At 43.3% G+C, this 121,896-nt stretch overlaps 5 protein-coding genes, 1 long non-coding RNA gene, 13 other non-coding genes and 1 pseudogene across 23 annotated transcripts; 4 read left to right on the forward strand and 16 right to left on the reverse strand.

Annotated features, from left to right (window-relative positions):
- Nucleotides 1–2,338: 2,338 nt before the first annotated feature.
- On the reverse strand, nt 2,339–6,121 carry ABT1 (activator of basal transcription 1). Its single transcript, XM_027524728.1, has 3 exons — nt 5,845–6,121; nt 4,974–5,179; nt 2,339–4,818 (listed from the first exon to the last, which is right to left on the reverse strand). Exons 1-3 carry the CDS (start codon nt 6,083–6,085, stop codon nt 4,438–4,440), a joined length of 828 nt encoding a protein of 275 aa, XP_027380529.1. The 5' UTR covers nt 6,086–6,121; the 3' UTR covers nt 2,339–4,437.
- An 11,294-nt stretch (nt 6,122–17,415) lies between these two features.
- Nucleotides 17,416–17,505, reverse strand: TRNAY-GUA. Its single transcript is given in 2 exon segments — nt 17,416–17,451; nt 17,469–17,505. It is a non-coding gene; the product is annotated as a tRNA-Tyr (tRNA).
- Nucleotides 17,506–17,823: 318 nt separating this feature from the next.
- Nucleotides 17,824–17,913, reverse strand: TRNAY-GUA. The gene is given in 2 exon segments: nt 17,824–17,859; nt 17,877–17,913. It is a non-coding gene; the product is annotated as a tRNA-Tyr (tRNA).
- A 3,374-nt stretch (nt 17,914–21,287) lies between these two features.
- TRNAA-AGC lies at nt 21,288–21,360 on the forward strand. The gene has a single exon. It is a non-coding gene; the product is annotated as a tRNA-Ala (tRNA).
- A 1,407-nt stretch (nt 21,361–22,767) lies between these two features.
- Nucleotides 22,768–24,250, reverse strand: LOC113881643 (annotated as a pseudogene). The gene has a single exon (XR_003508115.1). The product of XR_003508115.1 is annotated as a heterogeneous nuclear ribonucleoprotein A3 pseudogene (transcript).
- A 900-nt stretch (nt 24,251–25,150) lies between these two features.
- TRNAY-GUA lies at nt 25,151–25,242 on the reverse strand. Its single transcript is given in 2 exon segments — nt 25,151–25,186; nt 25,206–25,242. It is a non-coding gene; the product is annotated as a tRNA-Tyr (tRNA).
- A 10,025-nt stretch (nt 25,243–35,267) lies between these two features.
- On the reverse strand, nt 35,268–35,340 carry TRNAK-CUU. The gene has a single exon. It is a non-coding gene; the product is annotated as a tRNA-Lys (tRNA).
- A 1,247-nt stretch (nt 35,341–36,587) lies between these two features.
- On the reverse strand, nt 36,588–36,659 carry TRNAP-AGG. The gene has a single exon. It is a non-coding gene; the product is annotated as a tRNA-Pro (tRNA).
- A 1,088-nt stretch (nt 36,660–37,747) lies between these two features.
- On the reverse strand, nt 37,748–37,821 carry TRNAI-AAU. The gene has a single exon. It is a non-coding gene; the product is annotated as a tRNA-Ile (tRNA).
- A 469-nt stretch (nt 37,822–38,290) lies between these two features.
- TRNAA-CGC lies at nt 38,291–38,362 on the reverse strand. Its single transcript has one exon. It is a non-coding gene; the product is annotated as a tRNA-Ala (tRNA).
- Nucleotides 38,363–39,179: 817 nt separating this feature from the next.
- On the forward strand, nt 39,180–39,252 carry TRNAK-UUU. Its single transcript has one exon. It is a non-coding gene; the product is annotated as a tRNA-Lys (tRNA).
- A 5,383-nt stretch (nt 39,253–44,635) lies between these two features.
- On the forward strand, nt 44,636–53,219 carry LOC113881725. Its single transcript, XR_003508131.1, has 2 exons — nt 44,636–45,209; nt 53,057–53,219. It is a non-coding gene; the product is annotated as an uncharacterized LOC113881725 (long non-coding RNA).
- On the reverse strand, nt 47,451–55,425 carry HMGN4 (high mobility group nucleosomal binding domain 4). The gene is made up of 2 exons (XM_027524779.1): nt 55,213–55,425; nt 47,451–49,568 (listed from the first exon to the last, which is right to left on the reverse strand). Exon 2 carries the CDS (start codon nt 49,501–49,503, stop codon nt 49,231–49,233), a length of 273 nt encoding a protein of 90 aa, XP_027380580.1. The 5' UTR covers nt 49,504–49,568; nt 55,213–55,425; the 3' UTR covers nt 47,451–49,230.
- A 168-nt stretch (nt 55,426–55,593) lies between these two features.
- TRNAV-CAC lies at nt 55,594–55,666 on the reverse strand. Its single transcript has one exon. It is a non-coding gene; the product is annotated as a tRNA-Val (tRNA).
- An 808-nt stretch (nt 55,667–56,474) lies between these two features.
- On the reverse strand, nt 56,475–56,547 carry TRNAR-ACG. The gene has a single exon. It is a non-coding gene; the product is annotated as a tRNA-Arg (tRNA).
- A 3,617-nt stretch (nt 56,548–60,164) lies between these two features.
- Nucleotides 60,165–60,238, forward strand: TRNAT-AGU. The gene has a single exon. It is a non-coding gene; the product is annotated as a tRNA-Thr (tRNA).
- Nucleotides 60,239–64,804: 4,566 nt separating this feature from the next.
- TRNAL-CAG lies at nt 64,805–64,887 on the reverse strand. Its single transcript has one exon. It is a non-coding gene; the product is annotated as a tRNA-Leu (tRNA).
- Nucleotides 64,888–67,357: 2,470 nt separating this feature from the next.
- Nucleotides 67,358–73,638, reverse strand: BTN1A1 (butyrophilin subfamily 1 member A1). The gene is made up of 7 exons (XM_027524682.1): nt 73,508–73,638; nt 72,781–73,128; nt 71,145–71,426; nt 70,152–70,301; nt 69,621–69,641; nt 69,488–69,514; nt 67,358–69,083 (listed from the first exon to the last, which is right to left on the reverse strand). Exons 1-7 carry the CDS (start codon nt 73,584–73,586, stop codon nt 68,410–68,412), a joined length of 1,581 nt encoding a protein of 526 aa, XP_027380483.1. The 5' UTR covers nt 73,587–73,638; the 3' UTR covers nt 67,358–68,409.
- A 9,559-nt stretch (nt 73,639–83,197) lies between these two features.
- Nucleotides 83,198–98,323, reverse strand: BTN2A2 (butyrophilin subfamily 2 member A2). Of its 4 annotated transcripts, none has more exons than XM_027524679.1 (8): nt 97,833–98,323; nt 97,106–97,233; nt 95,972–96,319; nt 92,690–92,971; nt 91,192–91,413; nt 90,775–90,795; nt 90,649–90,675; nt 83,198–88,616 (listed from the first exon to the last, which is right to left on the reverse strand). In XM_027524679.1, exons 2-8 carry the CDS (start codon nt 97,194–97,196, stop codon nt 88,000–88,002), a joined length of 1,608 nt encoding a protein of 535 aa, XP_027380480.1. In that variant the 5' UTR covers nt 97,197–97,233; nt 97,833–98,323; the 3' UTR covers nt 83,198–87,999. The 4 variants fall into 4 exon arrangements, with proteins under 4 accessions (XP_027380480.1, XP_027380481.1, XP_027380479.1 ...); XM_027524680.1 differs by having other exon boundaries at nt 91,246–91,413; nt 97,693–98,323; XM_027524678.1 differs by having other exon boundaries at nt 97,693–98,323.
- A 3,824-nt stretch (nt 98,324–102,147) lies between these two features.
- BTN3A3 (butyrophilin subfamily 3 member A3) lies at nt 102,148–115,414 on the reverse strand. The gene is given in 12 exon segments (XM_027524780.1): nt 102,148–103,190; nt 105,408–105,434; nt 105,915–105,941; nt 106,309–106,335; nt 106,419–106,439; nt 106,617–106,817; nt 107,307–107,417; nt 107,805–108,086; nt 109,484–109,535; nt 109,537–109,832; nt 110,067–110,156; nt 115,274–115,414. Coding segments are annotated over 12 exon segments (1,860 nt in total). The 5' UTR covers nt 115,290–115,414; the 3' UTR covers nt 102,148–102,480.
- Between the last annotated feature and the right edge of the window lie 6,482 nt (nt 115,415–121,896).

Below are 121,896 nucleotides of genomic sequence, written 5' to 3' on the forward strand. Positions count from 1 at the left end.
AGAGCAACAAAGATGGGTAAATAATTTAGAAGAAAATCTGTTGTTAAGTTTTCCAATAGAAAGTTGGAAAAGTTGAGGGTAAACAAATGACCATCACCAAAGCCAAGCCTACCAAGTTGTTCCTTGAAAAGAATTCAGGCGAGGGCTTCCTTTAGGTGAGTAGTTTGGGCACTTTCACATTTAGTTAAGTGAAAGCCGTAACTCTGGTCTCCATTGTCTTATTATTTCATATTAACTAGTGCTTTATTATGAATTTCTGTCCTGAATGTTCAAATGGGTGCAATAGTATCAATAAAATGTACCTAAAAGTGCACGGCATTTTTCATTAGGTTGTTTATTTTCTCTTTATATATATAGTATATATTATATAAATATATAAAAATATATTTAAAATATAGACCCTTAACTCAATCACACACAGTAGCTCACGGGTGGGATGAGTGGGCAGGAACTGACAAGAGTCCCAGTTATTCTCAGGTCCCTTGAGACCAGTCCTGGGTCACTGCCTGGTCTTCGCCCTGGAAGCTGCCACCCATTGAAGCCCTCACGCACTGAAGCCCTTGTACACCAGATGTGCTTCTCAAACACATTTTCTTGTCCTTCCCTCCCCTTTTACCCTTCCCCTGTGGTTTCTAGGGTAATTCCAACCACTCCCTCCCATATCCTGCAGTATCCTGAGACACAACTGGTGTTTGTGCCTGCGCCAGGCTCCTTTGTAAGTTCTTCTGCATCCTCCTGAGTGATTTCACGCCTGAGAGGGGAGGCTGAGGAAAGGGAAAGCCAAAACACTTTACATTGCTGTTCACGGAAGCTTAGTTCAAGTCTCACAGGTATTCCGCATTTTAACATATTAAAAAAAAATTAGAGCCTAGAAAAGCAAACTCTTTAACCGATTATTTTCCATTTCATTCCCCCTGGCTGAGTTTATTACTCAAATCGCTTTGTGTGTGGTGAAGGAAATGGCAACCCACTCCAGTATTCTTGCCTGGAGAATCCTAGGGACAGAGGAGCCTGGTGGGCTGCCATCTATGGAACCACACAGAGTTGGACACGACTGAAGTGACTTAGCAGCAGCAGCAGCAGCAGCTTTGTGTGGGTGTGAGAATGGTGGACACATTTACCAAAAAGGAAGAAAATTACCACTTCTGCTGGGAGTTGGAGGTGGGACTCCCTCTTAAAGGTTGGGAAATCTAATTAACACAGAATCTTCCTCTGCTGAGGATAGGGTCACATCAAATAAACCCATCTAAGTTGAAAGCATCTGTAATTCCAAAATGCATTTAATATACCTAACCTACTGAACAGCGTAATGTAGCCTGGTGGTGGTGGTGTAGTTGCCAAATCTATCAGACTAGGCTCCTCTGTCCATGGGATTCTCCAGGCAAGAATACTGGAGTGAGTTGCCATTTCCTTTTCCAGGGGATCTTCCTGACCCAGGAATCAAAGCCGGGTCTCCTGCATTGCAGGCAGATGATTTACCAACTCTACCCTAAATGTGCTCAGAACACTTTCATTAGTTGGGCAAAATCTAACCTAAAGCCTATTTCATAACTGTGTTGATTATCTCATATTATTTATTGAATACTGTACTGAGAGTGAAAAGTAATCATTTACCCTTATGATTGAATGGCTGCCCAGCTCCAGGAGAGTATCACACCACTTATCAATGGCACTAGCCATGGAAAAGATCAAAATTCAAAATTGGAAGTAGTTTCTACTGAATGTGCACCACCTTTGCACTGAAGATAAAAAATTAAACACTGAACCATTTTAAGTCAGGGACCACAAGCAATCCACTGAAACATTAACTCTTAGGGAAACGGCACATTCCTGAGGCTTAGACAAAGGGTTTTTCCCCTTTCAACTCTATAGTATTGTTACAAGACTACTTCCAGAGATAAGAAGAACAATGTAAAAGTAAACTGAGGAAGAGTGCTTTGTGATTTTTGGACATTTTCAGGAATTTCATATGCCTGGACACACCTATCAAGAGCCCTCCTACTCTCTTTAGCAGAATCCCATTCCTCATCTTACCAATTTATCATTTTCTGCAAATGCAGGGTCCTACCTTCTTGGATGGTGTGTAACTAAGTTGATTCAAAGAATTCATTGCAACAATAGGTTCCTAACTTAGTCTAACAGTCTAATCATATAGGGGATGGTTGAGTGCTGTATCACCCAGTTTGCAACACTTGGTATTAGATTAATCCATTCATATTTGCAGTAACTCTTCACTATATGTTACATGATGTTCATGCAATAAACATTTACCATATACACATAGGCAAAGCAACTGGGGAAGATGCTGGTAATAAAAAACATTAAGGAGCAACTTGTGTCACATATAAGCCTAATTTTAATGATGGAAATGTGGAGATGATATGATTTTGTATGCTTGTGTATTAAACAAGTTAACTCATATAAAAAACTTAAGCATTGTTCAAATGGGGACAAAACTGGAAGTATAAAAAAGGTATTTTCCTTTCAAAGGGCTTAGAAGTGAGGGAATCACAATTATAGTTCCTGGGAAATCGATTTCCTTCCACCCATTCTAATTTTCATTTTTCACTCCACTTGTGACTTACCCACCCATAGGTTTGAGCTCTACATGCAGAACTGTTTAAACTTGAGACTGAAATGCTGACTTTGAATATCCTTATATATAACATCAATCTGGAAACACAAGTTCATTCATTCAAAAAATTAAGCCCTACGTGTGTTTTACTGTAACTTAAGTTTCTTCATCTTCGTATTCTCTATGTAGGAGAAGTGACAACAGATACTCAGAACTTTGAATAAATGAATATAACAGCTTGTCAGATTCTGAAACTGGATCTTCCTGGTTCACATGGAAGACATCATGAAGAGTCCACATGGAATAAACCCAAATGAAATGAGCACAGATGTGTTTGTGTGCTGAGTTTTGAGGACTGTGAAAAATGTTACACCTAACAGATCATAATTCATTTCTTTCCTCCCAAATAAACTGCACTTATCAAGTTGAGATCTTAATAAAATTTGGTTATTTTGAGCCAAAGTAGGTGAATCCACTTGACCCAAAGAACACAATGATAATTACATTGATGACAGTTAAGCAGAAAGAACAAAAAGAACCTAAGAAAATAAATGGCACAAACAAAACTCAAATGACTTTACTATTATTGCTCTAACACTTCCTGTAAGTTTAAATAGCCAGAATTTTAGTCTATTATGAGGCTGTGTATAGATATTTTTCAGTTTTTTGTTGACATCTCAGTTTTCATTTCCCATCAGTGGCTTACATGCATTCTATCACCTCCAGAGCTGCTTTGCATGTTGTTTGTGAACCTTCCCTTGTCTAAGCATAGACAAAATGTATAAATGCACCAGAAGGACATTATGTGTGCATAACTACCTCCTAGGCTTTGCCCACCTTCACAACAGTCTGAACCCAACACGTCATCCATGGAGTTTTGTTTGCAATTATAGGAGTTTATCAGGCTCTTTCAGACTTTGGTTCACTTCTCAGGATGTTGCTGACTTTCCCAGATAGAATCAATCAGGCCTTCCCATGGCCTCACTCTACCTCTTATATACATCTGGCATGATGCCTACAGTACTTCTATACATTTATTTCTTAAACATCTGTCTTTTTTAGCAGTCTATAAGACTTACACCAAGGGCCATGTGTCCTCATATAGTGACTTAGTAAACGTTGAATTAAATAAGTGTTAACAACAAGGCCTAAGAAACTGATTAGATAGGTAAATGTTGAATTAGATAAGTGTTAACAACATGGCCTAAGAAACTGATTAGATGGAAAACTATCCAGGTTAAAACGGAGGGAGGTATCCTGTGTCCAGAAGATGGAGTGAAGGTGGGTGAATTCTGTCCAACACACAAGTTGGAACTTATCCAATGACCATCTCCACCCCCCCACGCCATAAACTACAAAGGTATGTTTAAAAATATGTATTTACATATCTTTTTCTATTCTATAAATATATTTTGAAGGTGGCTCCCAAGCCACTCTAGCCCATTAACCCCTGTCCCTATTAATCTTTTCTAAACAAAAAGGATGTTGCTGCTGCCCAATAATGTGGTTGGTAAACAGCTGTCTGGACTAGCCATTATCACTCTAATTCAAGGTAAAGGCTGTTCCTGGGGCCAGAAAGTAGGACTTTTCAAGGGTCCCAGTGGGCAGAAGGCAGGAAGCCAAGAACTGAACAAGGTAAAACAGACATGAGCAGACTAGCATAATCATGCTGGTAAGAACTAAGTGCCTCAGCCAGGCATGTACAGGAGCTGGAAGGAGGAAGAGGAGAGGCCTACAAAACTTCTGAGGAACTCACCAGACTCCTGGTTTGAGAAACACAACAGAATGTCCGCCTGGGTAGTCATTATAAGGTAGACAGGACGCTGGGCTGGGCTAGGAGGTGGAAGGGGCCTCTCTGACCCTCAAGAGTTCCTGGCCGGTGAGGAGTTCCCCCTGCTTTCTGAGGGTGTAGGGGCTCCAAAGATCTTGGCAAGAAGCCCTCGGTTGGAGCGGGCCTGGTCCTGAGCGTTAGCCAGGCGAGCTCGTTCACGCCCCCCTGGCCGAGCTGCCTTCCGGGCCCTCATCTCCTGCTCAGTAGGACGCTGGGCAAAGGCCCAGGAACCATTCGGGCGGGTAGAGTCCCCATCAGCCGCAAGAAAACGCTGTCCGCGCTCCACACTTCGAAGATAGAAGTCAGTCTCACGCTTGGCCTGGGCAACCTCAGCCCTCAGACGCTGCCTGCGCACCTGGCGCTCAAAAGCAAGATGCTCGCTGAGGTGGGACCAGGTAAAACGGTGCAGGTACTGTGGACAGGAAAACAAGAAAAGATCTGAGTAAGGCAGATCACAGATGGGGAGTTGATGGAAGGGATGGGCGCCATAAAGATGATAAGGGTGCGTGGGCTGTGGCCGCGAAGGCGAGAGGGTGAGTGGTGCGGCAGACAAGCCAATCCCCTCACCTTGAGGTTCCACAGATCATAACGGAAGGGGCTGCGCCTGCGGGAGCCCATGGGCGTGTTGTGAAGACTGACCGCCACACGCTTGGCTACTCGCTTGTCCCGGAACTCCACCCAGCCCTCCGTGTAGTCCTTGCTGTACTTGGACCGCTTTTTCCCTCCGGCGGCGGAGGCAGCTGCTGCCTTCTTCTTGCGCTTCACGAACCCGTCTGGAGTCCAAGACAAAGCAGTGGTCAAAGAGGCCCATACAGCATCCACTCAACAGCACCTCCCACTCACCAATTCTCCAGACCTCCCCGCAGGCCAGGATCCCACCTTGTCTTTGCCCATAAGTGGCTAACTGTATAGTCCACACTTTACCCCTCATCTAAACTCAACCTTTTCCTCAAATGTTAATTCTTTTATCATTACGTCTGCCCTAATCGTTCTATTTAAAACCTGCACAGGCCCCCAACCCCAATTAGTGACTGAATGGGAGTTGGGCGCGGCCTATCATATACTGTCTCTTGACCTGGGCCTCGACATGACAAAGAGGTATGTTCAGTTTTGTGGAAAAATCACTGAGATTTTAATTCAGGCCGTACTCATTTAACAAACTGGTAAATTCGCCTCAAGAAAGTAGGGTGGGCGGAGCCGAGATTAGAATCCAAAAATTAGCGAAAAATTTAGGCTCAGCTAGGTATACAAAGCTACCCACATTCTGCATTTCAGCCTTCTAAAACGTGCGCGTCACCTACTTACCAAAGAAAACAGACGCAGGTACCCGGCTCCGTCAGCGCCTCCAAGCACGGCTGAGGCAACAAAACACGCACTGTGTATTCAGTGCCAGCGAGTACCACCCCTCTTCCCTCACCATCAAGGCCTGAGCACTTACCCTCAGCCTGGAAAAAAACACGCCCGACCTCCCCGTAGGCGCTGAGAAGGTTCCGTACGTGTAAAGGCCTAAAGCGGGGCGGGATGTGGCCCAGGTACACAATGCCCGGCACTACCCGTTTCTTGCTGCCACCAGCCGCGTCTTCAGATTCCTCCTGTTCCTCCTCTGCCTCTAGTTTCTGGTGACTCCCTTCCAGAGGTCCCAGCTCCGCGGTGTCCAGCTCCAAACCCTCTACCTCCATGCTTGCCGATACGTAAGACAGGGCAGCCGTAAAGCGCCGCGCCTCTGACGCACTCGTGTACGACAGCCTGCGTTTGGTGGGCGGGGCCGGCTCGAGTGACGTCAAACGAAAAGAAAGGACTGTGCCGGAAAGTGCAGGAACTAGCGGAGAGGGCGGAAGTAGGCAGGGTCAGCCGCGAGATACAAAGTGTGAGAGCCTTTGACTCCCGAGCTGAAGAGACAAAGGCGAGGTAGACCCTCCAGCATAATTTATCCTAGAGAATTCCGTGGTGAAATGCAAAAGGAGGGGGATGAGGCATGCTCTTCGGAAATTTTGGAGAACTATTTTGGAAGTGAAGGGAGGTTTCTTTGTATTCTAGCGGTCAAAGTAGCATTTTACCCAAAGGACTCGGGTGAGACTCCAGTTGGGGGATGGCTCAACTTCTGAAGTTTACTGAAATTTCAGTTTTTTAATTAATTAAGTTTGAGTGTTAACTAATTTTCCAAATTTAATTTAGAGATTTGAGTTTTTAAAATTTAAGTTTTGAGAATGTAATTTACCTTTGCAAATAAAAGTTTTAGAAATTTAGTCAGACTTAATGTTTGAAAATTTCACTTGTGACCTTTTCATTTAGTTAAAATCTTTTTTACTTTAAAATATTAATTTAAAATTTGATTTTGTGCATAAATCATCTAAAAGTTTTAACTTGCCACAATTTCTTTTATTTTAAAATTTGGCGCCTGTTTTACATTTGTGTTAATGCATGGTTTGTATTTATACTTGTGTTTCAAACATCTATTGGCAAATGTATACTTAGCCTTGATTTAAGCCACCGCTAGGACAGGGAGCTTTATTCTCCCTGGGACTTTGTTTTCACAGTGTTGGGGTCCAGGGTACCCAAAATGTGCCTCAGTGGCATACTGATTATGTTGAATTAAAGTTACTGAAGAATCTGATACTACTCTTCTGTCTCCCTAAAAGCAAGAAATCTCTCTTGTGAAAGGTATTTCCATGCATTTGGTGGAAAGACACCATTAGCACCAAAGATATTCTAGGTTAAGGTTATATAAACAAACCTTACTTCTTTAATTTACTACCTCAAGCCTAAACTCTATTTAGATTCTTCACTAGCTGGGTACCCAGAACCTAAGTTTCTTTGTCTAAAAAGTATCAAAGCTGCCTGATTTGGCCACTTCTTAGGTCCCATTTCCATGGGACCTCCATGTTCATGAATTAAAATTTCTTTCTTTTTCTCCTGTTAACATCTTGCAACCACAGGTACTCAAGAGGAGAAGGGGAAATTTCCCCCTCCCCAACAACAGATTGGCTGTTAGATCACAAACTAATTTTCCCTCTGTTGTAGCCAAACACTCCAGAAAGCAAACTCACTCAGAAGGACAGCATGAAGGAGTGGAGTGCAGTTTATTATACCAGCGGGTCTGAGGCAGAGTTTCCTCTTTAGCCAGGGTTACCAACCAATTTTTGTGACAACCTTTTATGCCCAAGGTGTATGTGCCCAAGCCCACATCTGCAAATTCTTTAAAACCCACTCTGGACAATGTTAGTAAGAGATAATCAGGTTTTAGCCATAAATTCACATTCTAAAGCTATCTGGACATACAGTTTACCCCACATCAATAGGTATTATTAAGATTTCAGAAGATAGTGATTGATTACATAGTGGGCATTGCATTCCTTCTGGCTCCGGGAGGTCTAGGTACAGGGTCTGCCTGGTCTGGTTTTTATCCATCCCGGAGACCTGTTCAGCCGCTGGTATTTTATCTCCATGGCCTCCCAGATATACAGTCCAAAAGTTTGCTGAGAGTGTAAGATGGAGTTCCTTTTCTTTTAAAAATGAAGTCAGTCCAGTCAAGGCAACCTGCTCCTTTAGTCTTTCATTCCCCTCTCTTGATGCTCTTAGCTTCTAACGTGAATATCACTTATAGGGACATATTGCACATTAGGTCTTTTGGCATGTACTTGGGTAAATGTAGTCAATATCAGCGACACAAATTGGACAATATACTGGAGAATACAAGGTCCACATAACAAAATTAACAGAGCAACTGTAACAACAATTGACAGTTCGCCAATCCCCCTTTATCCACGAAAAAACAGAAAAGGTACTGAGTCATCTGACATTTGTTTTACATGAGCTTGTGTATCTCTGAGAGCTTCAGTAACGTTTCCAGACAAGACTGGGATATACACACACCACTCAACCTTTATTATGGCACAAGTCTCTCCTTGAGCAGCGGTCAAGATGTCCAAAGCCATTCTATTTTGAATTACTGCCTTTCTCATTTGTATTTGTTCAGTATTTAATGCTTGAATTGCCCTCAGGCTGTCATTTAGGGCCCTTTGGGTGAAATTAGTTAGGGCTTCAACTCTAATCATTGTACCTGTAGTGCCCAACGAAGGAACAAATGTAGCAGTCAAATAATCATACCAATGGAAAACTGATCGTGACCATCTGGCCCGTAGGGAGGGTACATTTATGGGGTCCTGTATTGTTGGCCTAATGTTCCCATGGGCAAAGGCCAGACCTAAAGTACATCTTCCTACCCACACTTAGGTACCCATGGCCACAGATTGGTCCTGCATAACCAATGAGTGCTGTTTGGAGCAATCCACCTGATTCCGGGGTTGACTCCCTAGTCCGTCCCAGGCCATTGGGTGGATTGATTTGGATCATAAGTAATTTTATAGGTCTTATAACACTGTTCTGTCCGTAGAAAGCCCATTGGCTTCAAGTCCTTTTTGTCTATTGTCTGGTTATTATATCCAGTAGTGTGTACAGCCTGTTCCCAGCAAATGTCAGCTATCATAACAAGTTGTCCCTTTTCTGGAGTAATCTACATAGATTCATTTCATATCTGGTAAAATTGGTCAAAATACCTGTTTTTTTTTTAATTGTTTGGGCATTGGCTATCACATAATATTGATAAGCATTTTCTGAGCTAAGAATACAATTAAAATGTATCCTGTGGCCTTTTGTCAGATCATCAGCCTTTTTATCAAACCAATGGGTAGTGGCTGCTGTAATGACAGTTTCCACATTCGACTTTTGTTGTTTCATCTGAAGAAAATAGTCACATAAACTAGGCATGTCACCCCTTCGTAGAGGTGACACCCACCATGGGAGTCCATCCATGATGGACATGGGCATAGCTCCACATACCCAGCAGTTAGATCTATTGTGGAAGTCAGCATAGGAATGTGCCCATGAGATGAAAATGTTGTCTTATGCTGAAATTAGGGTTAGTCCCAGGATACCAGAAAGTCCGTGTAGTAGGAGTTGATTGCGGAGCTTCATTTTTTCTTTTTAAGATGATCTTGGTTTCACGGAGATCAGCGAGGTCCTTTTGTATAGTCCACTCGGCATCCTCCAGGTCTGTGTGGTATGTCCTCTTCACCCTCGTGTGATGGATCCAGGGAGTGACACCTGCAACTTTAACTGCCTTAGGTGTAGTTAGTACAACAGTATATGGATCTTTCCAATGTGGGGCCAAGGAGTCATGCTTCCAGTCCTTGACCCACACTTGATCACCGGGCACAAATTCATGAATCTGCTCCCCAAGGGGGAATGACATCCATTCTTGGACAAACTTAGTTACCTGGTTTATCACTTTACCTCATTTTTCCATCCTCTGTGAAATCCCATCCCCCTCTTACATGGCAAATTTGCCAACACCTGTCTTACTATGGGAGGGGGTCTTCCATAGACAGTTTCATAAGGAGAATAACCATGGGAACATGAGGTCATTCTTAATTTGAGCAAGGCCACCAGAAGTAAGTCCATCCATGAACCCTCAGTCTTTATGATCCATTTTGAAAGTGTATCTTTTAGGGTTTGGTTAGTTCTTTCCACCATTCTGGAACTCTGGGGTCTATATGCTGTATGTAATTTCCATTTGACATTTAGAGGTTTACATAGTTGTTGAATTAAATTGGCTACAAAAGCAAGACCATTGTCTGAGCCTATACTGGTTGAGAACCCAAATCTGGGGATTATTTCTTGAATCAGACAATGAGCCACTTCATTTGCTTTTTCAGTTCAGGTGGGGAATGCCTCCACCCAACCTGAAAAGGTACGTACCACGACTTGTAAATAATGATAATACCAGTAGGGTTTCATTTAAGTTAAGTCCACTTCTAAATGTTCAAAGGGCAGAGTACCCTTTAATTGTATTCCCAGAGATTTCTGCTTATGTCCGGGGGTAGCATTGACCTCTGAGCAAGCAGAACAGTTCTGGGATTCCATTTTACACAAGGAAGAAAGCCGTGGTATTAAAAAATATTTCCAAATTAATTCTTCCATTTTGTCACATCCCAAGTGAGTAGCCTAGGGTACTGAGACACTAATGAAGAGGCCAATATTTCAGGAACTAGCAACCTGCCATCCAGCAGTTCCCATCAGCCCTTTTCATTCTTGGTGGCCCTTTCTATCTCAGCCAGCTGGTCTTGGGCCGGGGTATACTGTGGGACAGTTGAAGTTAACTTGGGCATTCTCAAGAGCACAAAAGCCTTAACAATCCCACCCCAGTGACTCCAAATTCTTCAGCGGCTTATTTTGTGGCTCCGTCTGCCTGTCGATTTCCCCCCGCCTGCAGGGTGCCCTCTTTTTGGTGAGCCCAGCAATATATTATTGCTACTTTTTCAGGTTCCCATACAGCATCTAGTAGGGTCAAGATCTCTTCCTTGTTTTTGATGTCTTTACTGTTAGCTGTTAAGAGCCCTTTCTCCTTGTATAGGGCCCCATGTATATTGCAAAGTAGCAAAAGCATACCTGGAGTCAGTGTAAACGTTGGTCTTCTTACCTTTTGACAACTGGAGGGCCCGAATGAGAGCCCATAATTCAGTCCGTTGAGCAGACCAGTGAGATAGCAGAGAACCAGTCTCGACGATGCTCTTTTCTGTGACTACCACATACCCCGATAGCCATTGTCCTTGTTTCACCAGGCTGGTGCCATCAGTGTACAGGACCCAATGTGAGTCCAGGATTGGCTAGTCTCTCAGGTCAGGTCTGCTAGCATAAACTTCTTCCAGGATTTCTTCACAATTATGTGAGGGTCCGCCTTCCCCCATAGGAAGGAATGTAGCCAGATTTAAGGTCTGACAGAGCTCAATAGTAACATGGGGGTTCTCACATAAAAGTCCCTGATATTGGGTAATCTGCTACGTTGACAACCATTTGTGGGGTCTCCTCATAGGAGAGCATTGACCTCATGGTGGACCTTTACAATTAAGTTTTGGCCCAAAGTTAGCTTGGATGCTTCTCGGACCAGTAAGGCAACCACGGCAATCACTCGAAAGCACCCGGGCCACCCGGTGGCAATGTTGTACAGCCGTTTTGAGAGATAGGCCATTGGTCTATCCCACGTCCCCATAGCCTGGGTTAATACCCCCATAGCCACTTTGTCTTTTTCAGTCACATAAAGAGTGAATGGTTTAGTAAGTTCTGGCAGACCCAATGCAGGTGCCGATGTAATTGCCAATTTTAGCTTTTCAAAGGCCTGTTGCTGCCTCTCAGTCCAATTTCGTGAATTCCCTTCTGGCCCTGTTAGGAGTTCATATAACGGTTGGTCCATCTGAGAGTATCCTGGGATCCAAATTCTACAGAACCCAGTGGCTCCCCCAAATTCTCAGACCTATCGTCAGGTTTTTGGTCATGGGATTCTCAAGATTACTTCGTTTCTGGATTGGTCCAACAGTCTTTTGCTCCATCTCAGGACAAACCCCAAATATCTTACCTCCTCCTTGTAGATCTGTGCCTTTTTCCTCGAAACTCAGTAGCCCGTCTCCATCAATGGTTCTAGCAAAGCCTTAGTTCCTTCCCAGCAGTGTTCTTTATTCTCTGCAGCCAACAGCAGATCATCCATGTATTGTAGCAACCAGTATCTAAACCTTCCTGGCTGGAATGAATCCAGATCAGAAGCCAAGGCTTCCCCAAAAATGATCGAGGAATTCTTAAATCCTTGTGGGAGGCAAGTCCAAGTGAGCTGTTGTTTGGTGCTCCCTGCTGGATCTTCCCATTCAAAGACAAAAGTGGGTTCAGGTACCGGAGCAATGTGGATACAAAAGAATGTGTATTTTAGATACAGGCAAGTATAGGTCTTAGCACTCGGTGGGAGGAGACTGAGTAAGGTATATGGGTTAGCAACAGTGGAGTGTAGAGTTATCGCTGTTTGGTTGACCTGTGTGAGGTCCTGTACAGGCCTGTAGTCCTGTCCCCCTTCCTTCTTAACTGGCAAGATCAGTGTGTTCCAGGCTGACTGGCATTCAATCATGATGCCCACCTGCTGTAGCGTATTTATATGTGGAAAGATACCAATTCGTGCCTCCAGCGGTAACTGGTACTGACATTTCCTGACTGGTATGGCACCAGGTTTGAGTTCTCTTACCACTGGAGCTTAATGTTTGGCGAGCCCGGGCGGGGGCAGGGGGGAGGGGAGGGGGAGGGTGGATATCTTTCGCCCAAACCTCAGGGAATTGTTGGATTAGCTCTCTCTCTCTGGATTGTTTAACCCATCAGGTTTCCCTTCTGAAAGATCATGCAACCTCCATTCATCTTGAGGGGTTACCGAGAGGGAGAGTAAATAGGTGGTCGAGCCCACTGGAGAGTGGGTCTTTCTTGGGGGGAAAGGTCACTTGTGGCCCCAACTTAGACAACAAGTCTCTCTACAACAGAGGTACTGGGCATTCAGGAATATACAAGAATTCATAAGTCACTTGATGCCCCCCACCCCAATCTGGCATTTTTGGGGTAGACAGAATGGTTAGTCAGCTTTTCCCTGGTTACTCCTACAGCAGTGACCTTCTCTGGGGAGCCACCTGTTCAGTCACCACTGACATTTCTGCTCCAGTATTCACCATAAAGTCAATAATTTGGTCCTCCACTTTTAGTTTTACCATGGGCTCTTGGGGACCTTGTGTCTTTGAGCCCCGGCACCCCTATTCAGCTTCCAGTTCAGCCAGCCCGAAAACAGCCAATGCCAGTTATTTTTCCCAGCTATTCTGGGGCATTCATTTTTCCAATGACCGAAGCCCCGGCATCGGGCGCATTGATTTGGTTGCAGGGCGGTCCTGGGCTTCCTTGTAGGAGGCTTGCCAGGAGACCAACACTGATTTAGAGGGGGTGGAGGTTTTGGGGAAGGCCCAGGGAGGGGCCTTCCCAAGGCCTGAGCCAGTAACGCGATCCTCTAATCTGCTCTCTTGTTATCCTTCTCTCCGTTTTTTCTCAGCCTTCTTTTTTGCCTCCATGTCTCTGTTTCTGAACACCTTATTAGCAATGTCAATTATTTGTCAGCTGGTCGTGGCTAATACTCCGTCTATCTTTTGGAGCTTGCGTCTGATATCAGGGTAGGCTTGAGATACAAAGGTTGTATTTATCACAATTTGAGACCAAGCTGCCTCTGGATCTATTGGTGTATAAAGTCTATAGGTCTTGCATAGTCTTTCATAAAACTCAGTAGGTGTTTCGGTTTCCTTTCGGACTACTTCGGTAGGTTTTGCCATATTTATAGGCTTACCGGCAGCCCTCTTGAGATCTTGTAAAATAGCCGCCCTATATCTCTCAAGGTGGCCCCTTCCTGCCTCTGTGTTATAGTCCCAATCCGGCCTTTCATCAGGGGTGGCTAATTCTGCCTACCGCTGTGGGTTTACAGTACACTCGGGGTCCACTTCTTGTAGCCATTTTCTAGCCTCAGTATGGATCCTGTGTCTTTCTTCAGTACTGAAGAGGGAGACTAGCAGCTGGATTATGTCGTCCCACGTAAGACGGTAGATTCGAAAAATAGTCTCCATCAGCCTGATCATGCCTTGTGGCTCCTCCGAGTACGGTGGAGTGAGTTTCTGCCAATTTAGTAGATCCACAGAGGAAAATGGTTGGTAATAGTAGGCGCGGGGAGGCTGGTGGTAGTGTCTGTCTGCTCCCTGAACAGGCTGTTGTAGCTCTCTGCGAGGCACTTGTTGCGGGACCCTTTCCCCCGGCTCCTTGGCGGAGCGCAGCCTCGGTCGAATTCCTGTGTCTCCTTCCCCTCTTCCGTCAGTACTCACCGGGAGAGGCGGATACTGCTTAGGAGGTTCGGCTGAGGCTGAGTCCTGTGGACGTTGACTAGAAGTTCCTACCGCCGGGATCGGAGCCTGCCGAGATGGCGGCTGTACGATCTCCGAGGTAGTTGGCGGGGGAGCAGCTGGTGGAGCCCCAGCAGGCCCTGGATCGGTGGTCATTAAGGCGGTCTCCGGTCCTGGTGGAGCATTAGGGGGCCGACGCGTCATCCAGTATGGGGGAGAGGGCAAATAGCTCCCGTCCGGATCCTGCAGAATTTCTCTTTTGTCATCAGTCGATTTTTGTGCCATTAATGTTTTCCCTCTCTCTTTTTGAATGCAGAGTCTTGCCCGAGGGGGAGGATCTCGAGCCAACCACAGCCATGAATCAATATATGGGTATTGATCCGGCTGCTCCGGCGTTCCTGTGACTACTGCAGACTGCTTTTATTGGTTTTAAGTCCATGGTGCCCTCTGGTGGCCATCCTATTCCGGGAGAGGGCCGTTCAACCTCACAGAATACGCGGAGTCGGTTAGGCGTCATGTTCACCCCATAGTCTTCTTCATATCCCTTCTTAAAATGCTTAATCATGCACTCCAATACAGTTGCCTTAGATACACTTCCTCCCATCTCGCTTACTTTCTTGGACCTTCTTCTTCCTTCCCTTTTCGTTCTGTCCACAAGTTCTCGGTAACCTAAGTACTTCTTGATATTTCCACTCAATGAAACACTTAAATTGCCATTCCTCCTCCTTCTTAATTGGGGTGAGGAGAGCCTTCCTGCCAGAAGGGGAATCGGCGAGTCTTCACCTGCAGGTCCGCACAGCCGAACCAGAACACCAAGTGGTCCAAGGTTGTTTCTCCTCTCACTTTGAAAGTCTGTTCTGCCTTGGTGGGCTTGATTGGGTGCGGATGAAAACATAGATGGATTAAATATTCCACGTCCCAGACCGTCTCCGGAAAGGTCAATTTCTATTCACTCGCGTATCTTCCTCCTTTTAGCCTGACAACCCTGAGGGATCAAGAATTCCACAGCAGATGGGACACCTCCTCGGGGAGGGCATAATATACGCACACAAAGACCAAGTTTCTTCCTCCCAAAGCTCTCTTGCAATCGCCTGGTAACAATTTACCCCAAGACGACGAGGACACCACCTCCTTTGTGACTTTGACTGTCAGTGTGTGTCCCCTATTCCCTCCCATGGGGTTGATCAGGCCCCCTCTTCCACCCGGCAGGGTGGGAACCTCCTTACCTGAGCGCCTAACTCCCCTGCCGCAGTCCACTACCCACTAACGTGAAAGATCCCGGCGTGGAGAAGTGGAATCTTTCCAGAAGGGCGAGGCGCCTTCCCCCCTCTAGAAGATCCGAGCCGCGAAGCCTCGGAGTAGCCCCAAATGGGACTTGTCTCTCACAGAGAAGAGTTTCCCGGCCAAAGCACGAAATGTTGTAGCCAAACGCTCCGGGAAGCAAACTCACTCAGAAGGATAGCGTGAATAGTGGACTGCAGTTTATTACACCCGCGGGTCTGAGGCAGAGTTTCCTCTTTAGCCAGGGACCCGACCGATTTTTGTGACAACCTATTATGCCCAAAATGTACGTGCCCAAGCCCACATCCCCAAATTCTTTAAAATCGGCTCTGGACAACGTTAGTAAGAGATACAGTCAGGTTTTAGCCATAAATTCACATTCTAAAGCTAACTGGACATACAGTTTAGCCCCACATCAATAGGTATTATTAAGATTACAGATAGTGACTGATTAGATAGTGGACATTGCTTTCCTTCTGGCTCCGGGAGGTCTAGGTACGGCGTCTGCCTGGTCTGGGTTTTTGTTCGTGCGCTGGTATTTTATCTCCATGGCCTCTCAGATATACAGTCCAAAAGTTCGCCGAGGGTGTAAGATGGAGTTCCTTTTCTTTTAAAAATGGAGTCAGTCCAGTCAGAGCAACCTGCTTCTTTCCTCTTTCACCTCCTTGAGCTGAACAACCGCTAGAACGGACTCGGCCCTGGCAGTTCCCAACTATGGCGAGGTCTTGAACGCGGTCCCTTCATCAAACCAGAGGCCGCTTTCCGGGCTCGCTCCCCTCATCTTGTGGCCGGAGGACTTGTCCGTTTGTGCGCGCTACCCGTGTCCTTAAGGCGCCAAGGTTCCTCCGACCCACATCTGCCTTGGGGTCGACTGCAAGGCGCCGCGCCCTGGAATGCGTACAAATTCTTGGGCCGGCTTCCTGGAAGGGGCTGTGGACGAGTTTGTGGCTCAAGATTTCCCATCCCGGTGGAACCAGGGAGCCAAGAAAGCCAGAGGATGCAAGCAGTAGTAAATCTACCCACAGTTATAATCCGAGATGACAGTCGTTGCTGAACAGGACTCCAAGTATATTTTCTAAAGTTAACTCGCCACGTGCTCTTTGATGGAGTGGTTCTAAAGACTAATAAACTGTGTTTCTCTAGTTCTCATATGCCTGTTTCATTCATTTATGGACGAGAACTTTCTGTTAGTTGCCTCCTACTTTTTTGGAATAGGGAGAGAAACAAACGAGGTTTCGCTTTTAGCTCTTAACACCGAAGTCTTCAAAATACTGAGCCACAAAGAGTGAAATGAGAAAACTTTTGGGGATTGACTACAAGAATGAGGGAGGTGGGTCTTGTGCAAGAGTAGATGATGTCAGTTGCCACTGTGATGGCCACAATGGTAAATTATTCTGTGTTCTTTACCTTGGGTGTATTTGAAATTGTCATTGATAGAACGTTTATTCACATAAGTCTCAACGGAGAGCTTTAAAGGGCCATTGAACCTTTAGGAAAAATGAAAACATTGTGGTAGGGTGACCTACCCCTTTGCCATAAACCCCTTCTCAATTCCTTGAAAAATCAGTTTCTGGAGATTCTTTTAGCAACCCAGATGAAAAAAGTATTTTTTGACAGCTTCCTGTGCCTACCTCAGGTTCATTTGTTTGTTTATCTGTCTATTCCTACAAGATCATCGTGTTTAGGCTTGCAATGCTGCTAAGTCAATTCAGTCGTGTCCGACTCTGTGCGACTCCAGAGACGGCAGCCCATCAGGCTCCCCCATCCCTGGGATTCTCCAGGCAAAAACACTAGAGTGGGTTGCCATTTCCTTCTCCAATGCATGAAAGTGAAAAGTGAAAGTGAAGTCGGTCAATCGTGTTCGACCCTCAGCGACCCCATGGACTGCAGCCGTCCAGGCTCCTCTGTCCATGGGATGTTCCAGGCAAGAGTAGTGGAGTGGGGTGCCCTTGCCTTCTCCGTTAGGTTTGCAATGCTTTTCCTAAAATGAGACCTCCTTCGAGCCGGATTCGAACCAGCGACCTAAGGATAACCATCAACCAAGTTCCTACAGTCCTCCGCTCTACCAACTGAGCTATCGAAGGAGCTATTGAGCAGTTGTCTTAGAATACTTTAAATAATCTTTACCTGAGTATTGTAATTTTGACTGTTTATTTCAAAAACAGAGGCAAACGTGAAAGGTGCTAGAAATATTCTAAAATTAATATGGGTAGTGATTATATAATTGTATTTTAAAAATTAATTCCCTTGAACACTAAAGAGTTTTGCTTTGCTACCCCTGTTCTATCTGCTTTAGCTCCTCCTCTCTCAATCAAAAGTGAGCCATGAGTGATACGGTTTTCCTAAATGGGTAGGACAGAATCTTGTTATCTTGAAGCGGAGTTACTTTTCAAAAAGTGTGCTCCTTCGAGCCGGATTCGAACCAGCGACCTAAGGATGGCCATTAGTCAAATACCTACAGTCCTCCGCTCTACCAACTGAGCTATCGAAGGATCACCTCCGAGAACTTTTTTAGACTCCCTTTTCTAATGTCTATCCAGATGATTTCTGCTTTGATAATACGCATTCATTTTTAAAAGTATAATTCATTTTGAGCAGTCTTTTTAAAGGCTGAATAGGTCCTATGTCATGATCTGGGTAATTGCTTTCACGGATTTAATAAATATCTAAAATCCATTGGGTTGTACATCTAGGACGTTAGGATATTGTTCTATGTATATCTTAAAAGTTCTACCGATATCCCATGTCCTCCTCCCTAAGTATTACATACCTACTAGGGTGAATTTCTTGCATTACGCCCGATTTCCTGCTGTCCCCTCTAATTACCATTTCCTTTTTCTCTAGGAAAAAAAAAGTCTAGATTTGCTCAATAAATGATATAATTACTGAAAACACAATTAGGTTAAAGAGGATCCCTAAGTTGTGAACAGAGAAATATCTGGTGCATTTTCGTATCATTGTGATTCTCTTTCTGAAAATCTAATGGGAAATTGTGTGTGTTCATAGATCTAATGATGAAATATGTGGAGTGTCAATTTTTTTAGTTGAATAAATAATTTGGGTGGTTCATATTATATTGAATGATTACTGTGGTGCAATTAAAGTGAAACCAAAACACCTATGAAATTTAAATGTGAATATAAATAAATGGTTTTTCCAGAGAAAATTGTCAAACATTGAGGTTCAACAGAGATTGCCTTAGACTTGTGCCTAAAGCAGAAATAGACATAAATGGGGAATACACTAAATTATCTGGAGAGAAAAGGCTTTCTTTGGAAATACACTTAAGGAAAATATATTTTATAAATGTCTGTGCTTATTTATACAAATTTATGCAAAACTATACTATTTATACAAAATGATATTATTGAAAAATATTCCCAAATTTTCCTTAAATGGCAGTTGCCAATGCCTTCTATTTAGGAATATTGAGAGCATGTAGTCAATATTGAATTCAGTAATTAAATCCCTTTCCGTGAAAAATTAAGAAAATATCTAGCAACTTGCAGTGTTTCTGACCTAATAGAGAATTACCAGCTGGATAGGAGAGATCCTAGAAAGCGAAGTTTCTAATTCATTGTCCAGTGTCCTATCCATGCTTCAAATACAAGGTGGAAAATAGCAGATACGCCAAGTGTGAAAAATTCAGCATGGTGCTGGATTCAATTGCTGCTTCAGAACTGTTGTGTCTTTTGGGATGCAGAAGTTTACTGGGGTGATACTTAGAGGCGCAGGAAGCTCCCAGGAAGAAAACTGAAAAGACAAGTCCACCTTTCCTCTTCCTCCTCCTTGCATTCTCCCGCTAGCTTCCTTTTTGGCAAAGGAAGGGGATGACAGAGGATGAGATGGTTGGATGGCATCACCGACTGGATGGACATGAGTTTGAGTAAGCTCAGGGAGTTGGTGATGGACAGGGAAGCCTGCTGTGCTGCAGTCCTTGGGGTCGCAGAGTCAGACATGACTGAGTGACTGAACTGAATATAAAGCCTAGTAGTAAGTCAGCAGTGTGGTTTATAGAGTCCTACCTCCTTTATCACAAGGCAGATTAAAGGATGCGTGTCTTAGTCTGCACCAGCTGCTATGACAAAATGCCATAGACTGGGTGGTTTAAATAACAGAAATTAATTTTCTCACAGTTCTGGAGGCTGGGATGTCTGAGATCAAGATGACAACCATTCAGTTCCAGGTGAGAGCTCTCTTCCTGATTTGACAGAGAGAACTCTGATGTCTCCCATTATGAGGACAGTAATCCTACAGGATCAGGGCCCCACCCTAACTACTACATTAACCATAATCACTTTCTAATTCCAAATACAGTCACATTTGGATGTGGGAAGAACACAGTTCAGTCCAGAGCAGTGAGTTTAGAGTTCAGTCAATAGTTTAACAACTGGTAAAATGTCCGTGTGAATTTTATGACAGTATTCTTGATCTTCATTTTACTTCTAATGGAAGCTAAGAGGTTCAAAATTTAATACCTAATTCAATGCTATTGGAAACTAGAACTCCTAGCTCATGGTTGAAATCCCGAAGTTGGTCCCAGTTCATAATCAGTCATCCCAAAGCTCAATCCATGGATCTGAATTGTGGAATTAGGCCACTTTTTTCTTTTTTTCATTCCAGTTCCATATTTGCATCTCTAATATAATCATGGAAAATAAATGTTAAAAAAAAAATGAGTGGAGGACAAACTGACTTTTGTACCTGGGTAAATTCTATCCAAGGAAGAGTAAAGTGAGAACATGTAGATGGAGAGAAGGTAAGGCTGACCTTGAGCCGAATTTTGAGATAAATGGTGGGTTTCTACATACACTTGGAATATCTGAGTTTTGAACTCTTTTGTCTCAAATGGAGTGGGTGCAGGAAGGTGGAGGACTTTTTCCCACAGAAAGTTATTCACTTTTTTTTTTTAATCCGCCTTGATTGCACTGAAATAGAAAAGAGAAGCGCAAGCATTTAAGAGGATTAAGAGGGTTCTGGAAAGGCCTGCACAGCATGCCTACACAGCATAGGAACATAGAGTCACTTTCTTGAGTAAAATGCTCCATCTTCTCCATTTCAATTTTATCACTTTGCCCCAGTTTCATTGAGACTAGAAAATAAAACTAAACAATAAGAACAAAAAGTTTCTAATGATGGAATTTCAGACAAAGAAGTAGTTGATATTTAGATGTTGGAGAAGGACCTTCAAATGACTTTACTGCAAGTGATGGTCCTCGAAATGCCCAAGAGTTCTCTCTTCAGAACTAACTCTGTACAGTACCTAGCACCTAAAACAGTGCTTGGTACCTGGTACTCCGCAGGCCCAGAATAAAAAGTGGCACCTACTACTTTTGTTTTTGTTTTGCAGAGAATCCAGATCTAAGCATGTAACCATGATTATATTCTCTTCTCCTATTAATATTTACCCTTAGAAAAATAACTTGTACACCCTTGATCGAAATCGGGACTACGAAGTCAGAATGAAGGGAGGAATTTACTGGGACGCACATCCCCTCGTGACCTTGTGTCCACCGACGGAAATTTTTTTTTAAGCCAGACAGAAAGCAGATCTTAGGGGACATTTGTCCGAACTCTGGAGAATCTGTTTCTGGGGCTAGCTGAGTCAACTGGTGGAAAACTTAGGAATGAGGGAATTGTCAGGAACTATTGGGATGGCCAAAAGCCGAGTCTCATTGGTCGAGAAACTTGAATTGCCCTTCTGGATACACCTGCAATTTCCTTCCTGTCCCCGGTTTCCGTAGATGTGAGTCAAGTGTGAAACTCTTGCGCAATATCGAATACAGGTACAAATCGCAGTGGCCACAAGTTCTGAATTACTTTCAGATTTAAAGTGAGAAAGGAAGACAGGTTTACCTATCTATGTGGGGAATTAGCTCAAATGGTAGAGCGCTCGCTTAGCATGTGAGAGGTAGCGGGATCGATGCCCGCATTCTCCAGCTTTATGTTCCACTTACGCTTTGGCCTTTATTCCCATGCTTCTATAAATAATAAACACTTTGCTTAAACATTACCACTTAAAGACGCAATTCAGTAATATTGATGACCTCACCTTTGTCTTCAGTGATAAGGTAGGCAAGTTTGGATGCTTTGGGTTTTCTCTCCGTTTTTGAAGACTGTCTCTACCAGGTGAATTTACACATCTACCTTCCAGTTATTTATACGTTAATGTTACATTTTTATTCTCAGAATCAATTTCCCACATGTCTGATCTCTTGAAGGTAACGTGAAATTCTTACAACTGAAACAAATGATTTCCACCTTTTTTTAAAACTTGGGAGATAATTGCTTTATGTACTTTTCTTAATATGATTGTGACGAGCTAAAGAATATGTAGGTATGTTTGAGGTTTTTTTTTTTTTTTTTAACATTCACTCTTCCTCTTCTGAAGTCATCTGGCTGTTTCTACGGAGATGGTGGGGCTGCTGCTGGCACTAATACCGGAAATCTTGAGGAATATGGCCTGATTATGGGAGGGAAGGGCTTCCAGGTGGCGCTAGTGGTAAAGAACCTACCTGCCAGTCCAGGAGACTAAGAGACGCCTGTTCGATCCCTGGGTTGGGAAGATCCCCTGGAGGAGAGCACGCAACCCACTCACCTATTCTTGCCTGGAGAATCCCCTGGACAGAAGAGCCTAGAGAGCTACAGTCCATAGGGTTGCAAAGAGTTGGACACGATTGAAGCGAGTAAGCGGGCAAGCACAGCATGGGAGAGAAATCGCAGTGGAGAACTTGTTTGAATTGGAAGCTCTGGTGAGAGCTCGGTGAGAAAATCCAGGACAATCTAATAAGCTGTGCATCCAAGGCCCATGCTATCTTTGAAAAGAAAATTGGACCATTTTTCTTGTTTACTCTTTTGCCCTCAATTCGCTTTCAAAGAGCAAGGATACTACCAGTTCTAGCCGTTAATACTGGTAGTTGCCAATGTGTTATAGGCAGTGTCTCTCAAACCTAGTTCATTAAGCCTGGACTTCTGTGTCCTACATTAACTCTCTAGGTGGTTCACTCACCAAAGTTTGAGAATTGCTTACTTAAAGAATAAAAGTTCTGAAGCATGGGAAGGAACATGCAAAAGTGTCAGGCACAAAACCCTCAGACAACTCTTCCTTACTTAATATCTTTTATAGTTGGGAACTCTTCCGTAGGTATTCGGAATCACATTTTTCAGACGGGGTAGAAGTGTGGTTAACATATTTTAATGAAATTGGCATAAAATTAACAATTATTTTCTATTGTTAACCCTTGTCTATTAATTTTCTAAAAACTTCTATTCTGCAGTGGTTCTCAAATCTTGCAATACGTTCAAATTATCTGGGAGATTTTATTTTATTTTTTATTTTTGAAAAGTTAAAAATTCCTTAACTTTTTATTCCTGGTACCACTACCACAATTTACAGGGCAATATACCTGATGTAATGAAAAGAAAAAGAAAAAGAAAAAGCTACAACAGATAAAAGACCTCAGAAATGTACATCTAATTGACACTACATTGCATTAATCAATAGCTGCACTTTTTGCAAACTGTGGCTATGACAGTCCTGAACAAGAAGGGTTTCCTGTTTAAGCTACAGTAACTTTTCTGACTATGGATCATCGTTCCTTCTGTGGCAGATTTTTACAGTTCCTCTAATGCATTTGGGACGACTGTCTCAAAGTAACCTGCAGCTTTCCTGACAACTCCTCGCTCTCTCTCCTGCTAAGAACTGTAGCCCTTTTCTTCTGAGTTTTTAGCACCTTCTGCTACCATATCCACCACTTCCACCACCAGATCCATAACCACCACCATAGGGATTGCCCAAACTTCTTCCACCAAAACTACCCCCTTTCATGGGTCCATAATTTGACTGCTGTTGTCCACTATAATTTCCAAAATCATTATAGTTTCCACCACCACCATAGTTACCTCCAAAATTTCCTCCTTCATTGTAACCATCATATCCTCCACCACTGCCACCATATCCACCACCTTGGTTTCCATATCCTCCTGGTCCACCACCACCGTAACCTCCTCTACTACTATAACCAGGACCACCGCCATAATTGCCACCATCCCCTCTAAATCCATTATATCCACCATTGCCTCCTCCATAGCTCCCTCTGCTGCCACCACCTCCACCACCATAGCCGCCTCTTCCACCTAAGTTTCCACCACAGCCAAAGTTACCTCCATCACCTCCAAAGTTTCCTCCACGATCCATAAAGTTGCCAGATCCACCTCCACAACCTCTTTGTGATCCAGTAGATTGCATCTCTTGTTTAGAAAGGGCCTTTTTCACTTCACAATTATGCCCATTAATAGTGTGGTATTTCTGAACAACAATTATATCAACTGTATCATGATCATCAAAAGTTACAAAAGCAAATCCTCTCTTTTTCCCACTCTGCCTGTTTTCCATAACTTCTATGGTTTCAATCTTGCCATACTTTTCAAAGTAGTCTCTCAAATTATATTCTTCTATATCTTCTTTAATATCACCAACAAAAAATTTTCTTCACTCTTAGATGGGCACCAGGCTTTACAGAATCCTGTCTAGAAACAGCTCTCTTTGGTTCCACTACACGCCCATCAAGCTTTTGCGGTCGAGCACACATTGCTGCATCCACTTCTTCAACACAAGAGTAAGTCACAAAACCAAAGCCCCTGGAACGTTTTGTTTGAGGGTCTCTCATCACCACACAATCTGTAAGTGTGCCCCATTTCTCAAAATGTTCTCTTAAGCTATCATCTGTAGTTTCAAAGCTCAGACCACCAATAAACAGCTTTCTCAACTGCTCTGGTTCCTTGGGTCATGATCCTCCATTTTGAGACCGGACTCGCCTCTTCCAACTCGAGTTCAATATGGGACCGAGAGCTACCTGGGAGCTTTTAAAACTACCGATGTCTAGGTCCCACCGCCAAAGTAGCACAAGTATAGGCGCTTTGTAAAATATTCGCAGGTGATTCTGACATCCACCCACGTTTCCCAGCCAGTAATGAGAATCACCTTTCTTTGCATAACTAAACCTAGAAGGGGAGGTAGAATTTCATCCCTCCTCCAGGGGTTGTAGGTGGCTGCCAGTAGTAGAGCATCCACCGGGAAAGAACAGAGCAAGTCCCGGAAGTTGGTGATGGACAGGGAAGCCTGGCTTGCCGCAGTCCAAGGGGTCGCAGAGTTAGACACGACTGAGCGATTGAACTGAGTACACCAGGGGGCGCTCGTGCTCCACCAGTTACTAACAATTGGTGAGCGTTGTTTCAGCAGGCCGCCCCCTCCCCCTCCCGGGTTCTTCCCGCCCGGGTCTTCTGATCCCCAGGGGTGTGGCGAAGACTTGTCCCTTGATTCCTTGATTCCTGGGTCGGGAAGACCCCCTGGAGAAGGAAATGGCAACCCATTCCAGCATTCTTGTCTAGGAAATCCCGTGGACAGAGGAGCCTGGCAGTCCACAGTCCCTGGGGTCGCAAAAGAGTAGGACGTGACTTAACGACTAGATCACCACCACCTTTGCTGAAAACGGGCCCAACTCTGATCCCCTGGTCGGGGTTCCGGACTTCTCTGCGGCACCGGCCCTTAATGAATTATGGTGCTGAAGTGCGATCGTGCGTGTTAGAAGTTGTTACGGAAAACAATAGTTTAAAGAAACATATTCCCTGCACACAGTTGAGTCTTCAACAGATGCACAGCAAGTATTTATGTAAGTGACAAAGGCCTTAAGGTGGGCGATTTAATTTAAAACCACACAAAACATGAACTCCTTCGAGCCGGATTCGAACCAGCGACCTAAGGATGCCTATGACGTTTAACACGCTACAGTCCTCCGCTCTACCAACTGAGCTATCGAAGGAATTACGTTTCAGACTTGACCCGGAGAGGATGCCATCGCTGCATAAGGCTGGGAGACCATTGGTGCTTGTCGTTTTGTTCACCCATGCTGTTGATAAATACGCTCTGGTGGCCTCCACGTCGTTTTCTTTCTTTTTTAAAATAATCTAGACTTAGCAGCAGCAGTAGCAGCAGCAGTACTCCTTCACAGGGCGACTGCCCTGGGCCAAGGTGAAAACGGTAGCACCCACTGGTTTGCAAAAAGAAAATAAAACAATGAGGCATGAGGAACTAACGAAAATTTAGAAACAGATTGTCTTTTACTGTGATGAATGAATTTAAATAACCAGTCTTAGAATTTTAAGTACTTTAATCTGCAATTTTAACAGATAATTAATAGGAGGAGGAGGAAGAAAACAAGTACCGAGTTAAACTCTTCAAAACATACTAAGACTTCTTTAATTGACATTAGTCCCTGTAGATAAATCAGACTATCATACTAATTCTAAACTCAGAAAATAATCTGTCCATGGGGAGCTAAAATAATATTTTAAAGCTAACTCAAGGTAGAAAGTACTGTCATTCAAATACTAGTTAATTTTGCAAAGTGTGAGTCTAGTCTAATTTTCTGTGACAGTCTAAACCTCAAAATGGTTATTATTCTCTCCTAAATGAAATCCACTTGAGGTGGGAACCGACAAGAGAAATCTGCTTTGGTCTCTACGTTCCACTAAAGATCATTACATTGTCATACTGTTAGGGGAAGCACACTAATTAAAACCGCCCACCCTGGCCAGGCACCATAGTAACTATTTGCATGAGTTGTTTTATGACAGGAGGTTCTGGTAAAGAACACAACTAATAAGCCTCCACCAACCGGAAGAGTTCGGGAAAGGTCAAAAGGAGACACCACATATCCGACCACCTCACAGAACCCTCCTCTCTGGCTTGCTGAACAAGGTGTGCACCACTAGGAAGGACTCTGAGACAACCCGGAAAATAATCCCATCACCATAAAACCCGAGACTGCAAGCCATGTGACAGAGCAGTTCTCCTGGGTTCCCTTACCCTCCTGCTCTGTGCCCGGGCGCCCTTTCCCAATAAAATCTCTTGCTTTGGCAGCAATGTGTCTCCTCGGACAATTCATTTCCAAGTGTTAGACAAGAGCCCAATTTCAGGCCCTGGAAGGGATCCCCCTTCCTGCAACAATACGGTGGAGCCATACACATTGGACAAACGAACCCCTTGTGCAAATAGAACACTGAGACTAGCGTTCACTCTTCCATGGCACAAATATTTGCTTTTTGTTTGTCTGTTTCTGAATAGGTGTTGCTGCTGCTGCTGCTGCTAAGTCGCTTCAGTCGTGTCCGACTCTTTCTCCAGGCAAGAACACTGGAGTAGGTTGCCATTGCCTTCTCCATTGTGTTAAAGTGAAAAGTGAAAGTGAACTCGCTCAGTCGCATCCGACTCGTAGCGACCCCATGGACTGCAGCCTACCAGGCTCCTCCATCCATGGGATTTTAGGGAAATTTAAATAGAGGCAGTCTTACTCAAGCTTCAGAAGCAGGATAGCAGGCCTCTGAACAGTTTCTAACCTGCCTGGACTTTGCCAGGATTCCGAGCCTGCCTGCAAGCATAGCAAGTCAGGGAGCACTTTAGATAAGAAAGGGAGCAGGTCTTGAAATGCTTGAGCTCCTGGAGGTCTGGTCAACCGTGCCTGGGGTTTAACCTTTGACTGGCAAGATAAAACAAAAAGCATTGTAATAATGTAAAAGTAAAACCAGAGCTGCTCTTTTTGCAGCCTGGGATTACAAGTTCAGTTCAGTTCTGTCGCTCAGTCGTGTCCGACTCTTTGCGACCCCACGGACTGCAGCCCGGGAGACACCGGAAGACCCCGGAAGCCGGAAGACACCAGGCTTGCCTGTCCATCACCAACTCCCAGAGCTTGCTCAAACTCATGTCCATCGAATAGGTGATGCCATCCAACCATCTCATCTTCTGTCGTCCCCTTTTCCTCCCGCCTTCTATCTTTCCCAGCATCAGGGTCTTCTCCAAATGTTAGGTAGTTAGAATAGGAAAAAGGAGTCCAAAATGATGGTGGCTAGAAGACAAAGGAAAAAGCCTGCGAAAATGAAACAAAAGAAAATCTGTGGACTGGAGTGAGAACCTCTGGTGAAACAAACAGCCCTCTTGGCTAGCCCAGTTTACACAGGGCAGGCTCAGGGGGAAGGAGACAAAAAACTTATAACAAGAGTTAGCCAAGACGCATTGAGGTCTCTCCTTTGGGGTAGGCCCGCTGTCACCACTCGAGAGTGTATTATAATTTGCTCCCAGAATAAAACTTAGTTGTAACTGAGCTGAAACACTGGTCCACCCTGTCAAATCTTTGTTGTCTGCTAGACAGAACCGAGGAAATTACACACTACCCTGACACAATAAGTCAGTTCTTCGCATCAGGTGGCCAAAGTATTGGAGCTTCAACTTCAGCATCAGTCCTTTCAACGAATATTCAGGACTGATTTCTTTTAGGATGGATTGGTTGTTTCTCCTTGCTGTCCAAGGGACTCTCAAGACTCTTCTCCAACACCATAGTTCAAAAGCATCAATTCTTCCGTGCTCAGCTTTCTTTATGGTCCAGCTCTCACATCAATACATGACTACTGGAAAAACCATGGCTTTGACTAGATGGACCTTTGTTGGCAAGTGGGAGCCTCCAGAGCTGCTATTTGAAGTCTCACGGGTGAGATGGATGCATCACCTGGGACCCTTTCCCAACTGGACTCCAGATTGCTGTAATTTGGGACTGCCCAGTGCTGTCCAAGTGTGAATGTAGGTCGTCCCCTTTTGATGATATATATGCTGTTACTTCTCTCTGTTGTTTCTATGTCTTTTAAGAATTAAGTCAAATGATCTCTGTTATAAATTCAAATTGTTTATTTGTGTGTAACAAATGGTTTGTTTTGTTAACGAATCCTTCTAACCTAAAGCGAAAGTAAAACTTTCCACAAAACATTTAAAAGCAAGTTGCTAATCACTTAATCTGGTCATTTACCCCCTCAAGTCTTCATAAAACTGAAACATCTGTTTTGAGAGGGGCTAGTCTGAATGGTTTAAATATGAAATTTTATCTCCTCCCCAACCCCAACTGACTGAATAAGTTATCCTATTTTATAGATATACTTAATACTATCCATTTTGTAAAAGTATATACAAAAAGTATCCATCCTTCCTTCCTTTTCTACTGCTCCATATTACAATACAGAAGATTCAGGCGGTTAAGACAGGTCTTAAGGAACTTTCAGGAAAGAACAAGTAGCAGATTTGAGAGATTCTGAGAAGTGTGTGTACGTATGTGAATAACTTGAATTTTTGTAGGTCAAGAATCACATCTGGTTCTTCCATATGTCGACTTAGAAAAAATGCACATGAGAGTTGCGAGTTGTTTTATTTGGCTCAAAAAGAGGACTGCAGCCGGAGATAGCTCTGAGAAACTGCTCCAAAGAGGTAGGGGAGGTCAGTATATATATGATTTTGGTAATGGGGAAGTGCATGCAATCAAGCTTAGATTCTCTTTTTACAGAAAGTTTGTGTTAGTCTTGTGAAGCTTCTATTAGTCATGAAGAGCAGTCATCACCGTGAAGGATTTTAGTGCTGTTCTAGATTTGAAGAGATACTAGAATTGGGTTCATAAAATCACCTCCTGATAATATCTTAAAATCACCTCCTGATAATATCTAACTGTTGGAAGACCTGTCCTACCAGTTTTCCTGGAGCACAGACTGCCTCATTTCTGCACTCCACCCTGAACTCCTTTCAGGGGGTGTTGAAGGTCAGCAGCTGCAGCAGCACATGATTTAATCCTTGTAGAGTTAGACAGCAAGCACCCATGGCAAGTGCCAATTTGTAATTGAGACATATGTTACCGAGTCCGAACCCACTCTACTCCCTGCACAAGAGACCAATTATCTGAGAGACGATGTGTTGAGGCAAAGAATGGGACTTTATTCTGAAAGCTAGCTGACGGAGAAGGTGGCACATTAGTACTTCAAAAGAACCATCTTATCTGGGTCTGAATGCCACATTCTTTTCTAGAACAGAGATGGGGGATGTTGAGGAAGTAAAGTAAAAGGGCCATCAGTCTTGCAAAACATCTCCAGGAATGGCCACCTTGTGGAAGGGATGTGTTCATTTCTTCTTTCTTGCAGCCATTCACAAGTAGGCAGCGTCAGATTATTTCTCTGTGAGCTGAATAAAGGCACCTGAGTTTGACAGTCAAACACAGGGGCAGTGTTCTCTGAGGCAGACCATTATATATGATTATAATAACAAAAGCAACACAAAGCAAGTCAAAGAAACAGTTTCAAAAAGAGTCAGAACTGGCTCTTCCCTGCAACAAACCTAGCCTTCTTTTCGATATATTTACACAGTAAAGTATAACAATGTGAAAGTGTTAAGAAGCAGGAAAGTTTTGGAGTTCCTTTCTTTTTCGTCTTCATAAGTATTCTTAGATGCAGGTGGGAGACAAATTTTGAATGTTACCATAACCGGAAAGAACAAATCTGACTCCGTTTTAAACATATTTCTTTTACTTTAACCTTTGAACCCACATTCCTCAGTGGTAAAGAATCCACCCGCCAAACCAGGAGACAGAAGGTTCAATCCCTGGATGGCGAGGATGCCCTGGAGAAGGAAATGGCAACCCACTCCGGTATTCTTACCCAGGAAATCTCAAGGACAGAAGAGCCAGGAGCGTTACATTCCAAGAGATCACAAAAGACTCAGACAAGACTTAGTGACTAAACACTTTAACCTTTGCATTCTATTAGCTTCATTATAAATTTATCACTAAAGGGATGTTGCCTAAGGATTAAACTATACATAAAAGCCTTTTTCCAGGAACCGTGCCTCCCAGGCCTGAGGGCTTAAGGTGAAAAATACCTTTGTTTAGCTTCCAGAGAAACCCTGACCCAGCCCCCCTGTGAATGGATGATGGAAAGAAGAAATTATCAGATCCCTCCCCCTCCCCACCCCACTCCCACCCCACACTCCAGTCTTGTGAGAACAAGGAAATATTTGCTACAACTTACTGGGTTTTTTTGTTTGTTTGTTTGTTTTAACTTGATTGCCTCACTTTCCCCTCTTTGTTCCATAAAAGACACTAGCATCCAAGCCAGACCAGAGGGTTCTTGAGGCCGTTTGACCACCATCTTCTGCAGTTGGTTGGCCTTGCAGATAAAGTTGCTATTCCTTTCCCCAACACCTCATCTCTCTATGGATTGACCCATGTGCGACGAAAAGTAGGAGCTTGGACTTGATCACAAACTTCTGCGACGCCAGTCAGGGCCTTGCTACTAGAGGCCAGTGGGCGGGTGGCACAATTTTAGGGTAAGGCCCTAGAAGCTGCAGGCACCACTTGTTCTGAAAATCTTCCCCTTCAAAGTCCCCTGAAGTGGCCAGACGCTTGCAGCAAGGAATCCACAGACTTCTAGAAACTGAAGAACTCGATCATCCAGTAGTGTGAGTCGCTGTTGGTGGACAACAGGGAACACCCTCCCCCACACAGTTGGGGTTTTCCTCCACCAGGCCAGCCAATTTGTTTTGCATTTGACTGAGATACCCTGTTGGAGAGGGCACTTGTTGGACTCTACCCGACTTGGAAACCAGTTTGTTTCCTTGTACTCTGTTCATTCTTGTTGGAATGTGTGCTTTTAGTGTTGGGATTTGTTTGTGCTTTTGGTGCTTTGTTGTTCTTGAACTTTTAAATATGGGAAATACGCCATCTGTCCCTAAGGAAAGCCTTTTGGGGGATTATCTTAAATAAGTGGGCAAAATATAGCTTTGAGCCTATGACTAAGAAAGAGATGATATTCTATTATGACAATGTGTGGCTCCAACATATATTAGGATCAGAAAAGTGATGACACCTGAAGGGCTCACTCAATTACTGTACAGTCTTGCAATTGGAATTGTTTTGTGCAAGGGCAGGGGAAAAGGGTTAGATTCCATATGCACAGCATTTATGCTATTACATCAAGAGGAAAAGAAGTCAGATGACTGCCAGCCTACAGTGCAGCAGTCTGAAAGGAAACCCAAGAGAAAATCTGTTGTATGAAAGGGAGCGGGAGAAAATGAGAGTGAGGGCATGTTAGTCACACCTTAAATCCCACTCTGGCCAATACGGCTCCCCCACCTGACCTGGTAACTTCAGATTGCTCCCATGCCCCAGAACTACTCACTCCTTTCATGTGTTCATCTTTTCCCTACTTATGGGGAACGATTAGAAGTTTCTATGTTAATCCCTGGGGCACAGGCACTTAGTTTCGTATTGTTAGGTAGGTAGAATAGGGAAAAGGAGTCCAAAATGGCGGTGGCTAAAAGACAAGGAAGGTCCGAGGACCACAGTGAAGACTTCAGGCAGAACAAACAGAACAAACAGCACTCCTGGCTAAGCCCAATTTGCATAGGGCAGGCCCAGGTGGAGGAAAAAACATATAAAAAGAGGAGCCAAAGGAGAAAAGGAATTGGAAAAAAGATTGCTCTAGGCTAAAAAATAAGAAGGAAAACAAGAAAGATAGGAGCCACTCAGATGGTTGAAAGAGAGGAATATTAATGAATGAAGAAGACCAGGGGCTCCATTGGACTTGAGGCCCAATTCTAATTTCCCCACATGAACCCTGAGTAAAATTGACTAGCGAATGAGTTGATAGACTTTTGATACATGCAGGTGCAACATACTCTATAGAAAACACCAAGGTGGCACCAAAAAACATCTCGATTCATCCTGCTCATGGGAGTATCTGGAGAAGAACAAAATTGTAGACCTATGTATTCACAAAATTGTGATTTGTGTCTGACTTTACTTTTCTTCCAGAGACTGTCCTCTCAAGGTCAGATCTAACTGTAGGCTAACATGTTCTTGTAGACAGCCTCTTAAATTACTGACCTCTGGCTGTTCTTTGCTATCTGGCTCAATCCAGGATCAGTTAAACTGTAATCATGAACAGAAAGTCTGGACTCTGCTTTCAGATTATCTGTCCTAAGAAAAAGCCACTTAAGTTTTTTTTTTAGTTATTTTGATAGGTGGGATTTATTAAACAATGTTATATGTATAAAAGATTGTGTTAAGTATTCTAAAGGTGAGGCAACTAAATTATTCTTCAACAAATATGTGAGAGCTTACTATGTATCAAATTCCTGAATTCCAAAATGTCATAATGTGTTTTTTTCCTCTTTTGTAACCCCACAGTGTGGCTGTATTTGGAATAAGGAAGTAATTAAAGTCAGATTGGTGTTCTTGAAAGAAGAGACATCCGGGAAGCGCATTCCCTGTTTCTGCCTTTGAGGACACAGCAAGAAGACAGCCCTTTATAAGCCCAGAAGAGAGTGCCCACCAGTAACTGAATCAGCTAGTGCCTTAATCTTATACTTCTCAGCCTCCAGAACTGCAAGAAAATAAATTTTTTTTAGTTTAAGCTACCCAATCTGTGGTATTTTGTTTTGGCAGCCCAAGTAGAGTAAGAAACCAGCAGGAAGCTATGCTCTTTTTAACCACCTTCCTTTGCAGTTGAAGTGTTAGGTCTAAGGAGTTAGGTTAGCTTGTGTTCTGGACCAAGCTCAGGGATGGTCTTGGCCTTGGAGATGTTTGCATGGGTCTTGGGTTCAGAAATTCACTTTTTAAGTAGGTTAACTCAATTTTAACAAGATAGCCCAATGGCCATAAGACTGAGGAAAGGCAATCTGTTCTAAGAAACACAAAAAATTGTTTATATACCAGAAATCCATTAAGGTAATTGACAACAGGACATATGACTTATTAATACCAGTAATATTTGTTCCTCTGTGTAGGACATCCCTTTATAGTTTTTATCATACCAGGAAACCAAAACATTAAGCAGAGGCTGCTGAGTGAGCAAAGGGAAATCAGGCTTTACAATAAGACTTAGGGTGTGATATCCACAACATGTGGTCTGTAAATGTTCAATGAGTGTTTTCTCTAGTAAATAAAATGTTCGTATGAATCAGAAACAGGATCTCGGTTCCCTTGATTTTAGTGGATAAATACTGGTGATCTCTTAACTCTATTTCTGTCGCTGTCACCTATTTTTTATTTTTTATTTATTTATTTATTTATTTTTTACCTATTTTTTAAAAGTCACTCCAACCACCTTAATTTTGTAATAAGTATCCAACTTGGAAAAGATGCTTAATAAAAATATGGTCATCGATTGATTTGAAAGACTTCTTGTCTTTAAAGGAGACTGGAAAACAGTTACTTTCTAGGAAAGCTGCTGCTTGTCCATCCATTTTCAGTTGACTCGTGATTCTCAGTTTCACTGTTTATATTGACAATACTTCCAGATTGGAGGGTGTCAACTTATTTTAAAACGTGATTCCATATGCCCAACCATAGGTGCTATTGATTTAAATAGGTGAAATACGAACTTTAAACATTGGATTTCTTAATAACAATATTCAGGTTCCTGAGTAAAGAAAAAAGCAAGATCTGGATGGGAAGGTTAGAGAGTGGTAAACAGTATGTCTCCAGCGTGCTCAGAAGTAGGCACTCTTTCAATACAATAATCAATAGTTCTGGGGCTTTTGGTCTTAATAGGTACAGTTAAAATTGTCAGGTTTTCAAAACGACATAATGTTAACATCTAACTCCTTTTGCTCTGATATACACTAAGCAAACTTTCGCACGAATTTTGCCTTCCGAAATTTGAAAGCAGAAGGAAATGGCAACCCACTTCAATATGCTTGCCTGGAGAATCCCAGGGACGGGAGCCTGGTGGGCCGCTGTCTCTGGGGTCACACAGAGTCGGACACGACTGACGTGACTTAGCAGCAGCAGCAGCAGCAGCAGCAAAAACACACTAGGGGAATTTCCCGGGTGGTGAAATGGATAAGAATCTGCCTTCCAATGCAGGAAACAGGGGTTTGATCCCTGATCTGGGAAGATTCCACTTTCCGCAGAGCCTAGCGCCACAACTACTTAGACGGCACTCTAAAGCCCAAGGGTTGCAATTACGAAGCCCACGAGCCTTGGAACGTGTGCTCCGCATAGAGAGGAGCCCGCGCGCGGCATCGAGAGAGCAGCCCCTGCTCTGCACAAGGAGAGAGAGCCCGGGTACAGTAGCGAAGACCCAGGGTAGCCAACTTGACTATCCACACTTCCATTCAAGAGAGAATGGCAGAAATGCAATTTGGATTTTAAAAACCAGGTTTAGATCTTTAAATTTTATTTTCTAGGCAGTTTCAACCTGTTGTGGGTTGGATTTTCATCTATGTTGTGTTGTTGTTTAGTGGCTAGGTCGTGTCCGCCTCTTTTGACCCCATGGAATGGATCCCGCCAGTTCCTTCTCCAGGGGTTGATCAACCCAGCGATCAACTCCACATCTCCTGCACTGGCAGGTTTCTTTACCATGAGCCACCAGGGAAGCCCCCATTCTTATCTATAAGGAGATCCATTGTGCTGTTTATGTGTGGGTGATCAGGAGCTGAAAGGGTATATGGGATAGTGGTAATAGAAAATCTCTCTCGTTACTACATAATGGCACTTGCTTGAGCCAGAAAGTAGAATCACCATTCTCAAAATTCCATGAACATCACTGCCTCTGCCCCCTAAACTGTTTCTTTTGTTTGGATTGTCTTCTCCACCCTCACACTTGACCTTCCCAACATCCTTGCATCCTAAATCGTTTTTGATGGGAAATCATCCCAGAAGTTTAAATAAACAAAGCCAATGCCCTACCAGAGACCTCGTATCTCTTATCAAAATAAAAGCTCTAATAAGGTCAGAAAAAAAAAGCGTTGCCGCCAGGGGGCGATGAGGCTTAACTTCGCGGAGCCAGAAAGCTGGCCCGAATAGTTCAACAGAGCCAGTAAACCGTAGCAGGTCACCAGGATTCCGTAATTCAGTATTGGACAGTTTTGGAATATAAAGTTTCTCATGTGTGGCAACGGTGGGGAACTTCGTTTCCGAGATTAGGAAGGTGCGGAAATCTAGCGGAGAGAAAAGATTGAAAAAAAGATACAAAAGATACCACTCGCCCAACGTGGGGCTCGAACCCACGACCCTGAGATTAAGAGTCTCATGCTCTACCGACTGAGCTAGCCGGGCGGTTGGTTTGAAATCCTGCCTTAATGAATTAAGAGACTATGTCGAACAGACTTCCTGGACCGACGGTGATTATAGGATTTTAGATTTTATTTGACTGCTTTTGTTATATAAGCTAGATGATATGAAACGGCAAAGAATGTAAGCATTATTAGAAATTATTGGAGCGCACTCCAATCACTTTCATAACTTCTTCCGTCTTCCTCTCATTTTTACCAACCTGTACTGATAGACTACAAACTGTTTCTGGAATCCAAGAGTAGTAAACTGAACGTCCTAAGAGTGACCCCCAACTCTGGTACTCCTAGAGCTTCAGGCCTGGTTGACAAGGTGGTTGGTTACCAGCCTAAAGGGCTCAGGTCCTCGAACCCAGAACTGCACAAGGCCTTCTCCGTAACCCGCTAAGACATTCCTCTCCTGTTTCAATCACCTGTTAACCTTGGCCCCTCTTGCCACACTGTGTAGCTGCAGTCCTGAAGGAATTCCCTGCGGTTTTCTCCTTCCTTTTCAGGCCCCTTATGCTCGTTCATTTGTTGTTCTTCTCCGTAATCAAAGTTTACACACATAGAAAAGGGAGGTGGGAAGGGGTGTTGCAACTGTATTTTAACATAAAATGTTTGACAACCACTGTAATATAGAATCCAATGATTTTTGTGTATTTTGTTTACCACAGACTGTAAAAGTTCATTGATTGTAATATGCTAAACAAATATCTGTTTAAAGAGAATACCAACAGTATGTTCCAGCAGTACGGAAAAAGTGTCCCTTCTCCATAAACAAGCAGAGCCCCTATTCCTAAATAATACAGGAAAACGCAACAAGGAAAGCCGAAAAAAACTTGTACAAAATTTTCCAGCCTCACAACTGTATACGCAAATATTTGATTATTCCATTTGAACCCATTTATTTGATGTGATGAATAAATGATGGATGACATTGAATTGAGATGTGACCATAATCTTCCTATACATTTCATATGGCCACAACCGTGGAGTTGGAACTTCTAGAATAACCAGAAATATTTGGCTTTGCAAGAGTCAATTTATAGCTGTTGGAAAAGTGAATAAGAGCCAAAGCTGAAAAGTACTTGCCTCTCTTAATTAAATTATCAAGTTATTTGTTGGAATCAGGTGCATACACAGCCTACATCTACATGAATATACAACAGTTTAACTTAACAGCAAATGTACCAATTTCTTGTGGGTGAGTTTGACTTAACAAAAATTCAACAAGGTGAGCAGACAAAACCTGGGCTCGTCCGGGATTTGAACCCGGGACCTCTCGCACCCTAAGCGAGAATCATACCCCTAGACCAACGAGCCACTGGCCTTTCAAAACGGATTAAATATTTCACTTCTCGCTCATTTGTGTTCAGTTTCACTTGTAGATGTACATAACTATAAATTACATTTACCCCACTGTTTCTCTTTCCCTTCTACCCTCTCTTCCTAGTTTCAAAAACAGATCGACTTGGCTCAGAACTTCCCTGGATTTCCCCGAAGCCCAGTTCTTCGAAGCTTGGTTTGTATAAAGCCTATTTCTCAAAAGTCGCTGATCCATCCTTTGTAAGAAACAACCGTGACGTTTACTTAAAATGCAGAAACTTGTAGTCTTCTTCAAATCTACTGAGTCAAAGTCCCTGCGGGGTGAGGCCCAATAAGCCCATTTTTTACAAGCTTTACATATCTTAGTATTTTCGACGAAAATAGTGAAAATTCACTCAACGGGATATAAAGCTCTGAGGTGGTGAAAAAAGAAAGAAAATTCGTTGTTCAAGGAACAAGGGGATACATAATTAGGGTCCTGAAAGTCGATTTTAGTGGAAAACGAGACTAATTCAGGAGGCGTTAACATCAAGGAGTGGATGGAACAGAGGGACAACTGGTGTCGATCAACCTGGACCGAATGGTTGGTGACAGACGGCAAGGCGGATTCTGGAAAAGGGCTTAGTCGTTTCTTACTTAAAAAATAAACAAACAAAAACGACAAAATTCAAAGTAGGAAGAAAACTGTTCTCAAGGTGAGAATCCTCCCTTCAGATGAAGGATGATCTAGTCAAATAGGAATCCTCAACTGAGCAATCAGAGATCATTCACACTTGCCCTGCATCTTAGTATGTTTTCAGACTATTTTGAGGACAGTGTTTGGCCACTAAACAAGCTGGTGACAGTTTTTCCTTCTAATGAATTTAATAATTCCTAAAGTGTTCTGCTCTTCTGTCCATGGAATTTTACACACACACAAACACGAATACACGGTGTCCTGCTGCTTTTCTGCTTCTCTAGGGCAAAACTTCGAGCACTCTGACTTACCCAGAAGACAGGTGGCCCAGACTCCCTCGGATGGTTTGGTCTTGTGGCAAAATCATGCAGCAGGTTGTCTCGTAGGTCAGTCCCAGAAAAGTAAACTATGGCCCGTACGGGGATCGAACCCGCGACCTTGGCGTTATTAGCACCACGCTCTAACCAACTGAGCTAACCGGCCACTTGCCGCCTCACCCGTATTCCAAGCTTTAATAAGAAACTATTTCGATTCTTGCTATTTTGTTTGTTGATTTTGTTTTGCTATTATGAATAGAATGATGTATCTGAGCCACCGGATTTACCTACATCAAAGAAGCCTTCGTTCTTTTCCCATTTGTCCTACTTTTTCAGCACCGTGACTCAGCAACAATAGCCTCTACTCCCCTTTCAGTGTTTCCGGACCAGTAACCGTTCCAAGTTTCCAGGTTGTTCCTCTTCGGCCATATGTATGCTGGGTGTGTTTTGCTGCGTTTTCAATTTCATTCATTTTAGATAAAAATATCCTAAAATTCCTCAAGGTTATCCTGCTTCCCTCTCTACACATACAGTTCTATACTTCGTGGCTAAAAGGGAACCATAGAAAATTAGACTAGGATACAAAGTATTCACACATGTTTTTAAGGTATGATTTCTGATCACGTAAAAGGACCTGGAGATGCCGGGGATCGAACCCGGGGCCTCATACATGCGAAGCATGCGCTCTACCACTGAGCTACATCCCCGACCCCAAAAGTAGCTGTTTGCAGTTCTTCCCAATGCTTTGAATTGGATTTTTCCTCCTCTCTAACTCCTAAGGTTTTTCTGAATCCTTAAGTTAAATTATTCTTTGCGTTTTCAGTGGAATCTTGAAATGGTTAATGGGGCAACATTCATCGGCATCCCGAGTGGAGACAGCCTTACAGTAATTGCACCCCTGTCAAGCACTTAACATAGAGACCGAAGGATATCTGACGAGGAAAAAAAAGAGTGGGACTGTCCTTTTAAAGCTGCTGCTGCTTTTTTTTTTCTTCTTCAAAGATAGCTGAGACCCAGTACGAAATCATATCGCTCCCTCAGTCCCTCGACCGACATTCAGGTGTCCAAAGTGCGACCGAAAGATGATTTAATTACCCCTTAAAATTATCAGCTTTGGGTTGACTTCTTTTGAAAGTATTTTGAGCCCAGATATAGAATATTTGACTTATTTCTCTGGGAAACTTAGGAACTAAAGGCCAACATTCTACAGTTTTTGACTGCGCTGAATTCTGTATAGTACTATCGTATATATCTCTATGTATATGCAACATAGAGATATAGTGCTTATTTATGCATACAGCGTTTATCTATATTAGAGAGTGGAAAGAACTGGGGAGACATTATAATTAATGTAATATGGTTATATCTCGGCCTAAAAGAAGACTGTGGCTGAGTTTCTATGTCAAGTAGTTTCCGAATAGCCATCTCTGAACCTTCGGAATCACAGTCGAAATGTCTAAAATGGGGCGTCTGAATGTATACATAAATTGACTATAGTCAATGTAGGAGTAGTCACTTATGTGAGCTCGGATAGCTCAGTCGGTAGAGCATCAGACTTTTAATCTGAGGGTCCAGGGTTCAAGTCCCTGTTCGGGCGGCTTTGTTTTCTTCCCTCTTCTTACATGTTTATCCCCCAAAACAGTAACGGAAAGGAAGGTCAAATCATAGACTGATTTCACACACACACACACACACAAACAGGAAGGGATTATGAGCATGGCATAGTTATCATAACCCAGGATATTTTCAGACTGTAGAAGGGCCTTTTAGCCAGAAGTCAGAGCACACAACATTTCACCTAGATTCTGGAACACAATTAAAAGTTTCATTGGTCACAATGTATCAAAGGCCAAACTCTGTCTTGGAAAGCAACCAATGTGCAGAACTGCTCTCTCTTTCCTACACTGACGAGCTCTGCTCAGCGCTAAGCTTTGAGGATGTCCAGGTAAACTGTACAGAGGAGGTGGTACCATACTCAGAACTCATGGCCCAGGGACAGAGCTTTCCAAACTTCTTTGGCCACGATCAATTCATACTTTAGTTTACATCTGGACCCCTACACAAACGTGTAACAGGAACAAAAAGTTGCCTGAATTACCACTTACCTGTACATGTATTGCATTCTATTTTGGATTCTATGTTTGTCTAAAAATGCTGGGTGATACCCATCTTTAAATTCATTTTATATCACCCTCATTTGGAATCACTGGGCTGTAGGGTGATTAAAAAAAAATGAAATTTAACATACAGTACAGAACAATAGGTACTATGCTTGTTACGAGACCAGGCCCATACTGCTTGCAGAATGACAGACCAATAAATTGAGAAACTAGTTTTTGGGGCAATGAATAGCAACAGTATTCAGTGTCAGCAGATGGTGGACTAGTGTCCCAAAGAACCATCTTCTCTGAGTTAGAAATCAGGCTTCTTTTATACTAAAGAAGGGGATGGGGCGAAGTCCTGGTTCTGGGAAATATTAATTTCTTCCTTTCTGCAACCATTCACAGGCGAGCCTAGTCAGGTGTCCTGTGAGATAAACAAAGATATTTTAGTTTAACATTCATTACATGGGAGGCAGGGCTCCCAGAAATGAGCTCTTACCTATAATTTAAGCTAATAGCCAACATCCCTTTAGTGACTAACTTGTAGCAAAAGCAACAGAATACAAAGGTGAAAGTAATTTGTTCTTTCCTATTACACCCTGAGTAATCTGCCTGCACTGCCTTTTCCTCTAAATCCAAGTTCTCTCCTCTAGAGACTCCAAAGCCTCAGGTCACCTCAGCACAGGGGCACCAACACCATCTCTGCCCTGTTAGGAACTACTGAAGAAGCATAACTTGGCTTTTGGTAATTCCCCAAAGTGGAAATTTCATCCTAATGCATCCAGCAAATAAAAGACAAATAAGATTTTACCTTGCTATTAAAAATTATCAAGGACTTCCCTGGCAGTCCAGAGGTTAAGAATCCAGGCTTCTACTGCAGTTATCAAACAATTTCTAAAACATCTAGAAAAGAATAACAGATCACTACTTGTCAGTTGACTTGCTGGCATGGTAGGCAGCATATCAGTCTCATAATGTGAGAACCCTGGGGCCTTCCTCAGAGAGTGTAGCATTTGCAGCAAGAAAAATACTGCAGAAGAAGTAACCCAGTCTGATCATCATTATTATTGCAATGAGTCACACAAAAAATTTCTCCTTTAAGCGCTTACCACCTTAAAACTTTGATAAGGCCACTCAACTGTAGATGAAAGCTTTTTCTGTCTCTTAGAAAGTGCGTTTGGGCTGTGACCCCACAGATTTTTGTTTTTTAATAATGCTTACAGTTTTTTTCAAAAGAAAAGAAACTTCTAACTTGAATTAAACATGATAAGTGGTGAGGGGGGTGGTCACAAAATTGAATATTTTCAAATGTTGAGCTGCTACACATCTTGAGAAGATGAAAGACTTACCAATGTATCAGTATGTATAATTAGATGAGAGTCCAAGGATTCTACATGCAGCCCTTGGGGGAAGTTTGAGATAGAAAGAGAAGTCAACCACTTGAACTTTTCCATTTTGCGGCTTGGATCTTGGTGGGCTAAAACACCACCCCTGTTGAGGTGTGTGCCAACAACAAAGGTCTACCTGGATGCTAATCCAGATGCTACAACAAAGGGCTATGTGGCTAATTGACAGACTTGCCAAGAATGTTACTCCAGTTCCAGGAGGTGAGCAGTTTATATGTTAGTTATAAAATGACACTGTATTAAATTATATACAGACAAATTATATCTCCATTCTATACTATTCTCTTGATCTCTAAACCTGTCCCCATTAGCCTGTATATCTTCAAGCACTTAAAATCAAATGACTTCTAGGTAGAGGATTATTTTTTACTATGTGTAAAATAAATAAGCTACAAAGATATACTGTACAGCACAGAAGATACAGTCAATGTTTTATGATAACTATAGAGTATTGCGGAGAAGGCAATGGCACCCCACTCCAGTACTCTTGCCTGGAAAATCCCATGGATGGAAGAGCCTGGCGGGCTGCAGTTCATGGGGTCAGTAAGAGTCGGACACGACTGAGCGACTTCACTTTCACTTTTCACTTTCATGCATTGGAGAAGGAAATGGCAACCCACTCCAGTGTCCTTGCCTGGAGAATCCCAGGGACGGGGGAGCCTGGTGGGCTGCCGTCTATGGGGTCGCATAGAGTCGAACACGACTGAAGCAACTTAGCAGCAGCAGCAGCAGCATGTTGTATACCTGAAACTTATATACTATTGTAAATTAACAATATGTGTGTGTGTTCAGTCATGTCTGACTCTTTGTGATCCTACGGACTGTAACCCATCTGGCTTCTCTGTCCATGGTATTTTCCAGTCAAGAATATTGAGGTGGGTTGACATTCCCTTCTCCAGGGGATCTTCCCAGCCCAGGGATCAGATGAGCATTTCCCACACTGCGGGCAGATTCTTTATTGCTCAGCCATGGAGACTTCAATTTGAAAATATATTTTTAAAAAAGTAATTCTAATCATTTGCTTTACCAGTCAAAACGTGCATCCTCCACTCATAAAGCCTAGGTAACTTGAGGTAGTTCCACTGGTTAAGGTACTGTACTATAAGATTAAAAATGTTTTATTTTTTGTGTTAAAAGTGTTATAAACCTATTACAGTACAGTACTATGTAGCTGTTTGTATTAGCTGGGTACCTAGGCTAACTTTGTTGGACTTAACAAACTAGACTTAACAAATACGCTCTCAGAACCAAACTCGTTCATGTGTAGGGACTAACTGAATTTCTCTCCAACCTGTTTCTTTACTCTTATGCTTCATCTAATCTCAACTTGTGGCTGCAGGGTTGTGTAAAGACATGGGCACTCTCTAGGTCTTTTCACCAAAGGTCATGCTTAGAGCTAAATCTTTTGTGCAAAGCAGCCTTTGAGTTTTTCCTTGCAAGGATGAATGGTTTAGAAACTAAGGAATCAAACTTTGGAACTTTTCACTTTTGCTTTTTTTTCTACTCTTCTTTTCAGATAGGTGAGCTTTTTCTCTGTCTCTGGAAGCTGAATACCATCATTCTCTGGTGAAGGCAAGGCCCTTGTCTGTCTTTTAGCCTTGGCACATAATCAAAGCTCTAAAAATATTGCTGGATAAATCAAGAAATTTAATCCTTAAAAGCATATCGTCTTCTCTTTCTTTTCACTTTGCCAACCCTGCATTCCCTACAAGCACCCAATTCAAGCTTTCCTTTCCTTTATACCACATTCGGTTAGAGTGTGCAAACAGCACTTTTTAGCACTCACATCTAAATGAATATATATATTTAGCTAAGTATGTTATATATTTAGTTATTGGTTTTCCCAGTTGCTCAGCAGTAAAGAATCCACCTGCAATGTGGAAGACATGGGTTCCATGCCTGGGTTGGGAAGATCTCCTGGAGAAGGGAGTATGTTATTAAATAAAATCAATTTAGTTAATAACACTTTCTTATATATTTGAAAGTTGCTGAGAAAGTAAATCTCAAAAGTGTCATAAGAAAAAAAATTTGTAACTGTTAGGTGATGGATGCTAACTAAGCTTATTGTAGTGATCATTTCACAATGTATACAAATAGTGAATCATTACGTTGTACATCTGTAACAAATACCATACTGTATGTCTGTCATACCTCAAAAAAAATTTTAATGACTAAATTAGTGGCTTGAACATTTATCTTTGTGCTCTTTCAAGATTTCATATGCTTAACTTCATCACCTAAAAGAAATTTGGACAGATGTAACCAAAGTAATAATAAAAGTACTAATATCTACACGTGTGATGGGACTTTCAATGTGCCAGGTACTGTGTTAAGCATTTTTGCTGAGTTTCTTAACTTGGGGACTGGTGAACTTGGATAGGGAAAAAAAAATTACATCTTTAAAACCCCTAACCTCTAACTGAAATTTTGCATATCCTTCACGGATGAATGTAGGCAACGAATTACAGTCAGAACTGTAGAGCAGAAGAACTGTTACATTTCCATATCCCATACTTGAGATACAAAGTATGTTACAGATATCTCATACTTAACTGTTTCAAAGTTACAGTAGTCATAAGATGGGTCTTGATGTTTAATATTTAATAGCTGGAATCAAGATTGCTGGGAGAAATATCAATAACCTCAGATATGCAGATGACACCACCCTTATGGCAGAAAGCGAAGAGGAACTGAAGAGCCTCTTGATGAAAGTGAAAGAGGAGAGTGAAAAAGCTGCTTAAAACTCAACATTCAAAAAAAATGAAGATCATGGCATCTGGTCCCATCAATTCATGGCAAATAGGCAGGGAAACAGTGGAAACAGTGACAGACTTTTTATTTTATTGGGCTCCAAAATCACTGCTGATGATGACCGCAGCCATGAAATTAAAAGACGCTTGTTCCTTGGAAGAAAAGCTATGACCAACCCAGACAGCGTATTAAAAAGCAAAGACATTACTTTGCCAACAAAGATTCATCTAGTCAAATCTATGGTTTTTCCAGTAGTCTTGTATGGATGTGAGAGTTGGACTATAAAGAAAGCTGAGGGCTGAAGAATTGATGGTTTTGAACTGTAGTGTTGGAGAAGAGGCTTGAGAGTCCCTTGGACTGCAAGGAGATCCAATCAGTCAATCCTAGAGGAAATCAGTCTGAATATTCATTGGAAGGACTGATGCTGAAGCTGAAGCTCCAATACTTTGGCCACCTGATGCGAAGAACTGACTGGTTAGAAAAGACCCTGATGCTGGGAATGACTGAAGGCGGGAGGAGAAGGGGATGACAGAGGATGAGATGGTAGGATGGCATCACCGACTCGATGGACATGAGTTTGAGCAAGCTCCGGGAATTGGTGATGGACAGGGAAGCCTGGCGTGCTGCAGTCCATAGGGTCGCAAAGAGTTGGACACGACTGAGCGACTGAACTGAACTGAACCGAAAAAGTACACATTGATATACCGCAAATTATTTTGTTTGGTAGCTTTTTCTGTAGTATAACTGCTTTTCTTTGTTATCCTATTTTAATGCTTTTTAAAATGTAATTTGAGAAGGGCTTCGTTGGTTTCAGCAGGAGGCCTGAGGGCTCCCAGGCACCTTGAAAGCCCTGCACCAGCGGCGACCTCCTAGTGCTGGCAATACCCTTGGCCCAGACTTCACTGAAGGGAACTCGAGGTTGGAGCTCGGGACCGGAAGCCCGAAGGTCTGCGAAGAGTGTAAGGAGCAATCCAGGGGAGAAAACTTCACGGTTTTGGCCTCCCCCATCAGCCTAGGGAATCAGGATGCACTCCAGCGGGGTCTGAGCGAGGCGACCGAGCAGCGGGGACCTCCGTGCGGCCGAGGTTTGCTCAGAGGTGTGTCCCGGCGCTTTGCGGCCTCAAGAAGAGGTGAAGAGGCGAGGACATCAGGGTTCGTGTCCTCGTCTTGGGGCAGTTAAAGTATCATGCCTGTATGACCCTGGGTGGAAGGCGCAGCGGGGCCTGGAGAGGAATGACGTACATTTTCCAAGGAGCACTATGACTGTGTTGAGAGAACAAGAGCAGACCCGGAAAGTAAGTTTCCCTCCCTCTTCTTTCCAACTCTTCCAGGACCAATGCCTCAGTTTTGACGGTCAGAAATTTTATTATTGAAAACGCTGGATCCTCAGTCTGTTTCATGTCAGACACCCAAATTCTCAAAGTATTAATAAACCAGGATGTTAATTTATGAATTTACAGATAAGAATGTAAATGCTAAGTGGATCAGGAGCGTGGGCAAGAGAGGTTTAAAGGCTACTTTGTAATTTCCAAATTTGCTTTTCTCCACTTCAGAAATATTTGTCTAAAAAATTCTCCTCCTTGTACAGAAATAGTACCCCTTCTAGCTTTATGTTGCTAGAGATACACTAAAATTCTGAATTCCTATAACCACTTTCCCCCTTTCAAATTGTCCTTGCATTACTAATCTTCTTCACTGGAAATTACAGCTGTTTAGCTTGTAGAATATTGTTACTTAACATTTGATTTTTTTCCTAATGGTATCTGGGGAAATTCCTTAATCAGAAACACCAAATTATTCTTTTGGATGGATTACCTTTGAGGTTGGGTTACCAGTGATCTTAACAATAAGGAGCCTTCTAGATCCTGGAGTTATACACCTGGGTCTTAATCTGGATTTTACTTACTGTAGGACCTCAGGGCAAATTATTTAATTTCTGTTTGCCTCAGTCTCACTAAATGCTAAAATGGGGACAGTAATATGATTCAACTCATACAGTCATGGAAATAAAATTATACATGTAAATCACTGAGCAGAACAGTGTCTGGAAAACAGTAAGCACTTAATGAGAAATATCTTATTACTGTTGACTAAATTCTGTTTTCAGTTCACTGCTTAGGTGTCAAAATGCCTCAGAAAGTGTACTCTTTCATGCTCTGGCAACAAGGGTCAGGGCCTTCCTTCTGTGGGATTATCACAACAAACACCCAGTGATGACTTGAGTTTGATTTTGGATTCTTGACAACAGGGAATATTGATCTTTGATACTGTTCTGTGGTTTGGCAAAGAGAAAACACACATATTTGTAATATACCAAATAAAATGGAGTGGGAATAGTTGAACAGAGACAGGATAGTAATACAGCATGATAAAGTAGAATTTCCAGCAATTCAGTTGGGACAGCCATCTAACTGGTTTCCTCCTTCAACTCCTTACACCCTACTGCCCATGCATCAGTCACACACACACACAGATAACTTAGATTGTGTAGATTCCCTATTCAGAAATTTAATGGCATTCCATCATTTTCAGAGAAAAATGACAATGTGGAGAGTCTTCCATTTTCTGGCCTCTCACTATCTCTGCAATCATATCAACTGTCACTCTTATCCACCCTCACTCCAATTCAGTCACTTCTGCCTCCTTGTTCTTCCTCGGCACACCAAACACATTTTCATCTCATCTCTGCATTTGATTTTCCCTCTGCTGGAATGCTTTCCCCTCGGAGACACATGTCTTATTCCTTTACTTCATTAGAAGCTCTGCTCAAATGTCATCTGATCAGAGAGGATTTCTCCAACCACCCTATCTAAATAGCACCCACTTACTCTTGATGAAAGTGCAAGAGAGTGAAAAAGTTGGCTTAAAGCTCAACATTCAGAAAACTGAGATCACGGCATCTGGTCCCATCACTTCATGGGAAATAGATGGGGAAACAGTGGAAACAGTGTCAGACTTTATTTTTTTGGGCTCCAAAATCACTGCAGATGGTGATTGCAGCCGTGAAATTAAGATTCTTGCTCCTCGGAAGGAAAGATATGACCAACCTAGAGAGCAGATTAAAAAGGAGAGATATTACTTGTCCAACAAAGGTCCGTCTAGTCAAGGCTATGGTTTTTCCACTGGTCATGTATGGATGTGAGAGCTGGACTGTGAAGAAAGCTGAGCACCGAAAAATTGATGCCTTTGAACTGTGGTGCTGGACAAGACTCTTGCGAGTCCCTTGGACTGCAAGAAGATCCAACCAGTCCATCCTAAAGGACATCAGTCCTAGGTGTTCATTGGAAGGACTGATGCTGAGGCTGAAATTCCAATACTTTGGCCACCTCATGCGAAGAGTTGACTCACTGGAAAAGACCCTGATGCTGGGAGGCATTGGGGACAGGAAGAGAAGGGGATGACAGAGGATGAGATGGCTGAATGGCATCACTGACTTGATGCACATGAGTTTGGGTGAACTCCGGGAGTTGGTGATGGACAGGGAGGCGTGGTGTGCTGAGATTCATGGGGTCGCAAAGAGTTGGACACGACTGAACTGAACTGAACACTTGTTTATTTAAAGCAGTCCATCACATAAATTTGTGTATTTTCTACACCCTCCCCCACTAGAATATCAACCTGGTGAAACCACAGACTTTGTTTTGTTCACTGCTGTACTCCCAGCACTTGAACAATGCCTAAAACTAGAAAAAGGAAAGATTTAACGACTGTAAAGAAACAAAACAAAACAAAAAGAATGTATGGTTATCTATGTAGAAAGCCCAAAAGAATATACAGATATAAGAATGAATTTATAAAGGCTGATGAATCAACTTCAGCTGAAAACAGAAAATATAGTAACTAAAAATATATTGTATAAAGGTAGCATCCAACAGTTTACTGTCTCTAAGAAACATTAACAAAAGAAAACGTTTAATGGAGAAAATAATAACTTTATTGAAAGATATTTTAAAAGCCTAAATAAATGGAAAATTATACCATGTTCATGAATTGTAGGACTCAACATTATACTTAATTTATAAATTCAATACAAATCCAATAAAAATTTCAACTTTTCATCTGTTTGATTTGGAACTTGTCAATCTAATTCTAGAAGTTGTATAGAAAAGTAATTGGCTAAGAATAGCCAAGATACTCCAAGGAAGAAAAGTTTGTTGATGTTGAAGGTGGAGGTGGAATTGTCCTGAGATATCAAGACCTTTTTCTAAAGTGGTAGTACTCAGGATTGTATAGTACTGCCACAAGGTTAGACAAATTGATCAGTGAGTCAGAACAGAAACCATCAACAAACTCCCCCACCCCTCCACACAAAGAAAGTTGATTTATGAAAAGAGTCAGTGTTATAGATCATTGGGGAAAGATATGAACTTTTCCAGAAAATTGTGTTGGAACAACCACTTACCATATGGAAAAAAACATAATGAATTACTATCTCATGTTTTTGTAAAAATCAGTTCAGAGAGGACTAAAGACAAATGTGAAAAGCAAACTATAAAACTTTTTAAAGGCAGTAAAGAGTAGCTTTATGACTTTTGATTAGGAAATGATCACTCCCCTACCACAAAGCTAACTTGTATCCAGCTTTAAAAGAGACTTTCCAAAAATAGTTATTTCCAACAGGACATGGGTGACATTCCATAACATCTTACAACTTTCAAACTCCCCTCTCCAAAAAGTCAACAAAGTCTGTTGCTGCAATAAACAGGAAAAAATTTCAAAAAGGGTGATTATTTTACATGAGGCATTGAAGAGATTTTCACAGGTCAACTCCGACATGGAGGAAAGGAACTAAAAACTCCAGGATTATTAATGAGATGATCCACAAACTACAAACAGGAATCCTGGTTCTTCTGAGCAACACCATCTTGATGTCATCACCAGAAAGCCTGAGTATTGTTACCTGATGCAGCTGATTCTAGGGGTGTCAAGGCCGTATCATGATTCCTGGTTTCAGGAAGTCAAGAATGTGCTGATGACATCAAGAAAGGAGAAGACATGAAGTATTTTTTCTCCACACAGTAAGGCTTCTGAGCCATAGTGGCTGACATGCGTGAATGTCAGAGAATCTCTCCCGGGAACCAAAAATAATCTTCAAATACGAGGATAGATACTTCTATTTCCCCCCATTTCAATCTAGCTTCTGAAACATTCTACCAGTGGTTATTTGCCCTTTCCACAAAAGACAACAATGAAGTATCTCGTGTGCTAACAACATAACTTAAAAAAAAAAATCTACATTTTTATAAAATTTGATTTAAAAATAGTATTTCAAACAGTAGAGTCACTAGAAGTACAGAGCTATCAAAAAGGTACACTTCATTTGGCATCCCCAGTGCCTTCTGCTTTCTGTGACTGGACTGTAGAGGCATCTCGGTTTTTCGCAGGGTTGTTCCCATCCTTGCTGACTTCTGCTTTCCCCTTTCTCCCTTTGGCCAGCTTCTCTCCCTTCTTTGCAGGGGCCTTTTTTGGCCTGGGCTCCGGTTTTGGAAGGGCAGGTTTAGCAGACAACCGTGCTGATCTCCTCTGTGGCTCATCCTTCACCTTCCCTTTGTCACCTTTAGCATCGCCTTTTGCCTTTCTCTTGGGCATGGTGGCAGCAGCGCTCGGCAGCCCAAGGGGTTCTTCTGTCTTTCTCACTGTTCCTAGAAAGATTTCTTTGACAAGACACAAAAAGTTAAGTCATAAAGAAAAAGACTGACAAATTTAACTACATTAAAATTCACATTTAACTATATTAAAATTTGTAATTTATATAGCAAAAAGATGTGTAAAAAAGTCAAGTTACAAGCTGGGGAAAGATCTTCATAACACATATAACTGACAAAGGATTAGAGTCCAGACTATGTAAAGAATTCCTACAGCTCCATGAGAAAAGGATGAAAGGAAAATTTAAAAACAATGGGCAAAAGTATTAATAAGTACTTCTTAGAAAAAGCATGAATGGTGAATAAGCAAACACAAAGGTCAACCTCATTAGTAATATGGGTGTGAATACAAAAATCAAAGGATATAACATTTCATATCCATCAAATTGGTAAATTGTCTGACAATATTAAGGGCTCAGCAGATGTGGAACAATTAAAATGCATACACTTCTAGGGTGTGTGTTCATATGTGTGTAAATTAGTGTGTGGCATTATTTAAAGCAATTTCACCTCTAGGTGTTTACTTCGAGGAATTCTTGGAGGTGTGCATAGGAGACCCCTACAAGAATGTTTATAGCAACTTGGTAATTTAAAAAGAACATAGAAAGTACCCAGTGTCCTTCAACAGAATAAATAAATTTTGGTAATATCTGCACAAGGAAATACTATTCAGCAGTAGAAATGAATAGACTACAGCTACATGCAAAAACACAGATGAATCTCAAGAACACAATGTTGGGCAAAAAACAGAATTGCAAAATGGATCTACAGTATAGATCCATTTCTAAGTGTAAAACTAAATGACTTTTTCTATCTAGTAAAACTGAAAAGAGCAAGGGATAAATATAAAAATCAAAACAGTAGTCTCCTCAAAGGGAGCTGAGCAAAGGATGGTGTTCATCCAGAAATAAGAGGGGGTGGGGAGTTCTTTCCCTTAAACTAGAAGAGGGTGGGGAATGAAACATGAAACATGAGTAGTACACCATTATTCTCTATATGTTACAGAGAGTAATTTTGTGTGTCTGCTCAAGAATAAAAGCCACTTAAAAAAGGTGGGTAGCCCAGAGCACAGATTCAAGGTCATACAAAATAGAAATGATTTATTTTGAGTCTCGATAATTAGGACTTGGGCCCATGGCTGGTATTCAAACACTATGGAAATTTTTTAAAGCTTTAGGCCAAGATTAGCTACTCATCCTTGTGTCCCATCCTTGAAAATGTTACCTGGGGAATTCTGTAACCCTATGCCCTGCCTTACTCTATAATATTTTATTTTAAGAAAAAAAAAATTATCTTTTATGTAAATTGCTCCAGAGTTTTGTTTGGTACTTCTGCTGGATCTCACCATCTAGGTGGAGTGGGCAAACTTAGTCCTTGAGTAAACTCAGACTTTTTTTGAGCAAACTTAGATTTGATTTTTATGTTTCTTGGCTAACAAAGGCAAGTGACCACCTGTAAATGGTGCTAAAACATCAAATTACTATTTTTTCACTCTGACTAGAATTTCTGGAAATTTTGTCATTTTCCTTCCTTCTTGTGGAAGAGAGAGAGAAATGAGTTAAAGTAAAGAGGCTCAGTGGTAAAGATCTGTTTACAATGAAGGAGATGCCAGTTCGATCTCTGGGTCGGGAAGATCCCCTGGAGAAGAAAATGGCAACCCACTCCAGTATCATTGCCTGGGAAATCCCAGGACAGAGGAGCCTGGCAGGATATGGTCCATGAGGTATGGCAAGTCATTCTCCTTCCGTCTCACTCCAGTTTGTTTCTTAGCCCATGTCCTGTCCTGGGAATGCTCACAGTCTTTCCTAGGCATAGTCTTCATGTTAGATCCCTTGAAATCCATCCCAAGCAGAGGAACCAGGATCACCACATGTCAAAGGCCCAAACACAGCAAGTGACAACAAAGATAAATTCAAGAAAAACAGGCCACAAGCTGGATTCTGGATCTGAGTATATGAATATGGATTACATCCTTGAAACTCACACTTAGGAAGTTTATCAGGAGAACAGGTGACTGACCTTACAAATATAGGAGATAAATGCACAAATAATGAAAAAGCTGGCAGGATAAACATTATGTCATTTTCATGAAGGCCAAGGAAGTCGGGGAGGAAAAGGCTCTCACTGCCATGTATTAATATAAAATAAATTACTTGAGGTAGAGTACAGGGAATTTTTTTAGGGCAATGAAACTATTCTGCATGCTACTAACTGTAATGTTGGATAATGACATTATACATCAGAGAAAACCCACAGAAGTACATACAAAGCATGACCCTTAATGTAAACAATAATTATAATAATTAGTTAATAATAATGTATAAATATTGGCTCATCCATTGTAACAAACATACCACACCAATGCAAGTTGTTAATAATGGAGGTAGAGAGAGAAGAAATATATGGGCACTCTCTTTCTGCTAAACCTAAAACTGTTCTAAAGAAATAAAGTCTACCAGTTAAAGTTAAACAAAAACATTTTAAGAATTAAAAAAGAAAGAAAGAATTTGCTAGGTGATAAAATATATAAGTCACAGGACTATAAATATTCCATCATGCATGTGAATGAAAAGAAAAATTATTAATTGGCAGATAAATCTTTTCTAAGATTTTTTTTTTACTTAAAAAAATTTTAACTGAAATATAGTTGATGTACAATATGATTTTAGCTTCAAGTGTGGCAGATAAATTTTTAAAGTAATATAACTTTGGGGAATACAGAGATAGGACTTTCAATGGTATCAACAAGGCAAGAAATTATCAAGACAGATACTGAGGTTTTTTTCCCAAGACATGGCAACAATTTTAAAAGCTTTAGGAATCTAACAATTCCCTTTTGTTAAAATAACATTTCTCATGGCAAAATTTTATTAACAGACAATAGAACAAGTTTGTGAAAGTTCTGAATCATTGGAATTCATTTTGTAAAGAACTGGACTGAAATTCTTGAGAAAATCTCAATTTAACCCTTCATTTAACCAAACTGCTTGTTTTATGATGTGGAAAGGTATCTCTCTCAGTAGCCTTAAGGGGGGGAGGGAATGTCCTTTTTTTTAAAATCCTTTTCTTAGCTACGAAGATTTGTGTTTTTTTTTTTAATATTAGAAAAAGACCTATGATGTTTAAATATACTGAGAGAAACAGCTTTAAAAAAAAGACTAATAGAGAAATAAAAAGCAAATGATGTTTTTCTTCTGTAATAAAAATATACAAATGGTTAGTAAGATGAGGAGATGCAGGTGTATTAAAATCTTCTGCAAAGTTAACTTCTGGGAATTCCCCAAACTGTGTCAATAACATATAAAATACATCAATCTCTGTCCCCAGAAATGGGCTGAATTTGTCCACCCCCACAACCAAATTCATAGGTTGAAGTCTTAACCCTCAGTACCTCAGATTGTGACTGTATTGGGAGATGGGGCCTTTAAAGAGATGAACAAGTAAAATGAATTTATATGGGTGGGTCTTAATCCAATGACTGTCATATTGGATATTAGGACACAGATAATACAAACAGAGAGGACCACGTGAGGATACAGTAAGAAGATGCCATCTGCAAGTCAAAGAGAGAGGTCTCAGAAGAAGCTGAACCTGCCGCCACCTTGATCTTGGACTTCCAGCTTCCAGGACTGTGAGAAAATAAATATCTGTGGTTCAAGATATTCAGTCTGTGATGTTTTGTTATGGCAGTCCTAACAAACAAGTACAGGAGGAAAGAGTGTAAAGGCCTCAGTGACTTATGATATATCTTGTATTAGATTAATTCTGATGTTTTGCCCAGCTCTCAAAATCTTTTTTCCATGCTTTTTTCTCTTTCATCATGAGCCTGTCTCTACTATCCGAGGACCAAATCCCATCTCATCCCATACGCACCCCACACCATCCCCAGCAAAGTCACATTTTAGCAGCAGCCTTTTGCTTCTTTGATTGTTACTGAACTGGGTTCTAGGAAGTTTGTTCTAACTTGGGTTCTGGTTTCAATCCCATCCCAAAGTCAGAAAGCCACCCTCTTCTCTCCGCCTCTTACTTATGGCAAGATAGTGCCTTGGCGTTGGAGGGAAGACCTGGAAAATGGTTACAACACCAAGCTTAGGAAGGAGACAATAAAGAATATAGTATAAATAAATAAAAGAGCCTATTCAAGGTGCGGTACACTACAGGAGCAAGAGGTCACACAGTGTCACTCTCCAAGGCCTATTTGTTCTCCACATTCTAAGGTGGGCAGACTGAGCTTCCACATGAGGTTAAGTGAGAGAGACTGGGGGAGGGAGGGAGGGTGAGTAGGTGAAGGTAAGAAAGGGCAGAGTGTTTAAAAGGGTAGGCCTACGGCTGCATTTTGTCAGAACACACCTGATTTGAACAGAAGGAGAGAGCCATAAGCTTCCAGACAAACTGTGACCCATCTGCAGCACGTTGGCTTGGGGCACACTCAGCTTCCCTGCTAAAGGACTCCTGTTCCTCAGCATCAGGGAAAGATGGAGAGGATGAATCCTCATCACCTTCTGGGCCCCTGAAACCCTTGTTCCTCTCAAGGCACCACATTAACTCACCTGTATTTCTGAGTAGTATAGAGGGGATTTTAAGTGAAAATGTCTTAGATAAGTTTGTATTGAGCACTTGCCAAACTTACTGTCTTGCTAACAAGTGAAACTATTACAAGATGATAAAAGCATGGGTCTTCCAGAGAAGGTATGAAAATGGAGGAGTAGCAGGGCTGGGGAAGGGATGCCTATACACATTGCCTGTTAAAAAAGGGAAGGGAAAAAAAAACACAAACAGTTCACAACAGTTCATTAGGTAAGGATTGTCCTTTCTTGTCTTAAGGCCATAACAACATCACATTCATATTAGTCATTTGAGGGAACCTGGAGCAATGTGATCTGAGAGACTAGGTTTGGCTAACTGTTAGAAATAGTAACAATAATAATATTAATTCATCTAACAAGAAGATCCTGAGGATATACCCAAGGCTGTTTGGTATTAGACAGCAAGACTTCTTTCCCAGAAAAGCGTTTGATTGATTCACTTAACATGGAAGCAGGTCATGTCACAAACAGAGTTAAGAAGCCAGACCCCAGGCCACAAATCCTGGTTTTAAACAAGTGCTGCCAGTGACTTCTCAAGCTTCAAAGCAATACAGAATATCCACAGCTGGCCCATTTCTTAACTTTGGAGTCTTTTTTCTTGTTGACAGGGAAAGGCCAAAGTGGAGGCAGACTCAACCCTTCGGTGTCTCCTTTAGGAGGGGGTTCTCAGTCGTGAGGCCTCGTAAGCTGGGGAAGGGCGGTGAGAAAGAGTCCAGGCCAGGGCAGCCCAGCCCACAGCCCTGCTGGCCCAAGGTTTTTAAATCCCCTCCTCGCCTCCCTTTTTTTCTGCCCTAGCGTCTCCGTGAGGGGATTTCTCATCCCTGAAGGACCTGAGATCTCTCTAACCTTCACCTCCTGGATTCCGCTTTTCCCAAAGATTCACACTCGAAGCCCAGGACAGCCACGGCAGCTGTTCTGGAGAGTGGAAGGCAAGGTGGGGCTGTCGGGGGCCCGAGGTCACCTAATCACGACAAGGGCCAGATTGCAGAAGGGTCGCCAATCTACGGAGGGCAGCGGGATTACCCCGGTTTTCCGGAGACGCAAGCTCAGGCTCCCCGGGTACTCACCCGAGTCTCGCGGCCGTCCGAGGGGCGCGGGACTCCCAGCTGCCGGCCTGCAGCGCCGGTGCCCGGGGCTGAGGCAAGGCCGTCACGGACCGCAGGCTGGCGAAAAGACGCCCGGAGCTGGGCGCTGCCGGGAACAGGAAGGCAAGTCAAGGCAAGGATGCGCTTCCGGGGCTGCGGGCTTCGGGCAGCCTAGCCGAGCCGGGGACCGGCCGGCTCTCCCCCGCGCGAAGCGTGCGTCCGCTTCCGGCGGCTCCCGACCCACCCTGAGCAGCGTGGCCTCGGCACCACGGCCTGGGGCAAGAGAAATAAGAAAAGGAGGTGTCAAGATTTTTAACTACCTTAAATTATAAAGGCGCGCCAGTGTCGCTAAAGAAAAACACTTGTTTCCGCCCGGTTTCGAACCGGGGACCTTTCGCGTGTGAGGCGAACGTGATAACCACTACACTACGGAAACCTCTTGGAAGCGGGTTTCCTCCGCAGATCCTTTCTGCTAAAAACAAACTCCTCCCGTTTCCTCCTCCTCTTCCGATTTCTCATCTTTATCTTTGCAATTGTGCATTGTTAATACGCGAGTGGTTCTTCTACTACTCTCCCAAATGAGAGCGGCCAATTAGATGCGCAAAGCCCCTGCAGCATACAGATCTGAAGCCAAATTCTTAATACATTCTTATTCTGGAAATGACCGGATGGGGGAGAAAAAGAGACTTCAATCCCTTCACTCTTATTTTTCTCCCCACCCCCCTCACTATTACTTTCAATCTGAACTTTTGGATTTTAATTTCTTTCTCTTGCCTTACTGCTGCTGCTGCTAAGTCACTTCAGTCATGTCTGACTCTGTGTGACCCCATAGACGGCAGCCCACCAGGCTCCCCCATCCCTGGGATTCTCCAGGCAAGAACACTGGAGTGGGTTGCCATTTCCTTCTTGCCTTACTAGGTTAACCTTAAACCCATCTTTCACTCAAAATGGACTGGCGGGGCTGGGCGTGTCACCGAGCCCAGGCACAGTTCTCTGTTCAGCTCTGGCTAGCGCCACCGCATGGTCGGACGCGGAATTTGCTCTGCAAAGGAGTTTTGACCCCACTTGTGGTCAAAAGCGGGTCCTTCTCGTTCATGAGACTTACAAGCAGAGGAACTTCAAACTTCACCTTGCAGTGGATTTTCTTTCTTTTTTTTTTTTTTTTTTTGCAGTGGATTTTCTAACTCCACTCAGTTTCTCAGTGGTCAGCAGAGGTAAAGAAGGAAAACTGAGGATGCGCGCTACGAGCCAGCCAGGAGTCGAACCTGGAATCTTCTGATCCGTAGTCAGACGCGTTATCCATTGCGCCACTGGCCCTCGCACGTGGGTGGTTGGGAGGCGGACCTGCCTTCATCAGAAACTAGGCGGCGGCACACGTCCACTTTTTGGAGTCTGCTCCTGGGCCTGAAAGCCGCGTTTTCTTGGCTAGTTCAGACTGCAGAGCGTGAACTCTCTGGCGGCCATTTCGTCTGCAGGCGCCCCAGCGTCTTGCTCCTTTCTCAGGATGTCTGTACCGACCCCTGCACCCTCTCTGTCCCCAAATCACCTCTCCATTCATTCATTCATTCAACCAATATTACCATTTAAGGCACTGGAAAGACGACTGAAGAAAACAAGTTGTGATCTTTCACCTCAAGAAGATTGCATGAACGTAGCTAAGACGGTATTAAAACACCCAATAAATGAAATAACCGTGATAAGCACTTGGAGGTAAAAAGAGAAACAGAAAAAATAATTTAAAAGTCCATCAGGCAAAAGGATGAAGATAAATATGGGTATCTAGGAAAAGAGCCATCTGGAACTGTGGAAAATTCCAGGGCAAAATCCTGGAGGTGGGAGCGTTCTTGGGACGTTTCAGCAATGTCGAGGGGGCCAATGCCGGGCAAGAGAGGGTAGGAGACCTCGGGGAGATAACCTCGGGCCTTGTACGCCCTTGTTTGGACCTTGGCTGTTACACCCTAGGAAACTAGAAGCCTTTGTAATGCCAAAATCTTGGCTCTCTGTGCACCCATGCTGAACAGAAATACGGAGGCAGTCATGCAGGAGAAGGAAAGAGTGGCTTCACTTCTTTGCCAGGCAAAGGGGGAACACAGTAGGCTAGGGCCTCAAGAACTGTGCCTCGCCCCTCCTTCCGTGGTGACTAGGGAGAAGTTATACAGTCAGGCAGAGGTGTATGATAAGGATCAAGGCAGTAACAGTCTAGCATTCTTCTTCTGCCAAGTTTCAAAAGGGTGGGGTTGCTGACAAGACTCGGGTGTGTGCCAGTCTCAGGTGATCCGGCTTCCTAATTCTGATGAGCCTCTCTGGTCCCTTTAATCTTGCTTCAGGTGGTCTCCCGGCTGCCCCTCCTTTGATTAACACTGTTCGAATCTGCTCTTTGGAACTCAGAGAGGGTCATGGAGGCTGGGGTCTTACCTACAAGAAATGGGGGACAAAAAGGCCTCCCTCCATGCCTAGGATCCCTCTGCTCCACATAATATCTGCAAAGACCTCCCTTCGTTTTGAAGGTTTTGTAAGGTGTGTGTGTGTGTGTGTGTGTGTGTTTTTTTTTCTCTCTTCTTTTTTTGACTTCCTCAGATTTCTCTGGTGTTCTGACATGAGCTGAGGCCTGCTTTCATTTTGTTTTTAGAGATCTTCTGCTGGGTCTTTTCTGAGGGTTCCAGTTTCCAGTCTTTTCTTCAGGGCTTGTCCCAGCTAGAAAAAGAGAAACAGAGAGTCCAGAATAAACATAACCAGTAGGAAAATATACATGCATTTCTAGAAATTGGCTTATATGATTGTGGTGACTGACAAGTCTGAAATCTGTATTGCTGGATGGCAGTCTAGAAAAATCTCAGCCAGGAGCTGATGCTAAAGTCTTGAGACAGTTTCTTTTTCCTTAGGAAAACCTCCATTTTGCTCTTAAGTCTTTCAACTTGTTAGATAAGGGCCATGCACATTACTGAGGATAATCTCTTACTTATAGTCAACTAATTGTAGATGTTAACCACATTTATTAAATACCTTCACAGCAACATGTACAGTACAGTTCATTTGCTCAGTCATGTCCAACTCTTTGCAATCCCATGGACTGCAGCATGCCAGGCTTCCTTTCCCAACTCTCACATCCATACATGATGTATATTAGTGTTTAATTAAATAACTGCAACATGTACATTAGTGTTTAATTGAAGAACTGGGCTCTGTAGACTAGCCAAGTTGACATGTAAAATCAATCATCCCTGTGATGGAGTCTCCTCCTCTCTGGGTCACAGTGCACTATTCTTCCAGTTCTCTCCCAGGTATTTGGGAAATAGTAGCACTGCCAGCTATTTCCACTCTCAGCAGTCTATGACACAGAGATCTACACCTTCTCCAATTTCAGTTGTGTGGAACAGAGCCAATGTCAGGGGCCTGTCCATGGTCTTTGCAGATCACATCCAGATTTCTGAAAATGATTGCTCTTAGTCTCACATTTTCTCCCAAGACTTGTCTCTGGCTTGTTAAAAACTCCTTTGACTTCTCAGAATTTCTGTGCAAATTTTGAATACGTGCCAAAGGAAAAACCCAAACCAAATATTACTGGTTCTGCTGTCTTTCTAAATGTCCACTCCAGCTTGGACAAAGTCATGTTAGGTGTGACTGTGCTGTTTATGATTATCTTGGAAAATTCCATGGACTGAGGAGCCTGGTAGACTGTTACTGCCTGGTAGACTTCCATGGGGTTGCAAAGAGTCGGACATGGCTGAGCAACTTCACTTTCTTTCTGGGTCCAAGCACATTGATAAAACGATGGTTAATCTTATATTATTAAAGAAATCAGTGCTTACTTATTTCATGGAATCAATCAGACTGTGCGTCAAGTTCATAGACTCAATTGTTTTATGAAAAAGAAATCTAGCAGAGTCAGGGCTTTTTAACCTCTCCCTCACATCATGTTTGCAGGCAGAGATTAATGCCAATGGCTGGTTTAGAGTGAGACAGAGATATCCTTCAATACTGTTACAGTTTAAAAATACCGGCATGTTAATTTCAACATTTTCAGAATGGTCACAGATTTCAAGCACGCAGCCGATTATAATTACAGGTTCATTTGGGAAGTTACTTTCACAGCTTTGAAAACAATTTGTAAAACTCTTGCTAGTTCCATTAAAGTCCTTTGTCTAAGGACATATCTATTTCATAGAATAGAATGAATTTCGAACAGTTACAAGTACACAAGCACGTATGAAAATATAGTACTTCTTGCGGATGCTCTCAATTTAACAGTTTTATCAAGTAGATCCTTTGGATAAGTTATCGAACAAGAAAGCTTCTCTTCCTCTAGCTGCAGAGGAGAGGAGATTGCTCCTTTATCTCTTTCCAAGACTAGGTTTTAATAATGAAATCTTGAATTTTTTAAAGATATGACTCAGTCAAGCAAGAAGCAGGCAGGTGGGAGCCAATTTTACGGAAAGAAATGAGGTAAGGAAGAGCTCGAATTTTAATTAAAATCCATGAAATAAAGAACACAGGGCGTTCTTTCTGCAGGGACTAGTTCCTGGTTCAGAAAGGGTTCTGGTGCAAATGTGTTACACGACTCGGAGGGGTGTTCTCGTGTAAATGTGGCTAATTTCCTTTCCTCCAGGGGTCCCAGGTCATACTTCACCCAAGGAAGCCTGAGCTGCTGAACTCTTGCCCTTCCTGGCAGTTTCCGGAGACTTCTCTGGCGCAGCCCAGAGCTTCAGGCTCGCTCCCGAGTTTCCCTTACCTCACTCCTGCACGGAGCGTCTCAGTTTTCCTATGGCTGCGCGGTCTTTTAGGTCTTTGGGGGAGAAGCAGGGGTTCATCTTTAGGATTTGGGAGATTGTCTGGAGAGCTCGCCCGAGCGTCAATACAAGGAAATACATGCGGGGGGCGGGGGAAAGCTAAGATTATTCCTTTTCTATGTTGATTTGGAAGCTGGCAAGCGTGTTGGCTCCGTGGCTTAGCTGGTTAAAGCGCCTGTCTAGTAAACAGGAGATCCTGGGTTCGAATCCCAGCGGGGCCTTTTGTGGTTTTCTGCCCGCAAAGGATACGGAGAGTTCAAAAACCCAATCAACTTAAAGTGTAAATTTTCCCTATGGGGTTTCACGAAAGTGCTTTATGTGTCCCTGAGAGTGGGGACGGTTTTATTGTTTACGAAAAAGAAGAGACCAAGATAAATTTGTTTTTCTTTCAGAAGAATTTCTACCTTTCTTAAGTTTTCATGTAATATTTTTTTCAGCAAGTACCAAAGAAGCCAGGGAAAGCCTAAGGCAAAGGAACCAGATTTAAACTACAAACGGCATAATAATCTCTAGTCATTCTATTCTTTTCCCTTGTGGAATCTCAAATAATTGGGATTTCATAACCTACTTTCACAATCTACAGGCAATATTTTAATCAAGATCAGCCTCTGGAATGATTGATAAATGTATTATTAAGAAGGCTTGTTGTTGTTCAGTCGGTAAGTCGTGTCTGACTCGACTGAGTCCATGGGCTGTCGCCCGCCAGGCTTTTCTGTCTTTCACTATCTCAAATTTGCTCAAATTCATGTCCATTGGGTTAGTGATGCTATGTAACCATCTCATCCTCTGCCGCCCCCTCCTTTTGCCTTCAGTCTTTCCCAGCATCAGGGTCTTTTCCAGTAAGTTGGCTCTTGGCATCAGGTGGCCAAAGTATTGAAGCTTCAGCTTCAGCAGCAGTACTTCCAATGAATATTCATGGTTGATTTCCTTTAGGACTGACTGGTTTGATCTCTTCTCCAGCACCACCATTTGAAAGAACCAATTCTTTTGCGCTCAGCCTTCTTCATGGTCCAACTATCAAGTCTGTACTTGATTACTGAAAAAATTATAGTTTTGACCATATGAACCATTGTCAGTGAAGTGATGTCTCTGCTTTTTAATACATTGTCTAGGTTTGTCATAGCCTTCCTTCCAAGGAGGAAGTGTCTTTTAATTTCATGACTGCAGTCACCATCTGCAGTGATTTTGGAGCCCAAGAAAATAAAATCTCTCACTGCTTCCTCTTTCCCCCCTTCTATTTGCCATGAAGTGATGAGACCAGATGCCATAATCTTATTTTTCTTTAACCTTAGAGAATGCTACAGCATCTCAATTCATACCAACCACTAAAATCCAACCATATAACATGAGTTGTAAATGGCTATTTTAAAAGGTGGACTTGTGCTCAGAGTTTTTTTGGAAAGGAAAATCAAAGAGGAACATACTCGTCACAGTGATTTCAGAAAGAAGTTATCAGGAGAAGCATCCTTTTGATTGTATACCCACAGGGTGGACATCCCACTAGAACAGACTGACCTGAAGCTGTTAGCATCCAGGCTGACATGAAGAAGCAGTCCAGGAGGGTCTAGGGTACCTTCTTCCAAATTCTATAAGAGAGAGGAAGGAAATATGAGAAGTGGAAAAGAAGTCTAGAGTTTTGCTCATAATTTGGTCCCTTTATATAGAAACTCATGATCAGGGAAACAAAGTTCATTGTAACTGTTACCCACTTGCTCATCTCCCAAGACCAACCCCTCTTCCACCTGGCCCAGAAAGTCTCACCAACCTGACTTTTACCTTCAGAGCACATGATTTTGTGTAGATGGTCAACAGTTGAAATATGATCTTCTGTTCTATCTGCAGAAACAAAATGTCCCAACACTTTGAAGAACAGTTCAGAAAACAATTCTACTTCTATGGAGACTTTCTCCACTCACTCTGCAGCTTAATTCCCCACTTTTCCTTATAGACATCACAGAGCAATGGAAGTGTCAATGAAAATTCAATAAATAATCAACTTAAGAAGAAAAAAAAGGGAACTTTATTTGAGCTAAATTGAGGATTGTAACCAGGAGACAGATCCTCAGAAAACTCTGACAACTGTTCTACTTGTTAGAAGTTGAAGGAACAGTCATTTGCATTTTCGAGACAAAGGATAGTACATCAGCGTGATAGTACATCAACATGACATGCTGATATTTTATGTGAAGTTCACCAAGGTTACACCTAGTCCATAGAAGCACATACAAAGCAAGCATACAGTTACCATACTCCCTACAAAATTGGTAAAGAATGCTATTCTTTTAAGAAAAGGAAAGAGGGAAAAAATGATCTTTATGGTGGAGCAGTCACTTCTATCTTTGAGGTGCTCTGGTTAATGTGCCCACTGCACATTAAGGAGGGAGGAGGTCCAAACAAACACACAAAAAGAATTTTATGTTTAATTTTTCTGTCCTACTTTAATATACAAATTTTATTTCATCAAGAGACAGACCGTCTTTTTCATATGCTTCTATATTCTGCACAACAAAGCCTTTTTCCCAGGCCGAGATTACAGACCTCAAATGGTAAGGCCAGCTGGGTCATGGTAGAGATGTCAACACTAGATCACTCCTTAATTCTGTTACCAAATCTACCTTAACCTTCACCCTTCTGCTCCATCAGGCTGCAGGAATACCTTTACGAGGATGCTTCCAGCCAAGTGGCCCTCAATAGATTGCCTGATCTGTACCATTGAGATAATGTTACTGGCTATGGAAGCTATGGAATATTTCAGGTGAAGAATTTAGCCATCTCTCCTAAAGTCTAAAAATCTTCCTAACTCTCCATGTATCCATCGTGAAAGTGATTTACGTATACAAGTGAAAATGGTTTACAGTTAAATACTTGTTTATCTACCCAGTGCTTATCATGTGGCAGGCACCATGCTAGTGTCACTTCGGTCATGAGTTTTGTCCTAAAGAAGCTGATGGAAGGGTGAATCAAACAGTTCAATGGCAATTACAGTATAGTGAGCTATAACCCCATTGGAGTGGAGGGTACAGTAGACCACACTTTGATACTCAGCTCAGACTGAGAGGAGATAGATGGTGGGGGAAGACTTCCTGGAAGGAGTGATAGCCAGACTGAGCATGGAGGAGATGTAGGTGAGATCCAGACAAGAAAGTGGGCTGGAGATGAAAGGTTGTTGTTGAGCCGTGAAAGACGTTGGGATTCTTGGCCTCCAGAGGAGAGGAATTCAATCCGGAGCCAGTGACGAGGCTTAATTGCTCAGAGCTTTTGTGTAATAAAGTTTTATTAAAGTATAAAAGAGATAGAGAAAGCTTCTGACATAGACATCAGAAGGGGGCAGAAAGAGTGCCCTGCTAGTCTATAGCGACATGTTTTAGGTCTGTTAGAAAGCTATTGATCAGATAAGAGAGACACCTCAGGGCTGACCGAGTTTCACCAGGCCCCTCTTCCACAGTATGTATTTTTGAGATAGGATGGCACAAGGTGTGTCATCCCGCAGCCATAAAACAATTGATATGAATACTGGTTTGTTGAGCTATTATCAGCCCAAGGTTTGGGAAAAGAAAAAAAAGTTAGTCTTAGGTGGAACCATTTTAAAGAAGGGTAAATTCCAAAGCAAATACATAGTTTCATTAACATAGCTTAAGAAAAAAATTTCCATAAGAAAAACACATTGGTTAACTCAAGGTTTGAGAAAAGTTAAGTTCAGGTGGAACCAGTGTTGTCATGGCAGCACAGAATTTTAAGAGAAAAAAAATTTGACACTTGCAGCCTATTTCCTCCTTTTGGAGACCCCTGGCCTTCCTGCCTGTTACCTTCTCAAACAGAGAAGTAGAAGAGGTGCTCCAGGCAAAGGGAACAGTGTGTGGTGAGGCCGAGGATGCTCAGTTTGGGTAAGTGGAAGCAGTAAGAGAACAGAGTGTGCAGATCTTGAAATTCTTCTTTGTCTGGAGATGACCATAGGCAGGTAGGCATGTATTTATGGCATCATGAAAACCACAGGTGGACTTGACTTGACAGCTGATATAGCTCAAATGTTTCATACTTTCTTTTTAAAAGATCATAAGTTACCAAAGCAGTATGGGTGGAACTTGAATTTAAAAGTTATGGATTGAGTAGGGCCTCTAGCTGGGCTGCTGAGGATCTCTATGGGGTCAGATCCTTCCCACTCAAGGATCAAACCCTGGTCTCCCCCGCAGTGATTGAAATTGTTCTAGATATGGTCTAGGTGTATGCACAACATCTGCTAAAAAAAACTGGCCAAAAGGCACAAAGTAAAAATAGAATGAGATATATGACACAGCGGCATTTATGTAAATTAAAAATGTATATAGCGAAACCAAAAATGTGTTCTACAAAAACACACAGCAAGAAAGAAAAGGATGATCTTTCCAATGATTTCTTAAGGGGGAGTGGGAGATGAGAAATAAAATTGAAGAAAGGCAATTAAAAGGGAATCTATAAATAAATAAAACTAAAGAATGGCCCTGTAGACATCAGTGAAAGGAGTAACTTTTATTCAACTCCTTGAATGTAAAGGAGAGAGAGGGACAGACAGCTAGAGACAGGGAAAGAAGATTAAAATGACTAGATCTTAACTTGTGGGTACTCTTCTGGGTACAGAGTGCTTTCATTTTAGAACTTGGCTGATGTCTTATCTTTAATATGTAAAAATTTTTTAATTTTGAATAATTTATTTAGGAAAAGAGGACAAACAGATTAAACCACAGGGGAAACGTGGGGGAAAGCTGATGATACACACAACCGTTATTAGACTGATTAAAAAATGTACACAATGTCAGGAGTGGGATTCGAACCCACGCCTCCAGGGGAGACTGCGACCTGAACGCAGCGCCTTAGACCGCTCGGCCATCCTGACCTGCTGGTAAACAGTTGCCCTCAAATTTTATTTCAATGTCTACATGAACGGTAGTTTCCACCCCCCCCCCCTTTTTTTTTCCTTTTTTCTCTTTTTCTGAGGATGCGGAAAATTTTCAATTAAAAAAGGCAACCACCAGTTTACGTACGGCCCTGACGCCGACCCCGATTGGAAACGCGGAGTCAAGTGTCGGGTTGCGGGGGCCGCTGGGCAGTGTCTTCTGAATGAACGCAGATTCGATTCCAGGCTGCAGCCGGCCGGACGGCGCTCGGCTGCGTAGCCAAGAGTAAGGGAAATTTCTTTCCGCTCTCGACAGAATTCTTGTTTGAATAATGGCACCCATATTGCTGAAATTGCCTTACTTAAAAACTGACACCTGCTCCTGGGAAGTCTTAACGCTATTCAGTTTGGTTCTTGCTGGGGCCTAGCCCTCGGGTGCTCATTAACTCCTCCCTCCTCTCCTTTCTGTCCGCTAGACCCTCGAGACCCATGTAAGGGGGTCCCAAGTGTCTTGCTTCTTGATCTGAATTTTCTAGCTGTACCCTGAGGATTTGTGGACTTTTCTGAATGGATGTTATGCTGCTCTCAAAAAGGAGGCATCAAACTAAAACCAGTTCTGCCTTTCTCTTTCTACAAGTATGTCACTCTATCGTCCCTTAATTAGTAAGGTTTTCGTACATCTGTGTTTATGTCCAGCAAAGCTGTACCTCAAAGACTTTCCAACTAGTTTGAAACACTCCTCAAAAAGTATTTAGTTTAAGTCCTTTGAACTAAACAATACAGATTCTTTTTATTTTTTAAAGGAGAAGTGAAAGTGAAAGTGAAGTCGCTCAGTCGTGTCCGACTCTTTGCTACCCCGTGGACTGTAGCCCACCAGGCTCCTCTGTCCATGGGATTTTCCAGGCAAGAATACTGGAGTGGGTTGCCATTTCCTTCTCCAGGGGATCTTCCCAACCCAGGGGTTGAACCCAGGTCTCCCACTTTGCAGGCAGAGATGCTTTAATTGGTTATATTTGAGTGAGATTTGGGATCATTTTTACTTTTTAAAATTAACTTTCATATGTATTCAAGGAAAAAGACGATTTCTATTTTAAATTTTAAAGTGAGTGGCAAGAGTAAAGGCGCGTATAGTTGAGAGTCGATTCGGAGTTTTCCAGGGGGCGATTTAAGGAGACCTAAGTGTTGTTTGGAGGCAGAAGGAGCAGATGAATAAGGATATGCAGAGAGATGGCACGGAAGAGCTGTTGTTGATTAGTGATGATAGGAGTTGCACAGTTATTTTTCTCTTAATGTGAATGTCTGGGTCTCTTTTAAAGAGAGGCAGACCCTTTCAAACATGTGATGACCAGAGTTGGCTTTTGGTGTGTGAAATGAAGTCCTGTTACTATTATTTCAGGAGCATTTGCATTTTTAAGGCTGGTCTTTAGCTGTGGGGTGAAAGGTTTTAGTTTCTGGTTTAAAAAGGAAGTCAGGCCTTGGAAATACTACAGTTAATTATTTGCACTGGTGGGAGAGGCCTTTCTGGACCTTCTGAAACCACAGTATCACTGATTCTGCTTCAGGTCATTAAGACAGGCTTTGACGAAGCATCAGCAAGGCCACCTTTCTTCTCTTTTGGAAGATTTAAAAATAAAGCCAGAGCTACCAAGACTGTTAATTTCCTCCTTCAGGCACTGGTATCTGGTGCCAGATGGAAAGGGAGCTGCGATGGAAAGGGAGCTGCAAGGCTTATCACATAAGTTCAGAATCTACTGCCAGCTCAATACTGTGTTTGGTAACCATTTTCCTTGAAGATCATGAGGAAATAGGAAGGTGAGGGCAGTCGCAGAGCTAATTGAAACCTCTGACTATTTCTCTTTCTACTCTCAGAGAGGGGTTCCTGTGGCAGTCCCATTTATTTAGGGTAAGATTTTATATATACATTTCAGGATACACATAGTACATTAAACTGGCAAAACAACTACTTAAGATTCTCAAGTATTTTTTAAAGAAGTTTGGACTTTTAAAAAAATCTTTTACTTTCTAAAAGTACAATTTGAACATAAATGAATACTTTGAAAGCAGAGATAAATGGTGGTCTTCTTTCAGGAGTCCAATGTAGGGTAGGGTGAATACAGCTTGAGGAAGGGGCAAGGAAAGGAGGATCACCCAAGTTTGTTTGTTTATCCAGTTATGAGGCATCACCAAATATTTCCTCCAGAGGCTACAGGTGGGTAGCCACTGGCACTGTGGCCTTTTTGTAAGTAGCTGGCCCTTCCTGGGACAGGAGGCCCTGTGCTGCCTGCCCTGGTGAGCCTACTGCCATCAGGTCTGGGGATGGGTCTTGGATAAACAGAACCACAGTGCTTTGACCCACTGAGTTCCCATGCAGGTTTCTTGTCTCTGTTTTTGTGTCAGTTCCATTTGTTGAATAAAGAAAGGGAGGTGCAGAAGCTGTTTTCAACAGACAGACTTATTTATTAGGTTAAGACCATGGGCAACATTGACCCTGGAAAACCCAATGGAAATGGAAGGTGGGAGCCTGGATAAGACAAACATATACAGGAAAATGCAAATACAAACAAGTGCAATCAATCTAGCTGTGCTGAGCACAATGATGCAGCTTTCAGGGGACCCTGAGGAGAAGCAGCATGTACGAAAGCTGGGTGTGGAGTGATTCGTGGCTCAGTATGGGAGAGGATGGTGTTTAAAGCTAATTAAAGGTGTGGTTGAGCAGTTTTAAACCATATGTGGGTGAGACGTGGCCATTGGCCATGAGACAATGGCCAATGAAGTGGTGATATCACTGAAAGATGATGCCTGAAAATGCCTCTAAAGTGGAGAGATTCTAGATAAAAGAAAGAAGACAACCAGCAACTTGTGGAATCAACAAATTGAGGTTGGAAAGAGCCCTTTGCATTTTGTTTAAAATTCTTTCCTCTTTCATTCTATCTGACCTCCTCACCTTCTTTACTCCCCTTGCCAATTGCTCAGATCCACCCTGTATGAATGACTTAGAAAATCTGAGACATGGGCCCTAAAGCTCTAGGGACAAGTCAGATGTTTATCACTGCCTGAGTTCACCTCATTTTCCTCTATTATGATGTTCCCTCCAAGTTCCTTTATGGGATTTCAGCCACCGGTTTTCCCTTCCCAGAACCCTTTGGGTTTTCTGCTTACTTAAAACCTGTTCCTCTATATACCCCTATCCTGGACACCAAGATGTTTCTGTCATAACCCCATGCCGACCTAACTCCATCTTGATCCCCAAACTGCAATTCCCTCCCTAGAGGATTTGGCCTCTGGGATGGGAGACCACAAGAAGCAGTCTGAGTCACCTCCCTGCCCCTTGACTATTGTTACCGAAACAGATTAGGAAGGGCCTATTCCTAACACTCTATCAGCAGCAACACAACCTTCTCAAGATTAATTAATCCCTACCCAACAGGAAGAAACAGGGGCTGAGTAAAGCTGGCAGATGAAGCCCTGGGAGTGGTGGAAGGGGGGTTAGAGTAGAGGGGAAGAGCTGAGCTGGAGTATTTCTTAAGGCACCCCTTGGCTGGGCTGTAGAGGGATTAGTTTAGAATGGAGGGTTTCTATATCCCCGGAGGCAGAGTCCTCCCCCATGGGGGACAGTGGGATCTCCTTTGAAATGTCCTTGGCATCAGCAACTACCATGACTCCCTCAAGCCCATCAGTGACTGGGCAGATAGTCAGGGGCTTTTTACCACAGGACCACAAGCAGAAGAAGGGCCGGAGGGGGCCAGAGAAAGAGGCCTTGGAGAAAGTATAGATATGGGATCCATCAGTCATGTTGTAGAAGAAGATGTCTCCTGATTCATAGTCAAGGAAGACCCCAACCCGGCGGGGGGGTCCAGCCAGTGGGAGAGGGGTCCGCAGTGGGGTGAGAGCCCAGTACCCATTTCCATAGAGCTCCACAGCCCAGAACCCATTCTCGGGAGTCATGGGGTCAAATCCTTTCTTCATCACATTCTCCCTACACACCCCAATTGCCCAGTCCGTCCTGTCTCCCACCTCCACCTCCCAGTAATGTCTCCCCGAGGTGAAGGCCTCACGACCCATCACACAGGGCCAGGAGTCAAATCTCTCTGGTTTCTCAGGAAGTTTCTGACGTGAATCTTCCAGTCGGACAGATTTTGAATCTTCGTACAGAAAGAGGTGGGGGTGGGCAGTATCTGGATCCAGAGTCACATCCACTAGAGACAGAGAGAAAGTGAATCTGATTATCAGTGAATGTCACAGGTTGAAAGAACCATCCTTTCTTCTCTGAAGAAGTGGAGACCTGCTCTAGCAGTTGACAGATCTCCTCAGGAAGGGAACTGCTTGGCCTGCTCAGCTGTCTCTTTTCCCCTCTTCCATCCACAGCCATAGGGTGATGTATCAACTGACTGTCCCCAGTACCCCATGGGACCCTGTCAGAGGGGGCTTGCCTTCTAGCCATCTTCCAAGGGCCCTTTATGTGCCTCAAGGATAATGTTGGGGCCATTTGTCATCATCTTTCCCCTCTATATATTAGTGGTTTTTATTTCCAAGTATTGGAGGACTTTCAGTACCTGCAGGGTAGCACCTCAGAGCCCTTAAGATATTCAGAGTCACTGACCTGCATGCAATGTAGCCCTTTTCCATTCTGTAGTGAGAGAGGGTGGGGAGAGGGAAAGGGTGTTATTGACATGTTTTATAATAAGAGAGAGACAACTTTGTGGATGAAAAAAGACAAAGGACATAGAACTTACTGAGCTCTTCCAGGAGTTTCTCTGGAAAACAAACAGAAATACCTTAATGACCTTCTAGCCTGGGTGTGAGGGAGGGAACAAAACAGGTGTGAGAAACATATAAAAGAAATTATTTAATTCATGACTACCTGATTATTGAGGCATTATCAACAAATGAAGAGCAAGAATTTTGTTTTGTTTTCTAAGAAATATGCAGGAAGTTCCTACTTACTTAGTATCAGAACTTTAATCATTACTGAGAAACCAAGTTAAAAGTAAGGCTAGAGTCTGAAGATCAATAATGAATAAACATCAGGTCTATTATCTCAATTAAAATTTCTTTGACTCATCTTATACCCAAACCTCTGTTATTCTTCATATTGGGTGCTACTGAATTCAGGAGCTTTATAATCCCCTTTGATTTTTAGAATTCTGGAATTAAGTAGATAATTGATTGGCAGTTTGACTCCCATTGGCAGTCATCCTAAAGGACTTGGGTTCACCCTCATGTGGAAGCACTCCTGACAAGTAGACTGGGATTCTATGACTTACCTTTAGAGCTGAATTCATTCCTCCTCTGTCTGGATCTTTCCTTGTATAGTCTCCAGGTAAAAAATATGGACCCAATTGTGAGAAGTCCTAGGACCACCAAGATGACAGCCACAGCCACCATCCAGGGAGTCAGCCTTGGGAAGAAGGAGGCTAGAACAAAATCCCCAAGAAGGACATTTGTTGAGAAACTCAGAGCAAATCTAGCTCCTCTCTTGATTCCAAAGGGGGCTGGATAGATGATGACCTGGACCTCTCACATTCCTCCCATGGCAAAAGAGTCCCTCCAATACCACTCTGAGGTTTTCAGATAAATTTTGGTCTTAGGTAAGAGAGAGCAGAGAAAGAGAGGAATGAAGATGAAGAAGAGTCATTTGAGGACAGGACCTGTGGAATAAAGAATATAATGGACCGATTCATGTTATCATGGAAATTTCTCCTTAGCCATCAATGCAGGATGGGAGCCAAGGGGATGAGGGAAGTAAATAAGGAAGGGGAAATATCACTTTCTGTGTGCAACAGAAGGGTATTCAATGACCCAAGAATAAGGAAAACTTCCTTGCTGAACCAGAGGTAGAGTATGAAGACTCTGGAAACTTGGAGCTCTAGCATGGGATAGGGAGGAGGGGGAGGTAAGGGTGGAAAGAGGAGAACTGATTTAGCTAGATCCAGAAGGCTCTGAATCAGGAAGACCACACCCTTCAAAGACAAAGCTTTTCCAAGATATATCTCCTAAGAAAATCTGGAAGACTTCCCTATCTAAGATATATCTTCTAAGATGGAAAATCTGGAATGTCTGTGAGATCTAGGTATAAAACTTATGCCTTCAGAATCTCTAGTGAAGTTGGTGGGGCTCAACAGGCAGGAGTTTAGGTGGGGAAAGTTTAAGATGAGAAAAATAGACAAATCTGCCAGGAGGTTGTAGCTGGGCAGATGTCCCATGTGATGTTGCCCTGAAACTGTGTCAAAAAGGAACCCAGCACCTGTTTTACTGACCTGGTATGGAAACCTCTACTTCTTTCTCCTGGCCAAGAAGGAGGTTCCGGATGCAGCAGGACACATTCTTCATAGAGCTGTCCCTGATGATCACTGAAGCTCTCACAGTAAACAAACCTTCTTCATCAGGATTCCTGGACTCTGACATGGATGGAAACTCTTCTCCCCTGTGAGTTCGCCACTGTACTTGGGGCTCTGGGTACCATCCCACTGAGGTACACTCCAGCTGGATCTCTCCACTCTCTTGAACTTTCATACTGATGTGAGGATCAGAGCCCAGAGCTATGGAGAAAGAAGGTGCCTTACTCCTTTAGTGGACACTCTTCTGGGAGCCTTATAACCATAGGGCTATATAGTTTGAGAAAGAGAAGCCCAGAGGAATTGGGAATAAGAGGGACCCATCTCCATGTTTTACTACACAAGGGAACTGAGGTATCCATAAAAGAAGACATCTTATCACAGATGAAACAACTATTGGCTTAAAGTCATATTCCAAATTGTGTATATATGTGAGAATATGTTTTCTTTTCATGAAAAGGGCCACCATTTTCAGCAGATTCTCAAAGGTGTCTATCATTCATAAAAGGTAACATTGACAGCTTTATGCTGTCAAATCTCTAGGGCTTTATAACCAGTTTTTAAGACACTTCCTTAAAAAGGAAAGATGAGTTATATATGATACTACCATGTGGGACACCCTGTTATGAAACAGGGACCCACATTTCACCCATGTATTTTTCAAACTTCATCTTTACTTGAATATATGCATAAGAAGCAATATATATTGCACAGCAATATTTTACAAGTATATAATGCTTTTAGAATTGACAAAGCAGTTTCTCATATTCCAGGCATGAGGGATCTTAGTTCCCTGATCAATACCCCCTGCATTGGAAGCACCGAACCACCAGGGAATTCCTATATTGATTTTTTTTTTTAATCTCATTCTTGCAAAATCTTGTTCGGCAGGTGCTCCCCCCGTTTTACAGTAGGAAATGTAGCTCAGAAAGAAATTTTCTTGGTGCCAGGTGGGAAAGGCAGACCTCAAAGTATACTTTGTTCCTCGGTGTGTACCATTTCCTTATAGTTTCACTCTGAATTCTGGCTTGAAGCAAAAACAGAAACAAAACCAAAACTTTTCTAGGTAGGTCAAGACCCTTAACAAGCCACCATGCTCTACAATCTCACAAAATCAGTCTTGGGTACTAATTCACCAAGTAAGCACTGGGATTGCTCACTATAGCCTTACTATAAATGGTGAAAAACAGACACAACTTAAATGCTCAATTCTGGGCTTTGACCAAGCAAATTATGATGCACTAATAGAAGAGAATGTTATATAGTCATTACATCTTACACTTATTTAATTATTAACATGGGGAAATGATTATTCTATAATTGAGAGAAAAAAGCAGGACATCATGGAAACAAAGTTCCAAGGAGAAAGATCATTCGCTGCTCCCTGTCTACTCAGCTCCAACCCTCTTCCTCCTTATCTACTACTCTAGGCCTGCCAATCCCTTCCAGCCTGAAAGGGATTTGGGGAACAGGTTTGATGGTTTCCAAAGTAACAGAGCCACAGGAAAATATTATCTCGCATGGAGTCACCGGAGAAAGTCAAAACCTGTCCACTCACCAGCCACCTTCAGATGCACAATGGCCTCTTCGTAGTTTTCGTCCTGCCTGAAAAAGCATCGGTACTCCCCATCATCAGAGGCTTTGACCTCCTGTATCCTCACAGCGACGCTGCCCTCGGCGATGTGGTCCTCCACCAGCGACACTCTTCCCCGGTATTCAGCCATCTCCTCGCCCTCCTGCTCTTGCCCTTCGCGGCTCACGAACACCGCAGGCGAGACCTTCTCCCGGAACCAGCGCAGCTCCATGCCCTTGGCGCTCACGTTGGGGGACAGACGACAGGGCAGCTCTGCATCTTCACCCACCACCGCCAGGATGGGCTCCGGGGGTCCGATCACGTCAAAGGGAGCTGCCAAAACACCAAGAGGGGCGGACGGAATGTGGAGGTGGGAGTTGAGGACTGATACAGATGAGGATCCCACTGAAGGGCACTCTCCCACTACAGCTCCAGGGAATCCATCTGGGCCCTTGGGAAAGTCCCTAAGGACAACCAAACGGGATTGCTTACAATTACTGAGAAATTTCAAGCTTGTAGGCTAGAAATTATCCTATAATTGAGAGAAAAAGGCAGGACATCATTGAAACAAAGTTCCACCCAGAAAGATAATTCGCAGCTCCTTCTCTACTCAGCTCAAACCCTCTTCCAACTTATCCCCTAGTCTAGGCCTGCCAACGCCTTCCAGCCTAAAAGGGTTTTGGGGAACAAGTCTGATGGCTTCCTGACCTACCAGAATCCAGCTTGGGCAGCTGGAGGAGAATGAAAATGAGCAGACACCCCGCGAGGCAGGAGTTTGGAAAGACTGCCATCTCCAACCTTTCTGGGCAGCAAGATGCTGGTGGGCTCGAGTTTGTCGGGAACTTCAGCCTAGGAGAGATGAAAGAATAGGCAATAACTAGGAGTTATTGAGACACCGTGCTCCTGTGCCCTCCCAGCAATTCTTTTCAGCTTGGAAAGCATCATTTGCGCCTTAAGCTTCCTCCTTGCCTTCTGCCAAGGGTAGACTTTCAGTCCCGGCTGCCGTCAGCACACATCCACCTACCACCCTAAGGTTAGTCAATCCTGTCTGTACAAAACAGAAAATGGGCTCTAACCCCCCAAGAGAGTCTTAGGAGAAGGCAATTGTGATGCATAGTACCCATTAACGGGTTTCTGTATTATAAATAGACAAGTCTTGGAACTACTGCGTCAAAAAAATCTCTTCTTTCAAATACAATAATTTGACATCTGCTTTTAGCAATGATAATAAAGATACAGTGATGGAGGCAGAGATAGAGACTAGGGAAATAAGCAGGAGCAGGAAAGAAGAAAGGCTGGAGGAGACAGAACAAGAAAGGGGAGCTGAAGAGAGCCAAAGGGCTGGAAGAATAGAGGGCCTGGGACTAGGAAGGAAGGAGCCCAGGAAAGAGAAAATGACTGGCTGCTGGCTCTCTCAGGGGTGAGAACAGTCCCAGATACTGACCTCTGATGTTGGAGGAAAAGGCACCAACAAGCTTCTGCTACCAAATGAGAAAGCTGGTTGTGGCCCCATTGGCAAAAGTTAAAGGAGAAGGAAGGGGGAAGTACTCTCAGGAAAGTCTGCCTCCCCACACCCTTCCACCCCAACACACTCCCTCCTCATCCCTGATGTATTTACTTTGGGGGAAAAAAGTTCCAGAGAGGAGAAGAGTCTGTGGATTTGTGGTCTTCAGCTTAGAAATTACGCTATGCATTGATAACCTGTTTACAAAAGGGGACAGAGCGAAAAAGAAAGAGGATTTAAGAAAACACTAAAATAAGATGCAAAGTCTTGGGCCATCTCCAAGCCTCACTTTTTAAATCTCTAAAATGGAAATATTGTTAATAATACCTTCTTTGGAGTAGTGGTACAAGGGTTAAATGAGATTAAGCATGTTATGTGCTTAGCATATAATAGGGATTTAGAAGAGGGGAAGTTTTTATTCTATTATTATTTATATGAGCTGAAAACTAAAGATAGGCTGAGAATGCATGGGTATGATTCAGTTTTCAGGGCCCAGAGTTGCCTCTCTGCAAAGCTACCTCCCTAAAAGCAATTTATGAGGCCTACAACTCCCTGTTTTGGGTTAAACCCCTTACTGTTATAGAAAACATTTTAAAGATATGTATATTTTAAGGTAGAAATCACTCATAATGTCAGCAAGTAATGATAGCCTCCAGTAATAGGACTGATGATTTATATAATTTGATATACTTTTATATAATTTGGGTTTCCCTGGTGGCTCAGACCATAAAGAATTTGCTTGCAATGCAAGAGATCAGGGTTCATTCCCTGGGTTGGGAAGATCCCTTGGAAAAGGGAATGGCTACCCACTCCAGTATTCTTGCCTGGAGAATCACATGGACAAAGGAGCCTGGCAGGCTACAGTCCATTGGGTCACAGAGTCAGACATGACTGAGTGACTAATGCTTTTATGTAATTTGAAACATTGTTAATAGCTATATTATATCATATTGAAGGTTCCTATAATTCCTGAGATCATGGCACATCTTGGGTTTTTTGCCTATTATAAATAGTGCAGTTTATACACAAGTCTTTGTCCACATTTTTGTTAACTTACTGATACACTTTCTGCTGAATTCCCAGAAATACTCTCATTAGGCCAAAGGGTATGAACATATTGTCAAAGCTTCTTCCTGAAATGTCAATCCAATCACACCATCAGTGGAAATGTCCTTCTCACCAGCACTGAGGTCTATTCTTCCTCATCATCACTAATGGGCTGGATGAAACAGACTAAATTATTACTTTATTATGCATTTATACCATAGGTTGGTCATTTTTCATATTTATATATTTTAATATATTCCGGAAGTAAACTTTTCAAGTAATTGCCTTTTTTGACAGAGTCTGGTGCTTTTTTTAAAAAAAAACAATATGTGTGAATTTTTTAAAAATTGAAAACATCAGCTCTGTATTATATTTGTGGCAAAAACCCTTCACTACTCCTTTGTTCTTTGCCTTTTAATTGAGACTGTGATCAAGACCAACAAAAGAGAACTGCTTAAAAAAGAGAAAAGAAAAAGATACTTGCTTCAGTGGATATGCCCGAGTGCCAGGAGAATGAATTTTCTCAAATATAAATCTGATCTTGTCACTTTTTGCTTAAAAATGTCTACATGACTGCTTAATGACCCCAGCATCCAGTTCAAGCCCCTTAATCTGGTCAAGAAAATGCTGTAAGATCTAGTGGCCTTCCTGCTTCCTTTCTCTTCGCCTTTTCTCCCTAGTCTCCCAGCACTTGCTAGCTCACGTGAGAAACACTTCTAAAGTCTTCAGGCTTACCTATAACGTTTAAGGTAAATTAAAACATTTTACTGCATTAAATGTGAAATTTCGAAAGAAATGTGACCTTGACTAGACTTTACCCCCTCCAACTGAAATCAGCTCTCCAGGAAGATGCGCCAGATTTATCCTGTGACATGGACAACTTCTTGGTCCCTCTTTGCTGTCAGGAACGTGACCTGAAGCCTACTCTGAGATGCATATGCATTTATTTTTGTCTTTTGTTTCCAAGTCTCTCTTCCCCTCCTAAACTGAGCTCTTTGAGTTTATACTCTCTGACCTCTTATCAGCACATAGACGGAAGTAGAATTTGCAGCTTAAATCACACCAACCAGTCCTTCGCTTTCCTAGTTTGAGATGTATCTGTCTCATTTTCAGCTTTCGTTTGTGCTTAACTTTCACAAATATCACTGATAATGAGTTTCCTCTCCTTAATTCATTCTGATTAGACTTCTCTCCCTTGCTCTGCATTGTCAAAATATCTAATGATAATTTGGGAAGAGGGGAAGGGGAAGAACTTTTATTTTCACCTAAGAGAGCTAGATTGAAGGAAAGGAGCCAGGAAATAGACAGCAAATGGTACATAGAACTCAAACTATTATGTGGCAGCCAAGGTTCTGGTTGGATAATATCTGAGTCATTTCAACAGAAACCGACAGCACTGGACAGGATCTCTGAATTTTCCAGGCTCCATCTGTGAACACAGATTCTAGATGCCCCCACCTGTCATGACTCCCATTGTTTGTGGGGTGCCTTTGTGATGTGGGGCTGCTATGAGCAATTTCCTGCTGTTCTGGAGACTAGACGCATAAACTCTTTCTTTTAGACATGAAACCATTTGGGCTGAAGAATGTGATGTGCTCTGTATAAGAGCAAATTGAATGCAAAAATATAAGGGCTTCTCCCCACCCCACTCCACTTTTCATCACACGCCATTCAAATTTCCCGATATTATAAACTAGTCAGAGCCAATGATGACTCTCACCCTTGTCTTACTTGACCTCCAACTGCATTTTACTGAGGTAACCACTAGCATTTAAAAAAAAAAACAAAACAGTCAGTTTCTATTCTGTCAAGGTCATCCATACAAAGCTTTAAAAAAAAAAAAAGTATAAAGAGCTTATAAGAATAGCACCAGTCTCACCCTATGTGTTCTCATTTCCTAGAAATAGCCTCTTCAAATGCTTTATTGCTTTATCTGGTATTTATCTAAGTATTCTCAAGAGGAACAATTTATGTTGCTATTTCTTGATTAATTAATTTTTAGATATTACTTTTTGATGCTCTAGTATGGTCAGGGGTGATTTAGTTCTTGTGATGGTTGATTTCATGTGTCAGCTTGATTGGGCTAAGGACCACCAGGTAACTGGTAAAATGTTATTTTTGGCTGTGTTTGTGAGGATGTTGCCAGAAGAGATAGGTATATGCATTAGTAAGTGAGGAAATTGCCCTCACTAATGCAGGTGGGTATCATCCAGTCCTTTGAGGGCCTGAATAGAACAAAAAGATGCAGAAAGGGTGAATTTGCTCTTTGTCTGGTCTGAAACTTCCAGGTCCTGCCCTCAGATGTTGGCACTTCTGGTTCTCTGGCATTTGGACTCTGCCTGGACTTACATCACTGTCTCCCCTGCTTCTCAGGTCTGCATGTTTGGACCAGAACTACACCACCAGTTTTTCTGGATCTCCAGGTTACAAAGGGAAGATTGTGAGACTTCTTTGCTTTTATAATTACATGAGCCTATCCTTCTTAATAAATCTTCTTAAATATATATCCTATTGGTCCTGTTTCTCTGGAGAACCCTGACTAACACCATTCTTTTATATCACCAATAGAAGTATGCCATTTTTGTTCAATGTTTCCTATACCATGGTTATGTGACTATATTTTTATGAAACCAAGTTTTGTATGTAATTACTTTTATTTTCCCGTACAACTTTTTGTGTGTGTGTTTGAGGGAGATGAGGAAGGGGGGGAGTTAAATGATTGATCTTATTTCCTTTGTTTGGTTTTTTGTGTTCCCATCACAGATTCTCCCCACCCCTTTAACAGCCTCTAAGTACAGTTTGCATAGTCAAACATCTCAGATGATTTATTAATGCTATTACAACCCCTCCCCATTCCCATCCCTCCCAAAGCAGTGCTTCTCTAACTGAAGTGAGCATATGCTTCACTGGAGGGTGTTATTAAAAACAGATTCTGATTTAGATCTGGACTGGGACCAGATTTCTCCATGCTGGCTGCTGCTGGTCCACAGGCGCTGTATCCTGTTCTTTACATGGATGCTACAGGTGGAGAGGCAGCTGCTGGCTCTGCACGAATTGTGGAGATGCCCTGCATGACGGTTCTGGCTCAGGGTCTTGGGCTTATGTCTTTCGCGTGTGGCTAAACTGAGCTAAGAGAGGGCTGGGGGAACACAGGCACATGATGCATAGCACCATATCCTGTGGCTTGTCATGAACTTTGTAGCCAGCCGCTTTTTCTCAGGGCACACACTATTGGCATGCTGGTAATAATTAGATGTGACCTAGTGATATGTTGACATTATAATGCTGACACAATTCCCCCATTTATTAAGCCTGTATTAAGTTCATGTGCATTGTACAGTGATCACTTTGTAATGTACAGAAATATTGAATCACTATGCTATGCAGCATGGATTAACATGCTTGTTAGGTTGTAGGTCAGTTATGCTTCAAAACAAACAAATGAACCAACTCATAGAAAAAGAGAGAGATTTGTGGTTACCAGAAGTGGAGGGGTAGGGCGAAGGGGGAATTGAATGAAGGTGATCAAAAGGTACAAACTTCCAGTTTTAAGATAAATAAGCACTAGGGATATAATGTACAACACGATAAATATAATTAATACTGTTATATGTTGCATATGAAAGTTGTAAATAAAGTCAGTCTTAGCAGTTTTCATCACAAGGAAAGAAAGCTTTTCCCCTTTTTCTTTTATTTTGTATTTGTATGAGATGATGGCTGTTCACTAAATTTATCTTGGTGATCATTTCCTGATGTATTTAAGTCAAATCATTATGCTGTACACCTAAAACATATACAGTGCTCTACGTGAATTAGATCTCAATAAAACTAGAAGAAAAAAATTATGTGCATTATAGTACAACCGATTTGTGTATGTAAAGGGTGAGTAGAAAGGAACTGAAGAAGCCCGAGGAAGATGTGATGGATTTTTGTGTAGAAGGGCAGCATTCCTGGGGGTGGAGTAAGGTTAAATGTGTCCCCCTGCAGCAAGAGTCTGAGGACTGGTTGAGGGGTGACATCTCTGAGTCATATTCCTGGAAATACTTTTGAAACAGAGAGTTCCTAGAACAAAGAGACTCAGGAAGGGAATATATGGGAGCCAATAAAGTGAGGTTGGATTGTGCAAGGGATAAATAAAAGGATATAAGGAAGGAGTTGGGGTTACATGAGCCACTCTGAGTAGTTCCCAGAATCCCCCCACTGACCCTCTTTCTGTTACTTGGTGGGATGAGGTCCTCCAAAAAAGGGCTCCATTCACCCTCTGGAGGACAGGCTATAGAAAACATGAAAGAATGTTAGAAGCAGGCTATGAATTCATCAAGGCTTTCCTGGTGGCTCAGCAGCAAAGGATCCACCTGCCAATACAGGAGGCATGGGTTCAATTGCTGGTTCGGAAAGATCCCCTGGAGAAGAAAATGGCAACTCACTCCAGTATTCTTGCCTGGGAAATCCCATGGACAGAGAAGCCTGGTGGGCTACAGTCGATAGAGTTGTAGAGAGTTGGACAAGACTTAGCAACTAAGCAACCAACCAACAGTCATGAGTTCATTATTGGTCTGATTTTTCTTTGAGGTTTTCACAGAGAGGTTTTATAAGAAATATAAGGCCTTCCATGCTACTCTCTTATGAAAAGAGAGCTGGTAGGGGGAGGGGGAGAAATACAAAGCCTTGTTTACAGAACAATGGAGGAAACACCAGAATTCTGCAAGTTCTTGTATGAGTTTCTTTGGAAAATTACCCATTAAGATTTGAGTTAAAGATGTAGGAAGGAGGATGGAATGTGAGCATGAAATGCACAATGGAGTGACTGTTACCTTCTGTGAATACTTGATTACTGAAAAATTATAGATACATCATGAACAAAGAATACTTTTTGTTTCAATTTTTGTTCTAAGAAATCTGTGGGAAGTTCCTCTTGGCTTTAGATACTGAGAGATTTTGCTGTATCTGAGGAACTGAAAGTCTGGGGCCAAATTTCATGTGGATGGGAGTGAGCGCTGGAGGCTGATAGTGGGATCTGGCTTGCCTGTGACCATGTTGAAGGCCAGCAGCCAAAGCCCACCTGTAGTTGAATGAAATTGGATTTGTTGGTACTTGTTACAGTAGTGTGGATTCCACACACCATGTGGGGCTGGGAGGTGAGGAGTGCATCAGTGAGAGCAGGCGCACTGAATATTACAGGATTTAGGACTGTGTTGGGTGATTTGGGGGAGGTTCAAAGAAAGAAGAGTTTGTTCTGGATGAATGCTGTCAGAAAGCAGTGGGCTGTTGTAGGAGTGAATATTCCAATAATTTTTATTAGAAAGTAAAGAACAGAGTGGGCTAAAATTGCAGTTGGTGGGAATTTCCTGGTGGTCTAGTGATTAGGACTCTGAGCTTCCATTGCAGGCGCCCAGGTTTCATCCCTGGTTGGCAAACCAGGATCCCACAAGCCTGGCAGTGGGGCCAAAATTAAATAAATAAACTGCAATTGGTAAAGATGTAGTAATTACTGCAGTTAGCCAAGAGAGGGAGGTGTATGGTCAGTTTTGTGGCTTGCTTTGTGTTCTTGTTTTGTTTTTGCCTGTGCTGATAAGATCGCAGAGTGGATTTGTTTTTGTCTCTCTCCATCACAAGCACAGAATGGTCTTGTCTGATGTTGGTGTCTGTGAGATGTTTAAGTGAAGAACACTATAGCCGCTGCTAGGCTTGTTTCTTTCTTTCGTCCTCAACTGGAGTCTGCATTTTCCTTCAGATCTAAACATATTGGGGGCATTATAACCTTTAGAGTCCCTTTCAACTTTGAAAAATCTAGAATCATATTCCTAAATTTCTAGACTAGGATGACCTTTGAGTGGAAGTTATCTAAAAGGGTATGAAATCCCAGCACATGTCTAGAGATAGGAGGAGTGCTAGGGATGGAAATACTACTAGAAGGTTTTGAGTAAGAAATAGAAATTTGGTGGATCTTGAACAATGGTGTGAAAGATTGAATTACTAACCCCAGTCCTTCAATCCTCCCAGAATCCTCATCTTTGATATGGTCTCATCATGGCAAAGTATATTTCCCCACCTCTTAACTTTGCATTTGGCCACGTGATTTGCTTTAACCAGTGGCATGTAGAAATTGACAATATTTCTATTCCAAGACCTCTTGAGATGCCTTGCCTGTTTCCATTCACCTTTTTTTTTTTTTTTTGGCCACAGCATGTGTAATCTTAGTTCCCCAACCAAGGATTGAACTGCATTGACAGTGTAGAGTCTTAACCACTGGACCTCCAGGGAAGTCCCCACCATTCACTCTTGGACACCATAAGGAACTGACTGTCATAAGAAGAAACTGCTTTGATCAGTCATTTAGTCTTAGGATAGGAGACAAGTGGAATAGTTGCCCCAGCCAACTCATAGACTTGTCACGAGAAGCTGAGCTACTTAGCCACTGCAGCTTGAAGCAGAAAAGCCCAGCTGAGTTGAGGACTAGATTAGCCACACTCAGCTGACACCTCGACATATGAATAATAACAACTGAGTGTTATTTTAAGTCAGCAACTTTTAGGGTGATTCGTTACTTAGCAATAAGTACCCAGTGTAGAAACTTGTTCCTAGAAGTGCAGTGGTATCATATTAAAAAACAACCTTCAAGGAGGGGCAATACAGGGGTAGGGGAATACTATTAGGTGTAAGATAAACTACAAAGATATGGTAGTTTACAATAGTTTACAATAACTAAATAGACTACAACCTTTACAAATTGTGACTTACTATATTGTACACCTATAACTTATATAATATTGTACAGCAAATACACATCAATAAAAAAATTTTTAATAAAAATCAACTCTCTTAGGATCTCTGGTTGTGAAAATTAAACTGACAAACACAAATTAACAGGAGAAAAGCATACAAATTTATTGAATTTTTACATGTGTTACTTGACAGACCTCACAAGAGATTGAAGACCTGAAGAAGTGGTCAGAGCAGGAAGTTTCAATCCATTTTAGGCAAAGAAACAAATTTGTGAGGAATTGATGAGGCAAAGGGGCTCAGGGTAAAGGTAAATTGTGAAGTAAATTGTGAAGAAATAACAGGTTTGTTTATATAGCCTTCCCCTTGGTGATAAAGATATCTTCTTGCTACCTGGTACAGGGAAGTTACCTTTCATATGTGAGATTTATATTTCTGCTTTCAGGCAAAAAAGGATGAGAGGCAGATGCCTTTCTCCTGCAATTTTCTTAGACTCCTTTATCTTTAGTTCAGTTCAGTTCAGTCGCTCAGTCGTGTCCGACTATTTGTGACCCCATGAATCGCAGCACGCCAGGCCTCCCTGTCCATCACCAACTCCCAGAGTTCACCCAGACTCACGTCCATCGAGTCAGTGATGCCATCCAGCCATCTCATCCTCTGTCGTCCCCTTCTCCTCCTGACCCCAATCCCTCCCAGCATCAGAGTCTTTTCCAATGAGTCAACTCTTCGCATGAGGTGGCCAAAGTACTGGAGTTTCAGCTTTAGCATCATTCCTTCCAAAGAAATCCCAGGGCTGATCTCCTTCAGAATGGACTGGTTGGATTTCCCTGCAGTCCAAGGGACTCTCAAGAATCTTCTCCAACACCACAGTTCAAAAGCATCAATTCTTTGATGCTTAGCTTTCTTTATAGTCCAACTCTCACATCCATACATGACTACTGGAAAAACCATAGCCTTGACTAGACGGACCTTTGTTGGCAAAGTAATGTCTCTGCTTTTGAATATGCTGTCTAGGTTGGTCATAACTTTCCTTCCGAGGAGTAAGCATCTTTTAATTTCATGGCTGCAGTCACCATCTGCAGTGATTTTGGAGCCCCAAAAAATAAAGTCTGCCACTGTTTCCCCATCTATTTCCCATGAAGTGATGGGACCGGATGCCATGATCTTCGTTTTCTGAATGTTGAGCTTTAAGATATTCTATATGCCAAGGTGCTATGTTTTGGAATAGTGTGCCCAACACTAGCTTCTAGAGGCTACCCATTTCTCTAACATCAAGTTCATTAGTATAACATCTTCAAAGTTTTCTATTTTTCTCTTTTAAAAGGAAATTCTTTCTTTCTTTTTTTTTTGCCTCACCCTGCATGATCTTATTTTGCCCACCTCGAATTGAACTCATCCTCAGCAGTGAAAATGCAGAAACCTAACCACTGGGCCACCAGGGAATTACCAGAAATTGTTCTGTTACTTCCTTGTTTACAATAATAGTTTCCAATTATAGTTAAAAGAAAACACAAACTCCTTTTGCTACCTCAAGAGTCCACACTGCATTTGCTCTCCCTATTTCTCTGGCCTTTCCACACTTTTCCCTACCATCCTTTGGTGCTCTGATCTTTCTATTCTGGTAGTAGCCCAAATCCAACTGCACCCTAGTCCTTTCTCCTTGATATTGTTTTTCAAACTGTGTAGTGAGGAGTCTGGCCTTTGTCTAGTCTCCTGGGAAATAACCTAAACCCTTGGAATTTCCTGAGTATTAAGAGTGTTGTATTATTCCTGGTGAGCTCACTGGACTGAACCTGATAGTTTATTCTAATGAGATGGTGAGTCAGCAAAACAGAAAGTCCAATCATGTGCCAAGGGGATTGAGGATTTGAGCTTTTTGTGGTCAGCTTGACTCAGGAAGAGAGAGGGGCTGGAGAAGGAGTTCAATCACTATGTGGTCCGTGATTCGATCAGTCAAGGCTACATAATGAAAGCTCAGTAGAAAGTATGGCCATTGAAACTTGGGTGTGCTCCCTGGTTGACAGTACTCCATGCATGACACCTGTCTTGATTACTGTTATTTTTCATCAAAGCCTAGACAGTGGTTGGCTCATGGCCAACAGTCAATGATTGTTAGATGGATGTAAGAATAAGCTGCATGTGTGCTGATTCATAGTCCCAAGAGACTGCTTGGATTATAAATGTTAGCTTATTTACTGATAATTGTACATATACCTTATCTGTGTCAGATTACTTATGTCACTAATATCAAAGTCCTCTAAGCTTGATTATTAATAGTAACTGTAATTACCAGGTCTGGGATAATTATACACGTACCTTGCGTTTTATGGTATGAAAGGGTTGATTTAGAGCCAAGCATCAGGGAGACTGGGGAGAAAAAAGAATGATCCTGTGAACCAGCCTGGCAGCAATGTGCCTGGCTGTTTCCCGTCTAGCCTGTGTAAATAGTTATGTGATTAAGGAAAGCTCTCCATGAGTCCAGAGATACGTAAGTTTCACTTTCCCTTAAGGTGAGAAAACTTCCTATAATGGTAGAATGTGCCAGGAAGACCTAACTTCCAATCTCCCCACCACACCTCCCTCCTTGGCCCAGCCCACTCTCTCCAACATGGGGATCCAAGGGGAATAAGATTAACCACTGAAGAAACTATTACCCAATAATCACTGATGATAACTCCCAGTCCATCCGAGGTAAAAGACTAAAGTCCCTCTTTGATATGTATAATCGAGTCACTTTGCTGTATACCTGAAACTGTCACAACATTGTTAATCAGCTATTACTCCAATATTAATTTTTTTCAAAGTCTCTCTTTAATTAAACTAAGATGCCAAAAATCTGAAAAACTTCCACTACAAGGTCTTGATTCAGAATTCTTTGAAGTTGAACAGAAAATGTCAGGAGTCACCCGACATTTTGGGGTTGAATCCAAGCCACAGTCAGAGCCAAGAGGGCAGATGGGAGTCACAGACACTGTGGCTCTCAGCCCCTGAGGGTGCTGGGATCATTATAAGGGGCCCGACTCGTGATACTCAATGAAGGGGAAAAGTCCCTGGAGGCCATTCCCCTTTTCTCCATACTCTACTCCACCTCCCTCTCAGGCCCCAAATCCAGAAAGAAGGAAATTCTGGAAAATTTAATTCCCCATGCTGTTAAGAATTAGTAATCTGGGACCTCCCTGGTGGTCCAGTGGTTAGGACTCTGTGTTTTGCAACCTGTGCAGTGTGACCAAAAAAAAAAAAAAAGTAATCCTTTTAGGAAGAGGCAATAATAACACTCGGGTGACTCCAGACATTTTCTGTTCACTTGAGTTTTGGTTTTCCGTAAGATTCTGCTTCAGTTTGATTCTCAGCACTTTGCTATGAGGCCCCAGAGAGTCTGTCTTCTTTCTACTTGTTTGTCCCATTCTCAGTCTTTGCTCTGACAGTAGGGGGTTATGTCCTTTAACTAGTTAGTTTATTTCTGTTTTGGGGCTTGTAGGCACAAGATTCCTGCCGCTTGGGAATCTTTCTTAGTCCTCAAGTCTCAGAAGACCCATCACTTCCTCCAGGAAGCCCTCCTTAACTTTACCATCTAATTTTCTACTTAAGCTCCCACCCATTCTTCTCTATAATATCATCCTGTTTATTTCTTTCATGGCACAACAGACTGCACATGATCAATACATTAAAGGTGATAAATTTCTTGAGAATGAATGAATAAATAAATATATGAATGAAAGATTGAGTAAAGGAAGCTGGGAGCTGAGTTCTATGCTATTTTATACAGTGATTAGCAGAGCATTGGGTTCATGCTTAGTTTCAATAAATACTTAAAACATCTAAATTTTATGTTTAGAAGCTGCCTTAAAGATGAGACAATTTTTTTAAAAAGTAAGAATGAAAACTCTATTTTCCTTAAATAACAACAAAAATCACTTTAACTTGCTAGACCACACTATTTCACTGTGAAATGGGGATTAGTACATTTCTTATGAGAAAGCAAGGATACTGAATAAATAAAAGTGTTTTACAAACTATAATAAAAGATATGCAAACCCACGCAAAGTCTTATTTTATGGAATCCAAAACACTGAAAAGCTGTAATTTTTCTAAGATTAATACAGGCAGGTATTAGTAGCACTTATTTCCTAACTTACAGTCTGGTGCTTTTAGTTAAAACTGCTCAAATGTTATCATGTCAACAGCACCAAAAATAAAACACATGCACATTAATAAACCAGTTTTCCATCTCAACAAATCACCGAGTTCAATGTTTCAGATATTTTCTAGAACGTGTCCATCGTGACACCTTGTTTACTGTAGGAACTGCAGTAATACAATTTTGAACTTTTTAACTATCTTTTAAATTTTTCAGCCAAGTTTTACAATTGGATGGCCGAATTACATAAAGTCCAATACTACCATTTATGCCATAATTTTAAATGCCTGACTCAATTCCAGGAGCCTTTATCCTGCTTCTCAAAGGATGTTTCACAGATTTTTTTTTGAGGTGGGGGCATCTCTGTTACATTTTGAGTCTACAAAGTTAATATTGTTCCATAATAATAATAAGATATTATTTGTCATTTTTCCTCTCATTCTTTCAGTAGTGTAGATAATGCTTTCTAGAGCCTCCATGACCTGTGATTCCAGCATTGAATACAGAGGCAGATGGTGAGGATCTAGCTACCTTCTAGGATTCAGACATTAGATTTTCAAAAACATTAAAAAATACCACACTTCGCAATAAACTTTATTTTATATTGGAAACAACAGATAGTGATCATTCCTGAAACATGTTTTTCATATTAACCTATAATTGACTTGTTCCTTTTTTAATATGTTAATAAATACATTAAAAAATTTCTGTTTAATCTCTAATGCCACACATATTGATAGATATAACTCAAATGAGCAAAAGCACTTTTCTGTCCTCAATAATTTTTACGTGTCTAAATGCATCCTGAGGCCAAAAAGTTGGAAAGCACTGCTCTCCTCACTGAACCTGAACTTTGAGATCCACTTGGTCCAATGCTTATCTGCTCATCTGGGACCTTAAACCTTAGGCCACAACCAATAACAAAGTATTGACGCCTTGTTTATTGTAGGGATACCTGAGCCAGGCCAGGCCAGGCCCAGATGCATCCTTGTCCTTCATTCTCCTTCATCCTAGATCATCCTGAATCTAGGCCTGTGGAGCTTTATTGTGTGCTCTGGAAATCCTGGGGGTGGGGTAGAAATGGACCTTCTGTCTTACTTCCTCCATCTCTGACCTCCATTTCTGGCTCCCTGCCCTTCTTACATCTCAGTATGTCCCATTGTCCTTGCCCCAGATCCACAGTGAAAGTGCAAGTGCAAGTCTCTCAGTCGTGTCCGATTCTTTGTGACCCCATGGACTTTACAGTCCATGGAATTCTCCAGGCCAGAATACTGGAGTGGGGAGCCTTTCCCTTCTTCAGGGGATTTTCCCAACCCCAGGATCAAACCCAGGTCTCCCACATTGCGGGTAGATTCTTTACCAGCTGAGCCACAAGGGAAGCCAAAGAATACTGGAATGGGTAGCCTATCCCTTCTCCAGCAGATTGCAGGTGGATTTTTTTTTTACCAACTGAGCTATTAGGGAATCCCTAGATCCACAGTATCTGATGTCAATTCCAGTCTCGGGCTGAATGTGTCATCTGATGTTAAAGCAGCTGGTTCTCTGCCTGTCACTTTCTCACACTTACTTGTTGGTTGGGAGCCATGTGGCAGCACTTAGTGTTCCTGAGACTGGCCCCTGCCCCATGGTTACATGCAACAAGTTACTAAAGCAACAGCCTAATGAGGGAGACACACGCTCTGGGGCTTGAAGACATGTCCGGGGGAACTCCGGGGGAGATTCTCCTGTGACCAGAAGGAAGGAGGGTAGTATTCCTCCAGGCGGTGCTGTAGTAGAGGTGGCCTGGGTTTCCCTACCTGGCTCTGAGACCAAGGAATTGGTGGTTGTGGTGGGTCTCTGCCCTGTGAAGGACCAGGCCCCCCTCAGGCACTGTGACCCCCTGGGCCCCTCTAAAAGATGGACAGATACAGAGGGGGCTGTCATCGGACCCCAGCCTGAAGAAGGGCCTCAGGGGTCCAGAGAAGGGTGAACGGGGACATGTGTAGATGTGTGACCTGTCCTTCATGTTATAGAAGGACACATCTCCAGCTTCATAGTCCAGGAAGACGCCCACCCGGTGAAGGTGCTCTTTCAGGGGAAGAATCTTCTCTGGGGAGGAGAGGGCACGGTATTGGTTCTCAAACATATCCAGGGTCCAGAAGCCGTTCTGAGGAACCAGGAGGGCCTCCCCTTTCCTCTCAACGTTGTCTCTACAAACCCCCACAGCCCACACCATCACGTTTTTGACTTCCACCTCCCAGTAATGTCTCCCTAAGGAGTAGCTCTCCAGGCCCAGGACACAAGGCCGACAGTCGAATCTCTCCGGGTTGTCAGGCACGCTCTGCCTGGAAGGGCCCCTTCTCACACTTCTCCGGTCCTCTGACAGGAAGAGCTCAGGATGAGCAGTGTCTGGGTCCAGGACCACATCAGCTGCAGAGGAAATCTCAGGGTTAGGCCTGGGATCTCACAAGACTGTGAGATCCTGAGATCCTGAGACCAGGACCTGACTCCTGGTCCCCTGAGACATCCCAGAAAGCATGGGGAGAATCCCCTGGGTAACAGTCTTTTCCATGAAAGCCCCTTGATCCCAGATCCCAGGCATCACAGACAGAACTGAATTACTGAGTCTGCACTTCTCTCTCTTGAGTGGCAGGAACGCTGCCATGGGTAGAGGAGGACTGGGGCTCTAAGAAATACAGAAAGTTCAGCCAATGAGCTGAAATGAATGGCTCCACTTTCTCTCAAAGTTCTCAGATCTGTCAGCTTTTCTATTCAAGATATATGATCTCTGGGGCTCAAGTTAGAATAAAGTTTCCCACTTGGCTTAAACTAGCAAAGAGAATCCATCCTCTTCCCCTCCCCCAATTAAGCAAGTAAGGCTGATTTTTCCCTATACAGATAAGGGTGATAAAGGGTCCCTACACGGTCCTCTGTGTCCTACTGGTTTAACCCGCTGACAACTGATTTAAATGACTAACAAGAGCACCCTTCAGAAGCTAAAAAAGGAAGATAATCTCCCCCAAAGTCATCCTGCTGCCTGAGGGCAAAAGGTAGGGGAAACTATATCCATCCATTTTGCTTTAATAACATGGGTGTGATGACTACAGTTATGACCTGTCAGATATAAGAAATGTTTCAGACCCCTGACATTCTGCAGCTGTCTCTGCAGTTACTTTTTGGCAGTTACTATTAGTCAGTCTCCATCTAATACAAAACAACTGTGTTAAAATGATTTTTTTCTTTCTCCAAATTTATATGTCTAACGGTGATAATTTTGAAATTTGAAAGAGGAAACGTCTGAGTGCTGTGGGATCCAGCAAAGGCTGGATTCTTTGATGAGCAGAAGGTGACAAATCATAAAACTCAAAAGTGCTTACTAGGACCAGGTCATTGGACCCTGTACTTTCCCTCTTGCCCACATCCCCTCCCCTATACACAGAATATCAGTGCTCTCTTGGAGCAGGAAGGCATTTCTGGCCTCTACACACCCCTGAGCCAGGCCTGGGAACTTCATTGCCTCTCCCACACACGGCTCTTCCACTGTGTAGTCTATATACCATCTCCCACGTTAAAGACAGCTAAGCCAGTATTGTCTTCTTTCAAATTAATCAGGACTCAAAGAACAACGGCTACTAAAATGTAACTTTTGGGGGGCTCTACTATGTGTGGTTTCTTGGGTTTTGGCAGCTTGAGTGTTTATGCTTCTTTGGTGGCTCAGACAGTAAAGAATCTGCCCGCAACGCGGGAGACCTGGGTTCGATCTCTGGGTTGGGAAGATCCCTTAGAGAAGGAAATGGCAACCCCCTCCAGTATTCTTGCCTGGAAAATTCCACGGACAGAGGAGCCTGGCGGGCTATGCCCATGGGATCGCAAAGAGCCAGACACAACTGAGTGACTTCCCTCACTCACTATGTATGGTAGACCTTTGGTGATCATGGATGCTGCTGCTGCTGCTAAGTTCCTTCAGTCGTGTCCGACTCTGTGCAACCCCATAGACAGCAGCCCACTAGGCTCCCCTGTCCCTGGACTTCTCCAGGCAAGAATACTGGAGTGGGTTGCCATTTCCTTCTCCAGTGCATGAAAGTGAAAAGTGAAAGTGAAGTTGCTCAGTCGTGTCTGACTCATAGCAACCCCATGGACTGTAGCCCACCAGGCTCCTCTGTCCATGGGATTGTCCAGGCAAGGGTACTGGAGTGGAGTGCCATTGCCTTCTCCGGATCATGGGTGAAGTTATTCTAAAAAAGAAAGAATGGTCAGGAGTAAATTATAGAATTCGTTAAGACCTGTGGAGTGTCTCTGACAGCAGAGGTAGAATCCAGCACTGGGTGGGATCCTGCTAGTGCACTAAGCCAGGCTCCTGCTTCCCCAGCCAGCCTTGGGCCCCCTTGCTCCTCTAATGTGTCGTGTTGGCTGCCTGGTGGGGAGAAAGCTCAGGATCTCAGGGAATGTTAGAGACGCTCACCCGCATGTAAGAGGTTTCTTCTCCATCCTGCAATGGGACAGGCAGAGAGATGAGCTTCATGAGATAATGGCTAAGAGAGCAGAATACAAATCATGCAGGGAATAGTTTAGGAAATGTTAAACTTACGCAATTCTTCTTGAAGTTGCTCTGAAAAGGAAATAGAAACGAATGTCTTTAAGAGAAGAACTAAGAAAGTCTGAGTTTGTCTTAAATAATGAAAAGTTGATCTTTTCTGTGAATACCACCACCCTCCTCCCACACTGCCTAGGGAACTGTCAAGATACCAGAAATGATATATGATCAGGTGGCTAGATACTATCAGTACTTATTTAGATTTGCTTTTGTCCAACAAGATAGGGCTACATGTAGCCAGGTGAATGGATGCAGCATTTGCAGAGTGGAAGAAAGTCAGGTCTGAGGGATTCATTACTAGGATGTGCGAGTTCCAAGCCCTTGGTGCTGCTTTTATTCATGCCCTCTCTGTTTCCCAGGCTTTTAGCTGGCCGAGTTGTGTGACAGTGAACTGTCCTCCTACTCTTTTACCTTTTGTTTGGCATTCTTTCTCTTTTTCCACACGTTCTTTCCCCAGTTCCTTACGTGCAATTTCTTTCTCTTCATTTTCAGCCTCTTTTTGCATGGACAGAATCTTTTTTCCCAGATGGAGTTTCTTGATGAGATAGATGCTCCCAGCAATGAGGAGAAGCAGAGAGGGCAGGATGACCACCAGGGCCACCATCCAGGGAGATGTTCTGGGAATAAAGGATTCTGAAAAGGGAGCCCCAAAATCCTATTTAGTGAGAAAAAGGAGCTCCAGAATGAGAGCCCCTCAGGGCACAGATCTGAAGAGCTCTCTCAGGTCCCTGCTCCACCAGCTTCTCTCTGAGAAACCCCAGCTAGGGAAACAAACTTCGACTTTGCACTGGCTCACCCCACAGTGATTGCCAGGATTGGGGGCTCAGCAGACAAAAAAGCAAGTAACACGTTGAGTCACCATGGGTGGGACAAGGCTGACTAAAAGCTAACCAGCCATATAGAATCAGCACAGCCACTGTGTGATGTAAGCCACCATCCCTTCTTGCCTGGAACATTACAATACCCTCCTCCCTACTTCCGTCCATACCTTCTGCCCTTCTGCTGTCTGTCCTCAGCACAGCAGCCTAAGTGAGATCATGTTATTTCTTTGTTCAAAACCTTACAATGTTTCCTATCTTATTGAGATTAAAAGCCAAAGTTCATTTGTGGCCTACACTGCCCCATACAATCCAGACCTATGGCCTCTCTGGATTCGTCTTCTCCAACTCTCCCTGGCCTCAATTCATTCCAATCATATCTGCATCTTAAGGGGTCTTTGAAAACTGCCACATAAACTGCCTCAGGAGTTTAAATATAATATTTTTCTACAATACTTATCACTATCTGATACAGTCCACAGTTTAATTACTTCACTCCTTGTTTTAATTAATGATTTCACTTATTGTCCTCTGCTGTTCTAGAATGTGAGACCCACGAGGGCAGGCATCTTCTTGTATTTTGTTCACTGATTTATCTTCGATTTCGAGAACAGTACCTTGAGCATATGAGATACTTGTTTAGTACTTCTTTAATGCATTTATGAATGTCTATAGACAGACTTTCTTGAACACTGTCCCTTGGGAAATATCATGGGGAGGAAGGGAGGGCTTCAGCAGACAACACCCACCCACACCACCGTCCATTGTTTTAGGACTGTTCTAAATGTTTGCAAATTGCTGCAGGATAAGGACCATGATCAAACAACTATCAGATTTACCCTTAAGGAGGCTTTCTACCCCTGTGTTTTGAGACAATTTGATTTTCCTCTTATGACAAGGAGAGGCCTCAGCTCAGCTGTAGCTTCCAGCTCTTCAGGGCTCAGGATCCTTCTACCCTATGGCCCTACCTCCCCATCCTCCTGCTGGGCTCCAATCTGTCTGCTGAGCAACCGGCCTCCATGAATTGAGCCTCCAGGAAGAAAAAAAAGAAAGAAAGAAAGAAATGAGCCTCCAGAGAGCAGGGAACTAACCTGGAATGAAAATCACAGTTTCCTTCTCCTGGTCGAGCAGGGTGTTGATGACAGAGCAGGACATGTTCCTCACTGAATGGTCCCTGATGATCACAGCCATGGTGACCAGGAAGAGCCCATCTGCACTCACAGTGTAAGCCTCTTCCAGGGGGGGCATGGTCTCACCATGAGGGCCCCTCCACACAGCGTGGGGCTTTGGGTACCACCCTGCAGATGTACACTCCAGCCTGATACCTCCATCCTCGGGGCTCTTCATTTCAATAACGGGTTTAGAGCCCAGGCCTGGGGAGAGAGACCAGGGCTCTGTAACAGAGGTAATGGTGTCTTAGCAAAAGTGTATTAGGAAAGCAGCTCTTGGTGATGAAGAGGCAAGAAAGCAAGAGGCTGGTGTCCAGAAAAAACTATTAGCACATTCCATGCACTCTCTTCTGTGAAGGGAGAAAGAGGGAGGGATGGAAGAAGGAAGGAAGAAGACAGTAAGGAGAAAAGGAAGGAAGAAAACCTTGATTTTGGAGAATACCAGGAGGCCAACATGTTGAAAAAAAAAAAGTGAGATCTCTAAGAGGGGAAATGCTTACATTGCACTCTTCTTTGGGCTCTCCCTACGGACTCCATCACAGGAGCAAGCATCTATCTGCCTCCTAATAAATGTTTGTTGACTGATTCATTCAGCTAGAGATTTTAATTTTCTCACTTCTGGATGGGTGTGTCCACTCTGATCAGAAACAAACAGGTCTAGGCTTTCACTTTCTGCCCTGAGAGGACTTCTCAGCAGCTCTGGTTTCTTGAAGTTTTAAGTTCAACATAATAAGGACAGAAACCTGCCAGGCTGGCAGAATTTTAAGAAACTTTTTGACTTAAAGGCACTGTCTCCCTTCTCCTGGTTTAGGGCTTCTCATCACCACAGCTATCTGATAATCAAAAGGACGTGTTGGTTTTTAGAATTGACAGAGCTAGCGTGCAAAGCCAGGCTTTACACCCCAATTCAGAGATATTTACCTTCCACAAATTATACCAAAGACAAAATTAAACCTCACTTAAGTCTTACTGATTCTTCCTCAATTTGATCTTTTCAAGATGGAAAATAAAAAAAAACAACTAGTTGCGGATTGAAAGGCTGGCATGGAAACTCTGAAGTGGGATAAGATTCAAAAGACCTCAACAACTTGGGAAGAAATCCTACAAAACATTTCAGGGGGATTCAGTAAAGGCAAGTATGAGACAACAGATCGAAGGACAAAACCAGCCAGCCAATTAACCAAACCAAAAAAACAGTAAAACAAACAAAAAATTGTCCAACGACTCAATTCAGAGTGGGATAGGCCAGGCCAGGTTCATGTTTACCATAATTTGCCAAGCTCTCTTTCCCTCTGCCAAGGTGAACCATAAAGTTCCAGGCAGGTCTATATGAAGTAGAGCCCCACCAGACTCATGAAGGATATACTTCATGTGTCAGAAATAGATTTTTGTTGATTTAACCTACTAGGATTTGAGGGCTGCTTAGACCAGAGCATAAGCTCAACAATCCTGACTAAAGCATATGTCAAAGATAATTAAAAGCATGGACTGGTAAGAGGCTCATGGGAAAAGATGAAAAATAAAATAGATCTCAGGCTTAGAATAGAGATAGCTCAGGTATGATGTGATGATCACTTACAGCTTTACGGAGCAGATTCATTTATTCCGTCGATAATATTTACTGAGCATCTGTTATGCTTCAGGTTCAGTTCTAAAGATGTGAATACAGCAAGAACAAAAGAGAAAACAACCCTTTATGAAAACTACATTTTAGTGGAAGAGACACAGTAATCTGGATAAATAAGTAAAATGCATACTCTGTAAGATGGTGATATGTCCCAAGGAAAAAAGCAGGGAAGGGAGAGGAAGTGAAAAGCGTCAAGAATGGTGTTTGATCCTCACAGTCATGGAAAATAACTTACTAGAAAGGAAAAAATAGATTGAAGTCACATGTGAAAAACTTCTCTTTGGACTTAATGAAAAAGGTGTGGAGCATCCTATATGATCGGTGAGAGTGTATATTGGTACAAACACTTTGCAAAACAAATGTGTAGTATCTATTAAGGATGAAGATAAATATTTCTCATTATATTTTTAATATTAAATATTTAATATTCTCAAAATATTTAAATGTTTTCTCATTATTTCTCATTTTACTCCTAGGAACCTGTCTCAGCTGGGCATTTTGAGAAACGGCATGTTATGGATTGAACTGTGTCCCTGCAAAATTTTTATGCTGCATCCCTAATCTCCAGTCCCTTAGAACGTGACTGTATTTGGAGACAGGGCTTTTAAAGATGTAATTAAGTCAATGTGAGGCTGTTAGGGTGGGCCCTGATCCAATCTGCTGGAGCCCTTATAAAAAGAGATTAGGACACACAGAGATACAAGAAATGCACACCCATAGAGCAAAGGCCACATTAGGACCCAGATGGAAGACCAGGGTAGCCACCTGCAGGCCAAGGAGAGAGGCTGCAGGAGAAACCAAACCTGCTGACAGCTTGATCTTGGATTTAACAACCTCCAGAACTATGAGCAAACACATTTCTGTTATTTAAGCCGCAGAGTCCGTGGCCTTTTGTCATGGCAGCCCTAGCAAACTGACACTGTCAGTAGAAGGCAGCATCCTATCTGTTGATATGAGGAGTGGTTGTAGCTCATAATAATTCAGTAATCTGTACATTAATGTTCTACTAGTTTTTCTGCACGAGTACTCTGTTTAATGGGCCTTCCCAGGTGGTTCAGTGATAAAGAATCTATCTGCAATTCAGGAGACGCAGGTTTGATCCCTGGGTTGGGACGGTTCCCTGGAGAAGGAAATCACAACCCACTCCAGTATCCTTGCCTTGGAAATCCCATGGACAGAGAAGCCTGGCAGGATACAGTTCATGGGGTCACAAGGAGTTGGACACAACACAGGGACTAAGCAACAACAAATTCTATTTAACAATAAAAATGTCTAATTCTAAAACATGTTACTGAGAAATATGCTTAGAGATTTCTCAGAAGTAGGCATAAGGATAATCTGTAGGGACTAAGCATTCGCCCCTGCTCAAGATGACAGTTGTGTGTGTCTCAAGAGCTGATACCCACAGTAGCAGAGCAAACCCATTGAGTCCTTGAGGAGGGAAAAGCCACCCTCCCTGTTTACTGGGAATTCTAGGCACAAACTCCCCTGATCTGCAGGGGGCCTGGAGTGAAGAGAAAAACTTTCCCCAAGAGTCAGGCTGTGAAAAAGCAACTTCACAAAACGAAAGCACGCACCTGTCACTGTTAGGTGCATGATGGCCTCATCGTAAGATCTGCCTTCTTGAAAATAACAGCAGTAGATGCCGTTTTCGTGGGCGGTGACGTTGTGTATGATCAGCCCCACGCTCCCCTCGCTGATGGCTTCGCTCACAAAAGTTGTTCTTCCCCGGTATTGCTCCATCTGCTCGTCTGTTCTCTCCCTCCTGCCCTTGTACACGAACACCGCAGGGGAAAACTGCGTCCGGAACCATCGCACCTCCATATCCTCAGCGTTTTTCTCAGGTGACAGGTGGCAGCGTAACGTGGCGTCTTCTCCCACCACGGCCAGGATTGGATAAGCTGGTCCCAGGACAGTAAACTGGACTGTTACACAAAGCGGTAGACTCAGACAAGGGCACCAGCCATCAACTCTCTGAGACAGCAAAGGAACTGGGTGTTCCAGGGGACAGACATGTTCTCTCTAAGGCCATAGGGGCTTCCTGGGCTGAGGATTCTGGGGGCGAAGGGATATGGCTGGTCGGTAGTAAAAAACAAAACAAAACAAAAAACACCTAGTAGGGGTGTCTAGCGGGGGTACTAATGCTTCATGAACAACACATTGAGAAGCCTACGCTGATCACCCCTCATGAACCCTGAGCTCACAGAGGTTTTCTTCTGTTTCCCAAACCAGTACAGTGCCTGCGGTATAGGATATAAACTGTAGCTGTCCAGTGTGATCACCACTAGCTAGTCCCGATTGGCATGTGCTGTAATGTAAAAGACACACAATTTTGAAAATTTAGAATAAATTTCATAATTTACATTATGTTCATATTTTACATTAATTAAAATTTTAAATAATAATACTTTGGTTATTTGAAGTTAAAATGTTTTATGAAAGTTTGTTTCATCGGTTGGTTTCCTTTTCCTTTTTAACATGTAGCTACTAAGGATTTTTAAGTTACATATACAGCTTGGCTTTCTGGCTCTCACTGGATTGCTACTGGAGTGCGGCCTAGGATCCATCTGATGACTGTGATCCATATGATGACTGTGTGCAGAATGAAAGGGTGAGTGAGCACAACTGCAGCCCTTCTTTACCCTTTGCAGAGTTAAGTGTTGATTTTCCTTTCTGAGAAGTTGATAGGAGTTAGTGGCGTACACCCCTACCTGACATCGGTGCAAACGAGCTGAGGAGCTGGAAGAAGAGAAGGAAGCCTGGCAGGGAAAAATACAGAGAAGCAACTGGCTCCATAAGCATCCAAGAGGAGTCACCCGGAGAGGCACCGACGGGAGACCTAGAGAGACGTGGAGAATCAGCCAAGGAGACTTGGCACCATAGTTCTGATCTAGGTCATACTTTCCTGTAACCCGTGTTGGTATCATCAGCGCCCCAGCTTCTCTCTTGGGCCGCCCCCTTCGACTCCCGGTTTAAGTATTTCCCGATAGATTGATCCTTTAAACACTGCATGGAATGTCAACAATACAGCGATCTGGAAGGCAGTTTTCCCCTCTCCTCGGCTCACTTTTCTAGCCAGAGTTGAGTTTCTTCAGACGCCACTTGATACTCTTCCAAACCCTCCCTCCCTTTTCTCCCAGCGATTCAGGCTAGACGCCAAGATAAGTCCACCCTCGCCCCCGGAAGCCTCCCTTCCCCGGGTCCTCGCTTCTCCCCTTATTGGGTTTTGTTCCTCCCATCTACCGCCTCCCACCCTTTGCCTCACCCCGAGCGGTCGCGCATCCCCTCCCCTTCTTACCTTCTAGAATGAACGTCTGCGTTTTCTTTTCTCCTCCCTCCGCTCAAATAATGATTTTCTGGCTGTCCCTCTTCCCCCTAAACCCGCCCAGGGGCATATTCACCACCCTTCGGGAAGGGGAGAAAAAAACTGTTCTTCACCTCTTGTTAGTGGCGGCGTGGGGCTTGCGGGCCCCGGGGCCCGGTCCACCTGGTGATCACAAAGTCACAATATTTTCAATGAATGATTCAGAGCCGGCTGTGGGTCAGCCAGCCAATGGCATCCCTGAGCTTGCTTTCTCACTAGTTACTGGGCAGAACACACAGAAACAGTACAGGAATTGAAATCTTACAGCTGTGCAGAGCCTTTTAATAATTTCTTTTTCTTTTTTTCAGAAGCGTGATACTTTTTTCTTTTGAAGCCTTGATTCTTCCCCAAGGATTTTGGTGTTGCTTGTAATCACCAGGAGAGCCCTCCCCATTTATGTGTGTATGTATGTGTGTGTGTTTAGTGGTTGGGGTGTGGGCAGGTGATGATGTCAGCATAGCACATCTCAATTTCACATATTTCTTAGTGCTGGATTGGAGAAAGCAATGGCACCCCACTCCAGTACTCTTGCCTGGAAAATCCCATGGATGGAGGAGCCTGGTGGGCTGCAGTCCATGGGGTCGCTAAGAGTCGGACAGGACTGAGCAACTTCACTTTCACTTTTTCACTTTCATGCATTGGAGAAGGAAATGGCAATCCACTCCAGTTTTCTTGCCTGGAGAATCCCAGGGGCAGGAGAGCCTGCTGGGCTGACGTCTATGGGGTCACGCAGAGTTGGACACGACTGAAGTGACTTAACAGCAGTGCTGGATAGATGGGATGGAGCCCCGTTGCCACATGACAACCAACTGATTAATGTACCCTTTATGTCATTTTTCTTTTAGTTGGCTTTCTCTTCTTATTTATTTTCAAACTTGCAGTTTCTTGGGATTACATCTCAAACAGACAACCTGACACAAAATCCTTGACTCAGAGTCAGCTTTTGGGGAACCGATGGTGACTGCAGCCATGAAATTAAAAGACACTTACTCCTTGGAAGGAAAGTTATGTTCAACCTAGATAGCATATTCAAAAGCGGAGACATTACTTTGCCAACAAAGGTATGTCTAGTCGAGGCTATGGTTTTTCCTGTGGTCATGTATGGATGTAAGAGTTGAAATGTGAAGAAGGCTGAGCGCTGAAGAATTGATGCTTTTGAACTGTGGTGTTGGAGAAGACTCTTGAGAGTCCCTTGGACTGCAAGGAGATCCAACCAATCCATTCTGAAGGAGATCAGCCCTGGGTGTTCTTTGGAAGGAATGATGCTAAAGCTGAAACTCCAGTACTTTGGCCACCTCATGCGAAGAGTTGACTCACTGGAAAAGACTCTGATGCTGGGAGGGATTGGGGTCAGGACGAGAAGGGGATGACAGAGGATGATATGGCTGGATGGCATCACTGACTCGATGGACGTGAGTCTGAGTGAACTCTGGGAGTTGGTGATGGACAGGGAGGCCTGGCGTGCTGCGATTCATGGGGTCACAAAGAGTCGGACACAACTGAGTGACTGAACTGAACTGACCTAAGAGATGAGATCAGTAGAAATTTCACCAGATATCATCAACAGGGAAAATCATCTTTTCTGCAAAGGGATACTTGCATATATACCTGAGTTTAGTAATTGAATGAAGAACTACAGATTAAATTTCCAAAAAGAGTCACTCTTGTTGAGAGTCACAGGAATGAATCTCCAATCATGGAGGCCCTTAGCATATACAGAACAGAGGCCTCCTTAAGAGTGAGCGAGGCCATGGCTATGTGTGCTAGGCTGAAGAGTTCACACCATAATCTTCATAGCCTCTGATTATGACACATTACATGGCAAAAAGAGACCTTCAGTTCAGTTCAGTTCAGTTCAGTCGCTCAGTTGTGTCCCACTCTTTGTGACCCCATGAATCGCAGCACGCCAGGCCTCCCTGTCCATCACCTTCTCCCGGAGTTCACTCAAATTCACATCCATCAAGTCAGTGATGCCATCCAGCCATCTCATCCTCTGTCATCCCCTCTTCCTCCTGCATCCAATCCCTCCCAGCATCAGAGTCTTTTCCAATGAGTCAACTCTTTGCATGAGGTGGCCAAAGTACTGGAGTTTCAGCTTTAGCATCATTCCTTCCAAAGAACACCCAGGGCTGATCTCCTTCAGAATGGATTGGTTGGATCTCCTTGCAGTCCAAGGGACTCTCAAGAATCTTCTCCAACACCACAGTTCAAAAGCATCAATTCTTCGGTGCTCAGCTTTCTTCACAGTCCAACTCTCGCATCCATACATGACCACTGGAAAAACCATAGCCTTGACTAGACGGACCTTTGTTGGCAAAGAGACCTTACAGGTTGGAATTAAAGTTATGGATCTTAAAGTAGAGAGATTATCCTGGATTCATAGGAAGATTATCTTGGATTACTTCTTTGAAGATGGAGGAAGAGGACCAGGAGGTAGGGAATGTGGGAGCCTCCAGAAGCAGGAAAGAGCCCTAGGCTGACAGCCAGCAAGAAATGACCACCTCAGTCCTACAACTGCAAGAAACTAAATTCTGCCAACAATTTGAATGAGCAAGGAAACAGATTCTTTGCTAGTGCCTCCAGAAAGGCATACAGTCTGCAGTCACCTTGATTTTAGCCCAATGAGACCCATGATGGTCTTCTGGCCTACAAAAATATGAGATAATAAATTTATTTTTGTTTTAGGTCACAAAATTTGTGGCAATTTATTACAGCAACAATAGAAAACTAATACAAGGAGAATTTTGTGAAAATATTATGAGATGAATTGTAAAACTTGTGGTGAGTAAACTGTAGGGGCTTAAAATCTAGAAAAGTTTCAGTTAAAGAGTGAGGATTATTAACACGTTTATTTAACAAATGTAACTTGACAACCACATGTCAGATAGAGGGGATACATTGGTGAACAAAATAGTGATGATGATGAAGAGTAATTTCTGCCTGGTACCCGTCAGCTGAAAGGAACATCCATTAACATCAATAACTGATCAGGCGTGGAAATATCCCTTTGCTAGAAATGGACTCTGCTGTGTGACTAAAAATACCATTACAGTTCACCCTGCTTATTTAACTTATATGCAGAGTACATCATGAGAAATGCTGGGCTGGAAGAAGCACAAGCTGGAATCAAGATTGCTGGGAGAAGTATCAATAACCTCACATATGCAGATGACACCACCCTTATGGCAGAAAGTGAAGAGGAACTAAAAAGCCTCTTGATGAGAGTGAAACAGGAGAGTGAAAAAGTTGGCTTAAAGCTCAACATCCAGAAAACTAAGATCATGGCATCTGGTCCCATCACTTCATGGGAAATAGACGGGGGAAACAGTGGAAACAGTGGAAACAGTGGCAGACTTTATTTTTTTGGGCTCCAAAATCACTGCAGATGGTGACTGCAGCCATGAAATTAAAAGACGCTTACTCCTTGGAAGAAAAGTTATGACCAACCTAGATAGCATATTCAAAAGCAGAGACATTATTTTGCCAACAAAAGTCCGTCTAGTCAAGGCTATGGTTTTTCCAATGGTCATGTATGGATTCCAGAGTTGGATTGTGAAGAAGGCTGAGTGCCGAAGAATTGATGCTTTTGAACTGTGGTGTTGGAGAAGACTCTTGAGAGTCCCTTGGATTGCAAGGAGATCCAACCAGTCCATTCTAAAGGGGATCAGCCCTGGGTGTTCTTTGGAAGGAATGATGCTAAAGCTGAAACTCCAGTACTTTGGCCACCTCATGCAAAGAGTTGACTCATTGGAAAAGACTCTGATGCTGGGAGGGATTGGAGGCAGGAGGAAGAGGGGATGACAGAGGATGAGATGGCTGGATGGCACCACCGACTTGATGGACTTGAATTTGAGTGAACTCCGGGAGAAGGTGATGGACAGGGAGGCCTGGCATGCTGCGATTCATGGGATCACAAAGAGTCGGACACGACTGAGTGACTGAACTGAACTGAACTGAACAGTTCATCTGGTTTCATTCCTCCCAAATTCTTGTTCTACAGACAATCTTTAGGTATTAAGTTAGGGTTTCTAGACATCTTGAACATAGGAGGATTGGTTCTGGCTCCAGGATTGCACATCACATTGACAGTGGGAGGAGAGAAGCAGGGCACACATGCCCTTTAGTAGTTAAGACTTTGGCCTTTAGTCCTTTTGCACTTCTGTGTATTCATTCTCTGGACCAAGTCACCCTGCTGAGCCAACCCAATGAAGTGCTGGACCTATAGCTGTGACAATCAACCCTGAAGGAACCAAGTTGGGTGTGGCTTCCATAGGCACCTGCAGTGATCCTTAACCTGGGGTGCCCTGGGAAGAAATGCTCAGGGCTGCACATGGTCCCTCCCTCTCAGAGGCAATGGGGCTGGGAAAATAGCTAGGGGTAGAGGGTGGGTGGGTGGGGGACAGGAGCCCCAACAGCACTGACTCTTTGATGAATTATATAACTTGCTTAACTTGGCCCTGCCTCAGTTTCCACACTCTTGAAATGAGGCTGTGACATAGGGTTGCTATGAGGAGTGAAACATTTAAAGCTTTTAGCACAACACCCAGTACATTGTAAATCATCTGTAAATGTTTTATTATTCAATGCCCAGCCATCATTTACTATCTGAGTGACTTCTAGGAAGTGAGATAATAAAGCAGTATCAAACTCAACTGTCCATATGGAATAAATAAGTGTATTAATATTAGTAGAGTGCTTCACACTGTGTGTGCCTTTAGCATTTTATGGTTGTGATTTGTTGCTGCTGTTAGGGAAGAGACCCTCAGCTGCAGGCTGGGCAGGGAGAAGCAAGGACGTGACTTCAGCCTGAGGCTCTCCATTCTCTTCAGCTGAGCCCAGGACCACTGGGGTTTCCAGGGAAAGGTCAGGTACTAGGCCAGGAACACCAGGACTCCCTGTTCCTGTTGACACTGGGCAAATGGTCAAGGCAGTGGGTTCCAAGGTCAAAATCCTGAAAACAGGCCACAGAGGCCCGGAGAAGGAGGTATGCGGGAAGGTGTAGATATGAGATGCATCCACAGTGTTGTAGAAGGAGACTTCACCAGTCTCATAGTCCAGGAAAACCCCCAGTTTTTCAGGAGGGCTGGCAACAGTCAGTTTGGTCCGGGGCTAAGTGAGAGTCCGGTAGTCATTCTCATCAGACAGCCCTATAGTCCAGAAGTCATTCTCTCATCTCATTTTAATCCAGCATTTTCTCTTCACGTCCTCCCTGTACACCCCCACATGCCACTCTTTCCTGTCCACCTCTACCTCCACCTCCCAGTAATGTCTCCTTGACGTGAAGCTCTTACAGCCAAGCACACAGTAGTACCAATCAAATCACTCGGGGTTGTCTGGCAGATTTCAGCGTTCCTCTGCCCCCTGCAGGCTCCTCTGGTCATCAGACACGAGCAGGATGGGGTTAACTGTGTTGGGATCCAAAATCACATCCTCTGCAGAAATTCTGGGGGGGCAGGATCATGGGTGAACCATTGTTCCTAGATCTCAGAGCCTCAGCCCTCAAGCCCTGGATCTGGTTGAGGAAGCCCAAGTCCAGGGCTGGGTGCCCATAGACTGCCCTGAATGTGACCCTCTCAGCAACACCAGAGGAAAGCCCTAAGGGGCTAGTGTTCAGTAGGAAAGGGGAAAGTGATGAGCATCAGGGTCTGCTTAACCAACATCTAGAGCTGGCTCCTTCCAGCTACATTTTTCCTGTTTCTCTCCCTGAAGTGACTCTGCCCACCTGTATTTCATAGGCATAGATGCTTGCTAAGTCGTTTCAGTTCAGTTCAATTCAGTTCAGTTGTTCAGTCATGTCCGACTCTTTGCGACCCCATGAATCGCAGCACGCCAGGCCTCCCTGTCCATCACCAACTCCCGGAGTTCACTCAGACTCACGTCCATCGAGTCAGTGATGCCATCCAGCCGTCTCATCCTCTGTCGTCCCCTTTTCCTCCTGCCCCCAATCCCTCCCAGCATCAGAGTCTTTTCCAATGAGTCAACTCTTTGCATGAGGTGGCCCAAGTACTGGAGTTTCCGCTTTAGCATCATTCCTTCCAAAGAAATCCCAGGGCTGATCTCCTTCAGAATGGACTGGTTGGATCTCCTTGCAGTCCAAGGGACTCTCAAGAGTCTTCTCCAACACCACAGTTCAAAAGCATCAATTCTTCTGCACTCAGCCTTCTTCACAGTCCAACTCTCACATCCATACATGACCACAGGAAAAACCATAGTCTTGACTAGATGGACCTTCAGTAGTGTCCAACTCCTTGTAACCCAGTGGACTGTACCTGCCAGGCTCCCCTGTCCATGGGATTCTCCAGGTAAGAATACTGGAGTGGTTTGCCATACCCTCTTGCTGGGGATCTTCCTGACTCAGGGATCAAACCCTCATCTCTTACATCTCCTGTATTAGCAGGTGGATTCTTTACTACTAGTGCCACCTGGGAAGCTCGTGCTCCATAGGCATATGGGTTTAAATTTCAATCCTTGTGCTACCACTCATGAAGTGAATGTCTTTTCTCTTTTTTCCATTGACCCAAGCTGTATAATATTTTAAGCCTCAATTTTCTTATCTGAAAAATGGGGCTAAAAAATACTAATCTTTAGGGTAGAATATAACACACATTGTGTATTTGGTTTAGGGCCAGGCATAGAGGAAGTCCCTGATGTTTTAATAGCTGCCAGTCCTTTTCTGTGCTAAGGGGCATTATGTTGAGGGTTTCATGTGCTCCCAGGCCCACTCTCCATGTTCTTCTACCTTTTCTGGACCCCAGAATCTGTCCTCTTTGGACAGTGACACTGGGCTCCCTTGCCTCTGGTCACCTGTTGGGTTTGGTCAGTGGGAGGCACTGGCTGAAGATTGGAAGGAGCAAGAAGAGAGGCATGGCATTTATTTCCTCCTCCACTTCTTCTCTGCCAGCTTCAGGGAGTGATGCTTGACCAAGGGGATAACTCATCTCAGGCTGCCCGCTCTGTGAGCTACAGCTTCCTGTGGGCCAAACACACTCCTCCCCATCTCTTCAGGCCCAGCATGGTGACAGCACCCAACTGTTGTGAACCCTTGGGGATTGAATAGTCCTTTGTTGGTTTCCCTTTGCTCTCTTTCTTCCCTTTGTAAATAGTTTATTCTTTAAGCCCTCTTCAACCACCCATTTTGAATATACCGTCTCCTTTTTGCTGGCTTTTTGACCAAGTACACGTTCATTAGCTCATTTAGTCTTTACCTCAACTCTCAAATAAATAGGAACTACAATCATTGTTTACAAGTGAGGAGACTGAAGCTCAAAACATCAAATAACTTGAGGACACACAGTGGCAAGAGGTGGCATATGGACCTTGGGAAAGGACATGACCTTTGAACATTGCTTTCTCTCCTTGGTCACGTTGCATCTGCACTCTCGCTGCAATATTAGTTTACCCTGCCTGTCTTTCCCCTCACCTCCACCGTTGATGCCTCTTCCTTCCCATAAAGATCTGTGGAAGCCCAGGAGACCAATTCTTACCAGTTCTCTGGGCACTCAGTGGAAGGCTGCTGGAGACTGAGATCTCCGGTCAGAACTCTCCCAGTCACAGGAACTTGCTGTCCCAGAATCTCAAGACGTGGAAAAGAAAAAGGGAATATGGTCCCTCGGGTTTTCGTCCTGGGGGATGTACAGTGATTCACTCACCAGCTTGGAAGAGGGCCTTCTTCCACTCTGAAAGAAAGGAGACACAAAAAGGAATGCTCCTTAATTCTGATCTTTCCCTCACCCATTCTCCTCACTGAGCTTTTCTGTGTCCCTTTCTTCAGTCTCTTCCTTCATCTACAGCTTGGGTAAATCAGGCATAAAACCTCTCAAAAATGGTGGATTTTCTTCACTCTATTGTGCTGGGGCTGCAGGTGACATGGCCAGGCTATACTAGGCTGTGTGTGTGTGTGTGGGTGTGTGGGGGTGTGTATGTGTGTGGGTGTGTATGTCGGCAGGGCAGGGAGTGGTTAAACTGCCCAGACACTATATCTGAAGGTCCTCTCTGAGGCTGTAGAAAAGCAGGGATGGTACTCCCCACAGAAAATGAGCCTCTGGGTTAGATCTGAGTATTCCTACTGCAAATGCCAGTGGGTCACGCAGCAGGGAAAAGGTTTAAATGTTTATCTACCTGTGCCAGGAAACTCAGAGAACATCCAGGTCACTCACCTGGATAGGTTTGAGACTTCTCCCCACCTACAATGGAAGAAAGGTAGAGACATTACCTGAACTCTGTCATTTCTGAGTCCTTTCTTTTTACTTTTGCCTCATCTCACCTTCTTTTTGACCACTCCACCCTTCCTACCTTCTGCCTGTGCCTGTTCAACTCTCACCTCCCCTCTCTTCTTTAGGGAAGGAGATTGAAGGCCCCTTTCTCTATTAAAAAAGAAAACACTCTCTATTCTCCCTACCAAATACTTCCCCCTCTCCAGTCACCCATATTTCTTCTCCTGGGAAAAAGGATCCAGAACATTTCTTTATCCCAGTGAGGAACCTGGCTGGAAAATATATGGGCAGAGACAGTCTTATATGTGAATTCAGAGAAAATGTCAGAGCCACTTACGAGTTATGTACTGGACCTTTCTCCACTCTGAAATGGAAGAAAAATGGTGAGTCATTAAGTTGTAAGTCATAGGAAGATGAGCATAGGTCCCTGGGGGAATCAGAACTTACCGAGCTCATACTGGAGCATCTCTGGAAAAGAAGCAGAAAAAAAAAAAAAAAGTACTGTTATCGGGGTGGAAGGAGGAGGACCTCTAGAAAATAAATCTTAAAGATGACCAAGTGCTGGGTTGGGTGCGAGAGGTAGGGATGGGGTGAGGTGATCCAGCTCCCTCCTGCAAAACAGGACTCCCTCTCCAGGTCAGATACCTTTTATTCTTTGTTCTTGCTCCTTTTCTGCCCAAGCTGTTTCTTTTTCCTTTTTCGCTCTTTCTTTCTCCGTGAATAGAGTCTCTTTTTCTTTCCTCTGTAGACACAGGAAGTAACCAGCTCCAGCAAGAAGCAGCAGAGAGACCGTCAGGGTCCCTGCAAAGGCAATGATCCAGCGCTGGGCCCTGCTGAAGAAGGGGTCTGCAATGGGATCCAGGCTTAGCTTCTCTCCCTCAGGACAGGGTTCATGGCATTCATCTCCTGATGTTAAAATCTTTCTCTTCCTAAGTTCTCAGAGACCTTTAGGTAAGACTTTGGGAAGCCCCGCAAAGGTTTTATAGATACAATAATAACATAATACCAGAACTTGTCTTGAAATGTCTGTCTCTCACATGTAAATCTGTTATGTAAGCATCATAATCAAGTTTTTTTCTTCTTAAAATTTATAATAAGTTACATCCACATGGTTCCACTATCAAATAAATGCACATAAAACATTATCCGAGTCTCCTGTCCACTCATACAAGTTTTAATACACATTTCTCTAGTGAGTGAGGTTGGACACTCTTTCATGTGTTATTCCTTTTCTGTGAACTAATAATTCATCCTTTGCTCTTTTTTCTACTGGTTTGTACTATATTTTAATGGGATTAGCATTTACTCTAAATTATGAGTTGTACATGGACCCACCTGCCCCCAACTTTGTCATTCGTCTTTGCTTAAGGATCCAATCTTCGCCATTTCTCTCCAGTTCCCATTGCCTGTCACCATTCCTGGCACATAGGAAATGCTCAGTAAATCCTTGTGAAGTAAACAGGAGAAAACAAAAAAAAACCTAGTTCCATTAAAGGCTCTGGAACTCAGCTCAGTGACTCACTTTCACTGTATACCACAGAGACACACACATCCCCCTTTCATTTCTTTTTTCAAAATTTATTACATTTTTTTGTTTTTATACTTTTCTCTTTTTTAATATGGCTATACTAGATTTCAATTGGTTAATGTTTAAATTGTCATTTTGTCTAATTTTCTATAGATTAAATTTTACATATGTCTCTTTTAAGGAATTTTTTTAAACTGAAGTATAATTGACTTCCTTATATTATATTAGTTCCAGGTGTTCACATCCTTCTTCTTCCAACAGCCATGGCTCCTCACAGTACACCTGCAACTAAGCAGGGTACTCACTTGCAATGGAAATCCGGGCTGTCTTTTCCTGGTTGAGGAGGGGATTTCTGATGATACAGGACACCCCTTCCCCAGAGCCACCTTTCACAATTACAGATGATGTGACTGCATACAGGCCCGCTCCATCTGCAGCCGGAGGTGCCGTCACAGCTGGCATGTTCTGGCCCTCGGCATCTCACCACTGAATCTGGGGCTGGGGATACCAGCTGGTGGACTTGCACCCCTGGTGGATCTCTCCATTCTCATGGCCCATCACTTGAATGTGAAGGTCAGAGCCCAGTGCTGTGGAAAGGATGAATGAGCCTCAGTTCTTGGGAGTGTCCTGTGGTGAGGGTCTCAACAGGAGTTGTATGGCACACTCAGATAATTAAACTCGAGTTTTCTAAGAAACTGTTTGCAAAAGGGTGGTCATAATGAGGAGAAAACTACGTGGAATAGAGCAGTACTCCAGGGCCAGGAACAATGGAGTGTTACCACCCACCCCTAAACCCAAAGGGGAGTGAAGAGGGAGCTGTTTTGAAGACCTAAAGTGGGAGAGACATGTAGAGAGAGCTTTCATAAGAGGAGTTGTGATCTTCTGGAAGGGCATATAGCCAGCTAGAGGTGGCCCCGCAGTGAATAAGCCAGGGGCATAAGTACCCTGACCCCTCTCTCTTCCTGCTTCTACCTTCTGCTATGGCTCCCCATGGACCAAACCCAGCCAGAAGCTACATGGCAAGAGAAGGAGATATGTCCTGAGAAAGAGATATGCAACGCTTGACATGGAATATGAGTCTAGTCTTGGTGTTCTCCTGTGGAACACAAGCAATTTCATGGAATATCAGCATCAAAGGGCCCTTTGTCACTATGACAGGTGAAGACACAAGACCAACAAAAATCATGTTTGACGATAGAGAAAAATAGAGCACTGTCCCAAACATAACCTTGACCAAACATTCCCCTATCCTGGCTGAGTGACACCACTCCTTTACTAGTCCCAGATTAGCCTCACTCTAGTCTTCCTCCTGCATAAGATTTATGAAGTTATCCACCCACAGAAATATACCTCCTCCTCTCTGACAGCATCCCATCCAGAGCAAAGCCCATTTCCATAAAGCTTGCCCTAAATCTCCTAACAGAAGCCCAGAGTCTATGCCAAGTTTCCTCTATCACCCTCTTCCTGAGACCCCCATGCTCCCACAGGGCATGCACTGCTCCTCCTGCAACAAGGATTGAAGTCAAATGGTCCAATTGCAAGTGTGCTCTGAGGCGGTGTGGTTTGGAGAACAGTGACAGCACAGATGCTGCCCTTACAGGTCAGCCTCCCAGGGCTCATGGTGGCGAGTACCTGGAGGGGCCCCCAGAAGCCACCTGGAAGGCAACTGAACCCAGACAACCATGCACCATCTCCAAGGAGATGTTTTCCTATCCTTCCCATCCTGACCTTCCATTCCCAGTTTAGACCCTGGCAGTTGGCAGGAGGGAGCTCTTTACTTGACAAGATAGTGTACAGGAGGGGGGTCTTCCTGGAGGAAGACCTGCTTCTTTCCTGAGGGTCTCAGAGAAACAAAGTCAGAAGACAGAGGAGGCAGTTCCCAATGATCAGCCAAGAGCTTTGAGAGGTGGATTTGGAGCAGAAACTCTGCATCTGTTCCTAGGTCCCAAGAGGAATACACTCAGAACAGAACTTGAAGGCTCACCTGCAACCTTCAGCTCCAATAAGGCTTTCTCATAGAAGTTGCTGTCTTGGAAAATAGCACAGGTAGTTTCCACTGTCAGAGGCTCTAACGTTGTGTATTCGGAGAACAGCTTTCCCTGCAGTGATGTCATCTCTTAAAATCTCAGTTCTCCCTTGGTACTCTGCCGTCTGTCTGTCTTCCACTTCCTTGCCATGTGCATACATGAAAACCACCTGCCTGAGGCTGGATCGCACCCACTTCAGTTCCATGGTCTCCACGCTCATCTTTGGGGACAGGTGACAGGGCAGCTCGGCGTCTTCACCCACCATGACCAGAATGTGGCCAGGGGGTCCAATCACAGCAAACTGAGCTGGTCAGAAAAGTGGGGGTGGGTAATTCCATGAGGACATCATGGGAAGGGGTTGTCTCAGGCTTAGAAAAGCCTAGAGAGGAATAGGATCCTGACAGAAGGACATTTGTCTTAATGGCATGTGAGCCTTCAGTTTGCAACAGGACTTCCAGGAATGAGGGGATCAAAGGTTCTGACTGGGTGCAAACAGGTAATTATCTGCTTCCAATACAAAACAGCAGCATTGTTCCCTACCTGAGCAAGGAGTCAGCAGTTGGTCAGAGATGAGGCAGATAAGGAGGTGAAATGGAAGGAAGTCTAGGCACCAAGCCATTTTCATCAGTGCTGCAGAGAGATAGCAGAAAGAGTCAGGCAGAAATACCACCTGGAAGAAGATGGAGAATTCTGTGTAGGAACCTCTGCCTCCCCAGGGCTGACTCAGGGAGAAACACAGGATAAGTAGTGTAAGGACCCATGATCCTCCTCTGCCAAAATGTCTGCTTGCGAGTCTCTTCACCTTTGAGTTCCCACACGGAAAACCTCCCGTAAAAATATGTATGTTAAGTGTACAGACAGTAACCCTAACCCATCAAGACATCCTTGGCTCTACTGAGTATGTTCAGAATCTCTACACTCGCCCACACTTCCCCAGCTATGTCAGGTCCAAGCCTCCACCATCACACCCTGATTAATATAGGACTCTCCTTTTTGGGTCCTCCAATTCTGCTTGTGTTCCCTACAGTCTCAGTACAACATCCAGAACATTCCTTGAGTCACATCCTGTCACTCCTCTGTTCAGCACCTTCTGTGGGCTCCCATTTCATTCTGAGTAGATGCTGAAGTCCTTCCAATGGCTGGCATGGCCCTCCTGGAGCTGCATGCCTCACTTCATCTCCAGGCACACTGTCCTTCCTACTGTTCCTTGGACAGAACACGATAGAAGACCTTGACCTTGACTCTTCCCTCTGCCTGGAACCCTCTTCCCCATACATCCACAAGCTCACTCTCTCGCCTCCTTCAAGTCCATCCTTTAAAATCAGTTCCTCTATGAGACCTTCTCTGATCACAGAATTGTGGTAAACTGTTCCCATCCCCCTCAACTACTCTCTTTTTCCCATTGCATTTTCACCAGTGAACATATCATACATTTATCATCTGTCTCCAGCTGCTAGAATGTAAGTTCCACAAAGCAATGATATTGGTTTATTTTGTTTCCTGATGTGTAAGACACCTGTAAGAACGGTGGTGGTTCACATGAAACCCTCAGTGAATATTTGTTGAGTTAGTGAATGGATGAGGGCTTACATATTAAACCATCAATACTCACTAGCATTTTAGTTCAGTTTAGATGATCAGAATAGTTGGGTGTCATCCAACTAATGAGAGGAGGGGAGGTGGAGAGTTTATGGAGATAAGCATTTTTCTGCATAATGATAATACTCTTTTGGCCTGGCTTAGAGAGCAGAGCCTGGCCTCCTGTGCTTCCACTGGGAACTTAGTTGTATTAAAGCATTTATTCTTATTTTTCAATAAAGTGGTTTCAAAGAGCAAGCCTATCCTGGACATGCAAGTGTTGCAACTTGGTAAGCCTTTAGTGAACTCTTTTCACAACTGTTCTGGGAATTCCCTGGTGGTCCAGTGGTTAGGTCTCTGCATTTTCACTGCCAGCTTCAATCCCTGGAGGAACTAATCTCATGCATGACCAAAAAAAAAAAAAGTTCTTTGGGGGGAAACATTTGTTCTTTAGTGGGAGAAACATCTCTGGAAAGAAAATGGTTCACTTTCTTTTTTCCCTTTCCTCCTGTGTTTATCAATGCTCCTTGGCAGATGGCCTGCCTCTGGGCTCACCAGCAATGAATAATTTCCCTATCTTGGTCTTTGCACTGCTAGGGAAGTGCCTTTTAGGGGTGGAGATGTAATTGTTGGCACTTGCACAGAAGGGCAAATATGTCAACTTCCAAACACACAGCAGACCAGTGCAGCTCATGCCTCTATGAAGTGCTGGGGTTCTCCCAGCACAGAGGCAGGGCCCCTGCAACTCCCCAGTTCCAGCCCAGTGTTTCCAAATGTATCTTGGTCTGTAAAAGCACCTCCACCTTGTGTGATAAGAGAAGTGTGGGGCCCTTGCCAGCTAGCCAGGCTTGATTATAGCTGGAGTTCTAACTTGGCTTCCACTCCAACCACACCAGAGTTGTCTTCCTCCCTATATAGTGGAGAGCCTGAGAGTCGATTATTCCAAGACTAAGAACTCCAGATGGAACCCTCTCCTTTCTCCCATCATGTATTCTTTCCTTCCCTGAAAATGTCACATGAAATGGTGTGCTGACGAATGACTCAGGGTGTGCCCATCTGTCTCCTCTAGGCCCAACCCATGGCCATCACAAAGTTTACATCACTCTCCCATCAGACTGTGGTCCAAGATCCTGGCAGATTCCCTGGGTCAATCAGAGGCTGAACCTACCACTTCTTTTTTTTTTTTTTTAAGTTTGGGCTAAGCTTTGCGGCTTGCAGGATCTGGACCACTGCCAGTGAAAGTGCCTAATCCTAACCACTGGACCTCCAGGGAAGTCCCATGAACCTACCACTTCTTAACCCCAAGGCGAGTGAATTGGAGAGTTAAGCATAAGGCGGGTCTCAACCAGGCATTTTCATTCCTTCAACAAATGTTTATCGAGCACTCACTGTGTGCCAGGCCCACTATGTGTTAGATGTTGGAAATGAAAAGGGTGTGGGAGGTAAGTCATGGCACTACGATTCAGCAGCTCTGTGATTTCAAAAATCTGCTTGAACTTCAGTTACTCATGACACATTATGAAACAGGAAGTTTAGAATGTACACAGTTGATTTAGTAATTTCACTTCCAGATATCTGGTCTAGCAAAACACTTGCATGGGTGCAGAGAGAATTGTGTGTAAGGCTGACACTGAAACATTATTTTTAAAAGTGGAAAAAAAAAGGCGGGGGGGTAAACAAGCTAACCAGCCACTCTAACCACTAACAGAAGACTGGTTGGTTAAATAAAGGCTGATCTGTATGAGGGAACTCAGTGTGGCAGTTAAGAGTAATTTATAGTCACTAACCCAGAAAATAAAGATATATTAAATAAATAAAAAGCACACTGCAGAGAAAATTAATGATTATATTAAAAAACAAAACCTAAGTTATTGATTTGTATGTACATGTTTATACCTTGGACTTCTCTGGTGGCTCAGATGGTAAAAAATCTATCTGCAATGTAGGAGACTGGGTTCCATCCCTGGGTTGGTGAGATCCCCTGGAGAAGGGCATGACAACCCACTCCAATATTCTTACCTGGAGAATCTGCATGGATGGAGGAGCCTGGCAGGCTACTGTCCAAATCACCTTAAAAGAGATCATGCTAAACTGAAAATCGAAGACTGAATGAGAGACACTTTTGTGCTTTGCCTCCTACCTTTGAAAATTATTCGGATGTTTTCAGTTTTAAAAGTTTTCATGTTTTACTCAGCAATTAAAATTTTTTACAAATAATTACTCTGACTGCAACATATTGGTTGTTCAGAAAATACCAACTCCTGTAAATCAACTGTATGTCAATAAATAAATAAAGTCTCCTCACACTAATTCACCCTAAACAAACCAGTATCAGGCCCGCATTCACAGTACCTGCTACTCTTAAACCGGCCTTTGAGAAGAGGCCGGCAGAGGGAGGTGAGTGGGTTGAGGAGGAGCTGGGAGCAGAAATTTGTCCAGCTGGGTTTTTTTGGGAGCCTGCATGAAACTCAGACATATCCTCAGACAAAAGATTGCCTTTCACCATATCTTCTGCTCTTCAAAACTGCTCCCTAAGATGCTAGAGAGAGGATATTATTATTATTATCATCATTATATAGGTAACAATTTCAATGCTGTCCTCAGAGTGAGGAATATATTTTCACTAATTTTGGGGGGATGTTATTGTTGTTTTTTTTTTTTATTCCTGATTATAGACTGAAGAAGGAATTCATAGGGCCTGGACTCCATCTTAGGCCTGTTCATGCTGATCATGCTCAGTCACTTTTCCAGCGGATTCTGAACTCTGTGTTTATTGCCTATGAAAACAACAACAGAAGGATAAGTCCCCCTCCAGACAGGGGAACCTTGAAGATCGTATCTAGGTTACTCATCGCCTAAGAGAAAACATACACTAATCACCCCTTCCTCCAGACAGGCCATAAATTGTTCGTATATCTATCAGAGTGTAACCTCGGGTTTATTGCTTGTTGGCTAATTGTTTGACTGTTTGAGCACATGAGCACATAGCATGTGAATGATGGGGTTATTAGGATTGTATTTTCCTTGGTTTATGTAAGTTTCAAGGAATTTGGGGTGGTGGGTTCAGACACATACACATGGGGTATAAAAGATTTTCACAAATGCTGGTTAGGGTCCTTGGCTAAGAGGAGACTCTGCCTTGGGCCCGCCGGTGTAATAAACTGCACTCCACTATCTGCATTGTTCTTGTGAGTGAGTTTGTTTCCCGGAACTCGTGGCTACAACAAGACAACATCAAAACAGAGAAAAATAAGAAGGAATAAAATTTAAATAATTTGTGATAGTAATCATATACTTTGCTTCATGGGACTATAAGGATTTCTGGAAGTATTTTGACCATAGATATATACTAAATGCCTGAAAATTGTCAAAATTATCATTTGACCCAGAAATTCCACTTGTAGAAACTACTCTCAAAGAAAAAAAAGTCAAGTATTAACACAAACATTCGAGTTTAAAGCTGTTCATCATAAATAAGATTCAATAGCAAAATGTAGATACAATTTAAATCTCCAAATTAAATCCAGCTTTGTTACAACTAGAAATACAAACTTTTTTTTAATTTAAATTTATTTATTTTAATTGGAGGCTAATTACTTTACAATATTGTATTGGTTCTGCCACACATCAACATGAATCCGCCATGGGCATATACATGTTCCGCATCCTGAACCCCCCTCCCACCCTAGAAATAAAAACTCTTTATTAAAAACATGATTCCAAAATCCCTTTCATGATTGGACAATGTGTTTGTATCCATTCTCCAACTGTTGCATATGTTGATTCAGATTTTTTAAATTACAAATAATTCTATAATGAACATCTTCACATGCAAATCTTTAAGGCATATCTTTTTTCAGAATCTCTTAGAACACATTCCCAGAGATGACTAGGAGAGATAAGAGTCTTTTGCTCCTTTTTGATCACAGTAATTGATCACAGAACATGCAATCAGCAAGCTTTTTTCATTCACACTGTGACTCTCCCACAAATGCTCAAATTCAGGTCTTTAGCCTTTGCATTGCCCTGCTGTCTCCACCCCCTCATCCCCTTACTACAGCACACCCGAGCTCCCATCACTTTCTCTGGGCAAGGCCCACTCTCAGCTCTTCAGCCTCCCTCCTTCCAAGGCTTATCACCCTGGATTTTACCTATTTTCCCACACTTACCTCTTGGCAATCCCATCTGAAAATTACATTCCACAGAGTAAAGATAATCAATAGTTCCTCATTATAAATAAGAGTCTCTTTTCTCTGGAAGAAAGGAAAAAGTGATGCATGCTCTCTCTGACAAAGAGTAAGAATTGGTCTGTGAAAGAATTAGTTTCAGATTGGCTCAGAGGGGTGGTTCTCATCAGCTGCTGGGTAGAAACCAGTGAGGAGGTTTGAAAACTGAAACTATATTGTGTTGTGAAAAAAAATCCCAGCCTAATTCTCACTTTGTATCACTCTGTGTTTCCCTAATTGAATCATTTATGCATATTTATGTATGTATAAATCAGTATTTATTATATACACCTGCTTTATGTCTTAAATATGATAATAGATTTATTTTTTCTCATAAAAGATTTACTTAGTAGAGAAATAAAAGGTTTGAATGTGTGAAGAGGGGAAGACATGCATTAATTAAAACATTTCTGTGGTTTTTGGCTAACGTCTGTTTGCATGTACAGCAGACATGGAGGGGAATATATTTTACAACAGAGGCAAATGAACAGAAAACCAAACCCTCTCCACCTTTTTTAGAACCTCTGAAATTCAGGTCTCAGATTCATTATCGAATAATATAATTTTCACATTTTCCAGAGCAGTGTTCTGGTGACTGATTGGCATATTTTACATTTTTCAGAAAAATTCTTATTTGGGGTGTTGCTGAGAAGGCTCATGAACCCTCTGAGCCTTATTTGTGCTAATTTCATATGTATTTCTTTCTCCTCTGCCAGTAGGATTCTTAATCACCGAGGTTAGAGTCTGGCTGGTCTGTGGGTACTGTTCCTGTTAGCGGTCTTTGGGACAAAGTGGTCCTATCTGTGGCCTAGAGCCCCCCAAGACAATTTGTTTGCCTCTTGGGACAATGAATAAAGCTCAAGGGACTTCAATATGGCTTTGCTGATGGAATTTAATTATATATATGTATATATATGCTGCTGCTGCTGCTAAGTTGCTTTAGTCATGTCTGACTCTGTGCGACCCCAGAGACGGCAGCCCACCAGGCTCCCCCGTCCCTGGGATTCTCCAGGCAAGAACACTGGAGTGGGTTGCCATTTCCTTCTCCAATGCATGAAAGTGAAAAGTGAAAGTGAAGGCGCTCAGTCTTGTCCAACTCTTAGCGACCCCATGGACTGCGGCCTACCAGGCTCCTCCGTCCATGGGATTTTCCAGGCAAGAGTGCTGGAGTGGGGTGCCATTGCCTTCTATATACATATATATATATACACACACACACACACACACATATGCGTACATACACATATATGGGATTCCCTGGTGGCTCAGCAGTAAAGGATCTGCCTGAATGCAGGAGACACGGTTCAGTCCCTGGGTTGGGAAGATCAACCCCTGGAGAAGGAAATGGCAACCCATTCCAGTATTCTTGCCTGGGAAATCCTTTGGACTGAGGAGACTAGTGGGCTACAGTCCATGGGGTCAAAAAGAGTCAGATAGAACTTGGTGACTAAACAACCAACAACAACAAGATATACATGTGTGTGTGCCCAGCCTTGTCGGACTCTTTGTGACATTATGGACTATAGCCCACAAGTCTCCTCTGTCCAAAGGATTTCCCAGGCTAGAATACTGGAGTGGGTTGCTATTTCTTACTCCAGGGGATCTTCCCAACCCAGGTATTGAATCCTCATCTCTTGCATCTCCTGCATTGGCTCTTTATCACTAAGCAACCAGGGAAGCCTATATATATATATAATATATTTTATACAGGAAAGCCTATCTATCTATCTTTTTTTTTTCTTTCCCCAAGCAGGGATCTAACCTGGGCCCACATTAGTGAAAGCATGAGTCCCAATCACTGGATCACCAGGAAATTCTTGGAATTTAATAATATTACAAAAGTTTGAATTTAGGCTCTGTGGTAGAGATAGCTGGATGCTTGTGCAAGTTTCGTTTTCTGTCTTTTTTCTTTTTTTAAAACTTACAAAGAGTTAGCATTCCTTCTGCGGTAAGGTTGAAGGAGGAAACAGACAGAACAGGCTCCATCTTGAAAGCAGGACTCCATCTTGGGCCGGACTGTGGACTTTGAGCTATATGCCCAGTATCTATGGAAATGACATACCAACTGGAAGACCAGGCCCCCTGGACGGAAGAGCCCCAGGGCTCGTACCCAGACTCTCTGCTGCCTAAAAGAATACCCTAATTATCTGTGTAACTGAATAGAATCATAAATTCTATTATGCTTATTGGGGTATGACCACAGGCCTATTGATAATTGTCCCCTTTGTTGTATCAAAGATACAACTTTGATTGTATTTTTCTTTTCTTTTGTTCAGACTAGTTTCAGGGAATTTGGGGAGGTGGGTTTGGCACGTACACTTAGGGTATATAAGGTTTTCAGAAAAACTGGTCAGGGTCCTTGGCTAAGAGGAGACTCTGCCTTGGGCCTGCCGGTGTAATAGTGTAATAAACTGCACTCCACTATCTGCATTGTCCTTCAGAGTGAGTTTGTTTCCCAGAACACGTGGCTACAACATTTGGTGCATGGGCCGGGAAACTCCTCACTTGGAGGAGACAAGTCCCATTTGGGACTACTCTGAGGCCTTGCGGCTCGAATCTTCTAGGGGATAAGGCGCCTCGCCCTTCTGGAAGGATTCTGCTTCTCAATGTCCGGACCTCTCATGTTAGCAGGTACTGGATGGCAGCAGGGGAACTGAGCACTCAGGTGAGGAGGAACCCACCTGGTAGGGTGGAAGACGGGGCCTGATCACCCCACTGGGAGGGATTAGAAGGGGCACAGACCCACAGGAGCCTGGACTAGGCAGGTGGCAACGATTGCTTGGTACACAGGTTGACGCGCGTGTTAGGGCTTAGAAAGGAAATTTGTGAAGGTCATTTAGGAGGTGGTGTCCACGCCGTCTTGGGGGAAATTATTACCAAGCAACTGCCAGGGGATTTTTAGGAGAAGAAACTTGGTTTTTGTGTGCTCGTGTTCTGCCCTCCCTAAGGAGGTGTCCCATCTGCTATGAAATTCTTGACCCCCTCGCAATTATCAGGCTAGAAAGAGGGGGATACATAAGTGAGTACGAATTGGCTTTTCCGGAGATGGCCTGGGACATTGGATATTTAACCCATCTGTATTTTCATCTGCACCTGATCAAGTCCACCAAGACACAATGGACTTTAAAAGTTAAGGGAGAAACAGTCTTGGATCATGTGGTGTTCTGGTTCGGCTGTGCTGACCGGCAGGTGAAGACACGCCGATCCTCCTTCTCCCTTTGGGATCTGGCAGGTAAGGCTCTTCTCACCCCAATTAGGAAGGAGGCAGAATGGCAATTTCAGTGTCATTGAATGGAAATATCAGAAGTACACAGGGTACCGAGAACTTTGTAGACAGAACGAAAAGGAAAAGTAGAAGAAGGTCCGAGAAGGTAAACAAGATGGGGGAGTGAATCTAAGGCAACTGTATTGGAGTGCATGATTAAAAATTTAAAGAAGGGATTTGTAGGAGACTGTAGGGTAAAGATGAAGCCTAACCGCCTCCACATACTCTGTGAGGTCGAATGTCCCCCTATGGGAGTAGGATGGTCACCAGAGAACACCATGAACTCAAAAATAGTGGAAGCAGTCTATATAGTAGTCACAGGAGAGCCAGGACACATGGATCAAAATCCATATATTGACTCATGGCTAGGGTTAGCTCAAGACCCTCCTATTTGGACAAGGTTCTGTATTCCAGAAGGGAAAGGGAAAAATATTAGTGGCACAAAAATTGACTGATGATAAAAAAGGAAATTCTACAGGATTTGGACGGGGATGACCTGACCCCTCCCCCATACTGGATGATGACGCGCCTGCCTCCCAGTGCTCCACCAGGACCTGAGGCCACCTTAATGCCGGATCCAGGGCCAGGTGAAGCTCCTGTAGCAGCCACTGCTCTTCCACCAGCTCTCCCCGAGTTCGTAGAGCCGCCGTTTCGGTGGGCTCCAATCCCAGCAATGGCGACCTCTGGTCAATGCCCCCAGAATTCCACCTCAGCTGAACCTCGTAGATTGTATCCACCTCTCCCGGTGAGTACTGATGGGAAGGGGGAAGAAAACACAGCAATTAGACAGAGGCTGCTCCCCTCCAAGGAACAGGGGGAAAGAACCCCACTACAGATGCCTCTCAGAGAGCTACAACAGCCTCCAGTTCAGGACGCAGTTCAGGCACTACCATCAGCCCCCTGTAGCCTAGTATTACCAGCCATTTCCCTCTACGGATATGTTAAACTGGCAGAGACACGCTCCACCGTACTCGGGGGAGCCACAAGCCACGATTAGGCTAATGGAGACTATTTTTCGAACCCACCACCCTGCATAGGATGACATAATCCAACTACTAGTCTCCTTTTTCAGCACTGAGGAAAGACACAGGATCCTAACAGACCAAAAAATGGTTAAGAGAAATGGCACCTGGGGGTTCTGCAAACCCGCAGCGGTGGGCAGAACTAGCCACTCCCAATAAGAGGCCCAGTTGGGACTGTAACACAGAAAAAGGGAGGGGTCACCTGGAGAGAGATCGGGTGACTATTTTACAAGGTCTCAAGAAGGGGGCCTGAAAAGCTATGAGTATTGCAAAACCCTCCGAAGTGATTCAAAGGGAAAGCAACTCACCCTCTGAGTTCTGCGAAAGACTGTGCAAGGCCTATAGACTTTATACGCCAGTAGACCCAGCCAGAGGCTGCTGGGTCTCAGATGGTGAAAAATGCAGCCTTTGTGTCTCTAGCCTACCCGGAAAATGTCAGATGGGGGGACACCAAGTGACTCACGAATTTTTATACATCCTTGAATGCCCAGTACCTTTGTTAGGAAGAGACTTGCTGTCTAAATTGGGGACACAAGTGACCTTTCCCCCCACGAAAGACCCATTGTTTGAGTGGGCTCAACCATCTATTTACTCTTCTTCTCAATAACCCCTCAAGATGAATGGAGGTTGCACGATCTCCCAGAAGGGAAACTGGACAGGCTAAACAGTCGAGAGAGAAAGTTAACTCAACAATTCCTTGAGGTCTGGGTGGAAGACAACCCACCCCAGGGTTGCAAAACAAGTCCCACTGGTAATAGAACTCAAACCTGGTACAATTATGTCAGCACCCGCCTTGGGCCTGCCAGATCTTGCTAAGCCGTTTACTCCTTACATGACTGAAAAGGACAAGGTGGCTACGGGAGTGTTGTTTCAGACTATGGGGACACGGGACAGACCCGTGACTTATCTCTAATCAGCTGGACAGTGTTGCTGGACTGGGTGGCTGGGATGCTTACGGGCAGTTGCTGCAGTTACCTTACTGGTCCAGGAGGCAACCAAGCTGACTTTGGGCCAAGATTTGATCATAAAAGTGCCACATGAGGTCAACACTCTCCTGCGAGGGGACCCCATAAATGGCTGTCAACATTCCGGATTACTCAATACCAGGGACTGTTATGTGAGAACCCCCATGTTACTACTGAGCCTTGTCAGGCCCTGAATCTGGCCACTCTCCTTCCTGTGGGAGAAGGTGGGTCCTCACACGATTGCAAGGAAATACGCCAACAGACCTGACTTGAGAGACCACCCAATCCCCGACCCAGATTTGGTCCTGTACATCAATGGCACCAGCCTGGTGAAACAAGGACAGTGATTGTCGGGATATGCAGTCGTCATGGAAGAAACCATCATTGAGGCTAGCTCTCTGCCATCACACTGGTCCGCTCAATGGGCCGAACTATATGCTCTAATCCAGGCCCTCCAGCTGTCAAAAAGTAAGAAGACAAACATTTACATAGACTCCAGGTATGCTTTTGCCACACTACAGGGCTCTGTATAAGGAGAGAGGGCTTTGACAGCTAGTAAAAAAGATATTAAAAATAAGAAAGAAATTAAGACCCTATTAGATGTTGCCTGGGAACCAGAAAGGGTTGCAGTCATACACTGCTGAGGACGTCAAAAAGAGGATACCCCCAGGGCTCAGGGAACAAACTGACAGATAAGACCGGTAAACAAGCAGCCGAGGGCTTGGGGGTGACAAGTGAAGCCCCTATTAAAGCTCTCCAAAATACACTGAAGCCCAAAACCAACTAGCCAAAGCAGAAGGGGCCGTCAAGACTGAAAAGAGATGGTGGGAGTTGCCAAGTGGCAAATTATTGGTACCGGAGGAGCTGGCACCCACTCTGGTAAGCCAAACACACCAAGCGACCCATCTAGGCCGTGATAAACTGGAAGAGCTAATTTGAAAATATTTCTTGGTCCCCTGCCTCTCTTCCCTATGCAGGACAAAATCTCAGAACTACACTGCCTGCTCACAGGTCAATATTGCCTCTTGGCACAGACAGAAACCTCCAGGGATTCAGGTAAAAGGCACACTGCCCTTTGAACACCTGGAAGTGGACTTCCCTGAAATGAAACCTCACCGACACTACCATTACCTGCTGGTCATAATATGTATGTGCTCAGGATGGGTAGAAGCTTTCCCTACCTGGACTGAAAGAGCATCAAAAGTAGCCTGTTGCCTGCTTAGGGAGATAGTTCCCAGATTTGGATTTCTTACCAGCATTGGACATCCCTGGTAGCTCAGACGGTAAAGTGTCTGCCTACAATGCGGGAGACCC

Source organism: Bos indicus x Bos taurus, chromosome 23 (assembly GCF_003369695.1).
Source record: "Bos indicus x Bos taurus breed Angus x Brahman F1 hybrid chromosome 23, Bos_hybrid_MaternalHap_v2.0, whole genome shotgun sequence".
In the NCBI taxonomy this organism is placed as follows: Eukaryota; Metazoa; Chordata; class Mammalia; order Artiodactyla; family Bovidae; genus Bos; species Bos indicus x Bos taurus.

What these genes read in the sequence shown, in the direction of transcription:
- ABT1 (XM_027524728.1), bottom strand. Translation starts at nt 6,085, where the DNA reads ATGGAGGTAGAGGGTTTGGAGCTGGACACCGCGGAGCTGGGACCTCTG. An exon ending in TGTTTTTTTCCAGGCTGAGG is followed by an intron (nt 5,180 to 5,844) that starts GTAAGTGCTCAG and finishes CTTGGACTCCAG; the next exon opens with ACGGGTTCGTGAAGCGCAAG. An exon ending in ATGATCTGTGGAACCTCAAG is followed by an intron (nt 4,819 to 4,973) that starts GTGAGGGGATTG and finishes TCCTGTCCACAG; the next exon opens with TACCTGCACCGTTTTACCTG.
- HMGN4 (XM_027524779.1), bottom strand. Translation starts at nt 49,503, where the DNA reads ATGCCCAAGAGAAAGGCAAAAGGCGATGCTAAAGGTGACAAAGGGAAG.
- BTN1A1 (XM_027524682.1), bottom strand. Translation starts at nt 73,586, where the DNA reads ATGGCAGTCTTTCCAAACTCCTGCCTCGCGGGGTGTCTGCTCATTTTC. An exon ending in GAATGAATTCAGCTCTAAAG is followed by an intron (nt 69,642 to 70,151) that starts GTAAGTCATAGA and finishes TTTGTTTTCCAG; the next exon opens with AGAAACTCCTGGAAGAGCTC. An exon ending in GAAACTCCTGGAAGAGCTCA is followed by an intron (nt 69,515 to 69,620) that starts GTAAGTTCTATG and finishes CTCTCACTACAG; the next exon opens with AATGGAAAAGGGCTACATTG.
- BTN2A2 (XM_027524679.1), bottom strand. Translation starts at nt 97,196, where the DNA reads ATGCTTATGGAGCCAGTTGCTTCTCTGTATTTTTCCCTGCCAGGCTTC. An exon ending in CATGCACCTAACAGTGACAG is followed by an intron (nt 92,972 to 95,971) that starts GTGCGTGCTTTC and finishes CTCTCTCCCCAG; the next exon opens with GCCTGGGCTCTAAACCCGTT. An exon ending in AAGAAACCTCTTACATGCGG is followed by an intron (nt 88,617 to 90,648) that starts GTGAGCGTCTCT and finishes TTTCCTCTGCAG; the next exon opens with CTGATGTGGTCCTGGACCCA.